Genomic DNA, 144,179 nt, shown 5'->3' on the forward strand with positions numbered 1-144,179 from the left:
TAGACCCTACCGCTCCCTCACCCACTGCCAGTCAAAGCAACACAATCACCAAGCTCGGCTGCAACATTTTGCCACACTAACCTTACAACAAGTGCAAGGCAAGAGGAGAGGGGTGGGGAGGGGGTGGAGGGAGAAGAAAAACTTTCTTTTTTTTGTTAAATTCATCTCCGAGACCCAAAAGGCTTGAACACAGGATGACGGCGAAAGCGGTGGAGAAGATGCCGCTGTCCCTGGGAGGTCTCTTCCATCAACTCCCCGAAAGCGTGTACTCGGTGGATGAGATCAGCTCGCTTCCCGCCTCCCTCGCTGTCTTCCCGAACCAAGAGCTGGCACAGTACGAGCAAATACCCTCAGGTAAGCAGCTTCTCCAGAGTGCGGGGCTCAGGGGAGGGGGGGGGGGGGTTAGAGAGTGTCCAGGGGAACAGCCCGTAAAAAACTCCCGGGGGTAACTATTAGCCTCGGGGTGATTGTTTATTAAGCTTTATGTTTGTGTTTGAGGCTGTAGGGGGAGGAGGGAAGTGGTTATCAAGAGAAAAACAGTTTGCATTTAATTCATTCTTTCCAAGGTGTTGGGGTGGGGTGGTTATACAGAGGGTGAAATTATTATTAAAAAAGTGAAATGAAAGCGGAATAATGTACCGGGATGAGAAAAGTTAAAGAGCGGTGTGTGTGGGATTGATTGAACAGCAGCAGTCGCTGTTGTTTAGTCTGCTTTCCAGTTTGTTGTGTTTATTGCCTCTTTGTTGCCTTCTCTCAGTCCCAGGTGTAGTTGGGTTCAGCTATTGGTTGCGAGCCACCGCGTCTAGTTACTGGCCAAATGACCTCCCCAAGTATCCTCCGGAATAACAATATTTTCTTTCTCCTTTGCAGATGGGATGATTAACGTGGACATGGGCAGCGACAAGAGAGGCATTGACCTGCCTTACCCCAACAGCTATCACCCAGCGCCTGCTTCCCGCAGCCAGACTTTTACCTACATGGGAAAGTTCTCTATTGATTCTCAATGTGCCAACGCCAATTGGAGCCCTGATGGGATCATTAACATAGTGAGTACTGGGATCTTCGGAGTCCCTCCGCCATCCTCCACCTCGTCGTCCTCCTCCTCTTCCTCGGCTTCCCCCAACCCTCTCTCCAGCACCCTCAGTTGTACCATGGCACAGAGTGAGATGGAGCACATGTACTCGCCGCCGCCTCCTTACAGCTGCGGGGAGATTTACCAGGAGCCGGCTCCCTTCTTCAGCAGCTCTACCTGCAGCCTGGGATACCCTCCTCCTCCCTCCTACCCTTCTCCCAAAGCGGTGGTGGACAACACCTTATTCCCCATGCTGCCGGACTACAGCAGCATCTTCCCGCCTCAGCACCGAGAGCTGACCCCGGGCACCGAGCGCAAGCCCTTCTCCTGCCCGGTGGAGCCCATCCGGATGGCCCCCCCTCTCACCCCTCTGTCCACCATCAGGAACTTCACTCTGGGCAACCCGTCGGCAGAGGGGCCCCGGCTGCCCAGCGGCTACGGCGGACAGAACCTCCCCCTCCGGCCCATCCGCCTCAGGAAATACCCCAACCGGCCCAGCAAGACCCCGGTCCACGAGCGACCCTACCCGTGCCCGGCCGAGGGCTGCGACCGCCGCTTCTCCCGCTCCGACGAGCTGACCCGGCACATCCGCATCCACACCGGCCACAAGCCCTTCCAGTGCCGCATCTGCATGAGGAACTTCAGCCGGAGCGACCACCTCACCACCCACATCCGCACCCACACCGGCGAGAAGCCCTTCTCCTGCGACTTCTGCGGCAGGAAATTCGCCCGCAGCGACGAGAGGAAGAGGCACACCAAGATTCACCTGAGGCAGAAGGAGAAGAAACTGGCCAGCGAGAGAGCTTCCACAGTCACAGCCCTGTGCCCCGGGGGAAGCCCTCTGAGTGTCTGTCCACCCAGGACAGTATAGACCCAGGCAGCAAGCTCACTGACACTACCGCAAGGAGAGCAACTCCAACATGGGGAACACAGTTACCTGTGCACATTGCACCCTCCAGCTACGTGTTTACATTTTGCTCCTTAAGCATCCTCTCAAAAACAAAATGTTTCCCCCCCCCCCCCGCACCTCCCCTTAGCCCCCAACCACTTAACTTCTGAGGGGGGGGGAAGAAGGGGGAAGCGAATTGATCACTTGCTTTCTTATTCCGGGGTTCCTGGTTTGGGCTAAGCGGTTAAACTAGCCAAGGGTCCTTCTGTTATGTCTGGTGTTAACTAGCGCTCTCGCCAGATATCCCCAGTCAGAGGCTGCCCAAGGCTGTTAACTGATGGAAACGCGGGGCAGAGAGTGAGTGAGTGAGAGAGAGGGGTTTGAGGCGCCGAGGGTGTTGTTACTGGGAGTTCACAGAGCAGGTGGTAAAAGGGGATAGTTTGTAAATAAGGCAGCGATAGTCTGTCTGAGGAAACTCGCTCCGGCACTTTTTGTATAGATTGGTCACTAATGCCTACAAACAAAAGCAAAAAAAAACCCGCGATAAATGCTCTCTAATCCTATAAAATAACTAAGAACAGGCTTCCTCTTGACCAGGTCTAGTTTTAATAGGATGTGTGCAGCAGGCATTTCATATTTTAACTTTTTTTCCCCCTCTTGAGTGTGGGAAGATTTCAGAGAACAGAAGTGGCGAGGTTAGAGTGGAATTAGACTCTGAACAATCCGGTGTTAGTTTAAATGGCAAGTGGATGTTTTTGTACTTTCGCATTTAAACACTGCATGCTGAGATTTATTTGGTGCCTTGTTTTATTGTGGACGATTCTACATGTCTGCATGTAAATATTCCGCCTTAAAGGACTGACTGTGGCAATCATGAAACCGCCAGCCACCAACACTGGCTGGCGAAACCGTCCAGTTCCTGCCAATTAATCTGGAGATTTTTAGAAAATATTTTTGTACGCGTTCTTTTTGTGCTAATATCTTCCAGTGTTTCAAATTTTGTAGCAAAGCTCTGGTTGTAAAGAGTGTGAATAATTTTATGTCGTTGATGCTGGTTTAATGTATTGGTGTAAAACCACTAACTGGGTTTAAAAAACTGGGACTGATCAGTCCCCTCAAGATGTAATGTTTTATGGTTCTATTGATGTAAATATAATTTTACAAAATTTGTGCCATTGTCTGTGCCATTCTTTAAAAATTACACCCAGAATCTGGAATGCGCTGTGTGAAAGTGGGGTGGGAAGGTTCAGTAGTAACTTTCCAAACGGGATTGGATACAGACTTGGAAGAAGAAAGTAATGAAGGATAAAGAGTGGGACTGAGAGATCACGGACACAATGGGCCGAAGGGTCTCTTCTATGCAATGTGAATCCACTTTTCCAATCAGAACCTCCAACTCCATCTCACTTCGGAAAACCCTTGCAGTTTTATCTAATGACATGATCCTCCTAAACTGGGGTCAGTGCAAACAGGTTATTTTCAATCGGGTAGCCAGCAACTCCCAATGTTCCCTTAATTCCCAAGTGCCACTCCCCCAGTCAGTACCCTTTCCAGCTAACTGACCGGGACAAGTTATCTTAGCTGCCTGCAGATAGTAATAGAGTTTAGCACGGGTGAGGTGATAGTTTGTGACGAAGGGTCATCCAGACTCCAAATGTTGCCTCTACTCTCTCCCTACCACAGATTCTGTCAGACCCGTTGAAATTTTCCAGCATTTTCTGCTTTTGTTTTACATTCCAGCATTAATTAAAAGCATTTTGCTTTTAATTAAGATAGTTTGTACAAGTCCCAGTGGCAGGCGTGAAGGGATTGCGAAGAAAATCGCTCCGTATCGATCTATGCCAAAGTTGCATTGTTGCTGTGCTTGTGTGTGAGGCCCTTCACACAGATAAACCAGCTGCTAGGCGAGATCTCTGTTCCTTTTTCCAAGAGTATTGAATGTAATTGCAACTTATGTCGGTCTCTGGTTAAAATAGACGCTGAATTGCAAAATAATTCTACGCCCACTGCAACCTTCCACCTGGGGCACTGGGAGAGATGCGGAAATCTGATGGAACAGATTTGGTTTATTGAACAGAAATGGAACTAAAGTTCCCTTGGTCCCATCTCCCCGAGGTTAATAAGGAGAATCCAATCAAGTCTCTCATTTCATCCCAGCAATTAACGCATTTCTCAAATAAATGATATTTTACATTAGTGCCAGTGAAATTCCACTCCTCCAGTTTGAAATACACAATTGTTCAACGTGTCTCCAGGAGCGGGACCTACGTCTGGATGTTATTCAAATCCCAGCCATCCTCCCGAGGAACTGAATTGCTACAGACACCCAGACTGGGAAGAGAGTACACTGTGTCTCAAAACTGGGGAGAAGGCAGACTCACTTGGGGGAGGGGGGGGGGGTCTCAGATTGTAGTGGGTGGCTCCCAATTTGTATCGAGAGAGTGGGGTGGGGGTCCCAGTTTGTATTGCGGGGAGGAGGGTTTCAGTTTGTATTGAAGAATGGGGTTCCCAGTTTGTATTGAGGGGAGGAGGGTTCCAGTTTGTATTGAAGGATGGGGTTCCCAGTTTGTATTGAGGGGTGGGGTTCCCAGTTTGTATTGGGGAGTGGAGAGTCCCAGTTTGTATTGAAGGGTGTGAGGTCCCAGTTTGTATTGGGGGTGAGGTGTCCCAGATTTTATTGAGCGACGGGGCTCTCAGTTTGGAGGCGTGAGGTGGGTGGGTGTTAGGAAAAGTGTGTGCAGTTTGTATATGGATTGTTGGGGTGGGACATTGGGAAGGGGTGGCGTGGGGGGTGGGGGTGAGCTGTGGCTCTGTCACAATCTTTGCTGGCGATCGGGATAGAGCCCAGACCCTTTCCTAAACTCCTGTAACTCCAGAGTCAGGATATTACTGCGCCGGGAGGTCACTGCTAAAGTGTGAAAAGTTTAGAGAGAGAGAAGGGGGAGTGTCTGCGGACAGTGTGCAGGATGTTTGAATGGATAACTTTGTGCTGGTGAGCTCCCCAAGAATTCCAAACTCACCCGCTCTTTTGTCCGCAGAAAACCAGTGTTCCGTCCCTGGAAAACTCTTCCTGAATTCACCGTTGATTTCATTGCTTTATTTGTGGATATGTTTCGACACAAATCGGGTGTGCACAGGGGTAACTGAATGAATAATACCTTGTTGTTTTAGAGTTTCCGATGTACATACAGCAGGAGACAGGAGAGAGTCAGTGGATTGAAGAGGTAATCTCGGCCTTGTACTGGGAGAGGAACAGGATCACTGTGCTTGGAAGCTGCAGGCTGGTTGGAATGAGTTACGCTGCGCCCTTGTTGGCGATTCTGACAGTAAATACCGTCCAGTTTAACTACGAGAAGGAAAAACCACAGGGAAAAACCACAGTCACACACTCGTCAAATATCAGCAGACACCAAGGTAGAACTTCATGTCAAACAGCATCTAAAGTTGTATTTAAATCCCCTTGTTGCTGGCCGCTTTAGTCCCCACAGCGGCCAGCGAGAAAGGTATTACTTTCAGAACACAACCTTTCAGGTAAACTTAGCAAGCTTTTCAACGAGTTTCCAACGAGAAACTCTGTGGCTACGGGAGAGCGTCAAGTAATCTCCTTCAAGTATTGGCAATTCGTTCACTTTTCAGGCGGATCAGTTGTAAACAGTTCTGGTTAACGGAAAAAAAAAGCAGATTATTAAACTCTTTGTTTTTAATATTAGCCCAAAGGCGTGCCCAGATAAGGTAACGATTATATTAGAAATAAGTTCCTTGCAAAAGATTTAGAGACAAAATTGTTTTCGGAGATTTGTATTCAGCATTGTAGTTATTACATCAACAAAACAAAAACTAACAGACAAGCTGAGCTGGCGACTGATTTTCAGGAGTAAAGAATGCCCAGAATAAATCACGGAATATTTTAGTTTTAAATCATTTGAGCTTGTTTTTGATAAGATAGTTCAAATAACAAGTAATTTCAGAATGATGTCCCTTTATACCCTTATTTTCAGTTTCAAATTCTTTGAAATCTTTGGCAGTGGATTGATTGCATTGAACACTATTCCAGGGGGAAGACCCTCTCTCACACAGGGCCTTGTAGGTTTTGATCATTTCTGTAGCACTGTCCCTATTGAAGGAATTGCCTGGACAATGTTACAAATCACAGAAAGGAGTACGTATTCCCATGTCCAGGGGTCTCAGACCAGTTCAGAATTGGTTGGGTTTACACTATCCTGTGTCAATCAATCACTTTAGGCCCCTCGTTTTTCTTAAATTCGTTCTCTGGATGTGGGTGTGTCTGGCTGGCCAGCATTTATTGTCCATTCCTAATTCCCCTGAATGGAGTGGCTTCCATTTCAACCACATTGCTGTGGGTCTGGAGTCACACGTGGGCCAAACCAGGTAAGAATGACAGATTTCCTTCCTTAAAGGACATTAGTGAATCAGATGGTTTCATAGTCATCTTTTTAATTCCAGGTTTTTATTGAATTCAGATTTTGTGGTGGGATTTGAACGGGGGTCGCCAGAGCATTAATAGTACCACTGTACTGCAGATCGGCAAGCCACAACTTGCACTCAGGATTCATCTCTTTGTCCAGAAGAAACCCACAGTGAGATTAATCATATCCTTCTTCAAGAGCTTACCAACAATGTTAACCATTATGTCTGGGGGCTTTTCCTGACAGGTATTTGTCACACAAAATTGTAAGTTAGGAACATATGAAATAGGAGCAGAAGTAGGCCATTTGGCCCCTTCAGCCTGCTCCATCATTTGGTAAGATCATGTATATTCTGTTTGTGTTTCTACATTTCCATCTATCCCTGATAACCTTTGATACCTCTTTTCCTAACAAGACTCTAACTGCCTCCATCTTAAAATATATTCAATGACCCTACCTCCACTTCTGAGGCAAAGAGTTCCAAAGTCACAAAAAAAGTTCCTAATTTTTGTTCTAAAAGTGCTATGGCTAATTTTAAAAATGGTGCCCTTCATCGTGGACTCATCCAGAAGAGAAAATATCCTCTCCATTTAAGATTCTCCATACTTCAATAAAATCACTCCTCACTCTTCTAAACTCCTGTGGAAACAGGTCCAGCTTGCCTAATCTTCCCTTATAAAATAACCCACTCATTCCAGTTATCAACCTAATAAGTCTTCTCTGAACTTGTTTCCAAAACATTTACATCCTTCATTTTTACACTGTCAGTCAAATTACTCAAAGATAAAACTTGATTTAATCAACTTTTTCCGACATTAATTTTACTGCAAAATCTATTAAAGGTTATTCTTTTCAAATAGCTGTTGTCAATATGTTCCAGGTACAACAATCTTTACAGTGAAATCTGTCGACATATCAGCTGCTCTGCCTCCCAATCCTTCAGTACACTTCAAACTTTCTGTTTTCTTGCCACTGTTGCAAGTTTGAGTCTTAGATGAACCTACAGCATCCATCTGTGCTGCTCTTGCCATTCTCCAAAGGGCTTGTCAAGTCATTGGCTCATTATGAACAGTAAATTACTCCAACCCCCTCTCTTATCCACCTTCATGCCCAGTATGCCCACTCAGAACTAATCTTGCTAATCTATGTACTGCCCAACTCACCCTGCCACTGCTGGCCCTGTGGATTCTCCTGACTTCCCCTTTCAGCATGACTTTCCATAATGTCCATTCACTTATGAGGGGCCTTTGTTAAGCACAGACCTATGGTAGATGATTGCATTAACATCGCAACCTTAAGAGAAACCCAGCTGAGGGCTGATGACACATTCACCCTCTTGATAAAGCCTCCCTGCCTGGTTACATTTTCCATCGTTCAGCCCATTGTGGTGATGGTGTGGAGCTTCTCACAAGATCATACACTGACCTACCGTGACACTTTCTCCTGCTTTCAGCATCTCACCTTGTTGCACCCCTCTCACCTCTCTTTCCAAAGCATACTACCCTCCCCCCAAACATGATAGTGTTCTCACCAAGATATCTCCACTGTTTTGTTTCCAAGACTCTGCATTGCATAAATTCTCATCCTTGGAGACAGCTCTGTCTCACCTCATCGTATTCCCTCTCCTTGAATTCACTGACCTCTTATCCTCCTTAAATCTCTTCCTCTCTGTAAACTCCCAGATGCAGATTCACAGTCACCCCTTGACCATGCCATCTCACGTGGTCTTGCTAATCTCATTGCATCAAGAACAGAAAAGGTCATTACTGATTACTTCCTGCATTGCCCACATTCTCCTATGCTCCAACCTCATCTCCTTTTATACCCATCCACGGAAAAAGCTGTCCCCAATTGATCGCTGACAACTGCGTTCATAAAATACCAAGAGTCTAGCCTTTGGCCCTCTGTTCACATGTCAGCTGCTGTTTTGTTAATTCACATGTACATCTCCACTTTTGTCTTAAAACCATTTACTCTTGCTCACCCCGGCTGTTTCCCCAGTTCTGCCCTCTTCTCCACTGCTTGAAGTCTAGGAGGTGTAGACTTGAAAAGATATGTCAGACAACTGGTTTAGCCATCCATTGCCAGACTAGGCTGGACCACACACAGCACTATCAACTCCTGCTCTCACATGCACCCTATTCCAGAGTCATCCTGGCTTCTTTAATTTGTCGAGGTCATCCAAAACTCTGCTGTCATGTCATAACTCACCCTGAGTGAAACTGCAGTGGCCCAAGAAGGCAAGCCAGCATTACCTTCTCGAGGACAATCAGTGATTGGCTATAAATGCTAACCTCGCCAGTGACACCACACTCCATGGAAGAATAAAGAAAATCCCCTCCCCAACAACGCTATACTCACTAACATACACTGGCTGCTGGTCAAGCAATGCCTTGGTTTTAAAATCCTATCCTTATCAAATCCTTTCAAGTCTTAGCCTTGCCCTTCCCTATCTCTGTAATCTCCTCCAGCTCTGCCACCCTCTGAAATGTCTGCACTCACCCAATTCTGGCCTAATTTTAACTGCTCCAGCATTGCTTCTGTTCTGGAGTTCCTTCCCCTACACCTTCCGTCCCTTTCTAGCTCACTTGCTTCCATTCAGACTTTCCTCAAAACCTATCTCGATGATCAAGGTTTTGGTCATCTGACCAATATCTCCTTATGTGGTTCTACAACATATTTTGGCATTGAATACTCTGTGAAGAACTTGAGAATGTGTTATTACAATTGCCATGAAATTCGTTGATCTGTGTATTATGAGTGTTAAATTAGCATCCGTGGAGATTGTAACATTTAAGGTACAAGATGTTTCAATGCTTATTACACCGGTTCCTGCCTAGTAACAAGGGTAGGACTCTCTGGGAATGTTTTGATAGATCACCATATCAGATCAAGAATCAGTGAGCAGCTCTTCTTGAGGCAGTCAGTTTGAGGCAACGTGTCAGTCAACAAATGTCAAAAAGACAAATTGGATTGAAACAGGTCCTGGTTAAAGAAAGAGTTGTGAGAAGCCCGGTGCTTGGCACAACCATATATCTGAAAGTATGCTTCTGAGATAGCGTCAAGTGTATTTGGAAATCCAGAGAGAAGGAATTGTGGGAGGCAAGACTGAAACCCTGTGAGGTGGGCCATTATGCAGGAGAAACCTTTGGGCAGAATTCCAAGGAGAGGTTCTTAAAGGAGAGAGATTGGAAACCCAAATGAGAAAGACAAAGTTTCAGTGAGATCGGTTGACTCACAGTGGGGTAATGTCTGAGTGATTTGTTGAGAAGTCTATGGGATCTGTTTTGGTTGCATCTGTCATTGATTCTGTAATGTGTGTTCAACTACAACTCTGTTCATACATACGTACTTCACACTTATCCTGGATGCTAGAGTGTAGGGTACATATCGTAAATTGTTTTATCTTTCCCAAATTGTAAAGTTTTATTTTGTTTTTGTTCAAAATCTGTGGAATCTCGCAGCTTCGTTCCAAAAGCAGGTGAACCTCAACCTTTATCTACTTCCAGCAAAACGTTACCAGTCACGAAACAGATCTCTTCCCAGGGTCTAGCCAAGGACAACAACATTAAAGACATTATATAGATAAAGGTTTTTAAATATTTTATAGTATTTGATAGTATCATTACACTGTTTCACTGGGTTCTTGGAAACATTTAAACAATAAACATTTAAGTGCTTCTGAAGCCAGTTGTTACTTGCATTCAGAAATATGTTGATCTGCGCTCATTCACCCATTCATAAAAACGTGGGGAGGAGAAGCAGAAAATCCCAGACAGCAACCTCACTCATACATATTGCTTTTGCTCCAGTTTCACTTCAGGAATCTGTACCACCAACTGATGACTTCCTTTCCATTATAGACACATGCTCATACATACGCAGAGGTTAAATCTTTCAGGTTATTGTCACTTCTTTCATTACAATGTTTTGTCTTTACTGTTTTATAAGGACAGATACACCAACTATGTAATATTATAAAAATAAATAAAGGCACGTGAAGGTGGCAGTACAATGATTAGCACTGCTGCATCACAACATCAAGGACCCGGGTTCAATTCCGGCCTTGGGCGACCCTCTGTATGGAGTTTGCATGTTCTCCCTGTGTCTGCGTGGGTTTCCTCCGGGTGCTCCGGTTTCCTCCCACAGTCTGAAATACATGCTGGTTAGGTTCATTGGATATGCTGAGTTCTCCCTCAGTGTACCCGAACAGGCACCGTAGTGTGGAGACTCAGGGATTTTCACAGTAATTTCATTGCAGTGTTAATGTAAGCTGACTTGTGACACTAATAAATAAACTTTAAACTAAAGCATCGAGGTGCAAACACTGAAGGCTCCTGCAGTGGAAGCTGGGGTTAGTTGCAGGCCAACTAGTAGTTCAGAATCCTGTTTTGTGTGCAATGGGTGGTTGCCAATTTAACATTGCTTTACATTTGTACTAAACAGAAGAGTTAGAAAGTATAGATCATCCTAACTGTGTTAAAATCATGTTTATAAAGTTTCAACTTTCCTACATTTACACCTGGTTTGGTGTTAAAGTATCTCGTGGTTTCTTTTGAGACACTTTCCCCTTATCTGCTGCAGAAGTTGAGAAAGTGGAAGTCAGGGATGGTAAGAAGCAGAAGAACCTCCCAATGAGATGTAGTCAAATAAATTTGCCTATGTTAGAATAAACGTGACCTTGCTTAACTTTGAGATATCTTTTGACACCTTTGTGTCAACCAATGAATTGGAAACTCATGACAGGACTCAGTAAACTGCCTATTTTACAGCAAAGTTTTTGCACAACAGTCTATTTAAACAGCGAACTACAGCAAATAATCTACACAAACTAAAGCAAACAAACCCATGACCGAAACAACTGAGAGCCTCCTCCAAAGCAGATTTCTTCTCTAAAATGCAGAAAGGAAGATAGAAACATAATACAAATTATGCGTATATAATCAACACTAGTCTCTTTCAACCACGGGCTCCAAATCTTCACGGCACATTGAATCTGCTCATTTTAGTACTACTGGATTGCCATTGTTAAACAGAAACTATCTTATCCAGAGACGGAAGGGCAGCCACACTAGTCTTATGCAACACATTAGTACCAGCCACATGGGGCTAACTGAGATTTCATATGTGGCTAATTGCATTTCATTAATAAATAAAAGTGAATATTCAAAACTTTTAGGCACTTGATTTCAATGCAGTGTGCATGTTGGCGGGGGCGACTTGAAAATTTGACATAGAAATAAATGCTTGAATAATTTATTTACGACACTTCCTCAGTCAGCTTTTAATCAGCTACATATAGCGACATCACTATTCCCCAGTCTGATTAAAGATGATTGGATATTTCCATTATCAATTAGACCTGGAACTCATTGCTATAAGTGACTGGTGTTAATTGTATCCATATTTTACTTTGTGCTTCTACTCATTGCATTTTATGTTAACTTGAAACAGAGATCATGATTTTTGAGTGCCTTAATCATTAAATGGCGATAGACATTAACCAAATATACAAAAAGTACATTTACTCTTATTGTGTGTATGGTGTTATCTACCAAAGTTAATGCACATGGTGAAAACGGTGTTGTCATAGCCACATCGGGATGTATAGTGATTTCTAGTGGACAACATCACTGGATTATCTCAATCAAATGATAGAATTGGCCTGTGATGGGACACTTTAATCTGCACTTCCTGAAACATTTAGCAATTTTTAGTTTGAGGGAAATGTAGAACTAAAAGGGACTTCTGAAAATTGGCTGTCCTGTTGCCTGCTTCACAACACCGACTACAATCCAGAAATATTTCCCCATCTGCCGATCATTTTGGGATGCACTGAAATCACGAAGGGTATTATAACACTAGAAATTCTTTGTGGTAGCCCAGTCTGCCTTTTCAAACACAGAATTGTTACAGCACAGGAGGCATTTGGCCCATTGTATTTGCACCAGCTCTCCAAATGAGCATTGTGGTTTTTTACTATTCCCCTGTATTTTCTGCACAACTCTGCATTGTTTCTATTCAAATAATCATCAAATGTTCTCTTGAATTGTTCCAAAAAACCTGCCTCCATCACATTTTCAGGCATTGCTCTCACTGTGGAAAAAAAAGTTTTCTCTCACATCATATTCACCTCTTTTCAAAATCATTTTAAATGTATGCTCTCTCACTCTTGGTCTTTTTATAAGCAGGAACTGTTTCTCACTATTTACTCTGTCCAGCCCCTTCATGATTTTGAACATCTCTATCAAATCTCCTCTTAGCTGCCTTCTCTCGAATAAGAATGGTTCCAGGGATGAGAAACTTCAGTTGAGGATAGATTTGGGACTGTTCTCCCAACTCTCCAATCTGCCCTCATAACTAAAGTTTCTCATCCATTGAGCCATTCCTGTGAATCTCTCCTGCATTCTCTCCAATGCGTTCACATTCTTCCTGTAATGTGGTGCTCAGAACTGCATACAACATTCCAGCTGCAGTCTAACTAATGTCTTATATAAGTTTAGCATACTCTCTTAGCTCTTGTACTCTGTACCCCTATTAATGAAATCAGAACACTACATGTTCTATTAACTGCTCTCTGCACCTTCCTGTTTCCAGCAATGTTCTATGCGCTTATGCACCTAGATCCTTCTATTCCTTCATTTCTGAAGAATTTTATCCTTTTTTTTTAATTGTTTCTGCATGTTCTTCCCAACAAAATGCATCACCTTGCATTTCTCCACCTTGAACTTAATTTGCCACTTATCTGGCCACTCCACCAACTTGTCTATATCCTTTTAACAGTTTACACTGTCCTTTTCAGGATTTACGGTGCTTTGAAGTTTTGTGCAATCCACAAACTTTGAAATTGTCCCCTGCACACTAAGAAGTAGATGATTAACATATGAAGAAAAGTTAAGATCCCAAAACTGACCCCTGGGAAACACAACTACAAACCTCCCTCCACCCGAAACATATCCATTGACCATTACTCTCTGCTTCCTATTATTCAGCCCAGTCTGTATTCACGTTGCGACTGCCCCTTTCATCTGATGAGCTATAATTATTCTCTTGTCTGTTTGTGGCACTGTATCACATGCCTTCTGAAACTCCATGTGCACCACGTCAACAGTATTACTCTCATCCATCCTTAATGTTATCTCCTGAAAAATCTCCAACAAATTAAAACATGATTTCCCCTTTAGACAAGTGGGTATAAAAGATTTCATTGCACCATTTGAAAAACTGACAAGTTCTGGTGCAAAAACAAAACACTGCAGGTGCTGGAAATGTGAAACCAAAACACACAACGCTGGAAACATTCTACAAGTCAGGCAACATGTGTGAACAAACAGTTGTTTTGCATCCTTGAGATACATTGAAAGATCTTCCACCTGGAAAATTGGCTTTGTTTCTCTGTCCAAATATGTTGCGTGATCTGTTGAATATTTGCAGCAATGGCTGTCTTTATTTGAGGTCTCCTGGTCAATATCTATGAATCAACATCACTAAAATAGACTTAGTTATTTATCTTGTTGATGTCTGTGGGAGATCCCTGTGCCCAAATTTATAGTGATATAGCCTTCATGACAAGTGGTTCAACTTCAAAAACATCCAAGTGACTTTGAAATATCATAGGTGGTTCTCAAGTTGTGAAAAGTACTATTTAAAAGCAAGTCCTTTATATTATCAGGCATTTTGCTTCCCCTTCTCTTCAAGGTTATTCACTAGTCAAGATTTGTCTGTCAAGTTCAGATGTGAACTATATTTATTTCTGAAATGATTCTTCTGTTATAAAATAATTGGGCAAGGTTTATCCAAACTCCTCCTGAAGTCAGTAGCCAAAATCTTAGAAGAGGGGAAAAATTTACCAAAATCTTCTCAAACAATTGTAGGTTCAAATTGTGGAGATCTGTGCAGTACAAGGATTTTGACAGAAATTGCCGATTCAATGACTTGTTCTCTCACTTGGCAACAGACGGCTCTTAATATCTAAATGAATTCAGAAGAAACTTTTCTTGAAGAAAACTTTGTTCTTGATGCTATGGGGGAAACTCTTATGACTCCCCCATGCTGACAGCATCATATAATTCTCTTGCACTTGAAAATGTTGACAGCAGTCTCTAACTGTTGAGCGAGTTTATTATTCATGTCAAATCTGAGTCAACCAATTATCATTTGGTTATTACAGTCCAGAAGTAACTGCTGTGTGGAGGATTGAGCCAGAGTGAAGGTAAAGTACCTCCTTAGTTTATTAGCAATTGCGGTTCTCAGATCAAAATCTTTGGATAGGTGTAGAATTTGAATCAAAATACATGGGTCTAAACCATGTAAACAAGTTCAGTGAATCTTTTGTTATTTGTCAGTCATTCATTTTCCTTCACATCCTCAAGAATCTCTATGATAAATAGAAACTCCCTTATGACAAAAAAGCATTGAGATGTTTTAGCTTTAGCTGTTTTCTTTAAGGACATGGTTGACTTGTAAACAGCAATGATGCTGGAGAATTCAGCAGTCAATTCAACATGACTATTTAAAATGGTACAACATTCAATGTTAATTAAAAAAAAACAAGGTAAAATGGTGCTGTGGTTTGTATTCTCATTTATTTAACATAAAGCTTTGATATATGCAGTGCAATTCCATTATACATTTGACAATATTGATATCCTGAATAGATTTAACTGCACAGTTACAGAATTTTACAGGTTCTGAACTACTGTAAAATGAGTCTACACTGAGTCACCCAAGCCAAGATATTGGCCTAAAATACTGATTAGTGGCGATTCTTTAAGTTATCAAGTAATGTTCGAAATATGCTAAATTAAGATTCCAAATTACCCCTTGCCAAATGAAAATCAAATAACCTACTCTTAGCAGAAGTCTCTGCAGCTAAACCAACCTCAAATTTGTTCTTCATTCCATCACTAACCAATTGATTTTAGTTAACATTTTCCAATAGGAAACTTGCATGCATTAAAATTGAATAAAAATTGTTCATTTTTAAAAAAACACTTTGAATCAAAGTCAACTTTTCAATAAAACGTAAAAAAATTAGAACCAGTTATACCCATTTCATTAGTATATATTATAACAATAGTCTATGCCAGGCACAGTATATTTTCACTAGTTGAAGCTGTTCGCAGTGTATATTTGTTGCAAAACAACTCATTTCTTTAGTGCTTAAAACTGATAAGACTTTTACCGAGATGGTGGAAGGAGTAGCAACCAAAAGATCAGGACAAAAACATGATCTTAAAGATGCCTCTGAAGACCAGGAAGTAATTAGCAAGGTGGAAAAGCAGGTGGGCTTCAGAAGACAATGTTCTCCATTATCCCCTTACAAACTCCTTTCCTCCGACAGACACAATACCACAGCTTTAGGCTCATATAAGTTCCCAATGTGAAACATTCTAAAACTATAAAATATCTGTCTGATTATCATGAAGAATTGAGGGAAGAGGAGCTTTCACTCATACAATACACAGTAACATAGCAAAACACCCCAAAGCACTTAAAACAGAACATGGAGTGACACAAGGTGACTGAAGAGCAATAACAGGTTAACTATGCATTCCGATTTGTTAACATTACTTTATAGTCACTGGACTAAAACGTAATGGTTTTAAAACAGAGTTCTGATATAATTTAAATGCATTCAAACTAAAATAGAGATTTGCTCATAAATCTAAAATCTCCATAGTCCCAGATGACCATAGGCTGCTTTCCTCTTTGAGGGGGAGAACTGACTGGTGGTGACTTAACTTGATGATCACCACACTTCAGGCAAGGCACAAGGTTGAGGAAGACAGGGTTTTCATGAATAACCTCAGCCAATAGGAGAACTGAACCACACTGTTGGCGCTACTCTACATCACAAATTATACAGCATCTTTCACAACCTCAGGGCATCTCAGTATGTTTAAAAGCCGATAAAGCATTTTGGGATACAGTCACTGTTATAATATGGGAAAGATAGGGAAGGGTGTACAGGAGATGGAAGTGTCTAGGGAGAGATTTTCAGAATGCGAGGCTGTGATAGTTAAAGATTTAGCCACAGATGTTGCTGTTAAGGAAGAGGTCATTCTGCAGGCTGAAGTCAGGGAACCAGATGATACAAACACTGGGCTGCTTTAGTAGAGTTGAAGCATGAAGAGATGTATACATAAGGTCAAAGACTTAGAAATGAATACACACGGAGACCATGAAGACTGCCAAGAATTGGAGCTGCAAGAATGACTTAGCACAAGATTGGATACAGGAGATTTAGATTTGTCAGAATGTGCTGGGACAAGCTCAAGATGTATTTTTAGGTAGAAATGGCTGCATTATCTAAGCCTGGAGACATGGCTGAGTGATTGTGAAGTACCAAGGAATGAGGCTAGGTCAAAGGCAACAAAGTTGGAAGCAAAATGCCTGCTTTTACTGTTGAAGAATAGGATCACTCAAACAACCAGAGTGTGCAATACAGGGTTCAGGTTTAACTATAACTTGGTGTTGAGAGACTTCTTACCGTGCCTACTCCAGTCCAACATCAACATCTCCACATCAGGTTTCAGGTTGAGCAGAAGAAAGATGCAAAAGGGTGTGCAGTATTTCTGACACAGGCCAGAACAGAATAGCTTCAGCCACTACACCCACAATTCAATATTGGTTCACAGGCAGACACGTTAAGGACTCAGCACACACACAAGAGTTGACCCTAAGTTTTGGATAATATAGAAGACTAGGAAGAGATCACGCATGAAACCTCAATATAAATAGTCACTGGGTAGTACAGAACTTGAGTACTGCCGAGAAATAAGAGGCATGCTGTTAAGCTTTTCATCTTGTACTCATCAGGACAGATTTGCAAGAATACCAAATCTAAAGAGAAGAACAATTTATACTGCACGGGCAGAGGGTTACTAAGAGGACTCCAATTAGTACAGGCATTGCCATGGAGAATGCACCAGAACACATCCAATCAACCTGTGCTTGCAAAACTCAAAAGTGTCCGTCAGATGTGATTGGACTGCACTTGATAAGCAATCCTGAGAAAGCTAAGAACTACACTATCAACCAATTATCAGTCGGGTTCACAGTGCGACTCACTTGCGCATGCTGGATACCACATAAACACACAGCACCCTGTCCTTTGCAAAAGAACTTTTTCAACTAAATAAAAGCTTGGGGGTAGCCATTCCCTTGCTCATTCCCCTTGGGAACACCTGATCAGAGTTGACCTGTCCGGTATGAATTTAAACTATAGCTTGGCAGTTAATTGCCCCCTTGTGTATTCTCCATGAAACATCTCTATAACAGTCCACTGCCCAATCAGAACACACTTTTCATGCTGTATAAACTGTTAATCCCTTTAGATTTGGTACTCTTGGGAATCTGTCTTGTATCTGTTTGTTATATGAGTGCAAGACAAAAAACTTTGACACTTTTTTTTAGTAAAGCCTTGAGATAGAAGGAACTGCTCATGCACGCATAAGAAAACATTGCAGATCTAATGATTTAGGTGGGGCCAATAGGAGTAGAATTGTGGGAGGTCAGATGCAGCAAGCAAATTTGAGTGAGTGACTGTCATTGATTGAATCTGCTTAGAATACAAGTTATTGGTGGAATTGCAAAATTGGTGGAAAGGCAAATTGTGCGGAGGGTGGGGAGAGTCTACAGAAGGATCTAGATAGGCTGGGCGAATGGGCCAGGAAATGGCAAATGGAATTTAATGTTGGCAAGTGCGAGGTGGTCCACTTTGGTAGGAATAATGGTAGGAAGGATTATTACTTACGTGGAGAAAAACTGCAGCAGGCGGCGGTGCAGAGGGACCTCGGGGTCCTTGTGCATGAGTCGCAAAAACCCAGCTTGCAGGTGCAGCAGGTGGTCAGGAAGGCGAATGGGATGCTGGCCTTCATAGCGAGGGGGATTGAATATAAAAGTAGGGAGGTCTTGCTGCGGCTGTATAGGGCATTGGTGAGGCCGCAGCTGGAGTACTGTGTGCAGTTTTGGGCGCCGTACTTACGCAAGGATATTTTGGCCTTGGAGGGAGTGCAGAGGAGGTTTACTAGGCCGTTGCCGGAGTTGAGGGGGTTGAGCTATGAGGAGAGGCTGAATAGATTAGGCTTGTACTCGTTAGAGTTTAGAAGAATGAGGGGAGATCTCATTGAGACGTATAAGATGATGAATGGGATGGATAGGATAGAGGTGGAGAGACTCTTCCCGCTCAGAAAGGATAGTAGGACTATGGGGCACAGCCTCAAGATAAAGGGGGGGTGGTTTAGAACAGAGTTGAGGAGGAACTTCTTCACTCAAAGGGTGGTGAATCTCTGGAATTCTCTGCCCGTTGAAGTGGTGGAGGCTACCTCGCTAAATATTTTTAAGACGCGGGTTGATGGGTTTTTGATGAGAGAGGGGATTAAGGGTTATGGGGAGAGGGCGGGAATGTGGAACTGAGCCATGACAGATCAGCCATGATCTTATTGAATGGCGGGGCAGGCTCGAAGGGCTAGTTGGCCTACTCCTGCTCCTATTTCTTATGTTCTTATAAGCTGCAAGACTCCATTTCCAATTCTGTTTCCATAAAAAGAATGAACCAACTCATGTGTGGGGTACAGGGGTATTACTACTGCCAACATAGCTCACTACCCCGTAGTTAATTATTTCTCATTTGTGATTGCAGTTATGTAGGCAACCTGACAGTCAATTTCCATACAGAAAGATCACCTAAACATGTTAAGTTACCAATTAAATAGTTGAGGAAATGTGCATTGGCCAGGATAGGAGAAATGTCCTGCTTTTCTTCAAATAGTACCAAATATCTTTAACTCCACAGGGAGGGTTCTCCATCTAATGTCTCATTCTGTAAAAGTACCTCTAGCAATGCAGCACTCTCTGGATAATAATCTCAAACCCGTAACTTGCCCACTCAGAATTATAAAAGGCTACCACTGAGCCAGGATAACACACCTAGGTGTGCAATGTTATGACATGAGTTCGCAAGCATGTGCCAGGTGGAAAGCTTACTATTAAAAGTCTTACATTAATTCAAGAAAAGGGATATACCTCATACGACAGCTTGACCATATTGACCTTGAAATGATGCAACATTTCTTAGATATCAATTTATATATTTATTCCATGCCAGCTCCTAAGTGCTTGTCTTCCGATCACCATACAGTTAAAAAAGCTCATCGTCATCCCACTATGCAAGGGTTCGACTGCAATTGAGTGAAATTCTTGTTGGCTAGGCCTCACCCAAGTACTTACTGATAACATGAAAGTTTACTGAAGCAGAAATGTTTATTTCCTAAATTCAAAACTTGCATTCATCTCTTGAAAGTTAATGAGACAGCCAATAATGTGAATCACTTGCTCTTTGCAATTTGTTTTGCCTGTAAAAGGGGTTTACACTGAGCTCTGTACTTTTTTTTACTGGTGGTTAACCCAACACTGCTTCTGGTTTGTGTGCTCAGCTTGAGTGGTTTGGGTCAAAACCTCCGGTGTTTGGGTGGCTTTATGCCAACAGCACTTCAGTTACTATGTGGCAACAGCTAATATTGCTACTGTGCTACCCAAGTAGGGGAAATGAATCTTTGGGAATTTGTAAGAGGTTATGAAGTTGGCTATCACATTAAATTCAGCACAATGCTCTGCATTTTGAAAGTTCCAGTATTACATTTTGAATACAGCATCAGTAAAATTATAAAATACACTTTATTGCTCATAAGAATATTTTCTAATAAACTGAATAGCCTCTGTCATATACTTTTGAAATGGTACAACCAAAGATAATACAAAGCGTTAAATACGATTTTCATTCCACTAATGCAAAAGTCAGCCAAGTGGATCAGAAATCTTATCTTACACCCTCATATTATTCACACACTGATTAAAATTAGATGGCTAAACATATTTTTCTGTATCTGCAGCTGAAGCCACAAAGGTCAGAGCAGACTGGTTATCTAATACACTGCATTATGTGGATTATAGAACCACAGCATGCAAAACTACCTGGACATTGTGTACATGTCATTCTTACAACAAAACAATCATTCTGAAATAGCTTTCATGGCTTACTTAAATAAGTCCCATTACCATCCTTCTTCTACTTTAATAAAAACATTTCCATTCCTCCAATGATCAGCCATTACTTTAACTAAAACACTTCGAATAGTGCAGAAGTCAGTAAATCAAAAAGAGAACATTTTCTTCTGGAGGGGGGGGCAGCGCAAAATCATCCTTGAGCTGTATAGTGATGCAATGCTACAAATTCAAATCTGATCTGCCTTCAGCATGTGGGGGCTTGAAAGGGAACAACTGACATGCCAATAGGGCACTGACTGTTGGTGGGATGGGTAAATTATGTATGGATTATTTTATTAGGCACCAAGTTGTGTGTTTGAGAATTCCAACGTGAATCTCAAGGCTTCAGCCCTTTGCACCTTAGGATGCTGCTGTTATAGCCTTTGGTTATATTTCCTTCTTATGGCAATATCTAGTTTTTACAATCTATGTATGGACAGCCACACTAAGTGTTGTATTGTGGATTTACAGGAAAATCCAGCTTGCAGCATTTAAAGTTTTATGTAAAGACATCTTGACAACTAATTCTAAAGCACAGCTTCATAGGGCAGTCAGTCTCAGTCACCACCATATTGAATGTTCCAAATGCTCGCTGCCAATCTGTTCCAACATTGCTTTCGAGAAACAAACCACCATGTTGGTGCTAAAAAGGAAGAACTCTTCATAGAGCCAAATAGAAACAACCTTTATAGACGTTCCTCACTACAAAAACTTCTAATTTCACAATAGTTGTAAGGACCTCGTCAGTGAGAATTTCTTCCTTGTCCCCTGCTCCCCAACCCCCTCAACAAGTTATAGTTCCGGATGCTGTCTAAATAACTGAGACTGTGTTGATTAGGTTACTTGCTAACACTGCCAAGGTCAGCATTTTGGAATCCACAGTGCAAACAGACTCTCCGATAAATCATCTGACGTAACATCACAGTAAATAAAGACAACAAACTCAGGCCCCTGGTACTGGAAAACACTAAGGGCACTGACCTCCTAGCAATTCCCTCCCTCAAAAGGTTTGCGCCAAATTTATAGACATGTTTAACCATTGCAAAGGAAAAGATGGGCCACATCTTGGGAGAGGGGGTAATAGTGAAGGAAATTAATTAAGTGACAAATGTACAAGACATTTGCCAACCTGTACCTTATGGTGGCTGTCAAGTTCAGGCTGATGACCGCTTTGGAAAACAGTTAAAGAGAGTTCTGCATGAAAACACATTTGGTTACACATGTGCACAAGAAATAGCTAGCTGTTAACAGTTTTTTGCTGCCAAGTGTTTTGTTCTTACTAGGAAAACAAATAACCCATATTTTCAAAAAAAACTATGTCCTTGAAAAACAACTGAGAAAATTAACCTTGAATTCTGGAGGGGTAAGTGGGTGGTATCTAGTCTGTATGCCATTCAAACACAACGTCTGCTTTAAGTGGCAGGCTGCACTGTCAATAAACCATTGGGATGTTTATGAATTAAGTGCTAGTGTCAGAACCCACAATCTTGAGTGAAAGCTTGCCAGATCCTTTATATTGTGTCAGTGCCAAGGTAAAACATGTGAACGAATAGACACTTCCGTCCGTTTTAACCAGAATGTTCCAGGTACACAGTTTCCTTTTTCTCGCCAGTAGAGATTTGGGCTTTTTTTTGGGTCAAGTTTTGGAAACCTGGTGTTGTCAGACTTCTTACTAAGTCACCAAAACAGGGCTGACTCTGCAACAACAAAAGGAGCATTAACCATGCAAAAAAAAGGGGGGGTGGGAAGAGACGGTGAAGGGCTATGGACCGTATATCAGTAAATAAGTACATTACGATTCCACTTCTCCATCAGGGACCACCTTGGGACCAGGGTAAGGTTCTCCGCCGCACCAGAAATCGGCGGGTTGCGGCACCTCCAGCAGCCACATTGCCTCCTGCTCCGGAGAGGGGGCCGGGTTGGCTTTCCCCGAGCTCTGGGACACTGTCTGCAGCACCTTGTAGTAGTGACAGTCCCTGCCCGCCTCCGGGTCGTACGGAGGGGCCAGAATGTCCAGGAAAGCGGCGGGTCCGTCCATCGCGTCGATCTGGTGCACGTTGTTCTGCAGCGGGGTAAGGACACAGGGACCGTTGGCCTGGCTCAGCACCTCGGTGGAGCTCCGCAGGGAGCGGCACAGGGCGGCCAGCTGGGACTGCCGTAAGGGCGGGTTGAACTGGACCCCATCCCCCGGGCCAGCGGCGGGCCCCGAGCCGGCCTCATCCTTGTCGAAGCTTTTGATGGCCACAGTACCGTAGAGCACCTTGAGCAGGCCGTGCATGCCCGGGTGGTCGTGCAGCGGGATGCTGGCGCCGCCCTGCAGCAGGAAGATGCCCATGGAGAAGTACTCGGTCTCGCAGATGTGCATGTAGGTGACGGGGGGCCCGGCCCGCGGGGCCTGGCTCCGCCGCGGCTCCAGGTTCAGGTCCTGGGCCTGGATCTGCTGCAGCAGCGAGCCCAGCTGCTGCAGGTTGTCCTGGAAGCGGGCGGCCTCGGCCAGCGGCAGCAGCTTGAAGGTGGTGCGGGCCTGGCGGGCGATCCTCTGGATGAGGCAGGAGGCCATCTGATCCCCGGGCATGGTTTTCCCCTCCCCACAACTCCCGCCCGCTGACTGCCCCCTCCGACTCCGGACGCGGCTAACGTCCGGCCCCCGGCCAACCGCCGCTCTCCGGCCTCGGCTAATGACTGGCCTCCTCCCGCTCCTCGCACCGGTCAGGGTCCGGTCCCCACTCCGGCCGCGGTCACTCCCCGCGCGCGCTCACTCCTCGCGCCGCACGTCCGCAGTCACGTGGGCCGCCACCGTGACGTCACTAAACTTGTCATCGCGTTCGCCGGACCCGGGTGCGTCACCACGACGTGGGCACGTCCGCGCACAGCTTTCTGGGAGTAGTAGTTTACCTGCCGTCAGTGAGAGTCCCTCAGGCCCGGCTGGAGGGCGGACGGTGAGAGTCCCTCAGGCCCGGCTGGAGGGCGGACGGTGAGAGTCCCTCAGGCCCGGCTGGAGGGCGGACGGTGAGAGTCCCTCAGGCCCGGCTGGAGGGCGGACGGTGTGAGTCCCTCAGGCCCGGCTGGAGGGCGGACGGTGAGAGTCCCTCAGGCCCCGCTGGAGTGTGGACGGTGAGTCTCAGGACGTCGGCTTCTGGCTTCCAATTTTAATCGGTTTGAAATGTCTCCTGTTGCCGTCGCGGGTTCAGAAAGGAGCAGAGCCCCGGTCGGTGGCCACTCAATCAGAATGTTGTTTCTGAGTCACTGGACAGAGCGCTGGACACTGCCTTCAGACTGGACACTGGCCACAGGCTGGACTACCGTCGGACTGGACAGTGGCCACAGGCTGGACACTGCCTTCAGACTGTATACAGGCCACAGGCTGGACGATGTGTGGAGAATCACAGAATTGAATCATAGAATCCGACAGTGCAGAAGGAGACCATTCAGCCCGTCGAGCCAGCACCGACCACTATCCCACGCAGGCCCTATCCCCATAACCCCACATATTTACACTGGCTAGTTGTCTTGACACTAAGGGACAATTTAGCATGACTTAACCTGCACATCTTTGGACACAGGCCACATCCTGGGATATTGGCCATAGCCTAGACAGTGTAAAGAGCCTGGGATACTAGCTGTGTGCTGGACAGTGTGCAGAGCCTGGGACACTGGCTGCATGCTGGATAGTGTGTTGAGCTCAGGACACTGGCTGCATGCTGGACAGTGTCCAGAGCTTGGGACATTAGCCATATGCTGGACAGTGTGCAGAGCCCACGACGCTGGCTGCAAGCTTGACAGTTTGTTGAGCTCAGGACGCTGCCTGCAAGCTGGACAGTGTTCTGAGCCTGGGGCTCCAGCCATGTGCTGGACAATGTCCAGAGCCTGGGACACTAGCCATGTGCTGGACAGTGTCCAATGCCTGGGACACGAGCCATGTGCTGGACAGTGTCTGGAGCCTGGAACACGAGCCATGTGCTGGACAGTGTCTGGAGCCTGGAACACGAGCCATGTGCTGGACAGTGTCCGGAGCCTGGAACACTCGCCATATGCTAGACAGTGTCCGGAGCCTGGAACACTCGCCATATGCTAGACAGTGTCCGGAGCCTGGAACACTCGCCATATGCTAGACAGTGTCCGGAGCCTGGAACACTAGCCATATGCTAGACAGTGTCCGGAGCCTGGAACACTAGCCATATGCTAGATAGTGTCCGGAGCCTGGGTCACTAGCCATGTGTTGGACAGTGTCCAGTGCTTGGGACACTGGCTGCAGGCTGGCCAGAGCATGAAACTGAAATACACATATAAGCAGTCAAACTCCATTTGAAAACTGCACTAGCAAGTGTAGATTGAATTTATGACAAAATTAGATTTTAAACATGCATCTTTCTGCCTATCTCAGAGCTGAGAAAAACCTTTTTAAACTATTACTGGACCGAAGGGGTGATTTGTAGTAATAAATATTGTTTTTTCTTGCCCCGTACCTACTGATGTACAAGGCAGACTTTGTGTTTCCATAGTGATATTATTTCCTGGAAAAGGTCACTCACTACCTGTTACCAGAGGCTTATCACTTGAGTGCACCACTCCGTATCAAGCATAGCTGACCAGGAGTCTCTCCCATACTTAACGCCTGTCATTGGTATGTGTTGGAAGGATTTTGCATATTGATATTCAACCTGTTTGGGCCGTGTTACGAACATACCTTCCTTGACTATCAAGTCCTGGAGTGGGACTCAAAGTAAAAAGTCTGACAACACCAGGTTTTAGTCCAACCGATTTATTTGATAGTAAACTCACAAGCTTTCGAGAGGACTCCCTCTTCGTCAGGTGAATGACGAAGAGGGAGTCCCCTCGAAAGCTTGTGAGTTTACTATCAAATAAATCGGTTGGACTAAAACCTGGTGTTGTCAGACTTCTTACTGTGTTTACCCCAGTCCAACGCCGGCACATCCACATCGTGGGACTCAAACCCAGAGCTTCTGGCTCATAAGAACATAAGAAATAGGAGCAGGAGTAGGCCATCTAGCCCTTCGAGCCTGCCCCGCCATTCAATAAGATCATGGCTGATCTGTCGTGGCTCAGTTCCACATTCCCACCCTCTCCCCATAACCCTTAATCCCCTCTCTTATCAAAAACCCATCAACCTGCATCTTAAAAATATTTAGCGAGGTAGTCTCCACCACTTCAACGGGCAGAGAATTCCAGAGATTCACCACCCTTTGAGTGAAGAAGTTCCTCCTCAACTCCGTTCTAAACCGCACCCCCTTTATCTTGAGGCTGTGCCCCCTAGTCCTATTATCCTTTCTGAGCGGGAAGAGTCTCTCCACCTCTATCCTATCCATCCCATTCATCATCTTATACGTCTCAATGAGATCTCCCCTCATTCTTCTAAACTCTAACGAGTACAAGCCTAGTTTATTCATCTCTCCTCATAGCTCAATCCCCTCAACTCCGGCATCAGCCTAGTAAACCTCCTCTGCACTCCCTCCAAGGCCAAAATATCCTTGCGTAAATACGGCGCCCAAAACTGCACACAGTACTCCAGCTGCGGCCTCACCAATGCCCTGCACAGCCGCAGCAAGACCTCCCTACTTTTATATTCAATCCCCCTCGCTATGAAGGCCAGCATCCCATTCGCCTTCCTGACCACCTGCTGCACCTGCAAGCTGGGTTTTTGCGACTCGTGCACAAGGACCCCGAGGTCCCTCTGCACTGTCGCCTGCTGCAGTTTTTCTCCACGTAAGTGATAATCCTTCCTACCATTATTCCTACCAAAGTGGACCACCTCGCACTTGCCAACATTAAATTCCATTTGCCATTTCCTGGCCCATTCGCCCAGCCTATCTAGATCCTTCTGTAGACTCTCCACACCCTCCGCACAATTTGCCTTTCCTCCAATCTTGGTGATATTATCCAAGGCACAAAACCTTTTAGTAATAAATATATAAAGTGTTAAGTAAGATTATTTGATAAAATCCTGAGGGGGCTTGACAATGTGGACATTTAGAGGATGTTTCCTGTCATGAACCCATATTCCTTGATTCCCTTACATAACATTCCACCAATCTCAAATTAACTCCCAATATCCATAAACTTTTAGGAGAGAGTGTTCCCCTTCCCTCCCTCATTACCCCTAACTATCCGACCCAGCCTTGAATGTATTCAATGACCCAGCTTCCACTGATTTGATTTATTATTGTTATTATTAACATACGGTGAAAAGTATTGTTTCTTGTGGGCTATACAGACAAAGCATATTGTTCATCGAGAAGGAAACAAAGTGCAGAATGTAGTGTTACAGTCATAGCTAGGGTGTAGAGAAAGATCAGCTTAATGCAAAGTAAATCCATTCAAAAGTCTGACAGCAGCAGGAAAAAGTTGTTCTTGTGGGTTGGTATGTGATCTCAGACTTTTGTATCTTTTTCCGGATGGAAGAAGTTGGAAGAGAGAATGTCTGGGGTGCATGGGGTCCTTAATTATGCTGGCTGCTTTGCCAAGGCAGTAGTATGTGTAGACAGTATCAATGGATGGGAGGCTGGTTTGCGTGATGGATTGGGCTACATTCGTGACCTTTTGTACTTCCATGTGGGCAGAGCAGGAGCCGTACCAAGCTGTGATACAACCAGAAAGAATGCTTTCTATGGTGCATCTGTAAAAGTTGGAGAGAGTTGTAGCTGACATGCCGAATTTCCTTAGTCTTCTGAGAAAATAGAGGCATTGGTGGGCTTTCTTAACTATAGTGTCAGCATAGAGGGACCAGGACAGGTTATTGGTGACCTGGACTCCTTAAAAACTTGAAGCTCTCGACCCTTTCTACTTCGTCCCCGTTGATGTAGACAGGGGCATGTGCTCCTTTATGCTTCCTGAAGTCGATGACAATCTCCTTAGTTTTGTTGACATTAAGGGAGAGATTATTATTGCTGCACCAGTTCACCAGATTCTCTATCTTATTCCTGTACTCTGTCTCGTCACTGTTTGAGATCTGACCCACTACTGTGGTGTCGTCAGCAAACTTGAAAATCAAATTGGAGGGGAATTTGGCCACACAGTCACAGGTGTATAAGGAGTATAGTAGGGGGCTGAGAACACAGCCTTGTGGGGCACCAGTGTTGAGGATGATCTTGGAGGAGGTGTTGTTGCCTATCCTTACTGATTGTGATCTGTGAGTTAGAAAGTTCAGGATCCAGTTGCAGAGGGAGGTGCCGAGGCCCAGGCCACAGAGTTTGGAGATGAGTTCCTTGGGAATAATGGTGTTGGAGGCTGAGCTGTAGTTAATAAATAGTCTGACGTAGGTGTCCTTGTTATCTAGGTATTACAGGGTTGAGGGTTGACTGCTTTCTGGAGAAGAATTCCACAGACTGATGACTCTCAGAGAAAATAAATCCTTCCTATCCCGATAAAATTGAGACTTCTTATTTTTAGATAGTATCCTCTGGTTCTCATCTCTAGTGTAAGCATCTTCCCAGTACCCACCCTATTCAGTCCCCTCAGGATCTTATCACCTCTCTCTCTTCTAAACTCAACTGGTATAGTTCGACATTCCTTCATCCCAGTAATGATTTGGTGAACCGTCTTTGAACTGCTTCTAGTGCAGTCATATCTCTTTTTTTTCCAAATCAGGAGACCAAAACTGTACACACTATTCCAGATGTGGTCTCACCAAGGCCCTGTATAGCTGCACCAAAACTTTCCCACTGTCACATTCCATTTCTTTTGCATTAAACACCAACACTCCATTTACCTCCCTAATTGCTTACTGTGCTTGCATACTAACTTATTGTGATTCATGTCCTAGGACATCCAGATCCCTCTGCACCACCGAATTCTGCAATCTCTCTCCATTTAAATAGTGTATTGCTTATCTATTCTTCTTGCCAAAGTGAACAACTTCACATTTTCCCAGATACTCCATTTGCCAAATCTTTGCTCACTCTTCTAACCTATTTATATCACTTTGTAGATTCCACCCCCTCTTAACAATTTGCCTTCCTACCTGTCTTGGTATCATCAACAAATTTAGCTACCATACATTCAGTCCCTTCATCCAGGTCATTTATGTCAAATATAAATAATTGAGGCCCCAACACTGATCCCTATGCCATTCTGCTAGTTACAGTTTGCCAACCTGAAAATTACCCAATTATCTCTATTCTCCACTTCCTGTTAACCAACCAATCCTCTGTCCACACTAATAAGTTACCCCCCACCCACACAGTGAATTCTTACTTTGTGTAGCAACCTTTGATGCGGCACCTTAAGGCACGAGCCTTTTGAAAATCCAAGTACAGCACATTCTGATTCACTTGCACTGTATCTCTGTATAAGGTTCATGTATCCTCCCTGAGATCATTATATGAGCCTGGGAGGAGGTACATCTAAGAGTTGTCATGTATTTCACACATTATAGGTTCTCTGAGATGAACAGTGATGCTTTTGACTCTACAGTTTGTGCACGATGAAGAGTTCTCATTGTTTAACCTACTTGAGGCAAACAAAGACTGAATTCAAAATGCAATAAAAAAATCTATTTGTCAAGAACCAGCAACTCATGAGTTAAATCATCAAATCATAAAGAAGAGTAATTGATCAATTAAAGACTTTCCTATTGCATTTATAGTGAAGGTAATTGCCTTATTTATTTGCAAATAAAATTATTAGTTGCTTTGGTTGTGTATATTAGATCTGTGTGGAAATATCTGATATATCAGAGGATTTTATAGTGCAGTGTGAGACTACGTTACATTCAGTACAGATTACTGCATTTAGCCCTTGGGGATGCAAGGACAGAGTACAGTATTTAAAGAATTGGCAGTTTAAGAGGGATTGGGCGTGTCTTCATCAGTGATTAGTGATAATATCAGATCCTGGAACTGATAGCATTTGCTTAAGAGTGCTGGAAGTCACGAAACCAGAAATTCAAACCATGCTACAATATTAAAATATATGGTTGGTGCTATGACTGTTTGAAATTTCTTACTACAGTCTCTAGGACTCAAAGTTCCAAAAGAATAGTGAAAGTGATTTCACATGAAGCCATGGAGGTATTGAAGTGTTTTCCTTTTACTAGTCAAGATCACCATGGTCGATGAAGCAGATTTTCCAGCATTGGAAAGCTGATTAACTCTCCTTGCAGCCCACTGTGAGTGAATGAATGGATCCTCACATGTTTAATGGTTCCTAGTTTGCAAATGCAATGTTCAAGCTGTGTGTAACCATCGCGAGTCAGCAACGAGTACAACAAGAAACATGATCAACGTTGGGAATACCGTTCAAAAGTTTTAATTTCTGGAATATCCTAATATTTGGTGACTGCTTATGCATTTCATTTGTTATCTATGCCAAATTATTGTTCAGTTGAAGTGGTTTCTACATACCTTCCCTCTAAGATGGATGTGAAAGATAGTATGGCACTAATTTGGAAGAAGGACAGAAATTAATAGTACTCAAAATAAAAATGGAAACTTTAATCAGACATGGTTCCCATCAGGCTCAGGTGAAGCCAAGAATCTGTGTCTGTCCTGGAGGCTGTGCTGCCTTGGGCTGTCACCGACTCTGAGCATCTTCTCACCTGCCTGCTGCATGTGCCCTGCTCACTGCCGTCTATCTGTCAACCCGTTAGTTCCTATGCTGGTGCCCTATCGCCACTAATAGTTTTTCCCTCAACAGCATCAGTAGGAACAGATGACTTCATCACCTATTTCATTGTTATTTGTGGCAGCTTACTGTGAACATATCTGCTGCAGCATTTCTGAAATTATAGAGTCGTAGAGATTGACAGCATGGAAACAGGCCCTTTGATCCAACTTGTCCATGCCACCTCTTTTTTTTAAACCCCTAAAGCTAGTCCCAATTGCCCGCATTTGGCCCATATCTCTCTTTACCCATCTTACCCATGTAACTGTCTAAACAACAAAAATTGTACCCACCTGTACTACTATCCCGGCATCTTGTTCCAGACACTCACCACCTTCACACTCTGTGTGAAGAAATTGCCCCTCTGGACTCTTTTGTATCTCTCTCCTTTCACCTTAAACTATGCCCTCTAGTTTTGGACTTCCCTACCTTTGGGAAAATATATTGACAATCTAGCTGATTGATGTCCCTCATTATTTTATAGACCTCTATAAGATCACCCCTAAGCCTTGTATGGCCCAGAGAAAAAAAATCAGTTTATCCAGCCTCTCCTTATAACTCAAACCATCAAGTCCCAGTAAGCATCCTAGTAAATCTTTTCTGCACTCTTTCTAGTTTAATAATATCCTTCCTATAATAGTGTGACCAGAACTGTAAACAGTATTCCAAGTGTGGCCTTACCAATGTCTTGTACAATGTCAACAAGACATTCCAACTCCTGTAATTCAATGTTTTGACCAATGAAACTAAGCATGCCAAATGCCTTCTTCACCACTCTGTCCGCCTGTGACTCCGCTTTCAAGGAGCTATGAATCTGTATCCCTAGATCTCAATGTTCTATAACTCTCCCCAATGCCCTACAATTAACTGAATAAGTCCTGCCCCAGTTCAATCTACCAAAATGCATCACCTCGCATTTATCTACATTAAACTCCATCTGCCATTTGTCAGTCCACTGGCCCAATTGATCAAGATCCCATTGCAATCCTAGATAATCTTCTTTACTGTCCACTATGTCACCAATCTTGGTGTCATCTGCAAACTTATAAACCATGCCTACTAAATTCTCATCCAAATCATTAATGTAAATGACAAATAACAGTGGACCCAGCACCGACCTCTGAAGCACGTCACTGGTCACAGGTCTCCAGTTTGAAAAACAACCCTTTACAACCATCCTCTGGCTTCTGTCATCAAGCCAATTGTGTATCCATTTGGCTACCTCGTCCAGGATCCCATGAGATTTAACCTTATGCAACAATCTACGATATGGTAGCTTGTCAAAGGCCTTGCTGAAGACTATGTAGACAACATCAATTGCACTGCCCTCATCTACCTTCTTGGTTACCTCTTCAAAAAAGTCAAATTTGTGAGACATGATTTTCCAGTCACAAAGCCATGCTGACTGTCCCTAATCAGTCCTTCCAAATGCCTGTAGATCCTGTCTCTTAAAATACCTTCTTACGACTTACCTCTACAGATGTGAGGCTCACCAGCCTGTAGTTCCCAGGCTTTTTCCTGCAGCCCTTCTTAAACAAAGGCACACTTGCCACCCTCCAATCTTCAGGCACCTCACCTGTGACTATTGATGATTCAAATATCTGCTAGGGGACCCACAATTTCCACCCTAGCCTCTCACAATGTCCTGGGATACTTCATCAAGTCCTGGGAATTTATCTCCTTTGATGCACTTTAAGACTTACAACACTTTCTTCTCTGTAATATGTACAGTCTTCAAGACATCACTATTTATTTCCCTAAGTAGCCCAACATCCATGCATTTCTCAACAGTGAATACAGTCGAGAAATATTCATTTAGGATCTCACAATCTCTTGTGGATCCGCACATAGATGACTTTGTTGATCCTTAAGAGGTCCTATTCTCTCCCTAGTTACTCTTTCACCCTTTGTAGAAGGTCTTTGGATTCTGTGTTGCCTTATCTGTCAAAACAATCTTGTATCCCCTTTTTGCCGCCTTGATTTCTCTCTTAACTCTACTGCTTCACCACTCTGTACTCTTCAAGGGATCCACTTCATCCCAGTTGCCTATGCATGTCATATGCCTCCTTCGTCTTGACCAGGGCCTCAATATCCCAAGTCATGCAGGGTTCCCTGCTTCTACCAGCCTTGCCCTTCACTCTAAGAGGAATGTGCTTACCCCGAACTCTAGTTCACACACTTTTGAAAGCCTCCCACTTACCAGATGTCCCTTTGCCTTCCCACCGACTTCCCCTATTAACTGTTGAAAGTTTCTGCCTGATACCATCAAAATTGCCCTTGTCCCAATTTAGGATTTTAACTTTTGGGCCAGACCTATCATTTTCCATAGCTATCTTATAACTAGTGGAATTACGGTCACTGGTCCCAAAGTAATCCCTCAGAAACACTTCTGTCACTTGCCCTTCCTTATTTCCCAAGAGGAGGTCATTTTTTGCCTCCTCTCCAGTCAGGCCATCCACATTCTGAATGAGAAATTCCTCCTGAATACACTCAACAAATTACTCTCCATCCAAGCCTCTAATACTATGGCTGTCCCAGTCAATGCTGGGAAAGTTAAAATCCCGTATTATTACCACCCTATGTTTCTTGGAGCTATCTGTAATCTCCTTAAATATTTGCTCCTCAATTTCCTGCCGACTATTTGGGGGCCTATAGTACAACCCTATCAAAGCGATTTCCCCCCTTCTTATTTCTCAGTTCAATTCATACAGACTCAGTGGGCAAACCCTTGGATCTATCCCTTCTCAGTACTGCCATAATGTTTTCCTTAATCAAAAGTGACTTGTTGGCTTTGTTGCTTTGACTACTGTTTAAAAGTATTTCATTGGCTTTACAGCACTTGGAAAATCTTGAAGTTGTAAAAGGTCTGTGTAAATGCTAGTTCGTTCTTTAATTCTGTGTTTGGTTAAAATCAGGAATAATGGGAAGTACGTGCTGGTTAGGTGTATTGGCCATGGTAAATTCTCCCTCGGTGTACCTTTACCTTTCTGGATGTTACAGGTCTGAATTTGATGGTATCCTTTCCTCCACCGTTGGCAGCTGTGGCTTCAGCTATTTAGGTCTGAAACTTTGGAATTCCCTCATTAAATCTCTCTGATTCATTAGCTCTGCTGCTTTAAGATGTTCTGCACCTTCTCTGATAATCTTCTTGGCCACTTGTCCTCAAATCTCCTTCACAACAAAAACAGACAATACGGGAAAATCTCAGCAGGTCTGATGGTATTTGTGGAGCGAGAATAGAGCCAACATTACTCCCTCCCCACAGATGCTGTAAGACCTGCTGAGATTTTCCAGCATTTTCTGTTTTTGTTTCAGTATCCAGCATCTGCAGTATTTTGACTTTATCTCGAATCTGCTTACTTGGCTCGCTGTCAGTTTTTGTCTGAAGTACTACGGGGGAGTGGGTTTAACCACATTAAAGGCGCTGTATAAATGCAAGCTATTGTTGCTGTGGCTGCTGCTTCACACACACAGAGAAAAGGCAGAATAGAAGTAGGAGGAAATGGCAACCCATAGGCCATATAACACAGCGGGGCTGGTATCTTAGTAAAGATTACCTGGGAGTAACTGGAGAAAAGTGACATTGGAAGCTCAGAACTAGTTTTGGCATTGTCTTTCAGCAAATTCTGAAAACACGATCACCCTTTCATACCCCAATTGCCAGTTAGAGGGAAGAGATAGATTACGTTCATTGTGTGGTGTGTGACTATGGGTCGTGTATTTTGTGACAATGCTTCCTATCTCAAACCAATGCAGATCAGCAAACAACAAAGCCAATAAGACGTTGTACTATTAGTTGATGAATCAGAGGAAATATTAATCAAACTTTACAGTTCTATAGTATAATACAGTTCTGGTTGCCTGGAAACAAAAGACACATTCAAACATTGGGGGCAGCACAAAGAGTCATGAGCTTTTTCTCTATTGTTCAAGTTAAGAGCAAAGACTGGAGAACGTTTCACTTCTCAGCCCGGACAGGTAACATCTGTGAGGTGACCTTATAGAGGTGTCACAGATTGTTAAGGGTGTAGAAAAGTTAACCAGAATATTACTGTAACCTGCAGGAGCAGAACCAGGAGTCACAGGTTCAACGTAGGGAGGTTGTTATTCGTACAGATATCAGGAAATTCTTCACACAAAAAGTGCTTAACGTAGAAAACACAATAAGTAGTCTTATAAAATAGTGAAGGGAAACACCAGAATTGATGGTTTTGCAGCCAATAAGGGGCATAAATAGAGTAGACAGGAAGAAACCTTTCCCCTTGGTGGAGGGATCAATGAGCAGGGGGCATGGTTTTAAGGTAAGGGGTGGGAGGTTCAGAGGGGATGTGAGGAAAACATTTTTCACCCAGAGGATGGTGGGACTCTGGAACTCACTGCCTGAAAGGGTGGTAGAGACAGAGACCCTCATAACATGTAAGAAGTATTTTGATATGCACTTATGATGCCAAGGCGTACACGACTATGGACCAAGCGCTGGAAAATGGGATTGGAAGAGTTAGGAGTTTTTGACTGGTGCAAAAGTGATGGGCCAAAGGGTCCTATTCTGTGCTGTAAACCTCTATCTATGACTTTATGACTCTCATAATACCAAGCATGGACTTCTCAAAATACTCAGTGCCCTAATTCCTAGTTTCTATTTTAGATGAATCCCAGTTTTATAACTGGAATGCCCTCTCCTCAAAAATACATCCCACCATCCAGGCAAACTATTGTCCAATCTCCAACCTCCCTTTCCTCTCCAAAGTCTTCACATATTGTCATCCCCCAGGTACATGCTTTTCTTTCCTTCAGCTCCATGTTTGAATTCCTCCACTCAGGTTACCATCCCTGCCACTGTATCAAAATGGCTCTTATCAAAGTCACAAATAGAATTCTATGTGACTGCTACATAGAAAGAGTCCTTCTCAACTTGGCTGCAGCCTTTGACATAATTGATCACACCATCCTCTCCACCATCATACGTCTGGATGGGACTTGCCTGGTTCCATTCTTATCTATCTCATCTAAGTCAGAGATCAATTGCAATGGTTTCTCTCCCTGTTCCTGCACTTTTACTCCTTGTATCCCCAAAGTGTCCTTCCTATTTTCTATCTACTTGCTGACCCTTGGCCACATCATGTGAAAACAACCTTTCTCTTAATTCCTTCCGTCTCTCTAAATTGTCAGACTGTTTGTCCAACATCTAATTCTGGATGAGCGAACATTTCTTTCAATTAAATCCTGGAAAAATTGAAACCATTGTCTGCCATTTGTTATGTTAAAGGTGCTACATAAATACAAGTTGTTGTTGTCTGAAATTTTTTTGTTACGTTAGCATGTGCAAGAGATAGAAGTTGCTATATGGAGGGATTGCTGGGGTAGTCTAAGTTTGTTTCTCCTGGCTGGAGAATCTAGAGCATTGCCTAAGAATAAGGAGCCCATCATTTAGGGACTGAGGGGAGGAGAAATTTCCTTACTCAAAGGTTTGTGAATCTTTGGAAATCTCTACTCCAGAGGGTTGTGTAGGCTCCATCATTGAACTGTTGGATTTTTGACCTCTCTGGTAATCGAGCGATATGCAGAGCAGGGAGGAAAGGACAACCATGATGTATTGAATGGCAGAGCAGGTGCAAAGGCTGAATGGTCTACTCTTGCTCCTATTATATTCTTACGCAGGGCACAACTATAGCAAGCCCAAGGCACTCATTGTAACTGATTGTCCCAGCCCCTTCACAAGGAAAATTACTAGATGAGTGTAAGAAACAGCAAATCTTAGGATTGTTTCTCATACAAAGTACCTTGAAGCTGGTGGTCTGTACACTCATGTGAAACCGCTTGAAAATGTAGGTAGTGATGCTAAGTGAAAGACTGGCAAAGTACAGAAACATCAATTCAAGAAATAAGGAGAAAAGCATAAAACAAGGAATGTATTAATAACTGATCAAGAAAAGTTGAAAAGGAAGAGAGAAAATTGAACTTAAGTGAAATCTGTTAAGCAGGAATGATCAGTTTGGCATATCTGCAGGAAAGCCTTTAGTAAAATACATCTTGCCACTGTCAACATTTGTTATAATGAGCATTAATTTTTCCAGGACAGTGACAGGAATAGAAAGAGAAAGTTACTTCTCTAATCACCAATTCAAACAAAGACCCTTGTGTAAAATACATTTTACCATCAGATCAGAAAGAGCAGAGTTCCATGAAATTTAATCTGTCTTGTTTTCTTAGTTTATTTATTAGTGTCACAAGTGGGCTTATGTTAACACTGCAATGAAATTACTATGAAAATCCCCGAGTTGCCACACTCCAGTACCTGTTTGAGTAAACTGAGGGAGAATTTAGCATGGCCAATGCACATAACTAGCACGTCTTTCAGACCGTGGGAGGAAACCGGGGCACCCAGAGGAAACCCAAGGAGACACAGGGAGAACATGCAGACTTCACACAGACGGTGACACAAACCAGGAATTGAACCAGTGCTAACCACTGTGCCACCCATATAGCATCATCCTGATCTCTTTCTGGAAACATTGGCTGGCTCTTGCTCAATGTTCGGGATCCTGCAGTAAGCCTGCCAAAAATACATATTGGCCCCATCACCCAGAAAACTAGGCAGGTTCATGGTAGGGTTTGAGATGGTGGGTGAATATACCACCTAAATCCTCGGGGCAGGAGAAGGAGAATCCAGTCCAGCAACTTGAGTGCACTGTATTTCTGTTAAGTGGCTGGATTCGCAAAAGTTACAACAATCATGTGGTCATTGGGGCATCTAGTAGCATTGTAGTGGACCAGATGAAGGATTTTACTGGATTACTTCAGACCACTTGAACAGGATGGAGGGCTGTCTGCCAGATCCCAACGGCATATTGAATTCATGGTGCCAGCAACATAATTTAAGAAGCTGTATGGTTGGTTTCTGGGAAATCATGACTGCCCAGGTTGCTCTGGTTTATGATATCTATCAGAATCCATAGCAAGGCACATACAAAAAGTACAATGAGACTCATATCTTTACCTGATTGAAATGTTGAAACAATGCTGTCTGATTCAAAAATGAGTTTTGTTGCCATTTTTCTCAAAGTAACCTTGGGTTTTTAATGTTTTTCTCTTTGCCACTCCCAGGAGAATACCAAACTGCAGTTGGGTAGGAGGTCTCCAATCATAACTCTTCATCCATGATGAGTGTCCTTTTTTCTATGTTTGTATAGGGTAGGGCCTGACTCTACAGCCTTCAGGTTATCTGTACCTGCTGCATACTTCATGTATGCATCATTCATAGAGAGGAAGGTGGGCCTTCAGCCTCAAGAGCATGAATAAAAGAGAATTAAAGCTGATACCCAGCCGGACAGACTCACTGGCATCTCAAGGATGAATCAACAGGACTTTCAGCTAAAAGTAGGAACTGAGTGAATGGTCTGATTGGTCTCTCTGGAGTGTTGGGACTTTGTACCCGCGTGCTGATCCAATCTCCCCCCCCCCCCCACCTGCATGATCCCACCCACACCCTTCCATGTCCACCTGCCTTCCCAACAGTCCCTGCCCATTTCCATCCAATGTAAACTTTTGTATATCCTATCAGAACAACAAATCACTATGAAGCATTTTGAAGAAAGTGCAACTGTGTTACTTTCCTGCTCCATGTTTGTGGCTTTTGGATGAGTGTGTGTGGCCGTCTCACGTTTGATCTCCTGAGCTTTCTGATTAACGCAAAATAATGCCCCAGAGTTTGCTGGAGTAGGGCATCTGTTTTTTCTAATTTAATTCCTGAGAGCTGGGTAGCCAGCAAGACCAGCATTTGATGCCCATCCCTAATTGACCGTGAATTGCCACACTCCGATACCTATTTGAGTACACTGAGGGAGAATTTAGCATGGCCAGTGCACATAACTAGCATGACTTTCAGACAGTGGGAGGAAACCGGAGCACCCAGAGGAAACCCAAGGAGACACAGGGAGAACATGACACCTTGTTGAACGACACGGTAGCACAGTGGTTAGCACTGCTGCTTCACAGCTCCAGGGTCCTGGGTTCGATTCCTGGCTTGGGTCACTGTCTGTGTGGAGTTTGCACATTCTCCTCATGTCTGCGCGGGTTTCCTCCAGGTACTTTGGTTTCCTCCCACAGTCCAAAGATGTGCGGGTTTGGTTGATTGGCTGTGCTAAGAAATTGTCCTTTAGTGTCCAGGGATGCGTAGGTTAGAGGGATTAGTGGGTATAATATGTAGGGATATAGGGGTAGGGCCTGGGTGGGATTGTGTTCGGTGCAGACTCGATGGGCTTTCTGCACTGTAGGGTTCTATGATTCTATGAACCACCCACAGTGGTGTTAGGGAAGGAGTTTCAGGATTTTGACCCAGTGACAGCGAAGGAATGGTGGTAAAGTTCCATGTCAGGTGATATACTCTGTAAGTTGTAATGTTTTACATCTTACTCTGTTACCTTTACTCTGTAAGGTTTTCTCCTTGCGTTTGTTTCCAATTACCTTCTGCTGTCAATTGCTGGAAGTACAAGCTGATAATCAGGCACTAAAGTTAATTGGTATCTTTGACCTGAGTGAACAACAAGACCAACAGCTCATCTCCTTAACCAATCAGATAGAAAAATAAATAATGTGAAGGAAAATCAGGTAGATAAATGCTGAATCAGATAGAGAAGAGACGAGAGGGAAAGAAAGATTGGATTAAGGGTGATTGAGAAAAGCTAGAAGAGAAAAGTAGGAATTTTTCAAAAAAAAATCAAACATGAAATTGAAAACTCCTCTAGAAATAATGTACTACTTTCAGGAATGAGTTGCCACACTTTCAATTGTTTCCTTCATGTCAGGACCAAAAATCACCTCACAAATATAGTCCTTACCTTGTGAAATAACAGGCTAAACTTTCAACACTTTCAATTCATATTTTTGGCGTAAATCCAGAAATTTCTAGAACACTTTGAGAAGTTGTCGGCAAGTTCTGTTTTTTTTGTGAGGCTGATGGAGGAGTTGCTCAAATCACGTGGAAATTTATGGCCATTCGCAATCAGACTGACTCTTTTTCCCCACACGTTGCTTTTTTTTTGACATAATAAAAATTTGTGCTGCAAACTCACCCCTTTTTATTCCAGCAAATACTAGGCCAAGGTGCCTGAAATTTGTGCGGACGCAGAGTCCCCACCATCTGCCGGGAATGCCTGCTGGATCAGAGGAACTCATTCTGTGAGAATAGCTTGACTGTGTGCTCTGGGTCAAACGCTTCTGATCACACAATCAAAAACAAATGACTGCTACTTTGAGCTCTTTTGATTATTCTTGACCAGCAAGGGACACTACAAAGCTTCACTTCATTGCCAAAAATGTAAAGAAAGATAAGGAGTAGGGCCTAATTTCATATCCAGTGTGAATGGGGAATTAGAATCAAAATCTCGAATGGAAAAAATATTTAATCCTTTTTGTTTTTAACGTAAACAAAAGTATCTTTAGTTGCCAGATTTTTCTGTCAGTTCTATTGACGTTTAGGAAACAGAAGAACCTCGCACACTGTGTGCTTGTTTGCATTATTCTCCTGCCGATTTTCTAGTAGTTATATGTTCTTCAGCATGTGGATATATTTAAAAGCTTTGTTTCTGCCCGTTACTTCTTAAGCTCGGCTTGATTGAATTTGAAATAGTTTCACGTTCATTTTTTATTAGTATGTAGAACAGAAATAGGAGTTCAGCAGATTTAAATGCTATATGTACAATTCGTTATTGTTCAAAGGAGCTCATGAATAATAGTTTGAGCCTGGATGCTGCATAAAAATGTAACACGTTCCTATACCGTGGAAGAATGGCACCAACAAGATTCTCTTTAGATGCCAGCCTGGCACTTGCATAAGCTTCTTATATTCAGACATTAGATGTCTGAGAGTGTTAAAGAAAAACTAAACTGAGAGGTGTTTTTTAACAATTAAAATGTTCCTTAACTTTTACAACAAAGGGAGAAATGGTGGGATGATTCCCCCCTTTATCCATCTTTCTACTGACCAAAAACAGATGTGTTCTTAAAAAGAGCAAAAAGTGTTTTAAATGCCTGACTACTATAACTGTTAAAATGGACAAACAAAAGGCTTCCTTATAGGTTTTTAAAACGAAATAATTTTTTTTCACTCAACGTCTGAATATATTCTCAACAGCACCCACTCACACATGTAATCACTTTTTCTTACAAAAGAGGTAGCATGTACTTAAGTCTTAAAAGTCCAAAATCTCACTATCACACTTGCTTTCTTTGAGATGAGGATTTGAAACATTGTAAGCCTCTGATTCCCTTTTGGTCCACTGAAGAAATAGAGGTTGGTGGTTAATAAGGACTGAGTCACAATGGGCTTATTGCATGCGCTACAGGTTTCACTCCAGTCAAGGTGCAGTTAACTCCCGCAGTGAAAACCTGGTTTTGGTTTCTCAAAGGGTAGGTAACAAGCTAGCCCAAATTCTCTTCATCCTGATGGATTTTAGGCAGGATCTTGTTCCTTTGTTCATCTGGAACTCTTGTTCTTTCTCTCTTTCCCTCTGATTAAATGTTGCTTAGCAGACCAGGCTTCTATCATGTGACCATAGTACCCAAAGAGAGAAAAGGCTGGAAAATCTCAGCAGGCCTGGTAGCATCTCTAAGGAGAGAAAAGAACTAACGTTTTGAGTCCAGATGACCTTTTGTCAAAGGTTTCAGACTCCAGCATTCACAGTAATTTGCTTTTATCCAAGTGACATAGTATCTGTTTTTCATTGCCCTCACACAACCTGGCCATGGACAAGCAATAGCGTGCAAATTTCACCCATTTGCATATCCTGTGATGGGATGGAGTTTCTTCACACCCATTGTTCGAATTTCCACTCTGAATGCAAGACAATTGCAAGCCCATTATAACTAGTTTCTGCACTTACTCAAATAAAATTAATGCAACAGTAAATGCCTCAATGATAACCCCCTTGATCTGCATGGGAAATCACTTATTGACCACCCGAAAGGACTCATTGAATGCAAGCTCCCTGGGGATTGGTAATTAACCAACCAGGTGGAGCTTATATACAAAGCCCTGAATAAAGCAGGCCCCTGAGTGGGTCCATTATCTTTTTATTCCTGATTGGGACCTGTTGTGTTCATCACATGCTTGTCGTTTTTGTTTATTTTGAGCAATAAAGCACCGTTCCTTCACAACCAATTCCTGGAGTTATTATACCTTCTCAATGAAATATCCCAAAAGGTCATTTGCATTTTAACATCTTGTTTGGACTCGCAGGATATTTTCTCGGGTCTTCCACGTATATTTACAGAAAAAGAAAGGTCATGGGACCTCTAAACTTCATTTTGTTTCAAATCAGAGTGTCCATTCTCCATTTTGTTTTTAAAAATGAAACATCTATTTTTAATTTATACGTCATAAATCCATGAGTTAATTGCATAAGCATGACACTTTACACAGAGGCAAATTATGTTCCCAGTTGTTAATGGGACTGAACTGCCACCGGCCCTTTGAAAAGGCTTTTCTGAGCCAAATCATTGAGAACTTTTCCTAAGCGTATTTTCCATACTTATTGAATTTTCTGTAAGGTGTGAGCCAGGTTTCTGCCTGATGCATGAACCAGATCAAAACCATAAGGTGGCATAAATGACCATTAAAAATTGACAGGCAAGAGAAGATTAGTTGGCTCATCAAGGTTTCACCATACCTGATGGTGGTTGGAGTATTCCACAGGCATCTAATCTCATGGAAGAAGCAACAAAAAAAAGCAAAAAAAAGGACCAATAAGGATAACTTCCTCTCTGATTTGCTCAGCTGATTACAGTCAGCGCAGCAGGTTACAATTAGAATAGGATCTTTAGAACAGTGACGGCTCTTTCAGCTGGGAATCATTTCTGTTCTCCTCTGGACTGTTTCCAAGGCATATTTGTTGTCTTTAAAATGGCAGTAACCCAGTTCTAAGATGGATTGCAAAGGCTGAAATGCCCAGTATATGTAGGGCAGTCGTATTCCTATCCTCCATAAGGAATGGTACTCTTTTCCTCGTTCATTTCCAGCTCCTCATTCTCATGTACGAATAGTACTTTTGCCAACGAAAATCTTTCTGAATGCTCAATGACCTCCGACTAAGTACGTGTGTCTGGATTGTTGCTGGGGTGGTCACAATGCCATATAACAAAGTAAGGTAGACAGCTTGATTTTCTCAGATGCTCCTTGAACTGGTTCTCCAGCTGTGGCTCTTTTGGTAACACATTTGCATCAGAGACAAGGTCATGGCCTCATTTTCCACACTTGAGGCATGACGACCAAATCTAAGTTTGAGATACCAGTGCTGTACTGAGGGAGTGTGGCACTTTCGTTTGTGCTATCTGTGAATGAGATTTTAACCTAAGGCCCCATCCACCCTCTCAGATAGACACAAATTATCCCTCTTCACTGTTCTGAAGAATAGCAGGGATAATCTCCCTGTGTCCCAGTTAACATTTATCCCTGAGCCAACAGCTTAAAATCTAATCATTTATCACATTGATGTTTATGGGATCCTGTGTTGAAATTGGCTGCTGACTTTCCTACATTATAGTCAAAAATACTCCATTGGCGGAAATGTCCTGGAACATGTAAGACACCATTAATTGTAAGCCTTTTTTTAATCCTTCCTCAGGCCAATCCTGTGGATGTGCAGGAATTTGCAGAGCTTTTTCCCCCTCCTCACCACAATCATATTCCCCTCTTGCTCTGCCTTTATCATCATCTTCTCATCACATCACCTCTTACATCTTACCCCCATGGCTTTTCCTAGGTAGACTCCATCAGCTGCATAATGCCTCCTTGTGTGCCCTCGGCTTCTGAGTTTCTCTTCCAGTTGTGTTTCTTTGTTACTGGTTGCATGCAACCTTACCCTTCACAAGAAAAAAAACACAGTGATGACAAAACCAGAGCAACAATGTCTTCATCCATACCATGACGATAGTTCTTGGTCCCATTAAGCACATTTCCTTCAAGAGTATAATCTCTCCATTCCTACCCCACTACCCCCTTGTAATGGCAGGAGATTAGTGTGAATCACGGTATTGATTATGAAAAATGTATTCTGTATATCACATAATTGGCAACATGTAAATGACATAAAAGAAAAGAAGCAGAGTTATATTATTTTCAGTCTTATTCAATTCCTGGAATCTCACCCCTATTTCCAGGAACTTTTGCTGGTGTGAAATAAGAATGCTGGTAACAAGCCAGTTACATCTCTCCTGGTTTAGCCAGTTCCATTGCATTTCAGTCTGCCCACAATTTGATGGATTTGAGACTATTTTTGTAGGACAGTTCCTCAAAGAAATTATTAACTATGGGGAATGCCTATTCTGGAGTCGGGAGCCAAAAGCTCCAGCATACATTCAACATCCCTTTGGGAAAATCTGGTTTTCTTTACATTCTCATAAAGCTGTCAATCAAATACAGGCGTTGAAAGTCCAATTGAATAAACCTTTAAACCACATTATAGCTCTTAATTTGTCCAAATAAACAAGTAAGCCCTTAAAGCTTCCTCAAAGGAAGATCAGGTTATTATAAGTTAATCAATCTGTCAATTAAGCAAAGCTTAGAACTTCCCTTTGCATATATGTAAACAAATTCCAATAGGCATGTAAACAAATTGTCTGAGATATTCTTGAAGCTCAGCCAAACATTCATTAACAGACCATCTGGCATCTATCAACTAAAGCAAGTTGAACAGATATTTAGTCATGTTCTTATGACCTGGAGCTGTTTCTGCAGGCATACATCTGGTCCTGCCCAAACATCACAACAGATGTAAAATTTCCCTTTGATTGTGTTTGGGTGGCAGGGAGGAACGGGTGGTAGCACCATTATGATCTTCTGATAATATGCCTGCCTGCAACTTTAAATGAATAAATCTTTTGACACAGAACACAAATCTTCCCTGACGGAAGACCTGCACCTTACTCTTTGTATCGCTGATCGTCACTTGTCCATTGTTGCTGAACCTTTGTATTCCCTTGTTATCTTTTTTGAAGACATTTCTCCAAAATATTGCAGTGGTTTTGGGGAATGCCTATAAAATTCACTGTTATTGTGTCATTTTGTGTGCAGATCTATTAATTATCATTAAAATTCCAAACTTGGAGGCTTACATTATATTTTAAGCTATGTCATGTCATCAGCATACCCACTTCATTGTGTATTTTAGTATCTCAGTCGCCTGACATTTTACTTTGGGCTGGTAATCTCAACGTAACAAAGTTCATATTCCCTAGTTGCCAACCTGCACACGCTGAGAGCATTCAACTCATTCTCTTCTAACACCACCTCTGCCCAGATTCACCTGTAACATTTACAGTGCTTATTTCTCTGTTATACTATACAGTGCCTATTCATAGTATACTGTCAATTTTTCCGAAGTATTTTAAGATGATGCAAAGATCAAAACTAAGCTGAGTTCCTGTCTGCAAGCACTTGTGGTTGTAACAGATGTAAGCATGTTATTTAAGCATGTCATGGTTAGCTCCCTTTCCCAAATACCCAGCGGTGACGGAAATTCTTCTGTCCTTTCTGTGAAATCAAAGCTTATGGACAAGCCAAGAGTAAGACTAACTGCAATGAGAAAGGCTGAGAAAGAGCGAACAGGGACAAGGAGCAAAATCATAGACATAGCCATGAGAGACAGACAGTGGCAACAGGCAGTTTTAGTGAGAATAGTAAGAGACTAATTCCCACAACCCAGCCTCCACCTTAAACATTTACTCCTCCACCACCAATGCACAGTGGCAGCCATATGTACCATGTACAAGATGCACTGCAGTAATGTTTTTTTAATTCATTTATGGGATGTGGGCATTGCTGGCTAGGCCAGCATGTATTACCCATCCTTAATAGCCCTATAGAAGGTAGTTGTGATCTGCCTTCTTGAACCACTGCAGACCATGAGGCACCCACAGATCTGTTAGGGAGGGAGTTCCAGGACTTGATCCAGTGACAGTGAACGAACAGGATTCTTTCAAGTCAGGATGTTGAATGGCTTGGAGGGGAACTTCCAGGAGGTGGTGTTCCCAGGTATAGGCTGCTCTGGGTAGTGGTCATGGGTTTGGAAGAAGCTGTTGAAGGAGCCTTTGCAAATTCCTGCAGTGCGTCTTGTAGATGGTATACGTGGCTGCCACTGTTCATAGGTGGTGGAGGGATTGAATGTGGAAGTGGAAGGGGTAGCAATCAAATGGGTTGTTTTGTCCTGAATGGTGTTGAACTTCTTGAGTGTTAATGAAGCTGCATTCATCCAGGCAAGAGGAGATTATTCCATCACATTCCTGACTTGTGCCTTGTAGATGGTGGACCGGTTTTGGGGAGTTAGGATGTGAGTTCCTCATTGCAGGATTCCTAGCCTCTGGTAGCCATAGTATTTATATGGGTAGTCCAGTTCAGTTTCTGGTCATTCACCAAGGCTCCTTTGACAGCACCTTCCAAACCTCTACCACTTGGAAAGGCAAGAGCAGCAGATACATGGGAACACCACCACCAGCAAGATTCCCTCCAATCCACACACTATCGTGACTTGGAACTATATCATTGTTCCTTCACTGTTGTTGGGTCTAGATTCTGGAAGTCCCTTTTGAGCAGTCCTATGGGTGTCAGCACTACCTTTACAATTATAGATGGTCTACCAGTAATGTTCACATTCCAGCCATGAATGGAAGAAAAAGAACTTACCAACAGAGAGAACAGTGTAAGACAGACAGTAATGAGAGCTGCAACGGTGACAGAAGGGTTGGGAACTAAAGAGCACAGATTTAAGGCTATTGGAAAAACAACCAGAGGTGATGTGAGGAAAATTGTTTTTAAGCTGTTAAAATCCAGAATACTGTAACTTGCAAAAGGGAATCGGATAAATGCTAGGAAGGGGAAAATTTGGCAGGGCCATGGGAACGAGCAGGAAATTAGGCTTATGTAACAGCCCTTTCACAAAGTCAGCAGCAGCATAATGGGTCACGTAGCTTCCTTCTGTTTAGTGATGTATCATTCTATCAGACAGCAAAGTGTGTAACCACAGTAAGAGTGAAAGAGAGTGAGTGCGAGGGAAAGGAGAAATGGAGAACAGTGTAGGAGAGGCAGCCATGAGAGAAACAGAGGCATTGGATAAACATATGGATGATATTGGAATAGTGTAGGTTAGATGGGCTTTAGATTGGTTTCACAGGTCGGAGCTACATCGAGGACTGAAGGGCATGCACTGCGCTGTAATGTTCCATGCCCTAGATAGGAAAGGGAGAGAAGCAACAGAGAGAGCAGTATGGAAGAGGGAATGAAAGAACCTGATAGCTGGAGTGACAGAGAGCAGTGGCAGACAGCAATGTAATTGAGACAACAATGAGAGAAAGTGAAACACAGTGGGAGATAGAGGGAGGAGTGAGAAAAACTGCAAACGGACAGAGAGCAAGACAAAGAAGATACAGGAGATGACAACAGAGACAGAGCAGTGTAAGAGAAAGGAAAAATATTTTCTATCCAACTTCACAAAACATTTCGATCAGGTCATATTGGGGTTCACTGGTCCTGTACAATCTGGTGGTGCAGGGCTGACAAAGGCCCTGAGTGGAACATTAACAGGGGCATTGACTGGGGCACTTACTGGCACAGGGACAATAGCTGGCCAGATCTCTAATGGGGAGCAAGAGGAGCGCCAACAGCAACACCAGTACCAAACTGCCTTCTCCTCAGTTGTATGGCATGCTACAGGGCAGAGGAAATGGCTTATTGATGCCCAACTTTGGTGATAGCTAGATTTCCTAAACTCAATTCCAGTTGTTGTTTTGCTGGATTTGAATTCATATTCTCCGGATCACCAGTACAGTAACACTCAGACACCATGCAGATCCCAGTCCACACCACCCCTGTCCTTGATCTAACGCCCCACTCGATACCAGTCCCCAGCCTACCTTCCCACTGTCGCTGTTGTTAGAGTGAGCACCGATCTGCAGCCATCGCCATCACGAGTTGAAGGCGGTTGGCGGGTGGGGGGGGGGGATTGCTCAAGGGGTTAATTGCTGGACCATTGTCCTGGGTGCAGTTTAGCTGACAAGTTTACTTCTGCAGAAGTTGCTATTTCAGAATACTGAATGACTAATACAATATTGTGAAAGGCTATTTTGTTATTGAATAAACAAGAATCTCAAACATTCTATTTGCTTAGGAATTTTGGCGAGAATTCAGAATCCTGGTCACTACAGACTAAGTGTTTGCAGAGTGTTGACTGGAGATGTTTTTTGAAGCAGCTCTATAATAGTCCCTACAGCTGTTAACAGTTCATAGGATAATAGTAACATTATTCATCACTATTCAAATGTGCATGACTTACATTTCAGAGAAGTCAGGTTTAGAGAATGTCAGGATTTTCCTGAAACATTTCCAATGAGATCTTCACTAAACTGTGAGTTCATTTCCTTTCATTGGCAAAAATTATCATGCAATGCATTGTGTTACTGTAATTACTTATAGTTCTGTATGAAAGTTTTCTTTGTGCAGATGTAAGTAGAGCTATGTACTGTTGTTGCATTCTAGATTCTTCTCAAAATGTCCTTGCCCCTCTTTAGATTGTAAAGCAAGCTGCTGACTATGTGCAATGTTGGGACAATTTCTTCTCGGTTGAAGTATGTTAAAAATGTTGAGAAGTACAGTTATACAATAAGACAGTTGAGTGGGCATAAACCACTGCAAAAGTTCTAAAAATGGTAAATGACACAGGCAGACAAAACTGCCCGCTCCTCATTCGACCAAAGAGTAGTGTGGGACAGAATGAGGCCATTCGGCCCCTAGTTAAGTGGCCTTCTGAGTTAGAAGGTTGGCAACTTTAAATTCCACTCCCTGGACTTAAGCACATAATCTGTAATGATACTTCACTGTAGCACTGAGGAAGTGTTGTGCCATTGAGTTGCCTTCTTTTAGACCTTCATCACCTATAGACTTAATTCTCTAGTGTTCTCGATTATGACGTTCCAACGTCCAAACTGTCCAAATCTTTGCTTCACACATCATGTCCTTTCCATTCATCTCCAACCTTGCTGATCGGTTTTGATATCAGTCTTCCAATGGATGGAATCTTATTAACATCAGCGGCCGTGTTTTGAGGCTGCTCCACAATCTACCCCCTCATATCCCTGTAGCTGTCGCCAGCCTTATGGCTCCTTTCACACCCTCTGGTTCTTTGTCTCTCGTGCAGAGCCAGCTGTAAACATTCAGTCTATTTAAACAAGGTTAAAAAATGCCAACAAAGTACTGGGCTTCACTTTGAGAGGGATAGAATTTCAAAAGCAGTGAAGTTATGTCAAATTTGTATAGAACCTTGCTAAGACCACACTTAGAATAATGCAGAGTTCTGGTCTCTAAGTACAAACTGGAGATGTTAAAATTATTTTTAAAATTCATTCTTGGGATGTGGGCATCATGACTGGACCAGCATTTATTGCCCATCCCTAATTGCCCTTGAGAAGTTGGTGGTGAGCTGCCTTCTGGAACCATTGCAGTCCCTGAGTTGTAGATAACCCACAGTGCTGTTAGGGAGGGAATTCTAGAATTTTGATCCTGTGACAATGAAGGGATTATGATATATTTGCAAGTCAGGATGATGAGTGGCTTGGGGGGGGGGGGAATTTTCAGATGATGGTGTTCCCAGATATCTGCTGCCCAAGTCTTCTCGGTGGTAGTGGGTTTGAAAGGGTTGGTAAGTTCCTGCACTGCATCTTGTCAATGGTACTCAAGGCTTCCACTGTTCATTGGCAATGGAGGGAGTGATGGAATGATTGTGAACAGGGTGCCAATCAAGCAGGCTGCTTAGTCCTGGATGGTATTGAGCTTCTTAAGAGTTGTTGGAGCTACACCCATCCAGGCATGTGGGGTGTATTCCATCACACCCCTGACCTGTCCTTTGTTGATGGTGGACAGACTTTAGAGAGTCAGGAGGTGAGTTATCTGCAGAATGCCTAGCTCCTGGAATGCTCTTGTAGCCATATTATTTATATGGTTGCCCAGTTCAGTTTCTGGTCAATGGTAACCCCTGGATATTGATGGCAAGGGATTGTGTGATGGTAATGCCATTAGATGTCAAGGGATGATGGTTAGATTCTCTCTTGTAAGACATAGTCATTAACAGGCACTTGTGTGGCACAGATGTTGTTTGCCACTTGCCATTCCAAGCCTGGGCACTGTCCAGGTCTTGCTGCGCTTGGACGTGGACTGCTTCAGTATCTGAGGAATTGCGAATGATGTTGAACATTGTATGGTCTTCAGCGAACATCCCCAATTCTAACCTTATGATGGAGGGAAGGTCATTGATGAAGCAGCTGAAGATGGTTGGGCCTAGGACACTACCCTGAGGGGCTCTGCAGAGATGCCCTAGAGCTGAGATGATCGATCTCCAGCAACCATCTCCCAGGTATGATTTCAACCAGGAGAGAGTTTGCCCCCCGATACCCATTGTCTCCAGTTTTGCTGGGGCTCCTTGATATCACACTCGGTCAAACGCAGTCACTCTCAACTCAGCTCTGGGGCTCAGCTCTTTTGCTCATGTTTGAACCACGGCTGTAATGAGAATAATAGCAGAACTGAGAAGTTATACGTATCATAAAGAGTGAACAGGCTGGAGTTGTTTTTTTGAGTAATGAGGATGACATAATAGAGGTCCTTATAATTATGAAGATGTTTGAGAGAATAGGTGGAGCGAAGGTATTTCCACTTGAGGGACAGTTCAAATTTAGGAGTCACAAATATGAGATAGTGACTGGAAAATCCAATTCAGGAGAATCTTTGTTATCCAGGGAAGCTGAGGTGAATAACATGGACAAGGTCCAGGATTTTGTCAATTGTTAATGGATTTCTGGTTTCATTTCTGGGAGACGAAGACTAAACAAACCCGGCAACTTTAAATTTTCACAGCTGACAGGCAGGAATACAGATGTTGATCTGAGGGCTGCCTGAAATCACCGTGCCAGAGGTGATCATCAGGTCTGCCAGGGCCAGAAGGGACAGTCCAGCTGCGAGAGCCCCATCCTGGCAGCAGCAGATGGGCAAATGCCCATTGGACCTAACTCGTTGGCCAACCTCAGAGTTTAAAGTGCCGGGTCAAGGTCAGTGCCAGGGGGCAGTGCACTGTTGACACTGCCAAGATGCATAGCCTGAGGGAAGTCTGAGTGAGGGTCTGAAAGGGGATGGAGGACTGAGTGGAGGTCTGAGAGGGAAGAGAGGCTCTGAGGGTTTGAGTGAGGAGGGGGAGACTGAGATGGGGTCTGAGTGAAGAGGGAGGTTGTGAGGGTCTGATTAGGGATGGGTCTGAGTTGGGTATGGGTTTGGGAGGGGGGTTCTGAGTTGGGGAAGGGGGCCGAGTAGGAGTCTGAGGAAGAGGGAGGCTGCAGGGAGTGAGTTTTGAGTGGAGGTCTGAGGGAGGTAGGGTACTGAGTGAGGATCTGCGTGCGGATGGTGGAGGGGGGGGGGGAGCTGAAGGGTTTTGCATGGGGGTGGTGAGATCACCCCCATGCCTGTGCATGGGGATGGGTGACCCATTATTTATAGGTCAGGGAGGTGAATGCTTCTCTTTGGTGAAGGTTGGTGGTCAGTGTGTGGGGGTGAGGGTCACCATTTAGTTTCTTGGTTTGGGGGGGGGGGGGTGCCTGTCTCTGAGCACAGAGAGTGGGGTGCCCTTTAAAGCAAGGGTCCCAATCTCTGAACAACGGGATTGGCTGGCATGAATCACAGGATACATGAGCTTACATCCATCAGGTAGGTGAATCCCACCTGACAGACACTCCCAGGACCTCTAGTTTTCCCACTGGAATGGCTGGGGGTCAGGTCTTGAAAGCAGGATATGATGTGCCCCTTGAAGAGTAGTATCTCCAGCTTTCATATCGAGATTAGGTGGTAGACAATTCTCAAAATATTCAGCTAGAATTTTGCTCTTAGCTCCTTCTGGAAAGCCAGTCGCACAGACAGTGTTCCTGTGCCCCTCTTCAGACCAATAGGCTATCTGACTCACCATTTAGCTGATTTTTCAAGGATTGAAAGTGGGCTTAAACTGAGGAAGCTGCATTCTCAACAATATGGATTCTTTCCTCTGATTCGTCAAGCACATTATTATTACTCTGCAGTTCAGCAATATGAACATGGAAATTCTGTGCCAGAAAGTCAAGTCTGTCATCTATAACCTTAGTTGTGTTGGCTGTCATCATCCACAATGCCTTTGAGGTCACTGGGTCAAGAGCCAGCTCACTGAACAAATAAGAACATAAGAAATAGGAGCAGAAGTAGGCCATCTAGCCCTTCGAGCCTGCCCTGCCATTCAATAAGATCATGGCTGATCTGAAGTGGATCAGTTCCACTTTCCCGCCTGCTCCCCATAACCCTTAATTCCCCTGTCTATCAGAAACCTATCTACCCGTGACTTAAACATATTCAACGAGGTAGCCTCCACCACTTCAATAGGCAGAGAATTCCAGAGATTCACCACCTTCTGAGAGAAGACATTCCTCCTCAACTTTGTTCTAAACTGCAGCCCCCCCCCTTATTTTGAGGCTGTGTCTTCTTGTTCTGGTTTCCTTTCTAAGTGGAAAGAATCTCTCTATCTCTACCCTATCTAGCCCCTTCATTATCTTACATCTCTATAAGATCCCCCCTCAGCCTTCTAAACTCCAAGTACAGGCCCAATCTACTCAATCTCTCCTCATAAGCTAACCCCCTCATCTCTGGTATCAACCTGGTGAACCTTCTCTGTACTCCCTCCAAGGCCAATATATCCTTTTGCAAACAAGGAGACCAAAACTGCACACAGTACTCCAGTCGCGGCCTCACCAGTGCCCTGTACAGTTGCAGCAAGACCTCCCTGCTTTTATATTCAGATACTGAGGACTCGCTTTCACCCTGGCCACCTCCGATTGCTTCTTGCCATGGAGGTTTTCATGACTTTACTCAGCACTTTGTTCCAAATCTTAATCAGAAATCTTCCAGGGACACAGTATGCAGTTTTCACTCCTAGATTGTGGGCTATGCCTCAGGGTAAATGAAAGGAGTAAAAGATGAGGAGCATCAGAGCTCACAGAAATTCGGCTGTTCCCGTGCTCACATCACGTGACCTGCCGCGCGAACTGATTTTAAAAAAACAACTTTTTAAAGGCAAGAAACGACCCTGACTAAAGATGGTTGCCACAAGTCACCTGACAATCTGTTATGACCAGTTGACCAACTTCTGGAAAGTTCCGATGTGGAATTACAATTCAAACTTTTCAATTTGAACTGTGCCAGAGAACAGTGCTTTAAAAATGCAAGGCCACATTCCTAGGTGGAGGTGAAAAAACAAACAAACCTTCAGATCCATCAAAAATCATCACTGTCTGAAGGAAGAGACAGTAAAATATTGGATAGTGAAACAATGGCTGCCACAGATAGACTCACTGGAAGCCCCTTGGAAATGCACAATAGGTGAAGTATAATAGGCCGGGCTGCTGCCATTGAGGAGAGTTTGCGAGTGATGCCAGTCCCTGGAACCACCTTCTTGAAGTATTGCAGTCCACGTAGAGCAAGAAAGTTTTCAGCAGATGAAACAGGCTGAAAGATTCAATCTCTCCTCCGCCGCCGCGCCCCCCCCCCCCCCCCCACACACACACACACACACACACCCTTTCTGTCTCTTTTAGAACTGACGTGCTAACTGGTTCAGAAACCTACCAGCAAACTGAGATCTCGTAATAATTGCAACATCCTGTACATCTGACTGCACCCACAAAACCAGCTAATCCCAAATAGCCACAATGTTGAACAATCTACACTCAAAGGCAATCAAAGAGTACTTGACAGTATGTTCTTTTAACTCTTCTACTAGATGCTAACTGTGTGTGTGTTTGTGTATGCACATACATGTGCACAGGCATTGGTGTGGGTATATGGGTGTGTATATGTGCGCATGGGTGTGTGCATGTGTGTGCACAGGTAGGGATAAGGGTGTGGGCATGTCTGTGCATGCATATTTGTGTGCGTATGCATGTTTGTGTGTGTGTTGTCTTGAATGATTGTACGAGGGCTGAATGCTTGATGTCACGTTTTTATTCTTTTTCTCGAGTTTAGTGGTTCATAAATTTGTTCTTCCTTTAACCCAAGAAAATCTTGTTTGATTGGTTCCTTATTGCCACTGCACATCTAGTTAAATACATTCTGATTTGAAAAAGGCAAATCCTCATGAAAACCTTTGTGTGATTACCTGAGAAGATGGAATAAAGGGGAACCATTCCCCTCCTTCCTCCCCTGGTCAAAACAGTGGGCATGATGTGGAGATGCCGGCGTTGGACTGGGGTAAACACAGTAAGAAGTCTGACAACACCAGGTTTAAGTCCAACCGATTTATTTGATCGTAAACTCACAAGCTTTCGAGGTTAACCTCTTCGTCAGGTGAATGGAGAGTTCTGGCCTCAGACAGAGCATATAACAGCACAGACAGTTTACAGATTACTGATTAGAATGCGAATCTTTACACCTAACCTGCTATTCAAGTCTTAAAGTGGCCGACAATATGAGTGGAAGGAGCACTGATCACAGGTTAAAGAGATGTGTATTGTCTCCAGACAGTACACATGGGCACAGTGTACCCACAGTGGGCAACATGGTTTCAGATGCAGAATAATGCAGGGAAATGTGAGGCAGTAAGAATAGGAGGGAAGTGGCCATGGTAAGGCTACACAGAGACCTCACAGGATTGTTCATGGGACATAGTTTCCTTATCCTGATTGAGGCACATTCAAAATGGCTAGATGTCCAACTAATGAGATCTACAACAGCCACAGACACCATTGACAGATTACAGCAGATCATTGCCATCCATGGTAATCCTGAGGTCTCAGTGCCAACAATGCCACAGCATTTGCAGTTGAGGAACACCATCAATTTGTCAAATCAAATAGGATACACCGCGTTTGTTCAGCCCCTTATCAGCCAGCCTCGACTGGCTTGGCAGAGAGAGCCATACAAACATTTAAAGGTTTTATGAAGAAGCAAGCTCAGAGGTCACTGACGTTACTCTTGACAAGTTTCTTGGTATCACCAGTTGAATTATTAATCAGGAGGGGGCGGGGGGGCCACCGCCTATCACTGCTTGGATTGGTTATTTCCAGGTTTGTCTCCTCAGGTGCATGTAAAAGCTCCTGTGGCTGTTTGAGGAAAAGCAGAGAAGCTCCCCAGATATCCTGGCCAACACTGATCCCTCAGTCAGCCTCATTCATACAGCTTATCTGGTCATTATCACTTTGCTGTTTGTGGGAGCTTGCTGTGCACAAATTGTCTGCTGAATTTCCTGCATTGTAATAGTGACTGCACTTCTTTGTTGACAGTGCAGCACTACAAGGCACCCTGGGGTTGTAAAAGGTGCTGGATAAAGACAAGTCTTTTTCTTTGTGCAGTAATTCAGGGACATGTGATTAGCTTGTTAAAACAATAGGTTGAAGTTCAAAGTCTGTCCCTAATTGCCCTTGCACTGGACGGCTTGTTCAGCCATTTCGGAGGGTAGTTAAGAGTCAACCACATTGCTGACGGCCTGGAGTCACATGTAGGCCAAACTAGGAGAGGATGACAGATTCCCTTCTCTGAAGGACATTAATGTACCAGATGGGGTTTTGCAGCAATTTGGTAACAATCTATTTCCGATACCAGTTTTATCCAGATGCAATTCATGCCTTAGCTGTGGTGGGATTTGAACTCATGGAACCTTAGTTCCTTTGCATTACTAGTCTGCTAGCATAACCACAATGCTACCATACGTCTGTCTGATGATCCAAGAGTATATTTGCTGTCTCAGTGTTGAAGAGGTATGGTGTGCTGCCAAACATTTTGAAGTCAGCACACCTTAGACCTGATATCAGTTATTAATTATTCATGGGAGGCGGCAATTTCTGGCCTGGATTTTTCCTCCTGTTAATTCTATTGTACTGAGGCTTCTCCCCAATTGGTCAGGTGCTAAGGAACACGTCTCTTTACTCAGTGTGCTCACTCCGCACTCCAAACATCGACTCCTCACACAGGGCGGTTCCAACAGCTCACCCCACCCCTGAAATTACATGACCTGTTCCCTTAAAGGGGGCCATGCCCCAACATACATAACACTTCCCAATGCCTGTTTAATGTGGGGTCTGGGAGATTGTGTGTGGCTGCATCTACATTTTAGAGGCATTGCGTGAAGCAGAAAATCCTAGGCCCCAACAGGGTTAGGTCCCGAAATATCTCAGAAGATAGAACACATGGCATATGCACTGGGAGTGTTGTAATGAAGTCTACAGCCTCAGGAATATTTCCAGCACACACTCACTGCACAATTCATGTTTATTTACTTTGGCACAGCAAGGGGTTGGAGAGAGCAGTGTGGTTTCCATCAATGAATCCTTGACTAAGAAGCTGTTGCTATTTTGTGGTAAGGGAGATGGATATCAGACTCTACTGTACAATTAATCAGTTATTACTGTAAGCTGATGGGAAGGAAATAGAGGAACAAATTTGCAGGCAAATTACAGAAAGATGCAAGAGTTGGAGTATAGGGATAAAGGGGCTCTTTAATTATCCCAATATAGAATGTGAGATAGTAACAGTGTAAATGGCAAAGGGGAGGAAGAAGTCCTGAAATGTGAACAACAGGACCTTTTTGATCATGATATTGATCAGGTTATTGAGGGAGTGAACAATGCTGGAGCTACTACTGGAGGGAGGATGGGGAAGCTGATGTGGACAAGTGCAGCATATACAAAGAACAACACAGCATAGGAAACAGGCCCTTCGGCCCAACGAGCCTAGCCCGCAATTTTAACATTGTGAGTTCCCTCTTCCACCCATGACCCTTGTCTACGCTTATGGCACTCCACATTGGAAACCAGATTGAGGGGAGACTAATTTAGGGACAATTTGTTACACTAATCAGCCTAAGAGCACATCTTTGGGGGTGTGGGAGGAAACTGGAGCACCCGGAGAATGCGCAAACTCCCACAGACACTGGCCCAAATCCATGTATCTGCACAGCAAACAGTGATAGTCACTGAGCTGTCGTGTTGCCCTTCAGTTGGTCCAGTTTAAGCGTACACTAACAACATGAAGCACTAGGCTACTCTCGAAACACCCAAGAGCAGCCCTTGCACGACCCACCACGTGTGTGCCCCTTGTTGGACAACAAGGTGGACCGAAGCACCTGTGGATTAGAAGAGAAAAGCATCAATAACATGCACATCTTATGCAAACATTCAAGGGAATCCCCAGAAGCTCAAAAGTAAAACAAGTGAGCCAGAACATATGTTGGAAGTTCCATAGAAATCAGTTGATTCCCAGGAACGCCCCAAGGCTCTTGATCCTTATTTAAAACAGTCTCCTGTATCCCTCCATCTCTATTCCACTCATTTGCCTATCTAAGTATCTCTTAAACAACTCTAGCGTGCCTGCTTCCACCACCTTACTTGGCAGTGCATTCCATACCCCCACAACCCTCTGTGTGAAAAACCTCCCTCTAACATCCAAATTATACCTTGCCCCCATCACCATATTTGGGATGAAAATGACCCTAGTTTCATTAGAACCGTAGAATACCAACAATGCAGAAGTAGGCCCTTCAGCCCATTGAATCTGGACCATCTTTCCAGAAGAGCATCCCACTCAGGCTCACCCAGCTGCCCTATCACTATAACTGTGCATTTAGTATAGCCAATCCATTGAACCTGTACATTTTTGGGCTATTAGGGTTCAAGTAGTTCTCGATAATAACAAGGAACAATCATGGTTGAGGGGGTTGAGCTATGAGGAGAGGCTGAATAAACTAGGCTTGTACTCGTTAGAGTTCAGAAGAATGAGGGGAGATCTCATTGAGACATATAAGATGATGAATGGTATGGATAGGATCGAGGTGGAGAGACTCTTCCTGCTCAGAAAGGACAGTAGGACGAGGGGGCACAGCCTCAAGATAAAGGGGGGGCAGTTTAGAACGGAGTTGAGGAGGAACTTCTTCACTCAAAGGGTGGTGAATCTCTGGAATTCTCTGCCCGTTGAAGTGGTGGACGCTGCCTCGCTAAATATTTTTAAGACGCGGGTTGATGGGTTTTTGATAAGCGAGGGGATTAAGGGTTATGGGAAGAGGGCGGGAATGTGGAACTGAGCCATAACAGATCAGCCATGATCTTATTGAATGGCGGGGCAGGCTCGAGGGGCTAGATGGCCTACTCCTGCTCCTATTTCTTATGTTCTTATATGCATTTAAAAAAAACTGGAGAGGGTCAGTTTAAAGAGTTCAAAATGAATCCAGCCAGATAGATTTTTTTACTCTTACAGATGCATTAATCAAATAAAATGATCGAATGCTACAACACAGAAGGAGACTATTTAGTCTCTCATGTTTGTGCTGGTTCTTAGAAACAGCTATCTAAGTAGTCCCAATTAGTTGCTCCTCCTCCGTAGCCAAGCAAATCTTTCCTCTTCAGTTTTTAAGGATTTATTCAATATGCTTGTAAAAATTACTATTGAATCTGCTTCCTCCACCCTTTCAGGAAATGCAATCCAGATTACAACATTTGCTGAGTTAAAAAAAAATTATCCTCAAGTTGCCTCTGGTTCCTCTGCCAACTGTCTTAAATCTGTGTCATCTAGTTAACAGACTGCCCTGTAAGTGGATACAGTTTCCCCTTATTCACTCTATCAAAACCATCCAAGGTTTTGAACACCTCTATCAAATCTTCACTTAACCTTAATGCAAAAGCCAAAAAAACAACAGATGCTGGCGATCTGAAATGAAAAGTGAAAATGCTGGAAATTTTCAGGAGGTTGGCAGTATTGGTGGAGAGAGAAGTAGAGTTTCATGTTTCAGGTCAACAACCTTTGATCAGAACTGGAAAACATCAGAGGAGTAACAGGTTTGGAACAAACTGACATTTGTCGCCCATCCCTAGTTGCCCCTGAACTGAGTGGCCTGCTAGACCATTTCAGAGAGCAGTTAAGAGCCATTACATTGCTGTGGGTCTGGAGTCACATGTAGGCCAGACGAGGTAAGGACAGCAGATTTTCTTCCCTAAAGATTGTTGAAGTAGATAGGTTTTTACAATGCCATTACAGAGACTAGCTTTATAATTCCATATACTATATATATATATTTGGGCGGCACAGTAGCACAGTGGTTAGCACTGCTGCTTCACAGCTCCAGGGTCCTGGGTTCGATTCCCGGCTCGGGTCACTGTCTGTGTGGAGTTTGCACATTCTCCTCGTGTCTGTGTGGGTTTCCTCCGGGTACTCCGGTTTCCTCTCACAGTCCAAAAATGTGTGGGTTAGGTTGATTGGCCATACTAAGAAATTGCCCCTTAGTGTCCAGGGATGTGTAGGTTAGAGCGATATGGGGGTAGGGCGTGGGTGGGATTGTGTTCTGTGCAGACTCGATGGGCCGAAAGGCCTCTTTCTGCACTGTAGGGTTCTATGATTCTATATATGGAGATTGTGCAGAGAAGTTTCATGACAGTGGTTCCAGCAATGAGGAATTTTAATTATTAAGATAGATTGGAGAATCATACAACCCCTACAGTGCAGAAAGAGGCCATTTGGCCCCTCGAGCCTGTACTGACAACAATTCCATCCAGGCCCTATCCCCTGTAATCCCAGGTATTTACTCTGCTAATCTCCCTGACACTAACGGTAAATTTAGCATGGCCAATCCACCTAACCTATGCATCTTTGGACTGTGGGAGGAAACTGGAATACCTAGAAGAAACCCAAGCAGACACGGGGAGAATGTGCAGACTCCGTACAGACAGTGACCTGAGGCCGGAATTGAACCCAGGTCCCTGGCACAGCGAGGCAACCACTGTTAGCACTGCTGCCGCCTTTGTTGGGACTGTTTTCATCAGAAAACTGAGAGGAGATTTGATATAGGTATTCAAAATCATGAGGTATTCAAATTCAATCGAAGCATTCAAAAGGGAATTAAACTGTTATCTGAAAAGGAAGAAGGTGTGGGGTTATGGAAAAAAGACGGGAGAAATGGCATTAAGTAAATTGTTCAGTCAAAGAGCTGGTGCAGACGCAATGGGCCAATGGCCCCTTTCAGTGCTGTGACAATTAGAACCATTGAACACTACAGCACAGAAACAGTCCTTTTGGCCCTTCTTGTCTGTGCCGAACCATTTTTTGCCTAGCCCCACTGACCTGCACTTGGACCATATCCCTCCACACCCCTCTCATCCATGAACCTGTCCAAGCTTTTCATAAATGTTAAAAGTGACCTCGCTTTTACCACTTTATCCGGCAGCTCATTCCACACTCCCACCACTCTCTGCGTGAAGAAGCCCCCCCTAATATTCCCTTTAAACTTTTCCCCTTTCACCCCTAACCCATGCCCTCTGGTTTTTTTTCTCCCCTAGCCTCAGTTGAAAAAGCCTGCTTGCATTCACTCTGTCTATATCCATCAAAATCTTATACACCTCTATCAAATCTCCCCTCATTCTTCTACGCTCCAGGGAATAAAGTCCTAACCTACTCAATCTTTCTCTGTAACTCAGCTTTTCAAGTCCCAGCAACATCCTTGTGAACCTTCTCTGCACTCTTTCAACCTTATTTACATCCTTCCTGTAAATAGGTGACCAAAACTGTACACAATATTTTAAATTCGGCCTCACCGATGCCTTAAACAACCTTACCATAACACTCCAACTTTTATACTTGAATTCTGTGAAATTCCAGTTGAGGGATAAATATTGACCAGCGCACTGGGGAAAAACTCCCCTGCTCCTCTTCCAAATTGCGTCCTGGAATCATTGGCATCCACTTGAGAGTGCAGATAGTATCTTGGTTTCTACGTTTCGCCGAGAAAGCAGCACCTCCAACAGTGCAGCAGACTGTGAGTGTCTGTGAGTGATTCCCTAGAATTTGAATTCTCCGAGAACCATAGTCACTGAGCTGGTGGCATCAGCATTGGTGTTTTACCTTTAACAGATGCAGCCACACTCTCAAAATAGTACCAGCTTCATGCTTTTGTCTTACTGCTGCCTCGTCGGTTGGCACACCAGTATATTTGAGGACTGTTGTGACTACCGTACTCGAGAGCCAGTTAGCTCATTTGGCTGGATGGCTGGTTTTGTGAATCGGAGTGATGCCAACAGTGTGGGTTCAATTCCCCTACTGCTCGAGGTGATTCATGAAGGTCCCATCTTCTCAACCCTGCCCAGTGCCCGAGGTGTGGTGACCCTCAGGTTAAATCACCACTAGTCATCTCTCCCTCTCAAAGAACAGAGCAGCCTACAGTCATCTGGAATTATAGTGACTTTACATTTTATTCTTAGATACTCCAGTAAACACAGGGCTTTGATGTTATCAGTTTTTTGACCTTGCCAGTATCCTCTTGCAGAATGTTTGTTTGGTCATCATTTAGTGTCAGATGGCTGACAGGGCCAAGATTCATAGAATCCCTACAGTGCAGAAGGAGGCCATTTGGCCCATTGAGTCTGTACTGACTGCAGTCCCACACAGGCCCTACTCCCGTAACACCATATATTTACCCTGCTAATCCCCCTGACGCTAGGGTCAATTTAACACGTCAATCAATCTAACCCACACATCTTTTGAGTGTGGGAGGAAACCGGAGCACCTAGAGGAAACCCACGCAGATACGTAAAGTCAAACTCCACACTGACAGTGACCGGAATTGAACCCGGGTCCCTGGTGCTGTGAGGCAGCAGTGCTAACCGCTGTGCCACCGTATTGCCCCAAATCCCAAATTCATTGTGCCATTCCAAGTTGCCCAGAGAAGGTGGTAGTTGGCCTTTTTTAAAGTGATTTGATGCAAATGATTGGCCACTTAAAAGTCAAACTGCATTAATGTGGGTCTGGAGTCACATGTAGGCCCGATGATGTAAGGATGACAAGTATCTTCCCTGAAAGGGCATTGGTGAGCCAGTGTTTTTTTTTTCACACAATCCAATGACTTTATGGTCACTTTTTGTGCACAGCAACTTTTTATTTTCAGATTTTATGTTCTCTCATGCTGGGTTAACAAACTCCCCGATGGGCACATTGGGTTGTCTCGCTCAGTAGTTGTTTGAAACACCTAATGGGATCATTATTGGACGCGCTTTGATAGTTCTGTTTTGTTGTTTACAAGATCAGATTCCCAGGAACTATCCCTATCAAAACTACAATTTCTTTGATGTTTACAATGTGTGAGATAAAAAGAGTATTATTTCTGGATTTTTTTTCCTAAAGAGAGGAAAGTCCATCGCTTAAAGTGGCTGAAGAGCAACCTATTTGATATGTAGCCTAATTTTATGCTACTTTGTAATTATTGCAACCACTAAGAAACAGGATCTAGTGTTTAAGCACAGATTACTGTCATTTATATAATAAATTGTGAGGTTTACTGCTCAACTGGCATCACCTATTCATTAAATCAAGCAGTGTCTGTTAATAAATACCTTACTTCTATTTCCATTTTCTCAATGCATTGCGGGATAGAGGAAGACCCCTATTCAAAGCAAAGTACTAGTGGGAATGAAGAAACTTTGCATCTGAAACTTGTCTCTTCTCCAAACAGTTGCTGACTGACCTGCTGAGATTTTTTGGCATTTTCTGTCTTTGTTTCAAACAATGGACATGTGCCTTTTTTTTTGGATTTTAATAGCAGATTAAACTGCCTCAGGCAGGGAGATGTAATTGTTCATTATCTGTAGGTGCAAAATTCCTGCACAGTCAGCTTGGAAACATTCAAAAGAAGTTCGAGAATTGACATTGTGGGTTCTAATTCTGTTTTGGCTTTGTTTCCACAAGTGCTGGATCTATCCCTAACGTTGCTGCTTTTCTCTTTATCCTTTTCATTTTGGTACATCAGTGATGGCCGGTGAGTTTCTCGAAGGGTAATTAGAATACGCTAACCTAACCCATCCAGCATCTACTGTGGCAATTCCCCATCTTGGTGCAGCACTCATCATATTTTCATATTCAAATCACCTTTCATCATAAGAAGGAAGCAAGGGTCAAGGAAAAAAGTGAGAGGGGAGTGAGTGAACAGGTAGATGGAGGGAGTGAGGGAGGAGTGAGTGAACAGGTAGGTGGAGGAATGAGAGAGGAGTAAGTGAACAGGTACATGGAGAGAATGAGGGAGAAGTGAGTGAACAGGTAGGTGGAGGGAGTGAAGGAGGAGTGAATGAACAGGTACATGGAGAGAATGAGGGAGAAGTGAGTGAACAGGTAGGTGGAGGGATGAGAGGAGTGAGTGAACAGGTAGGTGGACAGAGTGAGGGGAGAGTGAATGAACAAGTAGGTGGTGGGATGAGAGAGGAGTGAGTGAACAGGTGCATGGAGAGAAGTGAGTGAACAGATAGATGCAGAGAGTGAGTGAATAGGTAGATGGAGGGAGTGAGGGAGGAGTGAGTGAACAGGTGGATGGAGTGAGTGAGTGAACAGGTGGAAGAAAGGAAGACAATTATTACTTTGCCAATTATAGAAGCCTTACAGTACAGAAAGAGGCCATTTGGCCCATCGAGTCTGCACCAATCACAATCCCACCCCGGCCCTATCCCCATATCTATCTGCTAATCCCTCTAACCTACGCATCTCAGGACACTAAGGGGCAATTTTAGCATGGCCAATCAACCTAACCTGCACATCTTTGGACTCTGGGAGAAAACCGGAGGAAACCCACGCAGACAGAAGGAGAATGTGCAAACTCCACACAGACGGTGACCCAAGCCGGGAATCGAATTCAGTCCCTGGAGCTGTAAAGCAACAGTTCTAACCACTGTGCTACCGTGCTACCAACCAAATTGAGCTTATTCTTCCTGTTTGTGTAACTCCTGCCAGAGGCCCCTCTGCCCCATTCCTGGCCCTCCCTGGGCCTGCATCATGGAGCACAGCCCTCCACCTCCATGTGGGGGCACTAAATCAACACTTAGCCCCACCCTGGTCACTGGGGGCTTGGGCTGCTGCTAATAGTGACTCTGATTTCCGAATCACTCTGCCACGTTCACCGAGAATGCTGGGTGCAGCCCCATCTCCAGCTAACAGTTCAGTTCCAGCTGTTTGCTGCTCTGTTCCAGCTGTTCACTGTAGCACTGTTGTGAAATGAAAGGCTAAATCAGCTTTCACTGAAACAACATCTAACAGCTAATCAATAAAAATGCATTTCTTTTTCCACTTTCACACTTGGCCTGCGGAGTGGAACACTATTCAAAAATTGGCACTGCTCACTCATCACTCATGTTGTTGTGAAGGGATCAATTTACTGAGTTTATACATTTGTTGCTTGCGTTGAGAATTTTAACTGTCTTGGACCCCACAGTAAGATAGACCTGAGACACTGATAGAGATTCCATTCAGCGGCACCTTAAGAGTGTGAACAAGTTCTGAGTCTTGAACCAGGTCAGATTTATGCTGAACTTACTGGAAAGTAATTGCATGTCAGTTTGCAACACAGTTTAGGAGCTGTGCTTTCCTTTTTAATGTTAAAGAATGTCTAATTGGGATGGTAATTTATTCCTTGTCGCTGGCAGTTGTCACTGTCCTTTGAGTTGAAGGGTCTTGAAGGTAGTTGGACATCAAGGGTGGGGCAGTGTGGACTGCAAGCCCCTCAGGGGTTCACAACCTTTGTAATAAAAATGATTTATGAGACAGGGACTCTTTTACAAGCTGTGTGGTACATGACAGGGAGGATAATATGGGAGAAAACATTGCCTTCAAGACCGAGATGGATGGATTCTCCCTGACGGCCTGTTTTTGTTATTTACAATAGTTGAAAGGAGATTTTTATTCCTGAAGCACTTCATTTAGTGGCAGATTCCATATGGAGTGCTGCAGCTCCCTCAGTGGTCGCTATCCATCGATGGGTTGATTCTGGAGGGACCAGGTGTGGACAAGGCAATGTTTAAGTTTGAAGTAATTTGCTGTTGACGTCACTTATCGTTTTGAGCTGTGAAATGGATTTTTGTACATGAGGAGTGAGGATCAGTTTGCATCACAATGAAAATCGGACCTCAATGCAACCATTTTTCAAAACGAAACGCAAGAAATGCTGGCCCACGTGAGATTTACTCCTCACTAGCAATAATTAACAGACTGCTTAAAAGAGAACTGGAGAGCTAGCAGCTCAGAGATTGGATTGAAGCTGGAAAGAATAGACCAAGATGATTGAATACACAGTGGAATGCTAAGCCTTTAGGCTTATCTACATGACACTAATGCATGTGAACTGAAACTAGCTAGACTTCAACATGGGATTGTACAATGTAACAGCAGATTGACATTCTGAGGGAGTGCTGCACCATCTGATTTAGATACAAAACGTTAAGCCGAGCCTGGGCTCTTGTCAGCTTGAGGCAACAGATCCCCCAACACCTTGTCAAAGTAGCACAGAGAAGTTTTCCCCAGCATCCTTTGATTTGATCTAATTTAATTTATTACTATCACATATATTGGAATACAGTTAAAAGTATTGTTTCTTGCACGCTATGCAGACCTAAAACATACTGTTCGTCGAATACATAGGCGATAAGGAATGGAGAGGGTGCAGAATGTAGTTTTGCAGTCACAGGTAAGGTGGAGAGAAAGATCAACTTAATATTCAAAAAGTCTGATGGCAGCAGGGAAGAAGCTGTTCTTGAGTCTGTTGTTACCTGATCTCAGACTTTTGTATCTTTTTCCCAATGGAAGAAGGTTCAAGAGAGTATGTCTGGACTGCTTTCCCGAGGCAGCGGGAAGTGTAGACAGTGCGAATGGATGGGAAGCTAGTTTGAGGTGATGGACTGGGCTTCATTCACAACCCTTTGTAGTTTCTTGCGGTCTTGGTCAGAGCAGGAGCCACACTAAGCTGTGATACAACCAGAAAGGATTTTTTTTTAATGGTACAGCTTTAAAAATGTCCTGGTTAATACTTACATCTCAATCAACACCCAAAAAAGTCAATCTGATCATTTATTCCATATTGCATTTTTTTCTAGTAGAAGAGTCATTTAGACTCAAAATGTTAACTGTTCCTCTTGCCACAGATGCTGCCAGACTTGCTGAGCTTATCCAGCATTTCCTGCTTTTGTATCATTGTTCTGTGGAATTCACGGGCTGTCATAGGTTTGATAGGTTTTTGATAAGCAAGGGGATTAAGGGTTATGGGGAGAGGGCGGGAAAGTGGAACTGAGCCACGACAGATCAGCCATGATCTTATTGAATGGCGGGGCAGGGTCGAGGGGCTAGATGGCCCACTCCTGCTCCTATTTCTTATGTTCTTATGTCATACATTACAACAGTGCGCCACATTTCAAAAAACACTTCACCATCTGTAAAGTGCTCTGGTCTATCCAGAGGCTGTAAAAGGTGCTATATAAATGCGAGTCTTCTTTATGTTCTCATGGATGCTGTTGCCTAATTAGTTGTCTTCACTTCCACAGCCTCGCTGTCCTCCACTGTTTCTATGGTTGAGGGGCTTTGGACTGAAAATTCAACCCAACTGAGTAAAGACAAGTAGCGGGAGAGGTACACATTACACACACACTTGTACACGTGTTCGGGTTTTCATTGGGAAGAGGTACACACTGCACACGCACCTGTACACGTTCAGATTTCCAACAGTGGATAATACTCCTCCCTTTGGTACCATGTTTTAAGAGAATATAGGTGACTGCGAACTTCCACTGGGCTAGTCTGTGATTACACTTGGCCGTAGTTTGCTTTTGTCTTCTGCAGTCTAGCTCTGTCTCTGCAGTGTGATCATCAAATCCCAAAGTAAGGCTTGAATCAGAGCTGCTATTCCAGAGTTTAGGATGCTATCACTGCACCACAAGACCTCAGATCATATTAGCGAAGGAAATTATACCATATTAATTAGGAAGGGTGATGAGGTACATGTTACACATACATGTACACGTGTTCGGATTTTCATTGGGGAGAGGTACATGTTGCACACACGTACACGTTCGGGTTTTCATTGACTGGATCCATGTATTTGCCGCCAGCACTTCCTAAGAAGATGCATAGAGATTTTTCAAGGCAAGAAATGGGTGTGAGACATCCAGGTATTCTGCAGCATGGAGAGTCCCGGTGCTGGTCAGGAAGAAGAAAATCCTATTTTCCCTGGGAACATAAGTTCTTCTGGGAAACACATCCAGTGTCAATGGGAAGAGTTCCACTGAGGAGGTCCATTCCCAACAGCTCAGTTTCCAGGACAAGGCTACAGCCCTGAAAAAAATACAATGACCTCATCACAACTGGCAAGATAAGAAGCTTGTCTTCCAGCTCCCCCAACCTGCAGTCTCATTACTCACCATATTCCCTCTCCCCATTTCTCTCCAATCTCCCACAGTCACGGCACGGACTCACTCCATCTCTTTCTCCTCAGAGTCACACTCACCATTCTTAACGCACGAAGCGGTCACTAGAACACACTCTCACCTGCCTTGCCACAAGGAAGCCATGAGACTTGGGGGCATGGAGACCAGTTATGGGGCAGGTGGCCCCTATTCAAAGGGGATGGATAGGAGTGGGACAAATGTCTTCATGGGAGGTCCACTAGCGTGGGTGCAGAGGGTTCATTTAAATAAACGGGGTGCGGGGGTGGGCAAAGGGAGAATAGAGAAATGGAAAAGAGGGATAAGATGCATAAAAGAATGATGGATGATATTTATCCCTTCGGTACCATGTTTTAAGAGATTATAGGTGACCATGGACTTCCACTGGGCTAGTCCGTGATTACACTTGGCAGTAGTTTGCTTTTGTCTTCTGCAGTCTAGCTCTGTCTCTGCAATGTGATCATCAAATCCCAAAGTAAGGCTTGAATCAGAGCTGCTATTCCAGAGTTTAGGATGCTATCACTGCACCACAAGACCTCAGATTGTATTAGCGAAGGAAATTATACCATATTAAATAGGAAGGATAATGAGGAATGCAAGGATAGGTTTCAAATGTACATAAAGGCACAAAGTGTGGTTGATGAAGTCTGTGAATTACAATTAACCAATAACCGTGCGGGAAAATGATGTAGTGGCGATAATGAAAGTGTGGTTTAAAACAATGAGGAGTGGGCACTTAGTGCTCAAAGATACAAAGTGTTCAGAAAAGATAGGGTAGGAAAAAAGGGAAGTGGATGGCGGCACTGGAAAGTGTTGTAGTGCTGGAAAGAGAGGATATCTTTGAAGGGGCAAGGACTGAATCCGTTTGCTTAGAGTCAACAAGATAAAAAGATCTGATCACACTACTCCGGGTATTCCTTAGACCTCCAAATAGTGAGAGAGGGATAGAGGAACAAACCTGCAGAGAAATCACAGAGATATGTAAAAACGATGGATATGGGAGTTTCCATTTCCCGCCTGCCCCCTGTCCAGAGCTGAATGGCAGATCAATGAAGTCTGACTTTTAACATGTGTTTAGGTTTTCTTGTGGGGCAAGAAGATTTGAAGTGTTAAAGTCAGGAAGTTAAAATCTTTCTTTTATTTTATTCATTTATGGGACATGGGCATCACTGGCTGGCTAGCATTTATTGCCCATCTCCAGTTGCCTGAGGGCAGTTGAGTCAACCACATTGCTGTGGCTCTAGAGTCACATGTAGGCCAGATTGGGCAAGGACAGCAGATTTCCTTCCCTAAAGAACATTAGTGCACCAGATGGGTTTTTCTGACCATTGACAATGGTTTCATGGTCATCAGTAGATTCTTAATTCCAGATTTTTAAAATTGAATTCAAATTCCACCTTCTGCCACGGCAGGATTCGAACTGGGTCCCCAGAATATTTGTTGAGTTTCAGTGTTAATGGTCTAGCAATAATAACATTAGGCCTTCACGTCTCCATGTGGAAGAATCCCACTCTGCTATTAAGTTGGGAACATTGGTACAGATATAGACCATTCAACACTTTGAACTGACTCTGCCATTCAGTTAGAGTGTGGCTGTAAAGTCTTCAACTCTGTTTACCCATCTTTGCTTCAATATCCCTCAAAAACTTTAGTTAACAAAAATCTATCAATCTCAGTTATACACACTCCAGGTATTGTGTAAAACATGACCCTCTGGGTGAGTTGCTACTTGTTTGTAAAGTACTGATCCCGCAGGAGGCCAACATTCCATGATTTACAACAAGTAACCAATTTGCATGCAGCCAGGATCCAGACAGCAATGAAATAAATTGTGTGATTCCGATTTCAATTTTGGATCAAGGGGTGAATATTGGTCAGGCACAGGGAAAACACCTCTGCTTGTCTTTAGATGGAGTCCTTTACTTCCGTGTCAAAGAATACATTGGACCTCGGTTTAACATCTCACGCAGTAGAAAGCGCTTCTGACAGTGCAGCACTGCCTGAGTACTTGACTGGAGTGTCAGCCGAGATTTTGTACTCATGTCTCGTACGGTGTGTTAGCTTTTATTGGTAGAGGGATTGAATTTCGGAGCTGTCAGGTCATGTTACAACTGTACAAAACTCTGGTGCGGCCGCACTTAGAGTATTGCGTACAGTTCTGGTCGCCGCGTTATAAGAAGGATATGGAGGCGTTGGAAAGGGTGCAGAGGAGGTTTACCAGAATGTTGCCTGGTATGGTGGGAAGGTCTTATGAGGAAAGGCTGAGGGACTTGAGGTTATTTTCATTAGAGAGAAGAAGGTTACGAGGTGACCTAATTGAGGCATACAAGATAATCAAAGGATTGGATAGGGTGGACAGTGAGAGCCTTTTTCCTCGGATGGTGATGGCTAACATGAGGGGACATAGCTTTAAATTAAGGGGTGGTAATTATAGGACGGATGTCAGAGGTAGGTTCTTTACTCAGAGGGTAGTAAGGGTGTGAAATGCCCTGCCTGCAGCAGTTGTGGACTCGCCAACTTTAAGGGCGTTCAAATGGTCAGTGGATAGGCATATGGATAACATTGGAATAGTTTAGGTTAGAGGGTCATTAGATTGGTTCCACTGGTCGGCACAACATCGAGGGCCGAAGGGCCTGTACTGCGCTGTAATGTTCTATGTCTCGGGAGTGGGGCTTGAACCTCCTGGCTCAAAGGCAAGGCCGCTACTGTTCCCGTTTCAGTACAACTTAGCAAATGATCTTTCACAGCTATCTTGACATTCACGTATACTCAATAAACATTGGGAGTGCCAACACATTGTCAGGGAAATACCGTTTATTCATAACAAATGCTCACATTGTTTGCACCCACACTGCCTTCGTGCACAACGTTCTAATGCATTGGCCATTAAAAAAATGTGCCACTCAACTGTAGTTTGAGGATCAAGTGCCCCCTCATGGCCACTGTGGGGATCACTTAATGAACGTCAACCTGAGGCAACTAAACCGTGAGCTTGAGAACCAACTGTATGTCCAGTATTGATATACTTTACCATAGCGAGAGTGTGTGGCGGCTGTGTTGCAACACTAATAATCTGAGACCATGGGCGGTATATTTTCCAGCTACAAATGCCCCAAGACCAGAAATTACACCCAAGCTCAATGGACTTTTAAATAGTCCGCCGAATTTCCTGTCTCGCCCGCTACAATTTCTACTGCGGGCGGGAGGGGAAATTTTCAACCCATGAGTTCAAATCTAACTTGGGATGTTGGAGAATTTCAATTGATTGTGAAACTACTTGAATATAAAAAAGTTAGTATCTGAAAAGGCAATAGTGACCATAATGCTTTCATCATAAAAATTTAATGGGTTTACTAATGTCTCTAAGGAAAGGTAAGAAAGGAAATATATTCTACATCTACAGTCTCAAACCCATATGGTTGATTCTTAGTTGCTTTCTGTCATCACTTACTAATATGATTATAGAAAATTATTCGGAAGAAAGGCCAACGTCATCCTCCCAGAGTAACAAGACATGGGCAAAAAAGTTGGCTTGCCAATCACACTCATATCCCATGAGTCAATAATAAGATAAGAGTCTCGACCTGGAACAGGTACTCCATAAAAGTAAACAGTCTAACACAAAGGGCCTGATCTTTGGGCGCGAAAACTTGGTAAAGTTGGGCATGAGGCAAGTAGCACGATTGGTGCCCGCCTCCGCGCTGGTTCCCCCTTTACCAAGGGCCGAAAATGGCCATCGTCGGGACCGCACTCAAAACGGGCGCCACGTCAATTTTAATGTATTTGCGTGCATTTAAATTGACTTAATAGACTGCACTCCTAAACTTACTGGCACTCCCCACTTTACCACTGCGTTCGCCCGTCCAAACAGATAGGGTCCACAAAGGCACTTGGGTGCTTCCAGCTTCTGAGGAGGTAAGTTCCGAGTGTCTGGTGGTTCTCTGCTTCAGATCAGTGGTGGAGGGGAGGGGAGGAGGGAGGCAGGTTAGATGGCTCTCTGATTCAGATCGGGGGAGGTAGGGAGGTGGGTAAGATGGCCCTCTGGCACAGATTGGGGAGGAGATGGGCTTAGATGGTTCTCTGATTCAGATCAAGGGTGGGGGGAGGGGTGCGGAGGTTTCTGCTGCCACTCTGCATATGATCGGTGAGGGAGAAAGGGCCCGCGATTGGTCTGGGAAGTGGGGGGGTGGGGGATAAGGGAATCTGTAATGTTCCGGGGGTGGGGCAATGTCTGTGGGTGCTTGGGGGAGGCATAATCCGGCCCGGGAGTGATATGGCAAGGGAGCATTTTTCTATCTCTTTGTGCATGCGCAGTTGGAGGCGCTGATCGGAACCTCAGGGTTTTGGGCCTGTTAAGCTCTGCCCACAGGTTTCTGCAGCGTGATTCAGAATCGCTGCTATTTTTCAGGCAGAGTGCATATAGGGGCGCCTGAGAATGGGTCTAAAAGTCAGATCTGAAACACTCCCAGTTTCAAGTCCGTCCAGCACTTAGAATGAAAATGGTAAAATGGAACAAAGAACAGTACAACACAGGAAACGGGCCCTTCGGCCCTCCAAGCCTGTGCCGCTCATTGGTCCAACTAGACCATTCGTTTGTATCCCTCCATTCCCAGGCTGCTCATAGGGCACGATGTTCTGATCCAAGTCTCTATCCTCTCCAATCGTAGCCTCTCATCTTCGAAACCCAGACTCTGCTGTAGTTGCAGGGGAGATGCTGACGGCGAGGTGATGTCACTGGATTAGTAATCCCAAGTCCAGGTTAACGTTCTGGGGGTATTGGTTCAAGACCCAACAAGGTGGAACTTAAATTCAAATAATAAACCTGAGTTATAAAGTCAGTCTCAGTGATGTAAGCAGAAAACTATTACGTATTGTTGCAAAAACCCATTTGGTTCGCTAATATCCTCCAGGGAAGGAAATCTGCCATTAGTACCCCTATCTGCCCTACATGTGACTCCAGACCCACTGCAATGTGGTTGACTCTCAACTCCCCCTTTGAAATGGCCAAGCAAACCACCCAGTTCAAAGTAATTAGCAATGTGCAACAAATACTGGCCTTGCCAGTGATGCCAAAATCCCACAAAAGAGTAAAAAAAGACCATTTTTGCCCAAGCATGTTCTGACATTTAATGAAATCATGGCTTATCATAGGTTGGTGGGAGAGAGTTTTAAACTTCCACCACACTCTGCGCTTAGAAATGTTCCTTAATCTCATTCCTAAAAGCTCTGACTCTAAATTTTAGACTATATTCTCCACTCCAGTCTTGTCAATGTCCAACTAGGTCAAAACAGTTCCCCTCTATCAACCCTCTCTGTTCCCCTGAACGTTTTGAAATCTTCGATCAAATTATCCTCAATTTTCTGGGTTCCAAAGAATACAACTCTGGTTTGTGAAGCCTCTCATTGCAATTTAACCCTTGCAGTCTCAGTATCACTCTGCTAAAACTAGGCTGCGTGCTCTCAAAAGGTCAACATTTAATTCTTTAGGTCTGCTGCCCTGAACTGCTCACAGTAACTCCAGGTGTGGCCTAGCCTGGCCTTTGTAAGACTTCTACTCCCTTGTTTCCCAGTTCTCCAGATATAAAGATCAATATTCCATTGGCCTACTGAGCAATTTCAGTATCTGTTAATTCTAATTCTAACATTCTATATTCTAGGACCTAAAATTCTTTAGACTGACATCTTCCCAATTTTCATCGTTTGGAAAATGCTCTTCTATTCTTTTTAGTATCCAAAATGGATGATTTTGCATTTATCAAAAGTGAAATTCATTTACCACAGTTTTGTTTATTCACTAAATCATTTTTAAATGTGTGTTTCCATCTCCATTGCCACCTGTCTTACATTGATGTCTATCTTTGTGTATTGGCTAATTTGGATTTTTTTTTCATTCATGGAATATGGGCATCCCTGGGCATTTATTGCCCATCCCTAATTGCCCTTGAGAAGGTGCTGGTGAGCTGCCGTCTTGAAACATTGCAGTCCATGGGTTGACCCACAATGCCATTAGGGAGGGAATTCCAGGATTTTGACCCAGCAACTGCAAAGGAATGGTCGATATGTTTCCAAGTCAGGATGGTGATTTGCAGGTGGTGGTGTTCCCATCTATCTTCTGCATTGCCCTTCTAAACGGAAGTGGTCGCAGGATTGGAAGATCTAAGGATCTTTGGTGAATTGCTGCACTGCATCTTATAGATAGTAGTACACACTGCTACTACTGAGCGTCAGTGGTGGAGGGAGTGGATGTGGATGTGACGCCAATCAAGTGGGCTGCTTTGTCCTGGATGGTGTCAAGCTTTTTGAGTGTTGTTGGAACTGTACCCATCCAGGCAAGTGGGGAGTATTCCATCACACTCTTGACTTGTGCCTGATAGATGGTGTCTAGGCTTTTGGGGAGTCAGGAGGTGAGTTACTCACCACATTTTCCTAGCTTCTGTCCTGCTCCTGTAGCCACTGTGTTTATGTGGTGAGTCCAGTTGCGTTTCTGGCTCCTATCCCATCATTTAATTCAGCAATAAATACTTTCATTAGTAGAGACCAAGGCCAGAGTTTTACCGTCCCAACCATCACGGAAATCGGAGCGGGCAGTGGGTGGACCATGGAAAGGTCCATTGACCTAGGGCAGGATTTTACGGTTTCAGGACAAGCGAGGCTGTAAAATCCCACCCCATAATACAAATCCTTGCAGGGCACCACTTGTCAAATATTGCCAATTAGAGTACTTTCTCGTGATTCGTACTCTGTCTCCTGTTGCACAGCCAATTTCCTATCAGCTCAATAGCTTATCTTCATTGTCACGGGCTTCAACTGTAACTAACAGTCCCTTAAAAGAATCTATATAAATAACACCCACTGAATCCCATTGCCCATTAATTTAATCACCTCTTCCAAAAATGCAATCAGGTTCATCAGGCATGATCTACCTTGAACAAATCCCTCCCAGTCCCAGCTTCTAATCTCCATCACCCAGTCCCTACCCTTTTTCCTCCAACAGGCTTAAATATTAGGGTTCTGTAATGCATTGCTTGCACTCCAGTTGTTATAACCAGCTCCAAGTGAGGTTCCCCAAAAGTTGTTGGTCTGGGTGAGACCCCTCGATTTGTCACCATCTGCTGGGATACCCCCAAATTGTGAGGAAGGGTGAGTGGCTCTGTGTCTTCATTCAACCCATCCTCTGCTGATAGCAACAAGGTTCCCTTTCCCTTAGATACCTTTCCCAGATCCAACAGTTATGTTTAAAAAGGAGCCAGTTTAACCAGGGTTTCTCAAGTTAAGTTAGAGTAAGTTTATTAACTCTAAAAAGGTAGGGAGAAATGGTAAAACACATTCTTCTACATTCACACAGGTTAGAAGAAAGAATCGAGTCCAATAATAAGTAAACATAAAATAATAAGTTACATGGAATAGTCCTTGAATTGCGAGGAGTAGATGATGAAAAGTGCTGTTATTCCCAACATTTTGGGGAATGTGGAGGAACAGAGAGATCTTGAGGTTCATATGTACAGATCTCTGAAGGTTGCCACTCAAGTGGATAGAGCCGTAAAGAAGGCTTATAGTGTGTTAGCATTTATTAACAGGGGAGTTGAGTTTAAAAACTGTGGGGTTATGCTGCAACTATACCGGACCTTGGTGAGACCACATTTGGAATATTGTGTGCAGTTCTGGTCACCTCACTATAAGTGGGATGTGGAAGCATAGGAGAGTGCCGAGGACTTTTACCAGGTTGCTGCCTGGTTTGGAGGATAGGTCTTATGAGGAAAAGTTGAGGGAGCTGGGGCTTTTCTCTTCAGAGCAGAGGAGGATGAGAGGCAACTTAATAGAGATTTATAAGATAGAGTGGACGTGCAGAGACTACTTCCTCGGATGGATGTAGCTGTAACTAGGGGGGATAACTATAAGGTTCATGATGGGAGGTATAGGAGCAATGTCCGAGGTAGGTTCTTTATTCAGAGAGTGTTTGGGGTGTGGAATGCACTGTCTGCTGTGATAGTGGAGTTGGACACTTTGGGAACTTTCAAGTGTTTATTGAATAGGCATCTGGAGCACACCAGAATGATGGGGAGTGGGATAGCTTGATGCCCCTCTGTTTGCTCTGGATGGCAATGGTTGGGTTCTGAGTATTGCCCTCCCTGCCCACAGGATAGCCAATCCAGCTTCCTGTCCATGGCAGGAACACTTCCCCAGTGGCAAGAATGCCAGGCTCGTTTTCCAGCCTCCCTTGTCTCCAAGCTCACCAACAGAGGGCTGGAAAATTCCTTCCCTGCATTCACCCTCTCCACAATATCTGTCATCTCCTCAAAGAATGCGGAGATGTGTCAAGCCTTTTCAGAATCACTCTGGCTGCTTCTAATTATTTGCTCTTCCTCTGGATATTGATGAATTTGATCTTTAATTACAGACATGAAGCCAACTAGCCTGTAATTACCTGGATTAGATCTGCCACTCTTTTTAAAAATAGACATTACACTGGCCATGCTGAGGTCCTCTGATACCCGTTGAGGAGAGACAGTGGGCGTAGGGGAAATATCACTGGATGAGTAATCCGGAGAGCCAGATTAATCCTTTGGGGATGTGGATTCAAAACTGAAATTGAATTTAAATTCAAATAATAAAATCTGGAGTACAGAGCTAGTTTTGGCAATAATAAGTCTGACAATTATCATTGGAAAAACCATCTGGGTCACTAATATCCTTCAGGGAAGGAAATCTGCCATTTTTACATGTGACTCCAGACAATGTTGATACTTAAGTGCCCTCTGAAATAGCCTAGCAAGCACACAGTTCAACTGCAATTAGGGATTGGCAACAAATGCTGGCCTAGCCAATGATATGAACCAGGAGCAAGAGTAGGCCATTCGGCCCATCAAACCTTCTCTGCCATTTAGTACAATCTGATAGTAACCTCAAATTTACATCTCACCAATCCTAATAATCTATCACACCCTTGCTGACTTAGAATCTATCTAACTCTTCCTTAATAATATTCAATGTGCCCCCACTGCCTTTTGAAGAAGGAAATTACAAAGACTCACGACCTTCTGAAAGAAATAGTTTTGCTTCATCTCCTTGGTAAATGGGTGACCCTTATCCTCTCACAAGAGGAAACAACCTCTGCACATCCACTCTGACAAGGTCTCTCTGGATCTTATTGCTTTAATCAAGTCATCATACTCTTCTGAACTGGATACAAACCCGTGCCATTTTTCCTCATAAAACAAGCCACCCATTCCAGGTATTACTCTGGTTCTCTCAACTCTCTCACACTCACACATAAAAGACTCAGACACACGCATTCTCACACATACAGGCCAGAATTCTCCAGCTATTCACACGATCCTGCCGGCAGTGCTTCCCTGCCTGCAAGTTTCCCACTGCCATGGGGTGACGTCAATGGAAATTTCCACTGACAGCACCACATAATTACAGTGTCTACAAGCGCAGGACAGAGGCTAGGGATACTGCGGATGTAACTCACCTCCAACGCCTATCCAACATCTACAAGGCACAAGTCAGGAGTGTGATGGAATACTTCCTACTTGCCTGAATTGGTACAGCTCCAACAATACTAGAAGCTTGACACTGGTCAAAGCAGCCCTGCTTGATTGGCACCACATCTACAAACACCCACTCCCTCCACCACCGACCCTCAGTAGCAGCAGTGTGTACCATCTACAAGATGCACTGCAGCAATTCACCACAGATCCTTAGGCAGCACCTTCCAAAACCACAACCACTTCCATCTAGAAGAACAGGGGAATGCCACCACTTGCAAGTTCCCTCCAAGCCACTTACCAGCCTGACTTGGAAATATATCGCTGTTCCGTCGCACTTGCTGGGTCAAAATCCTGGAATTCCCTCCCTAAAGGCATTGTGGGTCAACCCACAGAGCATGGACTGCAGCAATTCAAGAAGGCAGCTCATCATCACCTTCTCAAGGGCAACTAGGGATGGACAATAAATACTGGCCAGCCAGTGACACCCACGTCCCGTGAATGAATAAAAAAAAGGACCAGAGAATCCCACTGCTAGCAAACAACACATCACCTCCCCACAGCAGGAAACATGAGGCTGGGGAGGGGCGGTGCCAGAGAATCTTGCTCACACACTGGCACATTCACATACACACACTCTCGCACTCACTCACACACACACATAAAACTCTCTCACACGCTTTTATATTCACACACAATCTCTCACATACACAACCGCAAGGAATCTCTTTATTTCCCCCTCATTTGAGGCTGTGGTCAGACTCTTCCCACCTTCCCCCTCCCATCCTCTCTCCTCTCCTGGGGCCCTCCACACACTCACCACCATAGGTGTTTGCTACTCCTCCAGTCAGACACTGTTTCTGTCTCATGTTTGTTACTGATAGACTCATAGTGAGTCTGCCAACATTAAACTTAAGAGAGGAATGGCCTGCGATTGGAGGAGCAGCAAATTCTTCAACTTCAGTTACCTGCTTTGAACAGTGGCTCTGGGGACCCCAGTCTGCCTGCTAGGCCCAGGTTGGCCTATATCCTCCCCTCTTTCTGCCCTATACCCTCCCCTCTTTCTGCCCTATACCTCCCCTCTTTCTGCCCTATACCCTCCCCTCTTTCTGCCCTATACCCTCCCCTCTTTCTGCCCTATACCCTCCCCTCTTTCTGCCCTATACCCTCCCCTCTTTCTGCCCTATACCCTTTCCTCTTTCTGCCCTATACCCTTTCCTCTTTCTGCCCTATACCCTTTCCTCTTTCTGCCCTATACCCTTTCCTCTTTCTGCCCTATACCCTTTCCTCTTTCTGCCCTATACCCTTTCCTCTTTCTGCCCTATACCCTTTCCTCTTTCTGCCCTATACCCTTTCCTCTTTCTGCCCTATACCCTTTCCTCTTTCTGCCCTATACCCTTTCCTCTTTCTGCCCTATACCCTTTCCTCTTTCTGCCCTATACCCTTTCCTCTTTCTGGCCCAATCCCTTCCCTCCTTGTTATTTGTATTCATTTACCATCCTTCTTGGTCACATGTGCCGCTTTCCACAATTTCAGTTTGCTTCTAACCTCTGAATTTTCCCACAACTTCCTGAAATTTGAAGTACTGTCTTTCTAAAGAGTGCATATTCATTCTGCACCTTTGCAATCTTTGTTTGCAAACCAACCCTTTGGAGATTTGCAGCTCCGAGTAACAATCTTTCTTCCACATCAGCTTAGCTCAGTCCTCAGATTCCAGATAATTGGTGCTCATCCTTTATCCTTTTCTATTTGGAGCGTAAACCTTATCATTATTACAATCACTACCCTGAGGTGTTCACCTACCTTTAACTCATTTATCTAACTGTGGTAAGTGTCCCTTTAAGGATCAATCTGCACAGCAAGAGTTGCATGACCTAGGGAACCATTCAGGGAGCAGGGTGGGGGCATCATCCTGGTAAATGTGGCACAGAGTGCTCTCGAGAGCTGACTGCAGCCATGAGGCTGCAAACCTCTGCATAGATTTAATGAGTAAATAAACGAGTTGTGTTTTCCCTACACTGCTGAATGAGTATCTTTACATTGACCCATAAGTAAATCTGCTTTTCTCTCTGTATGCATACAGATATTCTGTTGAGAAAGGAGCCCTTAACATTTTTCAGGAATTTCTTTAAGGCCTTACCTCCATTTATTTTCTTGCTATTCTAATTAATACGAGACAGTAAAATCTCCAAGAACAAGTTTTTCAATTTTTTTCTTACTTCTATTAACAATTTTTAAAATGCTATTCTTGACGCGAGCCTCATTGGTAAGACCAGCAATTGTTGCCCATCCCTAATTGCCCTGAAAAAAGCTGCCGTGAGATACTTCCTCGAACTGCTGCAGTCCATGATGTGTAGTTACATCCACAGTGCTCTTTTTCCCCCTGAAGTAATGTGATAAATCTGAGTGGCTTGCTACGCCAAATCACAGCCCACCCCATTGTGAGATCACATAGAATGAGAGAATTCCTGCAATGCAGAAGGAGGCCATTCAGCCCATCGAGTCTGCACCCACTTCCAAAACAGCATCTTCTCCAGGCATTTCCCATGGATAATCCACCTTATTGCACATCTTTGGACACTAAGGGACAATTTAATGGGCACATAAGATTGGAAATGGGCAGTTCATTTCCTTGCCTTTCCTAAAGTGAACCCGATGGGTTTTTATATCATTTTTAATGAGACTAGTACTTTAATTCCAGATTGTTCAATTGAATTTGAATTTCCACAGCTGTCGCAATGGGATTTGAACTCATGTCAGTTGAAAGTATTCGTCCAGGTCTCTATTATTCATCCAGGAACAATACCACTATACTATCACTCCCCTACATTTGTGATGTTATAAATTTGTTATTCCTGTAGATCTCCCTAACCTGTCCACAAATTTCCTCTTCCATTGTCCTTCCACTATTCAGGTATCTTTGCATATCACAGAGTTATTACAAAGCAGAAGGAAGCCATTCAGCCCATCTTATCTGCACTGGCTCTATAAATGAGCAACTCCCTTAACCCTTGCCTTCTCCCATAACCCCACTCATTCTTCCTTCTCAGATAATTCCCTTTTGAATGCTTTGCTTGAATCTGTCTCCACCATACTCTCAGGCAGTGTATTCCAGACCATAACCACTCACTGCGGGGAAATGTTTTCTCTCTTATCGCTTTTGCTCCTTTTGCCAATTAGTTTAAACCCATGCCTCTCATTCTCGATCCTTTCATGAGTAGGAACGGTATCTGACAGAAACCGTTCCTGTTCATCCAGACCCCCGCTTCACCATGATCTTGAACATCTCTATCAACCTCTCAGTCTTCTCTTCTCTAAGGAGAACAGTCCCAACTTGGATCATAGAATCCTTACAGTACAGAAGGAGGCCATTTGGTCCATCAAGTCTGCATCGACTCTCTGAAAGTGTGTCCAACCCAAGCCCACCCCCTAACCTACACAGGGGCAATTTAGCACGGCCAATCCACCTAACCTGCACATCTTTGGATTGTGGTAGGAAATCGGAGCACTGGGAGGAAACCCACACAGACACGGGGAGAATGTGCAAACTCCACACAGTTACCCAAGACTGGAATTGAACCCGGGTCCTTGCTGCTGTGAGGCAGCAATGCTAACCATTTTGCCACCATACCATCCAATCTATCTGCATAACTACAATTTCTCATCTCTGCAACCATTCTGTAGTACAGCCCTGAGGAGGTAAGAATCCATGTTTCTCTTTCATACCTAACCATTCCATCTGAACCTCTTGTTTACATCAGTCCCATGACTGTGCCACATATTCCCTCCTCGCCAACATTATCACTTTCCTCCTTATTACATGTGCTCTCTCTCCTACCCATATTATAACGTGTACTGTTTATTTCATTGCCATTTCCTGTCCAGCTTGTAGTAAGTTTCTGTAACGTGATTGCTCCTAAATCCCTCCATTCATTTTCCACCCTCTGACCATTGTGATCTGTGCATTCCATCTTTTATTCGTTCTTACTGAACAGGTTAGCAAGGCCATAAAAGCCGTGAAACGCTAGGATTAATTTCTACAGGGATAGAAAGTGGTTTTAAAGTTGTATTGACTCTTGGGGTTAGACCTCAGCACTGTGCTTAACTCTTATTTCTACATTACAAACACCACAGGGAGGAAACTGGAGCAAGTGCCAAGAAGATCTATAAAGATGAAATCAGAACTGACAAATTAGAATTGGCAGGAAACCTTGAATGGGATGGGGTGTTTTCTCCCAGACGGGAGCTGGCTGAAGGAGAGGGTCTGTAAACTTACGAAGTGGTCGATAGAGTAGACAGAGAGAGGATGGTTTCATTTGTTGCATGTCCAAAACTAAGGATTATAAACTTCATAGGTAATTTGGGAGTAACATCGTTACCCAGAGAATGGTTTGAAGATGGAATTTGCTCCCACAGGAAGTGGTTGAGGCAAATAGCATTGATATATTTAAAGGAAAGCTGAATAAATACATGAAAAAGGAGGGATGGAAGAATATGCCGAAAGGGAGAGATGAATTGGAGTGGAAGGAGGTTCTTGTGGAGCATTAATACGAGCATGGACCAGTTGGGCTGAATGGTCTGTTTCTGTAAATTTCCTGTGAGTCTACATAATAATTAAAAGTGGCACAATGGCACTGTGGTTAGCACTGCTGCCTCACAGAGCCAGGGAGCTGTGTTTGATTCCCAGTTTGGGTCACTGTCTGTGCAGAGCCCTGCACTTTCTCTCCATGTCTACATGAATTTTCTCAGGTGCTCTGATTTCCCCCCACAGTCCAAAAGATGTGCTAGTTAAGTGCACTGGCCATGTTAAATTCTCCCTCTGTGTACCCGAACAGGTGCCAGAGTGTGGCAACTAGGGGATTTTCACAGTCTCTTCATTGCAGTGTTAATATAAGACTACTTGTGACAATAATAAATAAACTTTAAACTTATTCCCTTGTTTCTTTTGTCCTAACTGACATATCATTCCTTTATCTCAGTCTTTGTCTCCCTTAGCAATGATTGATCTGATTTTATTCCTCTTTCCCATGTACCATCATAGCTGTTTATTTATCTTATCTATTTCTACCTATTCTACATGGTGTTTCCATTAATTTATTTTCCCAAACATTTCCTTTCTTCCAAGATGGATCATAAAATAGTTTTCGTGCGGAAGGAGGCCCTTCAGCCTATCGTATCTGTACTGGCTCTCCAAATGAACATCATGGTTTCGTGCCATTCCCCTGCCTTTTCCCTGTACATTGTTTGTATATGTCTTGATTGAACCTGCCCTCACCACACTTCCAGGGCAGTGCATTCTGGACCCGAACCACTTGCTGTGTGAGAATTTTCTCACATCACATTTGCTCCTTTTGCAAATCACCTTAAATCTGTACCTCTGATTCTTGATCCTTTTACAAGGGAGAATAGTTCCTCCCTTTATTTTCTATCCAGTCCTCCCCCTCATGATTTTGAACACCTGAATCAAATTCAGTAAGATCATGGCTGATCTGAAGTAGATCAGTTTCACTTTCCCGCTTTCTTCCCCATAACCCTTAATTCCCTTGTCTATCAGAAATCTATCTACCCGTAACTTAAATATATTCAGTGAGGTAGCCTCCACTACTTCAATGGGCAGAGATTCCCCAGAGAAATCGTCAATGCCTTGTGCAGAGACAAGACTCAGGAATGGTGCTCAGAATTATTACCTGAGTCCAGGAGAGGTGGAAAACACAGACAAAAAGGCAACCTGCTTCTGACTCCCATTTGGAGTATATGCCATCAGAACCAAATATTCTACCTAACTCCTCCCTGTCCTTGGTGAATAGAATTTGGGGCCTAGTTTAATTTTGTCTCTAGTTCTGTTTATTCATCGAAAAGACAAAATGTGTTTTATAAGTTAACTCTGACTCTTTTAATGGTAGTTTCTATTACTTTTTAAAAAAATTATCAATGTATTGCTTTGATATTGATTTTGTGTTTTTGCTCAGCAAGTTGTTTCTGTTTTTGTCAAACTTTTTGATCTGTTTAATGTGGTGCTAAACTGGATCTCTGGGAGTTGCAGTTATGTTTCTTGCTGAAGGAGAATGCAAGGTTCACAACTGCTGTTTGGAGGGTCGGCAAAAGGGGTTCTTTTTGCACCAGTAGAAAGGGGGAAGTGTTTGCTCAGCACATCTGGCAGCATCTGTGCAGAGAGAATCAGAGGTCAGTGACCCTTCATCAGAACATAAAAATTGTGGACCTTGTCTCTGTTTTTCTCTCCACAGATGCTGCCTGGCCCTGCTGAATATTTGCAGCGTTTTCTGTATACGTTTCAGATTTCCAGCATGCGTGCAGTACTTTTCTTTCCATTATATGTTCCGTGCTGGGCAATTATAAATGTGTTTAGTTTCAGTTTAAAATATTTATCATTTAAGATAAAGTGCAATTTTTCTGTTAATGAAGCCCATTTGTGCAGAGAGAAATATTCCATTATTGCAGCTGAATTAGTTGTGCTAATTGGCTGTTTTTCCATTTTTAAACCTGCAAGTGAAATCAGGATAGAATCATAGAATCACACTGTGCAGAAGAGGCCCTTTGGCCCATCGAGTCTGTACCAACACATGAGTAACACCTGACCTCCCACCTAATCCCATTTATCAACACTTAACCCATAGCCTCGAATGTTATCATAGAAACCCTACAGTACATAAGGAGACCATTCGGCCCATCGACTGTACCGGCCACAATCCCACCCAGGTTCTATTCCTGTAACCCCACACATTTATCCAGATAGTCCCCCTGACACAAGGGTCAATTTAACATGTCCAATCCACCTAACCCACACATCTTTGAATGTTATGATGTCCAGGCCCCTCATAATCTTGTACAGCTCGATCAGGCATGCAGCAATGGATTGTGACACTGTTAGTTTGAGATATTCTCACTTGTGCATGGGATTGTTGTTTGCAGTGCTTGTGAGGTCCAAGTCTTTTGGATGTTGCTGCCCAGATATTGCTCTGGGCCAGGTTCAAAGACATGGAGCTGCAGTTGTGAGTCATTGCCTGCAAGGCTGCAGTTGTTAAATGTATCATACTGCAACCTGAGTTTTTGATGGGCTTTATATATAGATGATGTGGAGATGTTGGACTGGGGTAAGCACAGTAAGAAGTCTCACTGCACTATGTTAAATTCCAACAGGTTTATTTGGTAGCACAAGCCACAAGCTTTTGGAGCACTGTTCCTTCTGTCGATATGCGCAATCTTCTTAGAGATCCTCTCCACTTGGAGCCGGTAGTTTGCAGCGTCAATGGTAGCCATGATGTGGAGATGCCGACATTGGACTAGGGTAGGCACGTTAAGAATTCTCACAATACCAGGTTAAAGTCCAACAGGTTTATTTAGTAGCGCAAGCCAGAAGGAGCAGTGCTGTGAAAGCTTGCGGCTTGTGCTACTAAATAAACCTGTTGGACTTAAATCTGGTGTGAGAATTCTTATTGTGCTTTATATATAGAGGCATAGAGTACAAACCCAAGTGGGAGATGAACCTATCTGCGATTAGTTAATAAGCTCTCCTAGCAGATATAAATGTGCAATTTACAATCCAACTGTTTGCAACCTGTTATTTTCAACACCCTTCAAGGACCGCGGGAGTAAACTCAGAGATTGCTACCATTGTCTTCAACCTTAATCACTTTGCCCCATTTTTTAATTCTTACTTCAATCCCATTGTCATTATGGTTTCCAATTCAGAGCATCTGAAGGACATGAAGGTTTTGTAGAGAGTTCAGGAGAGATTTATTAGAATGACTCCAGGGTTGAGCGATTACAGAGAAGCTGGGGGCTGTTTTCCTTAGAGCCCAAAAGGCTTAGGGGATTTGATGAAGGTGTATGAAATGATGAAGGGTTTAGATAGAATTCATAGGAACTGTTTCCAATGGCTGAAGGATTGACGGCCCAGGTTTAATTTCAGTTAAGTTGATTGACAAAAGAATCAGAGGCGAGACAAGGAAAAGCCTTTACACAAAGAATGGTTAGAATTTGGAATACACGCTTCCCCTGATATTGTGGGTGAATACAGATTTGAGTTCAAAAGATGATTGGATAAATACTTGGAGAAAAAAGAGTGGATGGTGATAGGAGTAGGGTGTATGTGGTAGGACTGAGTACATTTCTCTTTAAAAGAGCTGGCACAGGCTTGATGGATTGAATGGATTGCACTCCACTATTCTATTCTAGAGGACCAAAGTGCATCACAAAGCTGATTGGTGGAAGTAGAGATGAAAGTTAATGAGAAGAATGGGGTAGTGGGAAGTGAAGATACAGACATTAGAGCAATAGGGAAAGGAAATGAGAGATAATAATTGAGAAAGTCCACATTCCTCACTAAACAATGCAGATGCTGTTTGGAAATTTCAGTACTGTTCATGCCCAGTGAAGGCATATCCTATTTATAATTTTAAACATGGCACTGGGGACATAAGGAGTCTGAAAACAGCAGAAGTACCAGTGCCCATGATTTGCACCAGTTAGTTGATCCTGCCAGTGCCCTTGGCTGGAATTTTCCGACCTTGACTGAGGCTAAGTTTCTCCAGTCCCGCTGCAGTGAATGGAGTTCTGGCTGTGCACCAAATTCTCTTCTCTCGTGGGCAGGGATGGTGGACATACAAGATCAAAGAATCCCGGCTCTCATCTCCCCACAGGGCATTAGAGCGTCAACTTATTCTGATCATCCCCATTCCTTCTCACTTTCTCTAAGCTTCGGGAAGTCACAGCTCTTTCCTCTACCACAGCCAGCTCCCTACCTCTCAATGCGGTGATAACCCACTGAAATCCTTGCTTCAGAAACCGCCCCCCAGCTCCCTGATGTGTTGGATAGTCCCCAACTCCACCTCACCACTCCCATCTTGAATTCATGTCCTGAATTGGAGACCCTTCCCACAGATCTGTTTGTCCAGGTCACCATCTGCTACTTCCTGCTGTACTTTCACGTCATTGCTCCTGGCCGTTCTACTATAAATGAGCCTGTACAGAACAGGAGGATTGTTGTTTCTCCATGCTGGCTCTGTTTGTGCTCCTGTGGATCCAGGCGTCTCATTACACGTTCTTCCTGCTGCCTCCTGGATTCCACTCTGGCTTCTGACTTCATCAGCTGGAGATGCAGACAGTGTCACTCAAAGTGGAACAACCCTGGAATGCTAGTCGGACCCCAGACTGACTAGGAATAAATGCATCAAAGCGACGTTCAGGAAAACAGGGACCCAGCTCCATAGTGGTGGCCATAAGCATCCTGGTTGCTGATGCATCAGACATAAGAACATAAAAAATAGGAGCAGGAGTAGGCCATCCAGCCCTTCGAGCCTGCCCCGCCATTCAATAAGATCATGGCTGATCTGTCGTGGCTCAGTTCCACATTCCCGCCCTCTCCCCATAACCCTTAATCCCCTCGCTTATCAGAAACCCATCAACCCGCATCTTAAAAATATTTAGCAAGGCAGCCTCCACCACCTCAACGGGCAGAGAATTCCAGAGATTCACCACCCTTTGAGTGAAGAAGTTCCTCCTCAACTCTGTTCTAAACCGCCCCCCCCTTTATCTTGAGGCTGTGCCCCCTAGTCCTACTGTCCTTTCTGAGCGGGAAGAGCCTCTCCACCTCTATCCCATTCATCATCTTATACGTCTCAATGAGATCTCCCCTCATTCTTCTAAACTCTAACGAGTACAAGCCTAGTTTATTCAGCCTCTCCTCATAGCTCAACCCCCTCAACTCCGGTATCAGCCTAGTAAACCTCCTCTGCACTCCCTCCAAGGCCAAAATATCCTTGCGTAAGTACGGTGACCAAAACTGCACACACCACTCCAGCTGTGGCCTCACCAATGCCCTATACAGCTGCAGCAAGACCTCCCTACTTTTATATTCAATCCCCCTCGCTATGAAGGCCAGCATCCCATTCACCTTCCTGACCACCTGCTGCACCTGCAGGCTGGGTTTTTGCGACTCATGCACAAGGACCCCGAGGTCCCTCTGCACCGTCGCCTGCTGCAGTTTTTCGCCCCGTAAGTAATAGTCCTTCCTACCATTATTCCTGCCAAAGTGGACCACCTCGCACTTGCCAACATTAAATTCCATTTGCCATTTCCTGGCCCATTCGCCCAGCCTATCTAGATCCTTCTGCAGACTCTCCACACCCTCTGCGCAATTTGCCATTCCACCAATCTTGGTGTCATCAGCAAATTTCGACACCATACACTCGGTTCCCTCCTCCAGATCATCTATATAAATGGTAAATAGCTGAGGCCCCAGCACCGACCCCTGGGACACTCCACTAGTCACCAACCGCCAATCTGAATAGCACCCATTAACCCCCACTCTGTCTCCTATTTGACAACCAATCCTCTATCCACGCTAACACCCTACCCCCAACTCCATGCCCCCTTACCTTCTGCAATAACCTCTTGTAAGGTACCTTGTCAAACGCCTTCTGAAAATCAAGAAAGACCACATCCACCGGCTCTCCTCTATCCACCGCCCTAGACTCATCCTCATAGCCCTTTGATTATAAGAAATAGGAAGAGGACCATTCAGCCCTTCAAGCCTGCTCCCCCTTTTAATAAGGACATGGCTGATCTAATACTCACTAACTTCACTTTCCTACCTCCTCTTCATATCCCTTAATTCCCCAGCTGATTGACAGCCTATCAATCTCAGCCTTCAAGATGTTCAAGGCCTCCGCAGCTTCCTGAGGTAAAGAATTCCAAAGATTCGCCACTCTTTGAGAGAAGAAATTCTTCCTCAGATCAGTCTTAAATGAACACCCCCGTATTCTGCAACTGTGCCTTCTGGCCTTGCACTCTCCCATGAGTAGAAACACCAGCCCAACATTTACCCGGTATTACAAACTCCTCCCATTCAGCATCGCGTTCACCAGTAAGATTCTACAGTCTTCTACAAACCACCAAATCTGAGAAGGTTATGCAAAAATGTGGTTGAGTGGGGTATCCCTCAAGGATCTGCGCTGGGAGCTCAAGTCTGTACTGCATTTATTCATGGCTTAGGCAACCCAATAGAAAGCCATATATCCAAATTTACCAAAGACACAAAGTTTGGTGCTTTGGTAACTAATATCGATGGCAGTGTAGAATCTAAGACAAACTTATAATAGATTAAACAAAAGGCAAAAAAACCCAGTCTGCAGGTGCAGCAGGTGATCAAGGCAAATGGAATGTTGGCCTTTATAGTGAGGGGGATAGAATATAAAAGTAGGGAGGTCTTGCTGCAACTGTACAGGGTACTGGTGAGGTCGCAACTGGAGTACTGTGTGCAGTTTTGGTCTCCTTATTTGCGAAAGGATATGTTGGCCTTGGAGGGAGTACAGAGAAGATTCACCAGGTTGATACCAGAGATGAGGGGGTTAGCTTCTGAGGAGAGATTGAGTAGATTGGGCCTGGACTCGGAGTTTTAGAAGACTGATGGGTGATCTTATAGAGACATATAAGATAATGAAGAGGCTAGATAAGGTAGAGGTAGAGAGATTCTTTCCGCTTAGAAAGGAAACAAGAACTAGAGGACACAGCCTCAAAATAAGTGGTGGGGGGGAGGTGGAGGTTGCAGTTCAGAACAGAGTTGAGGAGGAACGTCTTCTCTCAGAGGGTGGTGAATCTCTGGAATTCTCTGCCCATTGAAGTGGTGGAGGCTACCTCGTTGAATATGTTTAAGTCACGGGTAGATAGATTTCTTACCAATAAGGGAATTAAGGGTTACGGGGAGCAGGCGGGTAAGTGGAACTGATCCACTTCAGATCAGCCATGATCTTATTGAATGGCGGGGCAGGCTTGAGGGGCTAGATGGCCTACTCCTGCTCCTATTTCTTATGTTCTTACGTCAAAACTGGAGCAGGCGCATTTCAATTCAGGTAAGTATAAGGTCATCCATTTTGGGCAGGAAAGGATAAATCAATTACTTAAATGGTGAAAAGCAATTACAGAGAGCCAAAGAGACTTAGGGCTCCATGTCCAAAGGTAACTAAAATGCTGCAGTCAAGTATCATAGAAATCCTACAGTGCAGGAGAAGGCCATTCGACTCATTCAACCTGTACATTGACAAATATCCCATCCACGCCTATCCCTGTAACCCCACACATTTACCCTGCTACTCCCCTGACACTAAGAGTCAGAGAAGACCAAGGAAATTTGGCCTGTCCACCATGACTCTTGCCGATTTTTACAGATGTACCATAGAAAGCATTCTTTCTGGTTGTATCACAGCTTTGTATGGACTCCTGTTCTGCGCAAAACCACAACAAACTACAAAAGGTCGTGAATGTAGCCCAAACCAGCCTTCCATGCATCAACTCGGTCTACACTTCCCGCTGCCTCAGAAAAGCAGCCAGCATAATTAGGGACGCCACGCACCCTGGACATTTTCTCTTCCACCTTCTTCCACTGGCAAAAAAGTACAAAAGCCTGAGGTCACGTACCAACAGATCCAAGAAAAGCTTCTTCCCTGCTGCTGTCAGACCTTTGAATGGAGTTGACCTTTGAATTAAGTTGATCTTTATCTACAGCCTAGCTATGACTGTAGCACTACATTCTGCACTCTCTCCTTCCCTTCTCTATGAATAGTATGCTTTGTCTATGTAACATGCAAAAAACAATGCTTTTTACTGCATTCTAGTACATGTGACAATAATAAATCAAATCAAATCAAATCAAAAATTTAGCACGGCCAATCAACCTAACCTAACCTGCACGTACTTGGAGTGCGGGAGGAAACCCACTTAGACACAGGGAGAATTGAACCCAAGTCCCTGGCACTATGAAGCAGCAGTGCTAACCACTGTGCCGCCCTAAAAGATAATTTGCAAAGAAGGCAAATGGAATGTTAGCATTTACAACTGAGGGCTAGAATATAAAGTGCGGAATAAAAAAAAAATGAAAGGTTGCTACAGCCTGATCAAAACTTTGGTTAGATCAGATCTAGCACAATTAAGAATTTTTAATCTGTGATTTATAAATTTGAGCCTGACTAGGATACAGGAAGATATAAAATCATGGCATTTACATGGGGGTCCAGGTAGAAATCAACCATGAGGAGCTGAATGGCAGAAGCAGCAATGACTTGCATTTTTATGATGTGGACTGGGTTAAACACAGTAAGAAGCCTCACAACACCAGGTTAAAGTCCAACAGGTTTATTTGGAATCATGAGCTTTTGGAGCACTGCTCCGGAGCGACTCACATGATGAAGGAGCAGCGCTCCAAAAGCTGGTGAGTCCAAATCAACCTGTTGCATTTATATAGCGCTTTAACCGTGGGAAAATCTTGTAAGATGCTTTGCAAGAAGGAAATCAGGCAGACAGTTGGCACTGTGGCCAAAACGGGCCATCTAACATGGCGTTTTGTAAAGCACTGTGGGACAATTGGGCAAGAACCTAAACCGACAGGCGGCAGTTTAAAGACAGAGATAAACAGACTGCAATCCTGATGAGTGAATAAACAGGATATGGGTCGATCTAGATAGGCTGGGCGAATGGGCCAGGAAATGACAAATGGAATTTAATGTTGGCAAGTGCGAGGTGGTCCACTTTGGTAGGAATAATGGTAGGAAGGATTATTACTTACGTGGCGAAAAACTGCAGCTGGTGACGGTGCAGAGGGACCTTGTGGTCTTTGTGCATGAGTCGCAAAAACCCAGCTTGCAGGTGCAGCAGGTGGTCAGGAAGGCGAATGGGATGCTGGCCTTCATAGCGAGGGGGATTGAATATAAAAGTAGGGGGGTCTTGCTGCGGCTGTATAGGGCATTGGTGAGGCCGCAGCTGGAGTACTGTGTGCAGTTTTGGGCGCCGTACTTACCCAAGGATATTTTGGCCTTGGAGGGAGTGCAGAGGAGGTTTACTAGGCTGATGCCAGAGTTGAGGGGGTTGAGCTATGAGGAGAGGCTGAATAAATTAGGCTTGTACTCGTTAGAGTTTAGAAGAATGAGGGGAGATCTCATTGAGACGTATAAGATGATGAATGGGATGGATAGGATAGAGGTGGAGAGACTCTTCCCGCTCAGAAAGGATAGTAGGACTAGGGGGCACAGCCTCAAGATAAAGGGGGGTGCGGTTTAGAACGGAGTTGAGGAGGAACTTCTTCACTCAAAGGGTGGTGAATCTCTGGAATTCTCTGCCCGTTGAAGTGGTGGAGGCTACCTCGCTAAATATTTTTAAGACGCGGGTTGATGGGTTTTTGATAAGAGAGGGGATTAAGGGTTATGGGGAGAGGGCGGGAATGTGGAACTGAGCCACGACAGATCAGCCATGATCTTATTGAATGGCGGGGCAGGCTCGAAGGGCTAGATGGCCTACTCCTGCTCCTATTTCTTATGTTCTTATTATCTCCAGGATGAAAGGGACATTATAGTCACACTGGCTTTTTTCATCTCCAGGATGAAAGAGTCTTTCTGGTCACACTGGTTTGTGTACCAGACATAAGGGCACCATGACCCCTTATTTAAGAGGGAGGTATGTGACCTATGTGCCTCCAGCACTTACAGACATGACCATTGGGGACACACCCAGATATCGGTGTGGTAGCACCTGAAAGGACTCTTATCGATCAGGGTGATCAAGTCTTGATCAATTGATTGGCAATGGCCAAAAAGGGGCGTGAAACCAAATGGGGTATAAAGGGTGCTGCACAACCAGGAATCTCTCTCTCTCTCTCTCTGACCCCACAAACGAGCTACAACAATGGAGAGCCACCACACCCGAGAAGGAAGGAAGGAAGACCAGAACCAGAGTGCCAGACCAGACCAAAGGACCAGACTATGCAGATGACTACCGAGACCGATGCACAGATAAAGGCCAATATCTGCTTGGGTACTTGCCAGTCACACAAAGTTAAGTCGAGTTCTCACATTGGACTTGAGCTTTAGTATTTTCCTGTAAAATAACCTATTGTTGGTTGGCTGGGTGATTATTGATTGTGTGGGTTTAAATAAATATTGGTTGAACTAACAAGACGTCTACTCGTAGTTATTTGTCCACCGTATAAGGGTTAAAACAGACTGTGCGGCAGGCAACAACACTGAACTAAAGAAGGAGACATTTTTGGACAGTGACGTTATGTTCGTTGACTGAAGTAGGATTTAAGAGAAGAGAAAGGGACATAGAAAGATCAGGCATGAGAGGAATCAAAACTGGCATGGCGATGGCGACATGGAAACACAGGTTCTGTAAGCATTTGAAGATTGGGGTAGATATGTAGATGAGTAAGAAGATGCTATCTGAGGAATCACAGGCAATGTCCTATTCTTGCCCAAAAAGGGGAATTACGCTGTTTTCCATGTGTTAAAAATAAGTGACAGCAAATATCAGGAGTCCTCCCTTAACCCACACCATTAAATAACACGTCAACTGAACATGTTAGTCATCTCATTGCTGGTTGTTTGATATCCTCAGCCCAGTCGCTGTGGGCGGAGCGTCTTGGACAAGACTGAGTGAAGGTTTTGTTATCTGGATACCCATGCGTCTGGGTGAACACGAGCCTCCAAACCCTCTTCTAGCACAGTTCCATCCACCTCTCCATCTGCGTCCGGGTCTGCTCACCCCCTCATTCCCTAAGAATTTCCAAAGGATTAGCCATTTTATTCCGTGCAGACAGTTTCCAGGTAGAGGTTACAATGTGCAGATGAAGATCTGGAAGAATCTCACAATCAAGATTAAATCGAAAGCTGGCCTTGAGAAAGAAACAGAAGTAGAGAAATTAGTCACAAAGAAAGTGACGGTGCAGTGAGATCATAATCTTCTGTCACTGGCTGTGGGAAGGGGACATTCCACCTTGCAGAGATTCTGCTCTGTGATACAGGAAGTTAGGCTGGAGCCTTTGAGCAGCTGGAGTGAGGTGCCACCCTCATTTTCATTTCACAACTAAAGTGAGAAGCCCACCCCAAAAACTGTCTGCCTTCTCCCACCCCCCGCCCAAATAGAATCACCAGAAAGTGTCAACCTGGCACACTTCCAACACTGAGACTCTGTTCACCCCATGTCATTTCTCCCCTTCCCCTAACCCTGAGAGGGAATCACCCTTTTCTATTCACTAATTCTGTATTCATCTCCCACCATCTATAATTGAATTCAGCCCTTGCAAGCAACTTGCATTTAAATAACACCTTAACAACAATGCATTTATAAAGCATCTTCAATGTAGTAAAATACCACATAGTGCTTCACAGGAATGTAATCAGACAGAATTTGACATGAGGTGATGTTGGATAGGTGACCAAGAGCGTGTATAAGTCGATTTTAAAGACTCTTGATGAAGGAGAGAGTGGTAGAGAGAGTTCTAGAGAGTTCCAGACCTTGATGGGAGAGTTCTAGAAAGTTCCAGAGCTGAAGTTCAGATGATTGAGGGCCTGGGTAGCTGTGTTTGGGTGAAGGGAGTGGAGGATGGACAGGTTGGAGGTTCTTGGAGGTCGGTAGGACTGAAGGGAGTATAAAGATAAGAAAGAAGTAACCATGAAGGGATTTACAAACAGTGATGATTATTTTAAAATCCCAGTATTGCCAAACTCGGAGCAATTGTCAGTCAGTGAGAAGAGGGGTGATGGGACACGGGCAGCAGAGTTTGAATGAGCTCAAGTTTACAGAGTAGGAAACAGCCCGGAAAGCATTGGAATCATTGTTGTAAATATACATATATATATACAGCAATATTAGTTACATATATACAGGCTAGTTTCTCAATGTGAAATCTATCTGTCACTATGACCCATTCACCCTCTTCAGCTTCCTCTATTTCCCCCATATTATTCCCAGTCTCTTATATTTTCCCTGCCTTCACCCTTCCATCGCCTGATCTCTCCTCCTTCCCTCTCTCTGTTCTCCTGATCTCTCTCCTCACTCTATCGCCTGATCTCTCTCTCTCTCCATCTCCTGATCTCTCTCCTCTCGCTCTCTATCACCTGATCTCTCTCTCTCTCTCTCTCTCCACCACCTGATCTCTCTTTATTTCCTCTCTCTCTCCACCACCTGATCTCACTTCTCTCTCTCTCTCCACCACCTGATCTCACTTCTCTCTCTCCACCACCTGATCTCACTTCTCTCTCTCTCTCTCCACCACCTGATCTCTCATCTCTCTCCCTCTCTCTCATCACCTGATCTCTCTCTCTCTCTCTCCATCGCCTGATCTCTCTTTATTTCCTCTCTCTCTCTCTCTCCACCGCCTGATCTGTCATCTCCTCTCTCTCTATTGCCTGATCTCCCTTTCTTCTTTTCTCTTGTTCCATCTCCTGATCGGTCTTTATTTCCTCTCTCTACGTCTTCTGATTTCTGTTTATTTTCTCCGTCTCTCCCTGTTGCCTGAACTTTCCTTCCATCTCCTGCCCCCACTATCTCTCTCTTTCTTTTTGCTCCTGTATCCTGATCCCACTCTCTCTCTTTATCCTTGCTCTCTCTCTGTTCCCTGTCTCCTCCTTCCTCTTCATTCCCATCACAATGGCTTTCTCCCCCCAGTTCCTGATAGCTCTCCTTTGCTCTCCCTCTTGCCTGATTCCTCCCTCTCTCGTTCTCTGTCTCCCTCCATTCCCTAATCTTTTTTCTTTCTACCCATCTCTGATCTCAATCTCAATGTCTATTTCCAGATCTTTCTCTCAATCCCTTTGTGCCCTCCACCTTTCTATTTCCTTTTGTGAGGAAACATCACATTGTAAAAATATTTGGACAGCAAGATCTCGGGGGATGCTGTTCATCTCCATTTTTTTTTATATAATCAGGGCCTGCGTCTAAAACTCTGAGCTGGGAGCATGAACAGAGAGAGCGATGGACTGCGATGTTTATAACTGACAACAGAGCCAGAGTCCAAGGTTCAGAGGCCACAGAAGTAACAAGCTGTGATTTTTGCGCAGTCAGGAGGTCAGTAACAGGAAACAGCTTTAAAATAAAACATCTAAGCTTATGAACCAAGAGTGCTATGAAGGAAATGTCTTTCTATCAAAACTCTTTCTGCCCACATCCCCTGTCTGTCCCCTGCTCTCCCTATCTCTCGGAATGTTTTCCACACAATGTGGGAATTGCTGACGGTGCCCACATTTGTGGCCCATTTCAGGGGCAGTTAGGAGTCATCCACATTGCTGTGGCTCTGGAGTCACATGTAGGCCAAAGCAGGGGAGATTTCTATCCTTAAAGGATAGAACACAGAACACTACAGCACAAACAGGCCCTTCAGCCCACAAGTTGCGCTGATCATATCCCTATTTTTGTGACCCAAATCGGTTTTTACAACAATTGTTTTGTGGTTAACCCATTATTGTAACAAAGAACAACACAGCACAGGAAACAAGCCCTTCGGCCCAACGAGCCCGCGCCGCCATTTTAACATTGTGAGTGCCCTCTTCTACCTATGACCTTTGTCTACGCCTACTGGACTTCACAATAAAGGAATTATAACCACATTGAGGGACGTCTAATTTAGGGACAATTTGTTAACACAAATCAGCCAAAGAGCATGTTTTTGGGGTGTGGGAGGTCACCAGTTTAACCACTTCCAGATTATTTAGTGAATTTAAATTCCTCTAGCTACTATGGTGGGATTTGAACCCTTGTCCCTAAGCTATTACGCTGGTGCTCTGGATTGCTACTCCAGCAACAATACCACTACTCCACCATCTCCCCAGCTGTTTACTTCTGTCCTGCTACTCTCTTGCTGTGCTCCCCCCAGTATTTCCCTCTGTATTCCCAGTCTCTCAATCTGCAACCTCCAACTAATTTCTCACTTTCTGTGAGTATCCCTCCGCCAATCCCACTGCCTTCAGTCTCCCTTTCTCTCTACCCCAATCTCCCTCACTTTCTGCGTCAATCACCCTCACTCTGCCTCAATCTCCCTTACCCTTTGCATCAATCTCCCTCTCTACCCCGATCTCCCTCAATCTCTCCGTGGAGAGCTTCTTGAAAATGAGTTCCCCTGGTAACAGGCAGTGTCCTACCCAGCTGGAATTCATCATCCGAGCCTTTTATAATGCAGGTCCAGGACTGGGCCTGCTGAACTGTAGTCTCATGTAGGAGCCAGTGTGTGTACACCATGGTAGTTATTTTGCATTCCGTAAGTAAAGAGTTCCTTTCCAGTCGGTCTTCCTGAGTCATTACACTACCTTAATCTCCATCACTCGCTACCTCAATCTCTTCTCTCTGCCACAGTACTGTGGTGGTTTGCTATTGCCCCCCACAATGTGGCTGATCAGGAAACTCTCCCCCTCTTACCACCAGGCGTATTGGATAATCCATCTGTTTGGCTACATTATGCACAGGCTTTCCACAAGCACCAACTTGAACTGGAAGCCAGATGACCCACTCCAGAGGTAAGGACACCACCACTGTTCTACAAGATTTCTGATAGATAAGGGAATTAAGGGTTATGGGGAGAAAGTGGGAAAGTGGAACTGATCCACTTCAGATCAGCCATGATCTTATTGAATGGTGGGGCAGGCTCAAAGGGCTAGATGGCCTACTCCTGCTCCTATTTCTTATGTTCTCTTTGCTTTAGCTATTCTATCAAAACCCTTAATCCTATTTTTCACCTCGTTAAGATCACTCATCTAAACTCAAAGGAGGCAAGCCAATTTATACAAACTCACCTCATAATGAACTCTTCATTCAGGTGAATTAGCACGGCATGCTATCCAGGGTCAGTGTATCCTTCCTGACCAGAACTGAACACCAAACATCTAACATTGCATTACCGGTTACACTCATAAGCTGAAATTCTCTGGCTGTTTCTGCTGGCAGATCTTCCAGTGTGGCTCATGTTTTCACAAAGCAGGGAATTTCTACTAAGTTAGAATTTCATCATGTCTCACAGTGACAATCAGAAAGAGTGGGAAAGGGAGCGCAGGCCCTCAGTAACTGGGCCTAGGTTGCTATGCAGCTTCTAATTGATCAGCCCAGTACCTTCATGGGTCACAAAAGCTTCCTCTTCCAGTCCAAAGATGTGCGGGTTAGGTTGATTGGCCATGCTAAAATTGCCCTTAGTACCCTGAGATGCGAAAGTTAGAGGGATTAGTGGATAAATATGTAGGGGTGTGGGGGTAGGGCCTGGTTGAGATTGTGGTTGGTGCAGACTAGATGGGCCAAATGGCCTCTTTCTGTACTGTAGGATTTTTATTACTTCTTCTATGATTTCTTCATTAAAGTGCGATTAGTGATCACCAGACGCTCATCACGGTTATCTCCATCCACTTTCCTGGCAGCTGTCAGGACACATTTATTTCGTACTAATCCTTCATCTACCAACCTTGAACCCTGCAATGTGACAGACACTGAATCTTGGGGTTAAAGCTACTGGTTCCACTCTTAGTTCATGAGTTTATTTGCTGGGCATGGGAGCGGGTAATAGATGTTTCCTACTCAGACTGGAAGATTTGTAGATCCCCTGTTGCATTATTGGAGGGAGTTGAATGATGTGTTATTTTGATGTGTTACTCACCTGACGAAGGGGAAAACCCCGAAAGCTAGTGGGTTTACTGTCAAATAAACCTGTTGGACTTTAACCTGGTGTTGTGACACTTCTTACTGTGTTTACCCAGTCCAACACCGGCATCTCCACATCATTATTTTACAAGGACAGAGCTGTTATGTTCTATGATAGATTATTCTGCAACTAAGGTGAAATCCTCTATCTAAGATGCTACTTAGGACAGAGGTGAGGAGAAATTGATTCACACAGAGGGTTGTGAATCTTTGGAATTCCCTACTCCAGAGAACTCAGTCATTGAGAAGGTTTAAAGCAGAGATTAATAGATTGCTGACTACAATAATATACAGGGTTATGGGGATCGTGGGTGCTAAAGGTCAGGATTGCCTTGAATGGCAGATTAGGCTTGATGGGCTGAAGGGCCTACTCCTGTTCCTATGTTCGTTCAGGTCACAAAGTCAAGTTAAAGAAACATCAGAATTAAACTGCTGTTCAAAATTATGATTGTTTCAGGGAGGCATGAGGCACTGGGGGGGAAGAAAAGCAATTTGGTGCATTAGTAATTAGCACAGAGGGAGCTGGAGTGAAAGGATAGGAGTGAGATGGGGCAGAGAGCATTGAAGCAGTGAGTATTGTTAGAGAGCAGTGACGGAAGACAATATTGTTCATCAGGTGGAGGGTATTAGGTAGTGAGAGTTTAGGTGAATGGTCTGTATAGTATTCTTGGTCATGGTGCGCTAACGTGGAATAGTTAGTCTGTTGAAGTAAGGAAAACATTAACTTCATTGAAATCTCTCGTAATGCAGGCTACATCTTAGCACAATGTTGTATAATACAGAGCAAGATCATGACATGTTGTGTCACTTCCTGGGATGATGTATTCTGTGCCTCAATAACATATTACAATTGGAATTTGCCCTTAATATGACATTTCCCTACTCTTTCTGTTATATATTTCACGGAGAGATGGTAGTGCAGTGGTATTGTCACTGAACTAGTAATTCAGAGACCAAGGACAAGGTTCGATTCTCACCATGGCAGATGGTGGAATTTAATTTCAAAAGAATACCTGGAATTAAAATTATATACATTGTCGATTATCATAAAAAACCATCTGGTTCACTAATGTCCTTTAGGGAAAGAAATCTGCCATCCTTGCCTGGTCTGGCTTACATGTGACTTCAGACCCAGAGTAATGTGGTTGATTCTTAAATGCCCTCTGAAATGGCCTAGCAACCCACTCAGCAAGAAAACAAAGAGGAATGAAACTGGATGCACTGTGGCAATACTTATTGCAGTGTTTCAAGAAGGCAGCTCTGAAGCCTAGCTGTGTGAGGCACACATCCCGAAAATGGATTTTAAAAAACTACATCTCCCCCAAGTCTCAGACTTTGATTTCTTCTTTATAGGGTCAACCAGTATGGCGGTTTGTCTGCTCAGTTGCACTGCCTTTGTTAAGGTTAATTATCCATTTACAGTCAGGCAATTCTTCATCCGAGACTCTAACTCAATTCCGTTCCCGATTAGTTCATCAGTTAAGCTATTTGTAATTCTCTGCAAATCTTTACAAATTGTTGATGAGTTGACCATCCTTTCCCCTTATCGTTGGGAACGCTTGTTCAATTTACCCACCCAACAATGGTATTCCTTCGCAAATCGAAGTAAGATGAAACTCCGATAAATCGAAACCCCGGAAGGCAAAGTCCCGGAAGGTTACAGGAAACTTACATTCTTATTGGAATGGAGTTGTTTCTAACTGTATTAAGGAAGGCATACTTGTTATTATGTTATGTTAGTTTGTGCTGTTGTATTAAGGATGACATGTTCACTGTTGACGTTGTTATATTGATTTGATGTTTTGTGAAATTATAATGTATTTTGCTTTATAATGCATTCGGATGAATTGTTTTAAATAAAAAAACTGACGATTGCTAACAAAAAACAAGGCCCATAAGGTTGACTCCTTAGGACCTCCCGGATTGAGGTCAGAATTGCCTGCCCCAATCAGGAGCCTCACCTGTATAGAAGTGGGAATGTCGGGTCTCCTGACTCTCCAGATTCTGGCTGTGTACCTGAAGTATTCTAGGAGTGGGATACAGTTTATAAGCAAAGGGAATCTGGTGAAGGGACACCGGCCTCTGAAGAGTTATTTCTAAAAGGTTGGAGCATGAATGTAAAATTTGAGTGGTGTCCTTGCCAGCAGATGTTGTTTTGAATGAAGTCATTTGGGGACATGTAAGAGGCTGAGAATAAGATGACTGGATTGGTCTCAACTAAAACTTCCTTTAAAGCACACATGTTTCTAACCTTCCTGTTGGGTCATGTTATGCGGCGTGGAGTTAAAAAGGCAATTATTACCGCTTCTACATACAACAGAGCATCGCCCTCTTAAATACTGATGCAACTCCAGTTCTCTGGTGGGGTCATTGACCAAGCCAAGGACTGGAGTCCAATGAAAGCTATCTGAGATTTTCCACTTTCACTCCTTCATCATTCCATGTATGGATATTCTTTTTGTTCAGATTGGCTACGAGCCACTTCAGCCTCATTAATTGAAACAACATTGTCAACATATTCTTTTGTCAAGAGTTTAAAAAAGACATTGCTCCGCACATGAATTTCCTCCCTTCACAGTTGTGCTGTTGAGTGCCTGGAATGCAAAATGTTTGAACATTTGCACGTCCAGATGAAACATGGTTGTTAAAAGAATCAATCTCTCCATTTGCGTGATCCTGGTGCAGAGTGTGCCCAGGATTAAGGGAATTAAGGGTTATGGGGAGTGGGTGGGTAAGTGGAACTGAACCACTATCAGATCAGCCATGATCTTATTGAATGGCGGAGCAGGCTCAAGGGGGCTAGCTGGCCTACTCCTGCTCCTATTTCTTATCTTCTTAGGATGCCCGCAGTGCTGGATGTGTACCCGGTTTGCACAGCTATTCATTGGAAAGTGTAGGGAGGCTATGTAGTGGACAGCTGCTCAGGTCAATATACTGACAAGCTTTCCCCATGGCTTTCTACAAATTTACATTATTATTAACCATGACATTTTTACAGTACATTTTGTGAATCCGGTCACAATAGTGTTTTGAGGACCAAACATAATTCACTCCTATCATCCCCATGACTACCCTCGAAAATGGCCCAAAAGTAATGGGCGTGTACGCACCTTTTTTAATCGATTTACAGGATGTGGACATTGTCGGCAGGGCCCATCTATATTGCCCGTTCCTAGTGGCTCTTGAGAAGGTAGTGATGAGCTGCTTTCTTGAGCCACAGCAGTCCAAGTGCTGTTAGGGAGGAAGAAATGGTACAATATAGAACATAGAAAACTACAGCACAAACAGGCCCTTCGGCCCACAAGTTGCGCTGATCATACCCATACCTACCAGGCCTATCTATAACTCTTAATCCCATTAAATCCCTTGTACTCATCCAGAAGTCTCTTAAAAGACCCCAACGAGTTCGCCTTCACCACCACCGACGGCAGCCGATTCCACTCACTCACCACCCTCAGAGTGAAAAACTTACCCCTGACATCTCCTCTGTACCTACTCCCCAGCACCTTAAACCTGTGTCCTCTCGTAGCAACCATTTCAGCCCTGGGAAATAGCCTCCGAGAATCCACCCTATCTATACCTCTCAACATCTTATACACCTCTATCAGGTCGCCTCTCAACCTTCGTCTCGCCAGGGAGAAAAGAGCGAGCTCCCTCAACCTATCCTCATAAGGCATGCCTCCCAATCCAGGCAACATCCTTGTAAATCTCCTCTGCACCATCTCAATAGCTTCCACATCCTCTTGTAGTGAGGCGACCAGAACTGCGCACAGTACTCCAAGTGGGGTCTGACAAGGGTCTTATAAAGTTGTTCAATATGTTCAAGTCAGGATGGTAAGTGACTTAGAGGGAACATCCAGGTGGTAGTGTTCCTAGATATCCGCTGCCCTTGTCCTTCTAGATGGTTGTAGTAAAGTTGCAGATCAGTCATGGCTTAACAATGAATGATTTGTCATTAATATCATATATGTAGAAGAAAAGGGTTTGACAGAATTACATCACACATCTACTCCCTTCTCCTCCCTGGCTTCAACTGGAATCCTTCCCCACCCTAGGATGTGTGCCCTTGCTTCTGATTGGCCCGGCTTCCCCTGCAGCCTCTCCATAGGGTCTGACCCAATCATGTGAGCCTCAGGGGATCACCCCCTTAAAGGGTACATGTGGTATATGTTAGGAAGGTATTGCCTAAGGGCGGCATGGTAGTACAGTGGTTAGCACTGCTGCTTCACAGCTCCAGGGACCTGGGTTCGATCCCTGGCTCGGGTCACTGTCTGTGTGGAGTTTGCACATTCTCCTCGTGTCTGCGTGGGTTTCTCCCGGGTGCCCCAGTTTCTTCCCAAGGATGTGTGGGTTAGGTGGATTGGCCATGCTTAAATTGCCCCTTAATGTCCTGGGATGTGTAGGTTAGAGGGATTAGTGGGTATAATATGTAGGGATGTAGGGGTAGTGCCTGGGTGGGATTGTGGTCGGTGCAGACTCGATAGGCCGAAGGGCCTCTTTCTGCACTGTAGCGTTCTATGTTCCAAGGAGACTTGATGCATTTCTGCAGTGTATCTTGTAGATGGTACACACTGCTGCCACTGTGTACCAGTGGTGGAGGGAGCCAATGTTTGTGGAAGGGGTATCAATCAAACAGGCTGCTTTGTCCTGGGTGGTATTGAGCTTCTTGAGTGTCGTTGGAGCTGCACTCACCCAGGCAAGGGGAGATTATTTCCATCACACTCCTGACTTGTGCCTTGTAGATGGTGAATATGTAAACAGATTTACACAGCTATTTATTAGAAACCAATGGTAGGTCTCTCAGGAATAGTGAAAAGCTTGAAATGTCAAATGTGAAGTTAGCAACATAAAGACAGCGGAATATCTTCAGCTAGTTCAATAATTGGAAGCCTCTGAGCATTTCAGCTATCTTAGATTTTTACACTGCAGCTTTGTTCTTAAATATTTTGTATTTAGAATCATAATGTTAAGATTGTTTGGAAGGATTATTAACCCGTACACTGCACTTTCCCTCAAGGCTCACAGTGCCAAGCATGTGTAAGAGTGTGGCATAATTAAAGAATCGACACAGGGTGTTTTGAGAATAATGTATCGAGGGCTGTGTTTGTAACTAATGAAATAGCAACTGAAGAGTAGAGGAAGGTTATTTTGCTTACAGCCTGTGACCCACAGACTCACAGCTTAATGTGAGCCTTAACATCACCAGATGCAAAATTGGGAATTTTCCCATCCCATCAGCCACAGGAGTTGCTGCGGGCGAGACACAGATTATGCAAATGTCAGTTGACCTCAGGGTGGGAGCAGCTGGAAATTCCCACCCAAAGTCTTTGTGGAGTTGGTCAGAAAAGATTTGAACACCCCCCATCTCTGAATCATTCATGACAGCTCAGTGACTATCACTGTTTGGGCCAGTATCTGCGGGAGTTTGCACATTCTCCCCGTGATTGCGTGGGTTTTCTCCGGGTGCTTCGGTTTCATCCCACATCCCAAAAACGTGCTCTTAGGCTGATTGGTGTTAACAAATTGTCCCTAAATTAGTCTTCCCTCAATCTTCCCCAATAGGTGTAGACAAAGGTCATGGGTAGAGGAGGGCGCTCATAATGTTAAAATGGCGGCACGGGCTCATTGGGCCGAAGGGCCTGTTTCCCGTGCTGTGTTGTTCTTTGTTTTTTGTTCTTTGTATTCTGCTGAGATACAAATTTCATTCAGCGAGCCAGGGGAGACCATCTCGTGGCTAGGCTTAGGGAACTGGTTGAACACTGCGAGTTCAGCCCAGCTTCAAGAGAAATGTTAAGGGACTGGATGATCTGTGGTATCCACAGCATAATCATCCAAAAGAAATGACTAATTGATCTCTTTTGGAAAAGCAGTGGAGCTGGTCTAGGTGACTGAATGCACAGAGCAGGGCGTAAACGAGTTGCAAAGTGTGTTGAGTGAGGTAAATCCTTTATGTTGGGAAATGAGTGTTGTGAAGAACATCCAGGGTGCAGCAGAGCCCGAGTGTGACAGTGAGGACTGAATTGTGTTTTCGATGTGGGGGAGAACATTCCTGAGAAGTTTGCCAATGCAGGACTTATGTGTGTCAACTTATTTGTTACAGGAACTGCAGGCCTCCCATCCAGGACAAAGTACAATGATGAGCCAGCCAGGAATTATGTCTGGTGGTCGGGTCACTGTTAAGGAAATAGAAAAGATGGTTAGTTAATGCTCCAGTGGTGAAGATCAACAGACTTTGACCAGGTCATGCCAGTGGTGGCAATCACAGGTAGGACTACATATTGCTGGACTGTTTATGTTTCTTGTGTTAGTGCGTTAGTTCCGGAGGTTGTTGTGTTGGATGAAAGCGCATCATTCACAGCCGAACAATTCCAAAAGTTTCTCAAATCAAACAACATTCACCATGTGTGGTTGGCACCTTACCACCTTCAAAAGGGCTGGCAGAGCGGGCAGTACGAACATTCAAGTCATCAATGAAGAAACAAATAAATAGACCTCTTCGTCCTATCATTGAGTTTGTAGTGCCAGTTTTTTATTGTCTTATAACACCATGCCAAACATGGCCACAGAGGTCATGCCAGCTGAGTTACTGATTGGACACCATTTTAGAATACAATGGGACATGATAGTCCCAAATATGGAAAGACAAGCCTCTCGGAAGAAAAATCATGATTCTAGGGGGAAAGACAGAGTGTTCCAAGTTAAGGATTCGGTCAAGGTCAGGAACTTGGCAGCAGGACCGGCATGGGTGACTGGTAAGATTGTGGGGAGAACAGGCCCGGTCTCCATTCATGGACGTACAAGGCTGTCATCTGAAGAAACATGTGGACATGGAGGAGGAGAGCAGTGACAGACAAAGAGGATCAACATGTGACCCCTATTTCAAAGATGCCAGGTTTAGTTATGGGATCCCAGTTGGAAAGGAGGAATCGATGGTTACGGTGAGGAATCAGCAGCTACTGAAGAGCAGCAAGGATCGAAACTGAACCAATCAGGAGGCGGGCATGTAGATGGGTCGAGGAAGGTCCCAGAGTTGGAGATCGGGAGGAGAGTTGGTCAGTCGCGTAGTTAATTCAATCTGACCTTTTCTAGAGATAATTATTTACTGTTGGCAATAAAGTCTTTGTTTATTCAAGCCTTATTGAGTCGCCTCGATCTATTACAATCACATCCTATCGAATGCCTCTTCGCATCATCATCAATATTTTTATAGTTGATAAACAAAAAAAAACAAGAGAAAGTGCTCAGCAGGCCTGGCAGCGTCTCCGGGGAGAGAAAAGAGCTGATGTTTTGAGTCCAGATGACCCTTTGTCAAAGCTAAAAGGCATCGAAAATGGGAGATATTTATACTGCAGAGTGAGGGAATGAAAGGTGTGTCATAGCCACAAAAACCACTAATGGCAGTCCAGAGAGAGAATAAAGGTGTGGATGGCCAAACGGCCGAGAAGCTGAAATTAGAGGGTAAACTGTGACAGATACGGGGGAGGGGGGTTGGATGGGAGAGAGGTAAAATTTAAAAAGGGAGGAAGGGGAAGCAACGAGAGACAAAAGGGGGGATAAAGTAGGGTGAAAAGGTTGGGGGGGGCGGAAAAGAATGAAGAAAGACAATTAAGAAATAGAAGGTAGAGAACAGTAAAAACTAAAATAAAATGAAAACAAAGTGGGGTACTGCTAATCATGTGAAGCTGTTGAATTCAGTGTTGAGACTGGAAGGCTGTAATGTGCCAGGAGATGAGGTGCTGTTCCTCCAGTTTGGGTTGAACATTGCAGCAGGTCAAGGACAGACATGTGGGTACGGGAGCAGGATCCTGTGTTAAAAAAGCAAGCAACCGGAAGGTCAGGGTCCTGATTGCGCACAGACCGAAGGTGCTCAGCAAAGCGGTCACTCAATCTACGCTTGGTCTCTCCGGTGTGGAGGAGACCACATTGGGAGCAGTGAATGCAATAGACCAAATTGATAGAGGTGCAAGTGAAACGCTGCTTAACCTGGAATGAGTGTTTTGGACCTTGAATGATGAGCATGGAAGAGATAAGGGGCAGGTGTTACACCCTCTGCGATTTTATGGGAAGGTGCCATGAGTGATGGGAGAGGTGTTGGGTTTAGTGGAGGAGTGGACTAGGTTATCCCGAAGGGAATGTCTCTGCGGAATGCTGACAGAGGGAGTGAAGGAAAGATATATTTGGTGGTGGCATCACGCTGGAGTTGGCGAAAACGGTGGAGGATTATGCTTTGCATGCGGAGGCTGGTGGGGTGAAATGTGAGAATGAAGAGGACTCTATCCTTGTTCTGGGAGGGAGAGGAGGGGCTGAGGGTCGTGATGTGGGAGATGGACTGCACAGTGTTGAGGGCCCTGCCAACAACTGTAGATGGGAATCCACGGTTGAGGAAAAAGGAGCACATATTAGAAACACCACTTCGGAAAGTGGCATCATCGGAACAAATGCGAAAGAGGCGAAGGAGCTGAGAGAAAGGGATGGAGTCCTTACAGGATGTAGGGTGCGAAGGACTGTAATCCAGGTAGCTGTGGGAGTCAGTGGGTTTGTAATGGAAACAGAGAAGGACAGCAGAAAACTGGGAATCAAACATGAATATTTTTAAGGCAGTGATAATTTTCTCACAGATTATCCATGGAAACAATTGGGCCACAATTCTCCCATCCCGACCCACTAAGTTTTTGGCCGGTCGGGCTGGGAGAATCACGCGTGCGCCGGATTCGTGCATACGTTCCCAACACACGTGCAATTCCCCGCAGTGGATATCCAGCATAGTCAGGACAATGTTGGAAACCGGTGAATGGCAGGTAAGTGATTTTAATCTTATTGGAATGTAATTTAGATGTCATTATCGGGCCCGGGGCTGAAATCTCCCACCCCGCCAGTACAATATCACTCTGACGGGGTTTAGAGTAACTCCCCATTTTCCGAGAACTAGTGGAAGACCCGTTGGAGTGAGGAGGGGAATCGAGGCCCCTCAAGGGGGTGGGGTGGTGTTGCTCCCTGGGTATGGGCACTTTGGTAGTGCCAGCATCTGCCCCTGGCACTTCCCAAGGAGCAAAGTGCCCATGCCCAGGCCTATTGGACATGGGGCAGTGACAAAAGGGGTGGGGTCCAGGGGGAAGGGCCTAAGGGCAGGGCTTAGGGATGATCAGTGGGGGTGGGAGGGTCCCGTTGCCACTCTGCATGAGGATCGGTCAGACTGGAGGGAGGCCAGCGCTTGAGGCGGGCAGGGGGGAGGCGGGAGGTGGCGGTGGCGGGTCTGGAGATGTGCATTGCTGGGGTCCTGGGCTGGCTAGCAAAGTGCGGGCTGGCAGATCAGGGCTGCTACGCATGCTCAGAAATGTCAGTAACTGAATCATAGAGCTCTACAGTGCAGAAAGAGGCCCTTCGGCCCATCGAATCTGTACCGAGCACAATCCCACCCAGGACCTACCCCCATATCCTTACATTTTATACCCACTAATCCCTCTAACCTATGCATCCCTGGATACTAAGGGGCAATTTCTTAGCACGGCCAATCAACCGAACCCGCGCATCTTTGGACTGTGGGAGGAAACCGGAGCACCCGGAGGAAACCCACGCAGTCACGAGGAGAATGTTCAAACTCCACACAGACAGTGACCCGAGCCGGGAATCGAACCCAGGATCCTGGAGCTGTGAAGCAGCAGTGCTAACCACTATGCTACCGTGCCGCCCACAGGCGTGAATAGGGCCCACCCCTCTGAGATTTTAATAATATTCATTGTTGTGACCTCTGCAGTCACAGAGTGTGGGAGATTCGAGTCTGAACTCCCACTGAAAAAACAATTGTGATATGCACCAGTTTGCCTGCGAATTCAGTACTTAGAATTTTTTTTTGGGAGAATCGCCAAGGCTGACTTGATGCTCTCCGTTGTGTTTTGGATCAGTCAGTGATCGAGTTGATGTTGGTTAAATGCCCCTCATCATGAGAAAGAACACCAGGCAGCCTATAACTAGTCACATAATCTATAACCTTTCACATCATCTCTGAGAGTTCAATAAAAATAGGCCATTCAGCCTATCACAGCTCGACCTTCTAGTCCATCAGAAAATATCAATGTGTTTTAAACAATACCAGTCCTTTACCACTTTGCTTAATTCACAAAATGTTTGAACGCCTTTTTTGTAAACCCCTAAGCTAGTCCCAGTTGCCTATGTTTGGCCCATATCCCTCGATACCCATCTTACCCAAGTAACTTCTAAATGCTTGTTAAAAGACAAAATTGTACCACCTCTATTACTGCCTCTGACAGATTGTTCCAGACACTCACCGCCCTCTGTGTGAAAAGATTGCCCCTCTGGACCCTTTTGTATCTCTCCCCTCTCAACTTAAACCTATGTCCTCTAGTTTTAGACTCTCCTATCTTTGGGAAAAGATATTGACTATCTAGCTGATCTATGTCCCTCATTATTTTATACACCTCTATAAGATCACCGCTCAGCCTTCTACACTCCAGGGAAGAAAGTCCCAGTCAATCCAGCCTCTCCTTATAACTCAAACCATCAAGTCCCGGTAGCATCCTGGTAAATCTCTTCTGCACTCTTTCTTTAATAATATACTTTCTATAATAGGGTGGCCAGAACTGTACACAGTATTCCGAGTGTGGCCTTACCAATGTCTTGTACAACTTCAACAAGGTGTCCCAACTCCTGTATTCAGTGTTCTGGCCAATGAAACCAAGCATGCTGAATGCCTTCTTCACCACTCTGTCTACCTGTAGTATTTCTTGTGCACAATACAAACATAGCATATCATTCATAGAGAAGGAAAGGTCTGGGTGCAGACTGCAGTGTTGCAGTCAAACCTAGGGCGTAGAGAACAATCAATTTAATACAAGGTAAGTCCAAAGAACAACACAGCACAGGAAACAGGCCCTTCGGCCCAACGAGCCCACGCCGCCATTTTAAAATTATGAGTGCCCTCCTCTACCCATGACCTTTGTCTACACCTATGGGGGAAGATTGAGGGAGGACTAATTTAGGGACAATTTGTTACACCAGTCAGCCTAAGAGCACGTTTTTGGGATGTGGGAGGAAACCGGAGCAGCCGGAGAAAACCCACACAATCACGGGGAGAATGTGCAAACCCCGGAAACACCGGCCCAAATCCATGTATCTGCACAGCAAACAGCACTAAGCTGTCATGTTGCCCATCAGATGGTCCAGTTTAAGCGTACACTAATGACGTGAAGCACTAGGCAACTCTCGAAGCAAATCCAAGAGCAGCCCTCGCACGACCCACCGCGTGTATGCCTCTTGTTGGTTAACAAGGCTGACCGAATCTTCTGTGACGTAAAAGAAAAGACATCAATAAACATGCGAAACTTAGACAGACATTTATGGAATCCCCAGAAGTCCATTCAAAAGTCTGATGGCAACAGGGAAGAAGCTGTTCTTGAGTCGGTTGTTACATGTCCTCAGATTTTTGTACCTTTTTCCCGAAGGAAGAGGTGGAAGCGAGTATGTCCAGGGTGCATGGGGTCCTTAATTGTGGTGGCTGCTTTTCTGAGGCAATGGGAAGAATAGACAGAGTCAATGGATGGGAGGCTGGTTTGCATGATGGATTGGGCTGTATTCATGACTTTTTGTAGTTTCTTGCGGTCTTGGGCAGAGCAGAAGCCCATACCAAGCTGTGATACATCCAGAAAGAATGCTTTCAATGGTGCATCTGTAAAAGTTGGGATGTTTCTTAAAGTTAACGGCACTAACTAAATATCTTGTTGTTATGAACTGCACCAACAGTTTAAGCTAAAGTCATTTAGCAGACCAAAGAAGATTTCAGTTGGTCATTGAAAACAGGAATTGGAGACAGATTGGGAAAGAATATATCATTATGGACATGATATTCAGAAAGTCCTAATGACACAAGGTCACCCAAATGTCAGACATTCTTTATTTGATGGACATCCTGGTCATTGTTGAAGCAAACTGATTTTTTTCACATCTACAGAAAACAAATAATGATTAGCAGAGGCTGCATTTCTGTCATAGACTTTCATCATCATCTGTTTTTTTTTCATGCATTCGAGAACTTCAGAAATGAAGCCAGTCCCAGTGATTTTTGGATGACTCAGGATATTGGGCTAATTAATGAGATACCATCAATCCTGACAGATGTGGACAAGTTGTGCAATACACACAGATGTCAAAAACATTGGATAATGACAACGGGTAACATCCCAGTTAAACTGGAGTCAATGGCAATCAGAGGGGAAATGCTTCATTGGATGGATTCATACCTGGCACAAAGGAAGATGGCAGTGGTGATTGGAGGTCAATCATCTCAGCTCCAGGACATCACTACAGGAGTCCCTCAGCGTAGTGTCCTAGGACCAACCATCTTCAGCTGCCTCATCAATGACCTTCCCTCCGTCATAAGGTCAGAGATGGGGAAGGAAGTTTTGGCAAGGAACTATATCACAGTGAGAAGTAGATACCTGCCGTTATCTTAACGCAGACAGGGCCGATCTCCTACACTGTACAAACTCGAGACAATGTAATAAGGAGAAGACATGAGGATCAACTTCCGGCAAAAAGAACCAATCCTCCAGAGACAGAAGCCGATGGTAGTCATGCCGGCGTTGGACTGGGGTAAACACAGTAAGGAGTCTCACAATACCAGGGTAAAGTCCAACAGGTTTATTTGATAGTAAACCCACAAGCTGAAGCCCCGAAAGCTTCTGGGTTTACATAGAACATTGAACACTACAGAACAAACAGGCCCTTCAGCCCACAAGTTGCACCAATCATATCCCTACCTACCAGGCCTATCTATAACCCTCAATCCCATTAAATCCCATGTACTCATCCAAAAGTCTCTTAAAAGGCCCCAACAAGGTCGCTTCCACAACCACTGATGGTAGTCGATTCCACTCACTCACCACCTTCTGAATGAAAAACTTACCCCTGACATCTCCTCTGTACCTACTCCCCAGCACCCTAAACCTGTGTCCTCTCGTAGCGACCATTTCAGCCCTGGGAAATAGTCTCCGAGAATCCACCCTATCTATACCTCTCAACATCTTATAAACCTCTATCAGGTCGCCTCTCAACCTTCATCTCTCCAGGGAGAAGAGACCTACCTCCCTCAGCCTATCTTCATAAGGCATGCCTCCCAATCCAGGCAACATCCTTGTAAAGCTCCTCTGCACCCTCTCAATAGCTTCCACATCCTTCTTGCAGTAAGGCAAATAAACTTGGACTTTAACCTGGTGTTGTGAGACTCCTTACTGAGAGATAGAAGCAACAGAGAGTCCACATCAAACTGTGCCAAGAGAAGAGCTGGGCATTCCTGACACCACCCCAATAGGGGAAGACAATAGCCGGGATTTTACAACCACACTCAGGCGTAAAATCCCACCCGAGGTCAACAGTTCTGCCAGCCTCACCCACCCCAGTTCCAGGATTGGCGTGCTGGTAAAATTCCAGCCCATACCTCAGTTAAGAACACTTCCACACCGAGTCAACCTCAGAACACTATGTCGACTGCGGATAAAACAACCACAGACGATGTTCAAACCAAGCCCGAGACACCAGAGGTTGCAGCAAACACTAAAAGAACAGACACGTAAGGTTCGTTGACCATCACACAGAGATTAATGGTCTCCGGAATGTCTGAGCTATTGAGTGCTGTTTATTAATTGTTCATATTGCTAAGGTTGCTTGTTAACTGTATTGATGTCAGGAAGCTTTGATTTAAAGTGTGAGGGAAAGTGTTATTTCTCATATTTCCTCACTTGGAGCATTTTAAGAGACCAGTTGCTGATGACATCGCACAGGCAGGCAGTTTATCTTAGCCATTAACATCCTTTCAATAAAGCTTCTCATTTGTTAAAACCTTCAATACCTGTAGCCTATCTTTAAAGACCTCTACAGTAGTGGTGTCACTGACTGAGCTTAAAGGACATCGCAGCCAGGCTGGCTGTGTAACGGTGTAGTGAACACTTGTCCATCCTTTACATGTGGGGGCCACATTGCGACTTCTTTCTCTCTCAAGGGGCTGATAAGCAAATTTTGGAATGATAAGGTCTGGCACATTAAACGTGAATTTCAAACAAAAGCTGATTATGAAAAGAAACTGAAGAAAGCCACAGTATCAAAGCAATAAGCCAATCATTTAAAATAATGAGTAATGGGGGTAGCAAGGTGGCACAGTGATTAACACTGCTGCCTCAAAGTGCTAGGGACCTGTGTTCAATTCCTGGCTTGGGTCACTGTCTGTGTGGAGTTTGCACATTCTCCCTGTGTCTGCGTGGGTTTCTTCAAGGTGCTCTGGTTTCCTCCCACAGTCTGAAAGATGTGCTGGTTAGGTGCATTGACCATGCTAAATTCTCCCTCCGTGTACCCGAACAGGTGCCGGATTGTGGCAGCTAGGGGATTTTCACAGTAACTTCATTACAGGGTTAATGTTAAACCTATTTGCGACACTGATAAATAAACTTTAAACTTTAATGCAGTAATTCGAGGCGACTCGCTGGTGACAAAATAAAAGATGTGTTGACTGAGAAGAACTGTGCACAATGAAAGGTTTAACAACACAATGTACAGTCTGTTCCCATCAAAGTCTTGACTCCCAATTGGCCCTGGTTCACACACCTCATTTGTGAGGTGGCCTGAGAAGGATCACCCATTAAAGGGACCACCCTCCATTCCCCCTAACCTCTTGGACTACCCATGATAAAACAAAAAGAAAAACAGCTCACACATAGGCAGTTTTACAGAAGGGACACCTGGGAAAGACGGTTCATAACGTCAGCCTGTCCAGAGAGTCTCAGACCCCCCGCAGAACACCGCAACTCTGTTCTTTGGCAGCTGTCCCCCTTCTGAGAGTCAAATGGGATGGCACGGTAGCACAGTGGTTAGCACTGCTGCTTCACAGCTCCAGGGTCCTGGGTTCGATTCCCAGCTCAGGTCATTGTCTGTGTGGAGTTTGCACATTCTCCTTGTGTCTGCGTGGGTTTCCTCCGGGTGCTCCGGTTTCCTCCCACAGTCCAAAGATGTGCGGGTTAGGTTGATTGGCCATGCTTAAATTGCCCTTAGTGTCCTGAGATGTGCAGGTTAGAGGGATTAGTGGGTAGAATATGTAGGGATATGGGGGTAGGGCCTGGATGGGATGTGGTCGGTGCAGACTCGATGGGCCGAAGGGCCTGTTTCTGCACTGTAGAGTTCTGATACTCTTCCTGTTCACTGGGCGGGAGTATTACTTACCCTCGTTTGAGACTATTAACACCAGGCAAAGGTAACATTCATGCCACACCAGTGCCAGGAAATGACCATCTCGGACAAGGGAATCTAACCATTTTCCCTTGACATTCAATGAATCCCCCACTATCAACAAGCTGGGTGTTACCATTAACCAGAAACTGAACTGGATTAGCCACATAAATACTGTGGCTACAACAGCAGGTCAGAGGCTGGGAATTCTGTGGCGAGTAACTCACCTGCTGACTCCCCAAAACCTGTTGACCATCTACGAAGCACAAGACAGGAGTGTAATGGAATACTCTCCACTTGCTTGGATGAGGTTTGATACCATCCAGGCAGGACAAAGCAGTCCACTTGATTGGCACCACATTCATCACCTTTAAACATACACTCCCTCCACCATCAATGGCAGTAATGTGTACAATCTACAAGATACACTGCAGCTACTCACCAAGGCATCTTCAACAGCACCTTCTATCACCTTGAAGGACAAGGGCAGCAGACACATGGGAACACCATCAGCTGCAAGTTCCCCTCCAATCCACATACCTTCCCAACTTGGAAATATATCCCCATTCCCTCAGTCTCACTGGATCCTGGAACTCTCGTGCTAACAGCACTGTGGGTGTACCTACACCACATGGGCTGCAGCAGTTCAAGAAGGTATCTCAAGAGCAATTAGATTCAGGCAAAATTTTAGCCAGCCATCCCAACAACCCCATGAAAGAATACATTTAAAAAAGGATTCTAATTAGAAAGAGGGTTTGTATTTCTATAGCGCCTTTCTCAATATCCCAAAAGGATTCAGATCAATGAAGTTCTTTTAGAATGTAATCTGTTGTAATGTAAGAACGCCTGACAGCTCACACACAGCTATGAGATAACTAAAGTACCAACCCTAACTCAGCTCTGAGCTCAAAGGTGGTGGATTCAAGCTGCACTCTCGAGACTTCAGCACATTGTCGGTGGACACACAGCACCGAGGGAGTGCTGCACCATCAGAGGTGCCACTTTTCACATGAGACATTTGTCTTCTCAAGTGGATGTTAAAAATCCCCACGTCACAGAAGAGTAGGGGAGTTCTCCCCAGTGCCCCGGCCAATACTCAAACAACATCACTAATAAACAGGTGATTGGATCCTCAGATCACATTGCTGTTTGTGGGATCTTGCTATGCACAAATTGGCTGTTGCATTTCTTACAACAATGACCATTTGGCACTTATAGCTAAAGGAATAGAATATGAAGATAAGGAAGCATTACTGCAACTATACAAGGCAATGGTGAGGCCACACCTGGAGTATTGTGCACAGTTTTGGTTCCCTTATTTGAGGAAAGATGTGATGACGTTGGAAGCAGTTCAGAGGCAGTTCATTAGATTGATTCCAGAGATGAGAGGCTTGTTGTATGAAGAGAGATTGAACAGGTTAGGCTGATACTCTCTAGAATTTAGAAGAATGAGGGGAGATCAAATTGAGGTATATAAGATGATAAAAATGTGGATAAAGTAGGTGCGGAGCAGATGCTCCCTCTTGTGGGATGAGAGGTGATAGTCTTAGGACAGGAGGTAGCAAATTTAAAACAGAGTTGAGGAGAAACTACTTCTCCCAAATCTGTGGACTTCACTACCCCAAAGTGTGGTGGATGCTGGGACAGGGAGTAAATTTAAGGAGACAGGTTTTTAATTGGTAATGGATTGAAGGGTTATGGGGAGAAGGCAGGAAAATGGGGATGAGGAGCATATCAGCCATGATAAAATGGAGGAGCAGATTCGATGGGCCGAATGGCCTAATTCTGCTCCTATATCTTATGAACTTATGACCAAAAATACTTCACTGGCTGCAAAGCACTTTGGGATATCCTGCGTAAGGAATGCCAGATAAATGCAAGTCTTCCTTTTAAGCGACCAAATTATTTGTTTTTTTGGCTATTATTTGAGGGATAAGTAATTTCTGAGACACTGGTGGAACCTCCGCTGCTTCTCTTCGAACATTGTCCTGGGATCATGAACATCTGGCTGTGAGGTCAGATGGGGCCCCAGGGTTTAAACATCTCATCGGAGAGACAGCACCTGTGACGATGCCGTACTCCCTCAGTGCTGCACTGAAAACAAAATCAAATGTTTCCCAGATAAAGGAGGGCTTTGGATCCCATAACAAAAAGGATGTTACTCGGAGGAGGAAAGAGAGAGTCAAAGACTGAAGCGTTTTTGTTGTTGTGGTTTGCCACGACACATGCTACATCAGAGAGCACCGAGCCCTGTTATTAATCTGAATTACTGTACTTCCTCTGTGCCACAGCCAGACACAGCCTGAACTCCACAGAGGCTCCGTCTGACCACCGGCCTGCACTGGGCCTCTTCACATATCGTCATGGGAACTATTAAAGCAGCCCACCCACTTAAAGGGAAGTGTCACCAGCGGCACTCCTTCAAAGCTGGCTTGAAAAGAATCACGGTTAACTTTCATCTTTCCTCATTGTCTGTGCCTTTTTCATGGAATTGATGTCAAAAGACAAAGTACGGCAAACATCATCAGCCAGTGACCGGATGCATCCTCCAGCACAGCGAGAGCTTTCTCAACGTCACTGGGCCGGGGGGTTAGTCTGATTTCAATCCCAGCTGTGGCTTTGAGTCCAGCTCCCGCTCCTGCTCCAACACCAAATTCCCCACTCTTCCCCACCCTCCACCCCATGCCCACGCACTCCACCGTGCCTACGCTCCCCAAACCCTCCCACTGCCCCCACACCCACAAGGTTGGCCCGGGAATGGACAAGGGGGCTGCGATCGGTTTATGGGGGTGTCCCAGGCTGGCCAGTGATCGAGCTGGCCAGCAAACTGCAGGCTGACAGTTTGGGACCACTGTGCGTGTGCAGAATCCCGCTGCAGGACAGAGTGTGGGAGATTCTAGTGTGAACTTCCACTGAAAAAAAATAGCGTGAATTACTCCAGTTTCCCATGAATTCAACACTTAGAATTTTTTTGGGAGAATTCCATTCGTGATCTTTCTCGTCATTCCGTTTCAAATACCCGCAGATTTACCTTACAAAACTCGAGACCTGGCCTCAGAAAGCCACAGCTATCAGCCAGGAGTCACACATTCCTCTTCAAAGCAGTTTTAAGCACATGTTTAAGGCTCCAGTGATTTGATTTATTATTGTCACATGTATTAACGTACAGCGAAAAGTATTTCTTGCGCGCTATACAGACAAAGCATACCATTTATAGAGAAGGAAAGGAGAGGGTGCAGAATGTAATGTTACAGTCACAGCGAGGGTGTAGAGAAAGATCAGCTTAATGTGAGGGGCATCCATTCAAAAGGCAGCAGGGAAGAAGCTGTTCTTGAGTTGTTTGGTACGTGACCTCAGACTTTTGTATCTTTTTCCTGAGGGAAAGAAAGTGTGACAACTTTTTGTTATTATGATTGCAATCAGTGACTGTCCCTTTAAATCCTGTTGCAATTTATAAAAGCCAGCTGCAGTTCAATTCCTTGCCCTCAGTACAAATGTTTGCAAGCTTCTTGTTTAATTTCCTTCCAGCTTGCAAGATTCGTCACGTTGCTTGTCTGACTTCCAGCGTTAGATGGGAAGAATTTCATCTAAATAAACGTTGGGGAGGCTGAAGCTATTGGATGGAATGGCTCAGCCCTGTTGCAGAGTGTGCGAGGCTGTGAAACACGGAGAGCTATCCAAAATTCCATTGAATGGAAGATCCTGCCAGCAGGAGGGACTGTAAACTCTGCCCATTGTCTTTGATCCTCACAAGATACTCCATTCCGCAGCCACCCACCCCATCCCCATCCTTGGTGTCATCTTAACCAGATGGCTAAAAACCTTTGATATCCCCCATTGACCCTGAGCTGAACTTCTGAATGAACCCAGAATCTCACCCTCCCAGCCCCATTCCACAGCTGTAACATCATCCATCCTCACCACTGCCTCAGCTCAGCTGCTGAAACCTTTGCCCATGTGTCTGTCATGATGCTTCCAATCAGTAAACCTGAGCTCATCGCGAACTCTGCTGCCTGTATTCTAACTTGCACCATTTCCACTCACCCATCATCCCCATGCTTGCTGACTTATGATGTGGAGATGCCGGCATTGGACTGGGGTAAACACAGTAAGAAGTCTCACAACACCAGGTTAAAGTCCAACCGATTTATTTGATAGTAAATCCTTGTGAGTTTACTATCAAATAAATCGGTTGGATTTAAACCTGGTGTTGTCAGCTTCTTGCTGACTTACACAGGCTCCTGGAACATCAATGTTTGAATTTGAAAATTGCCTCTATGTCCTCCATCCCTCTCCATATCTGTAATATCTTTTAACCTTCTTCTAATTCTAGTCTCTTACACAATCTGTGTTTTCATCCCTCTACCTTTGCTGGCCATGACCTCAGCTGTCTAGATCTGAAGATCTAGAAATCCTCTCCATAAACCTCACTATCTCTCTTCTTCTAAACCTCCCTCCTCACCAGCTATGTTAATATCTCTTCTTTGGCCAAAAAGCAGGTAACCCGGACAAAAAGGTTGGAAAGATCTCAACGCAAACACAAAAAGATAAATCAAATGCACTATTTTTTTCACACCAGCAATATTCTTCCAGACACATCAAAATTCAGAAAGATAAGACATTTACAATATCCACCTTATACTCGAATATTCAGAGTAAGAACAAGCCACATGTGAATTAATAGGCAAACAGCAGACAAATCACATTCCATAACAAATGGCAGATGAGACCAAGCAGATTCCATGGATTTCTCAACTACCCACACTTTGTCACATTGTGAGCCAACCAGTCTCATTCAAACTTTGGGCCGGATTATTTTTCGCCATGTTTGCCCCAAAACCAGAAAATCCCGCCCGAGTTCAACGGACTGTTTGCATGGTCTGCCGCTCCCCCTGCCCGGGTAGGAGAGGAAAATTCCCCGCATTGTCTTTCAGCTGCTGCTGAAACCTTTGCCCATGTGTCTCTCACAACGATTCCAGCCAGTAAACCTGAACTCATCTTGAACTCTGCCACCTATATCCATTCACCCATCATTCCTGTGCTTGCGGACCTACACTGGAACACCCGGAGGAATCCCAAGGGTCCCCAGTGTCCACATTTGAAGAAATCACCTTGAAATTCCCTCTGATCATCGCTTCCACTTAGACAGCTGAATAATGGCCCACCTTGCAGAGTTTCAATCTCGTCTTCCAAGATTCTTCTCTGCTCAATCTCAGGGTACATCAAACTTCATCTTACAGACACAATTTCACATCCTCAACCATGCTCCAAAAAGCCCACAGTAAGGAGTCACTAACCTTTGGTTACCTCCTCAGATCTTCAGGACCTCCCTCAAGCCCACTTCATCTCATGTCTGTTCTCTCTTTAGCTCTGGACCTTTTGCTTTATTCCTTTCTTTTAACTTGACTTCTGAGTCTTATTTCTGACCCCTGTCTTTGTTGCTGCCTGATATCTTCTTCTGGAACCCCATTCACAGAACCATTGAATTCCTGTAGTGCAGAATGAGGCTATTTGGCCCATTGAGCTTTGCAACGACCACAATCCCACCCAGGCCCCATCCCCGTAACCCCACATATTTACCCAGCTAATTCCCCTGATTCTAAGGGGCAATTTAGCATGGCCAATCAACCTAACCCACACATCTTTGGACTATGGGAGGAAACCAGGGCACTCAGAGATATCCCAAACAGACTTGGCATGTCATAACATTCGAGGCTTTGGGTTAAGTGCTGGTAGATGGGGTTAGATGGGAGTGCAGGTGTTTCTCACATGTTGGCGCAGGCTTGATAGGCCAAAAGGCCTCTTCTGTACCATATGATTCTATGAATCATAGTCATAAAATCCCTACAATGAGGAAGGAGGCCATTCAGCCCATTAAGCCTGCACCAACAACAATCCCACCCACGCCCTATCCTCCTAACTCCACGTATTTACTCTGCTAATCCCCCGACACTAAGGGGCAATTTAGAACGGGCCAATCCACCCAACCAGCACATCTTCGGACTGTGGGAGGAAACCAGAGCACCCGGAGGAAACCCACACAGACACGGGGAGAACGTGCGGACTCCACCCAGGCAGTGACCCAAGCCCAGAATTGAACCGGTTCAAGAGTTCGGTCAGTTTTGTGGAAGGGGTCACATCAGTCCTTTCTAGAATTGGTCCTGTGTTGTGGCCATGGGTCTGTCCCACCCTCCCAGTGGCTGGGATTTCTCACCAGCAGCACGGGTTAGTTTGCCCGGAGTTTCCCTGGTGATTCTCTGTTGGGAGTTTGGTGACACTGTGAGCAAGCAGCCTCAAAAAGCATTCAAAATCTCCATGAGCCAAAGGGCCTGTTTGTGCTGTAGTGTTCTTTGTTCTATGTTCTATGAGATATAGCGGGGTGGGGACCTCTATGCAGCAGCCACCTCATCTTCCATGATCCTCACTGAGTTCATTGTTGTGCTCGCCAACTTTAAGGGCGTTCAAATGGTCAGTGGATAGACATATGGATAACTTTGGAATAGTTTAGGTTAGTGGGTCATTAGATTCATTCCACTGGTTGGCGCAACATCGAGGGCCGAAGGGTCTGTACTGCGCTGTAATGTTCTATGTTCTATCTTCCTGCCGGTTTGCAACCAACCACCACGGGAGATCAAGGGAAACCATTCAACATATCCTTAAATGTCAAGCTGAGCATCTGTGGACAGGGTCTGCTGTTTATCAGCGGTATGGCATAATCTGTTATCTTACCGTATCATAGATCACAGAATCCCTACAGTGCAGAAAACCATTCAGCCCATCGAGTCTGCACTGACTCTTACCCAGGCTTACCCCGTAACCCCACTAATTCCCCTATATACCTATATAAGGGGCAATTTAGCAAGGCCAATCCACCTAATCCACACATCTTTGGACTGTGGGAGGAAACCGAAGGAAACCTACACAGACACGGTGAGAATGTGCTCAGTTATCGCCAGCATCCCTCCCACCTTGTACTCTATGAACGGTATGTTTTGTCTGTATAGCACACAAGAAACAATACTTTTCTCTATATCCCAATACATAGAATGTGACAATAATAAATCAAATCAAGAAAATGATAAAAACAGAAGACTTGAAATGGGGGGAGTAGGGAAAATGAGTAAAAGGTGTTGTTGTAATATTCTGTTGGATGGCTGGAGAGTTTTCTTTGGATAAAAGGGGGAGGTTGTGATATTGCCTGCATGCCATTGTAATGTAAAGTTGTTTGGCAGGGCAATATGTATAGAGTCACAACGGACTAGAATCAGGGTTCTGTAAGTAACTGCTCCAGGTATGACGATACTTTGTAATTGTGAAGTTAACGACTACCAGTAAAGGGTTCATTGTTTGAACATATGAGTCTCAAGATCTCCTCATTCAGACACCTAAAGAACCCATACCACAACAAGAGTGAGGAGCTGATGTATGGGGGAGTGCTGGAAAGGCCGTAAGAAGTGCCTGAGGTGTCCTTATAACCTGCCTCAGAGAAAGGCTATCAGAGGAGATGAATTAGACTTTCGGAGCTGGATTGTTGCCTCCTCTCACAGTATTTAAAAATGGAGCCGCCATTAATTTTCCGCAGTTTGCAGCCCCTGGATCTGTCATCCAAGCAACATGATACTGTGAACCTTTTCAGCTCCATGATTCACTGCACTTCTGAAACATCCACTGCTTTTCCTTTTTATAGTTCTTTATGCTTCAGTGTTGAATTTACATTTTCCGATCTCATTTCTGTCTTTTAGAACAGTGTAATCCCAACAGTGTAAAAGGAGGCCATTTGGCCCATTGACTCTGCACAACTCTCCAAAGAGCACCATATCTAGACCCACTTTCTGCCCTGTCCCCATAATGCAATGATCGTGGCCAATCCCGATAATCTACGCATCTTGTGACACAAAGGGGCAATGGCCAGTCCAGCTAACCCACACTTCTTTGGACTGTGGGAGGAAACTGGAGCACCCGGAGGAAACCCACACAGACATGGGGAGAATGTGCAGACTCCAGACAGACAGTGATCCAAGCCAGGAATCGAACCTGGGTCCCTGGTGCTGTGAGGCAGAAGTGCTAACCACTGTGCCACCCAAATGATCTGTTCATGATAACTTTAGCACTATAAAGGGACATTTCATAGGCGCAAAATTAGCTCAAACCCTTGTTTGAAATGAAGTATCGTTCATCCAGTAATGACCAGCAAAGGCCACAGCCAAGAGTCGGACTGAAATGATATCACTTATATAGTCATTCTTGTGACTGAATGAGACAAATGTTCATGTTTTATCGACTGCATCACCTCCGTGTCCCACACAGCAGCAGAAATTCCCCAAACACTGGCTATTTTTGTCACCAGCTAAAAGTCCAGACAACTGAGCTGCAGCACAAAGTATGATCATGGTAATTGGGCAGAATTAATTACAAGATAGAACACAACAGTTAATCCTGCCTCACTGTATTTTGCTTCCTTTCAGTAGAAGTGCAGAAGCGACAGAGGCTTTGAAGAGTTTGATGCAGTGACATTTCCGATAGAGCATTTGGAGCCAGGGTTAACCTTACTCCAGCACAGTAACAGTGTCTGTAAATGCTGATGTTACTGGGTTACTATGCAGAATGACGATAATGCGGGGAACAATTGCTGCCCAGTCCCACGTGGATCTCTGACTGTCTCTCTACATTGGGTTGCCACCTACTGGTAACTTTATATCAATCCACTTTGTGTTCTCACAAACCTCTTGATCCTCACCTCCCTCATTCTCACATCTTCGGACCATGGAATTGTAACGTACTCACAGGCCATTCAGCCCAACTGGCCAATACTGGTGCTTATGCTCCATGTGGGTTTTCACCCACCCGAATTCACCTCACTCCATCAGCATATCAAAGAACAAAGAACATCACAGCACAGGAAACAGGCCCTTCGGCCCTACGAGCCTACGCCGCCCATTTTAACGCTCAGTGAGTGCCTCATTCCAATCCTCCTCCTACCTACGACTTTTGTTCACGTCCAATGGACTCCACGATACAGGGGTGCAAATTTAGGGAATTATATGTGCGCCAGATTAAGGGAGATCCAATTTAGGGACAATTTATTGACACCAATCATCCTAAAAGCATGTTTTTGGGGTGTGGGAGGAAACCGGAGCACCCGGAGAAAACCCACGCAAGCACGGGGAGAATGTGCAAACTCCCACAGACACCGACCCAAGTCGGAGATCTGACCCGGGTCCCTGTATCTGCACAGCAGACAGTGATAGCCACTGGGCTGTCGTGTTGCCCGTCAGTTGGTCCAGTTTAAGCGTACACTAACGACGTGAAGCACGAGGCAACTCTCGAAGCAACATCCAAGAGCAGCCGTCGTACAACCCACCGCGTGTATGCCCCTTGTTGGCCAACAAGGCGGACCGAATCACCCGTGGATGTAAAAAGGAGACATCAATAAACATACAACAGACTATACAGACATATAGATCCCCAGTAGCTCCAACGTAAGAGACAGGTGAACCTCAAAATTTGTAGGATGGCCGACTGACATGAAGCAGTCAGTCCTCTCAGCACTGCGCACCAACTGAATCTAATGTTTTAAGAGCTCAAGATAAACATTTTTTAACTGCTGATGAGGAGTAAAGCCAGAGAGAAGGTGTTGCCCATTCGCCTCTCCGCTTTGCAAACCACTGGCAGTGCTTCCTGAGAAACGGGAATCTGACCCATGCACAGGAATGGTCCCCATAGCACTCGTTCCCCCTCTCAGCAGTTTGGCTGGAAAACAATCGAGTATTGCTAAAAGTAACTTCTACATCTGGAATAGTGATCCAGAGTGGAATCAGCGTTACGTGTGCCGGAGCTGCCTGTGACTGTGCTGAATGGAAACTTGTCCAGTTTGGAATGAATGAAAATCACTCCCCACGGCCCTCTGTTAAACAAATGTGGAAGAATCAATGATTCAGTACAGGAGGGGGCACTGAGCCTTGGAGCAGCAGACACTCAGATCGTTTCCTGTGTCCAGAAAGTTCTAACCAGATCCTCTAACCCCCTTTCTCCCTCTCTCTTCCCTTCCCTCCATCCATTCCCCCATCCCTCCAACTCTACTTCACTCCCCCTTCTTCCTCCCGCTCCCTTCTTCCTGCATCCATCCCTCCCCTCCCTTACTCTCCTCCCTTCCTTACTCCACCTCCTCACCCTCACCTTCCTCACTCTCCCCCTCCTCTCTGTCCCCCCCATAACTCTCCTCATCCTCACTCTCCCCACTCCCTTTCTCTCACTTCCTCACTCTCCTTCTCCTCATTCTCCATCTTCTCACTCTCCCCTCCCTCAGTCTCCCCCTCCCTCACTCTCTGTCTCCCCTCTCACTCTCCACTCTTCTATCTGTCCCCCTTGCATACCCTCCACCGTTACTCTCAGCTGCACGCCACCCCCACCCCCCCCACCCCCTCCCCCTGTCTTTGAGAACACAGCCAGCTCCACGAACACAGCTTCACGCTTTCCCTGTTGGCCACTAACAGCTGTGCAGAAGTTTCAACACTTTACTTCCTGTAAAAAAAAAGGAAATTCTGGCAATCTTTCAGCAAACTGGTTTCTAATCCAAGTGAAGTCTATTGGATGCGTGTCTGGCAGAATCCTTCCAAGAACTGTGTGGGAAGAAGTCCAGTAATTCCTCTCTGTAACCACCCCCTGGGAGCATTTGAAATGAGTCGCACAGCCATTTAAATAAGAGGCACCTTTTAAAGAGAGACTTTAATGTGGCCACCATAGTTTGATAGCTAACACTTCTGGTATCAAAGTCTGTTGTGTCAGGAGCACTGGTCAAACATTTTGCGCCATATTTTCTCTCACCTTATCCCCTTCTGGGCCAATCAGCAACACTAGGCTTTTCTAAACGCTGCCGTGTTTGGAACGTAGGACCCGAGACTGTTCCATAGCCATCCATCAAACTGCCCAGCCAAATCCTCAAACAGATTGATCCAAATGGCAGATAGCATCGGGATTTGAGGGATTGGAATGCCCTGCCTGCTGCGGTTGTAAATGCGCCTAGTTTGGGGGCGTTTAAGAGATCCGTGGATAGGTTTATGGACGAAAAGGGATTGGTTTAGATTAGTGGGTCATTGTTTTTTTTTAACTGGTCGGCGCAACATCGTGGGCCGAAGGGCCTGTTCTGCGCTGTAATGTTCTATGTTCTATTTGACTCCTCAGTGTTGTGGTTAAGATCCATAGCTCCTATGACTGGCCTGCCAGTCAGAATTGCGATTTCTGGGAATAAGAGAGACGGGGGAGGGGGGTTGGGGGGGTGGTTGTCAAGCACTCTGCAGGGGTTTGGGATTCCCAGTGGGCTATGCATCGACTGACCTGGAAGCCAAGCCCAATCACTGCACTCCTGCAAAATGAGTTAAAGAATTCAACCACGTGTGACATGCTGTTCCAGCAACGTGGATGGAAGCTGACAGAGATCGACGCACCCTCACTCTGAACACAGCCTGATGCCAAACCAAGGAAAAGGAGACCCAACTTTATCAATTATTTCACACCTCATACTGGGTGAAAGGTAACAAAGAGAAACGAGTGGAATTTTGCAGAAACATCTGGGGTCCCGGCCATCAACTGGAGAGCCGGCGAGACCACCTTCCCCTCGTCTCCTCTTTTGGAAAGCCCACCACATCTTGTGCCACACTGGCATTTAATAAACCAGCTTTGGGTTTCCTCTGGGTGCCTCCCACAGTCTGAAAGATGCGCTGGTTAGAATCATAGAACCCTACAGTGCAGAAAGAGGCCCTTTGGCCCATCAAGTCCACACCGAACACAATCCCACCCAGGCCCTACTCCCATATCCCTACATATTATACCCACTAATCTCTCTAACCTACGCATCCCTAGATACTAAGAGGCAATTTCTTAGCATGGCCAATCAACCTAACCCGCACATCTTTGGACTGTGGGAGGAAACTGGAGTACCCGGAGGAAACCCACGCAGACATGAGGAGAATGTGCAAATTCCACACAGTCAGTGACCCGAGCCGGGAATCAAACCCAGGACCCTGGAGCTGCGAAGCAGCAGTGCTAACCACTGTGCTACCATGCCGCCTGTAAATGCAGGTTAGGTGCATTGGCCACGCTAAATTCTCCCTCAGTGTACCCGAACATTTGTGGCAACTCTGGAATTTTCACAGTAACTTCGTTGAAGTGTTAATGTAAGCCTACTTGTGACACTAATAAATAAACTAAAGTAAACGTCGTCCACCCACACCAAACTCACCATGGGAGGAGGGCACAAGATTCTGCCCATTGACTGAGCGGGAATAGTTTCTCTCAATCCATTCTATCTGTTTTTCTTACTGTCTGGGAAACTTCAAGTGGGTGGCACAGTTGTCAGCCTTGCAATGCCAGGTACCCAGGTTCGATTCTACCTTGGGTAACTGTCCGTCTGTGTGGCATTTTCTCCCTATGTCTGTGTGGGTTTCCTGCGGGTTCTCTGGTTTCCTCCCACGGTCCAAAGACGCGCAGGTTAAGTGGATTAGCCATGCTAAATTACCCCTTAGTATTCAAAGGTGTGTAGGTTAGGGGAATTAGCCATGGTAAATGCATGGGGTTATGGGGATAGAACAGAGGGGAGGGCCTGGGTAGGATGATCTTTTGGAGAGACCAGATGGGCTGAGTGGCCTCTTTCCGCGCTGTAGAGATTCTATGATCCTATAAATTACCCTGAGCTTTCTAAATTCTAGGGACTATAACCCTAGCTCGTGGAATCTCTCCTTGAAATTTAACATTTGAAATCCAGGTCTCATTCTGGTAAATCTACACTGCAGTGCCCTCAAAGCTAATCTATCCTTCCCAAAGTGTGGTGCCCAGAACTGCCTAATGGACTTGAGGTATTGTCGAACAAAGGTTTTAAATAGCTGAAGTGTAACTTTTATCCAGCTCATATTCCAGTCCGCTGGATAGAAAAGGCAGCATTCGATAAGTCTTTTTAATTATTTTCTGTAGCTATTCATAAGATGATAATTATCTATGTACCTGGACCCTCAGATTCCTATGACTTGCATTATTTTTAGCTTTCCATCAATTAGGAAGGACACTATTCTAATCTTTTTAGGTCCAAAGAGGATAAATTCACATTTGCCTACATTGAAATCTGGTAGCTATAGTTTCTTTTCCTGTTCACTTAGTTTATCAGTATCTCTTTGTAATAACTATTGCACCACTTGTTCATCATTAGCAGTGGATGTCTCAGGGATCAGAGATGTTCTTGAAGTAACCTTCGTGAATGCAGTGAATTCGTTTAGTTACGTTGAGTTACATCAAGCACAGAAACCAGCGATTCCATTGGTCCATGCCCAACTCTATCCTCCAAATGAGCCACTTTGCACCCATCTTCATTTAACTCCATCAGCAAATCCTCCATTCCTGTCTCCCTCACACATTTATCTAACTTCCCCCTAAATGCTTGCTTCAACTTTTGTTTTTATTCATTCATGGGACATGCGTGTTACTGGCGAGCCAAAATTTATTGCCCTTGTTCAGAGGACAGTTGAGAGTCAATCACATTGCTGTGGCTCTGGAGTCACATATAGGCCAGACCAGGTAAGGATGGCAGATTTCCTTCCTTAAAGAATATTGGTGAACCAGATGGGTTTTTGTGACAATCGACAATGGTTTCATGGTCATCAGTAGATTATTGATTCCAGATTTTTATTGAATTTTGCCGTGGTGAGATTTGAACCCAGGTCCCCGGCACATTACCCTGGATTATCTGGATTATCAGCCTAGTGACAATACCACAACGCCACCGACTACCCAATAAATGCAGATCATAACAATTCACCGGGTCATTTAATCAAGATTCAAGACAAGTTTAAGCGTTATTTCTCTGCTTTCACCTTCTCTGTTAATATCCACCTCTTGTTTTCACTCCATCGCCCCTCTCCACCACTTTACCCATCTGCCTTTTCCCTTTCTAAGACCTTAAAATGGTCACCTGACCAGGCAGTTGTGGGAAGCCCACACGCACCTGATGGTGATGTTAATGTCTGTATAGGCCATTGTATGTTTGTTGATGTCTCTTTTTTACATCCACAGGTGATTCGGTCCGCCTTGTTGGCCAACAAGGGGCATACACGCGGTGGGTCATGTGAGGGCTGCTCTTGGATGTTGCTTTGAGAGTTGCCTCACGTTGTTAGTGTACGCTTAAACTGGACCAATTTTCGGGCAACATGACAGCTCAGTGACTATCACTGTTTGCTGTGCAGATACAGGGACTCGGGTCGGATCTCCAACTTGGGTGGGTGTCTGTGGGAGTTTCTCCCCGTGCTTGCGTGGGTTTCCTCCGGGTGCTCCGGTTTCCTCCCACACCCCCAAAAACGTGCTTTTAGGCTGATTGGTGTTAATAAATTGTCCCTAAATTGGATCTCCCTTAATCTGGCGCACATATAATTCTCTAAATTTGCACCCCTTTATTGTGGAGTCCATGAGATGTAGATAAAAGTTGTAGGTAGAAGGAGGATTGGAATGAGGCCCTCACTGAGTGTTAAAATGGGTGGCGTGGGCTTGTAGGGCCGAACGGCCTGTTTCCTGTGCTGTGTTGTTCTTTGTTCTTTGTTAACACCATTATTTGCTCGCACGCTCACAGCCACCAACTCAGATACGCTGACACTGTGTACTTTAGAGCAATACACAGAAATGGCACTGACACATGGTGAATCACCAGGTAAGGAGGGACTTGCTGCCAGTGTCAGTCCATCAAACAGCAGGATTATCTTTTTAAAAATTCATTTATGGGATGTGGGCATCACTGGCTCGGTCAACATTCATTGCCCACCCCTAATTGCCCCTTGAAAAGGTGCTGGTGGACTGCCGCAGTCCGTGTGGTGTAGGTGCACCCAGACTGCTGTTAGGGAGGGAATTCCAGGACCCAGCGACAATGAAAAAACAGTGAAATATTTCCAAGTCAGGATGGTGTGTGGATTGAAGGGGAACCTTCAGGTGGTAATGTTCCCCTGTATCTGCTGCCCTTGTCCTTCTAGATGACAGCAGTTGTGGGTTTGAAAGATGGTGCCTTAGGAGTCATATAGAAACCCTGCAGTACAGAAAGAGGTCATTCGGCCCATCGAATCTGCACCAACCACAATACCACCCAGGCCCTACTCCCATATCCCCTACATGTTTTACCCAATAATCCCCCTAACCTACACATCTCAAGACACTAAAGGGCAATTTAGTATGGCCAATTAACCTAACCCGCACATCTTTGGAATGTGGGAGGAAACTGGGACACCCAGAGGAAACCAGGGCACCCGGAGGAAACCCACGCAGACACAAGGAGAACGTGCAAACTCCAAACAGACGGTGACCCGAGCCGAGAATTGAACCCAGGAGCCTGGAGCTGTGAAGCAGCAGTGCTAAGCACTGTGCTACCGTGCCAACCTGGTGGGTTGCTGCAGTGTATTTTGTAGATGGTACACACTGCTGTCACTATGTGTCAGTGGTGGAGGGAGTGAATGTGTGCAGAAGGGTTATCAATCAAGTAGGCCGCTTTGTCCTGGATGGTGTTGAGTTTCTCACTTTGACTACAACATCATGGATCTATATAGAGATGACAGCCATCCCTGTAAGTCACAGGTTTTGTAATGTCTACTTACACAGTGTCTATGCCATAATTCAGCCTTCAACTCTTTCAATAGTTTGTTTCCTTTTCTCTGTGTCTACACCCAGGCTTAACCAATCAAGCACAGTGAGCATCAATACTAAACAGACTCAAAGAACTAAACACAGAATAATTGAACACCATACCACCCAAAGTCTGAAACTGGAGCAGAAGCTCAGGGTGATGTTTTGAAACCTCACCTTGCTGTCCTGCAGACTTATTCACTCACAGCTACAGATACCAATGTTCAGATATCAGTGTGCAGCCTCTCACAGTAGTGCATAACTCCGGCCTCCTGCAAAAGCGTTGCTCCAGAGAGTGACTGTGAAATGTGAACCATGAGAAAAGAAACTTTGAATCTATTCTAGTAATTAACATTCCCTTCAGAAGGGATGGGACAGAGCCACAGTGTGTAAGACAAGCGGACGAGCTATTAACAAAGAGAAGCACAACTCAAAGGAGTGCAAAAAGTGAATCAAGCAGAAAGAGCAAAATTCCAGAAACACAGAGTACTAATACCGTTCCTCCAAATGTGACAGATAGAGACGTGGGAAAACGGACAAGTGTCCAGAAGGAATTGTAGTCGAGGACATGCCCCTGTCTACATCAACAGGGATGAAGTGGATGTGGTCGAGTGCTTCAAGTTTCTAAGTGTTCAGATCACCAACAACCTGTCCTGGTTCCGCCACGCTATAGTTAAGAAAGTCCACCAATGTCTCTACTTTCTCAGGAGGCTAAGGAAATTTGGCCTGTCCACTACGACTTTCACCAAAATCCACAGAGGCACCATAGAAAGCATCCTTTCACAGCTTGGTATAGCTCCTGCTCTGCCTAAGACCACAGGAATCTACAAAGGGTTGTGAACATAGCCCAGTCCATCACACAAACCAGACTCCAATCCATGAATTCCGTTCAGACTTCCTGCTGCCTCGGAAAAACAGCCAGCATAATCAAGAACTCCATGCACACTGGACATCCTCTCTTCCACCTTCTTCCTTCAGGAAAAAGGCACAAAAGTCTGAGATCACGTACCAACAGACTCAAGAACAGCTTCTTCCCTCTGCCTGATGCTGATCTTGCCCACAATGCTCATATCTCATGAAAGAGTAAAAAAAAAATGAATGATACACCTGGGGAGGCAGTGGTGTAGTGGTTACTAAACTAGTAATCCAGAGACCCAGAGTAATACCCTGAGTTCAAATCCCACCATGGCAGATGATGAACTTGAATAAAAATCGAGAATTAAAAGTTTGATGATAACAATGAAACCATTGTTGATTGTCCTAAAACCCATCTGGTTCATTAATGTCCTTTAGGGAAGGAAATCTGCCGTCCTTACCCAGTCTGTGACTCCAGAGCCACAGCAATGTGGTGGACTCTTAAATAATGGTCTAGCAAACCATTCAGTTCAAGGGCAATAAATGCTGGCCCAGACAGTGGCACAAATTAATTAAAATAAAACCCTCCCTGCCCTCTGGGACACGGCCAATGCAGATTTTCAAAGTGGATTTGCTGTTTTTAAGGAAGATTTCTCCACATCTGTACAACAACATCTGGCATTTGCATATATAAATTAATTTACAAACAGCACAGAACCTCCCGTATCAGCAGTGTGAATGGGCTGGAGGATGGAGGGTGCGGTTCTCGAACGAGAATCTGCAGTGAATCAGCAAATGTACAACAATTAGCTGTATCCGTCCAGCAGTGCAGTAACATCTGGAGCCTGTTTACTTTGTCAAGAATTATTTAGCTCCGGGGTCACCGGGAATGAACGTGGCAATTCTCACCGCACAGACCATGAGTAACGGGCAGGAACAGATGATTTTTGAGAAAATAAAAGGCTTCCAGCTTCAAAGCCCAGGTGTTTATGTAAACCCGTTGCAATGGACTTTACTAATTATTGGAAGAAAGGATCTGTGAGGCAACTGAGGTCAAATTTGGAACAGAATCAGCAGATGCTGGGAATGCACGGCACTTCCATTGGCATCTGTGGTGAAAGAAAGGCTTTCATTTATATAGCGCCTTGCATAACCACAGGTCACCCTGCAGCATTTTACAGCCAATCAAGTATTTTTGAGGCTGCTGTAAAATAGGAGACACATTTCTAAACAACAACATCTCACAAGCTGCACTGAACAGACACTTCAGTCACGTTGCTTGACAAAATATTGACCAGGCAACCAGGAGAACTCCCTTGCTCTTCGTTCAATGAGATATTTTACATCCATTACTGGGGGTAACAGGAGTTCTGTTTGATGTCTCAGCTCTGACAGTGCAGCACCTCCTCAGTACTGCGCTGGAGTGTCAACCTGTACTTTGAGCTCAAGTTTCTGGAGTGGGATTTTGAACAATCTTCAAACTCAAAGGCAAGAAGACACCCCTCCCAAACCAATGTAAACAGCCAATCATTATGACTCTGCAGATTCTCATTTGCACAAATCCACAGGGACATAGTTAAAGTTAGTTTATTAGTGTCAGTAGGCTTACATTAACACTGCAATGAAGCTACTGTGAAAATCCCCTAGTCGTCACGCTCCAGCGCCCATTCGGGTACACTGAGGGAGAATTTAGCATCTAACCAGAACATCTTTCAGACGGTGGGAGGAAACCAGAGCACCCAGAGGAAACCCACGCAGACATGGGGAGAACGTGCAGATTCCGCACAGACAGTGACCCAAGCCGGAATCAAACCCAATTCCCTGGAGCTGTGAGGCAGCAATGCTAACCACTGTGCCACCCCGATAGTGGGCCTAAAATTGAAGAGAGGATTGACAAGCAGACATACCCCTGGTCAGACACCCACATTTCGATATACCAGTTATCCTAAGCAGCCAGTCCTCATTAATTGGGGTGGTACAGTGCTGCATTCTTGAACTGCTGCAGTCCATGTCCACACTGCTGTTACAGGGGTGTTCCAGGATTTTGGTCCAGTGACAATGAAGTGAACGATCGATAGATCTCCAAGTCAGGATGGTGAGAGGCTTTGAGGGAAAATTTAAGTTGGCAGTGTTCCTATGCATCTGCTGCCCTTGTCCTCCTTGATGGTGCTGGTCACGGATTTGGAAAATACTGTCAAAGGAGCCTCGGTGAGTTCCTGCAGTGCATCTTGTAAATGATACACATTGCCGCTACTGAGCGTCGGTGATGGAGGGATTGGCTGTTTGTGGATGGGATGCCACTCAAGTGGGCTGCTTTGTCCTTAATAGCGTCAAACTTCTCAAATGTTGTTGGAGCTGCACCCATCCAGGCAAATCACACTCCTGACCTGAAAGTGGTGGTCAACCAGGAGTGAGTTACTCACTGCAGGATTGCCAACCTGCTCCAGCAGCCACAGTAGTTATATACAGTATTTATATAGCTAGTCCAGTTCAGTTTCCAGTCATTGGTAGCCCCCAGAATGTTGATAGTGGGGGATTGAGCAATGGTAATGTAATTGAATGTCAAGGGGAGATGGTTAAATTCTCTCTTGTTGACAATGGTCACTTTCTGGCACTTGTGTAGCATGAATGTTACTTGTCACTTGTCAGCCGAAGCTGAGATATTGTCCAGGTCTTTCTGCATCTGGAGATACTGGTGTTACTGCACTGGGGGTATTGCTGCACTGGGGGTGTTGCTACACTGGTGATGTTGCTGCACTGGGCGTGTTGCTGCACTGGGGGTGTTGCTACACTGGTGATGTTGCTGCACTGGGCGTGTTGCTGCATTGGGGATGTTGCTGCACTGGGGGTGTTGTTGCGCTGGGGGTGTGGCTGCATTGGGGGTGTTGCTGCACTGGGGGTGTTACTGCACTGAGAGTGTTGCTACACTGGGGGTGTTGTTGCGCTGGGGGCGTGGCTGCATTGGGGGTGTTGCTGCACTGAGTGTGTTACTGCACTGGGAGTGTTGTTGCGCTGGGGGCGTGGCTGCATTGGGGGTGTTGCTGCACTGGGGGTATTATTGCACTGAGAGTGTTGCTGCACTGGTGATGTTACTGCACTGGGGGTGTTGCTGCACTGGGAGTGTTGCTGCACTGGGGGTATTGCTGCACTGGGGATGTTGCTGCACTGCTGATGTTGCTGCACTGGGGGTATTACTGCACTGGTGATGTTGCTGCACTGGGGGTATTACTGCACTGGGAGTGTTGCTGCACTGGGGGTATTGCTGCACTGGTGGTGTTGCTGCACTGATGATGTTGCTGCACTTGGCGTGTTGCTGCACTTGGCGTGTTGCTGCACTGGCGGTGTTGCTGCACTGGGTGTGTTGCTGCATTGGGGGTATTGTTGCACTGGTGGTGTTGCTGCATTGGAGATAAGTTTAGAGTTTAATTATTGGTGTCACAAGTAGGCTTACATTAAAACCAAAATGAAGTTACTGTGAAAATCCTCTAAACACCACACTGCGGTGTCTGTTCGGGTACACTGAAGGAAAATTTAGCATGGCCAGTGCACCCTAATCAGCATGTCTTTCATGGGAGGAAGCCGAATAGGGCTGAACTGAGAATGGAAACTCACTGGAGATAGAGCAACATTGATGAAATTTCGGTGCTGGAAATGGTACAGCACTGGAGTTTGGCGTTCCAGTTGGGATGTTGCTGTATAGAGGATTGAGCCTCCCTGCGATGGTTCTGCTCTGTAGGTACGGTTGCACTGGAGTTAGAGCCGCACTGGGAATAATGCTATAGTGGGGTTAGTGCTGCAGTGGGGTTAGTGCTGCATTGGGATGAGTACACTCCATTCACCTGACGAAGAGGGAAACCTCGAAAGCTTGTGAGATTACTATCAAATAAATCGGTTGGACTTAAACCTGGTGTTGTCAGACTTCTTACTGTGTTTACCCCAGTCCAACGGCATCTCCACAACATTGGGATTAGTGCTGCAGTGGGGTTAGTGTTGCAGTGAGGGTTAGTGCTGCAGTGGGGGTTAGTGTTGCAGTGAGGGTTAGTGCTGCAGTGGGGGTCAGTGCTGCAGTGGGGTTAGTGTTGCAGTGAGGGTTAGTGCTGCAGTGGGGGTTAGTGTTGCAGTGAGGGTTAGTGCTGGGTCGGTGCTGGGGCCTCAGCTATTTACCATTTATATAGATGATCTGGAGGAGGGAACCAAGTGTAGGGTGTCGAAATTTGCTGATGACACCAAAATTGGTGGAAAGGCAAATTGTGTGGAGGGTGTGGAGAGTCTACAGAAGGATCTAGATAGGCTGGGCAAATGGGCCAGGAAATGGCAAATGGAATTTAATGTTGGCAAGTGCGAGGTGGTCCACTTTGGTAGGAATAATGGTAGGAAGGATTATTACTTACGTGGAGAAAAACTGCAGCAGGCGACGGTGCAGAGGGACCTCGGGGTCCTTGTGCATGAGTTGCAAAAACCCAGCTTGCAGGTGCAGCAGGTGGTCAGGAAGGCGAATGGGATGCTGGCCTTCATCGCGAGGGAGATTGAATATAAAAGTAGGGAGGTCTTGCTGCGGCTGTATAGGGCATTGGTGAGGCCGCAGCTGGAGTACTGTGTGCAGTTTTGGGCGCCGTACTTACGCAAGGATATTTTGGCCTTGGAGGGAGTGCAGAGGAGGTTTACTAGGCTGATGCTGGAGTTGAGGGGGTTGAGCTATGAGGAGAGGCTGAATAAATTAGGCTTGTACTCATTAGAGTTTAGAAGAATGAGGGGAGATCTCATTGAGACGTATAAGATGATGAATGGGATGGATAGGATAGAGGTGGAGAGACTCTTCCCGCTCAGAAAGGATAATAGGACTAGGGGGCACAGCCTCAAGATAAAGGGGGGGTGCGGTTTAGAACGGAGTTGAGGAGGAACTTCTTCACTCAAAGGGTGGTGAATCTCTGGAATTCTCTGCCCGTTGAAGTCGTGGAGGCTACCTCGCTAAATATTTTTAAGACGCGGGTTGATGGGTTTTTGATAAGAGAGGGGATTAAGGGTTATGGGGAGAGGGCAGGAATGTGGAACTGAGCCACGACAGATCAGCCATGATCTTATTGAATGGCGGGGCAGGCTCGAAGGGCTAGTTGGCCTACTCCTGTTCCTATTATGTTCTTATGTTCTTATGCAGTGGGGGTCAGTGCTGCAGTGGGGTTAGTGTTGCAGTGAGGGTTAGTGCTGCAGTGGGGGTTAGTGCTGCAGTGGGGGTCAGTGCTGCACTGGGGTTAGTGCTGCAGTGGGGTTAGTGCTGCAGTGGGAGTTAGTGCTGTAGTGGGGGTTAGAGCTGCAGTGGGGGTTAGTGCTGCAGTGGGGGTTAGTGCTGCAGTGTGTGTTAGTGCTGCAGTGGGGGTTAGTGCTGCAGTGGGGTTAGTGCTGTAGTGGGGGTTACAGCTGCAGTGGGGGTTAGTGCTGCAGTGGGGTCAGTGCTACAGTGGGGTTAGTGCTGCAGTGGGGGTTAGTGCTGCAGTGGGGTTAGTGCTGCAGTGGGGTCAGTGCTGCAGTGGGGGTTAGTGCTGCAGTGGGGGTTAGTGCTGCAGCGGGGGTTAGTGCTGCAGCGGGGGTTAGTGCTGCAGTGGGGGTCAGTGCTGCAATGTGGTCAGTGCTGCAGTGGGGGTTAGTGCTGCAGTGGGGGTTAGTGCTGCAGTGTGTGTTAGTGCTGCAGTGGGGGTTAGTGCTGCAGTGGGGGTTAGTGCTGCAGTGGGGGTTAGTGCTGCAGTGGGGTTAGTGCTGCAGTGGGGTTAGTGCTGCAGTGGGGGTTAGTGCTGCAGTGCGGGTTAGTGCTGCAGTGGGGTTAGTGCTGCAGTGGGGGTTAGTGCTGCAGCGGGGGTTAGTGCTGCAGATCATTGTTCTAATTGGACAGAAAAAGACGTACAATAATTAATAAATATAATGTCTCAAGGGAACAAGGATTTAAATAAACTGCTTAAATTAACAACACGGGCAGATTGGGAAGCAGGCTGTGTTATTTAATGAAACATTCTATTGTTATTTGTGGGTTAGGAAGGTCACATTACGACAGAAGAAAAACCACATTATTTCCCCTTCTTTGACATGAGTTCCAAATGTGCCAGGAAATTAAACATTTCCCATTTGGGTTGTGGTGGGCAGACTATGCAATCCTCTACTTCATCAGGGTCTTAAAGGAATGGCCACAAGCAAGGCACTAATGACCTCACTTTAATATCCCGCTACTCTTTGTAGATTGATGTGTAGAAGTTACTAAATCCATTCTTTTTCTTTTGTCCTTTGTGTTCCACATCTCCCTTTAAAAGTTCGTATTTTTTTATTTTCCCAGTGCCAGTCCTTCATCGCGGTCAACCCCTCCCACGTTGATGGACCCCCACCCCTTGGGAAGTCAGGGGCATCAGGCACATGAGACTCTATCATCCCCAAACTCCCCTCCAGGGCACATATCCCCCCCTTCCTTCACTGTCACTGGGTGAAAATCCTGGAATCACCTACATAACAGCACCGCAAATGAATCTACCCCGCACTGACTGACTATGGGTGTACCTACACCACACTGACTGACTGTGGGTGTACCTACCTCACACTGACTGACTCTGGGTGTATCTACCCCACACTGACTGACTGTGGGTGTATCTACCCCACACTGACTGACTGTGGGTGTACCTACCCCACACAGACTGACTGTGGGTGTATCTACACCACACTGACTGACTGTGGGTGTACCTACCCCACACTGACTGACTGTGGGTGTATCTACACCACACTGACTGACTGTGGGTGTATCTACACCACACTGACTGACTGTGGGTGTATCTACACCACACTGACTGACTGTGGGTGTATCTACACCACACTGACTGACTGTGGGTGTGCCTACCCCACACTGACTGACTGTGGGTGTGCCTACCCCACACTGACTGACTGTGGGTGTGCCTACACCACACTGACTGACTGTGGGTGTACCTACCCCATACTGACTGACTTTGGGTGTACCTACACCACACTGACTGACTGTGAGTGTATCTACACCACTCTGACTGACTGTGAGTGTATCTACACCATTCTGACTGACTGTGGGAGTAGCTACCCCACACTAACTGACTGTAGGTATATCTACCCCACACTGACTGACTATGGGTGTACCTATACCACACTGACTGACTGTGAGTGTATCTACCCCACACTGACTGTCTGTGGGTGTATCTACACCACACTGACTGACTGTGGGTGTACCTACCCCACACTGACTGACTGTGGGTGTACCTACACCACACTGACTGACTGTGGGTGTACCTACCCCACACTGACTGACTATGGGTGTATCTACACCACACTGACTGACTGTGGGTGTATCTACCCCTTAGTGACTGACTGTGGGTGTACCTACACCACACTGACTGACCGTGGGTGTATCTACACCACACTGACTGACTGTGGGTGTATCTACACCACACTGACTGTGGGTGTACCTACCCCACACTGACTGAATGTGGGTGTACCTACCCCACACTGACTGTGGGTGTACCTACCCCACACTGACTGACTGTGGGTGTATCTACACCAGACCGACCTCCTGTGGGTGTATCTACCCCACACTGACTGACTGTGGGTGTACCTACCCCACACTGACTGACTGTGGGTGTACCAACCCCACACTGACTGACTGTGGGTGTATCTACACCAGACCGACCTCCTGTGGGTGTACACCACATGGATTATCAGTGGATGAACCTGCGCTATTCTCTGAATGGTGCCATGTGATCTTTTACGTCTACCTGAGAGGACAGTCGGGGGCTCCAGTTTAACATTAACCCTAAAGACAGCTCCTCTGACAGTGCAGCGCTCCGTCAGTCTGTTTTGTGCTCCAGTCTCTGGTGTAGGGTTTGAACCCAGTACCTTCTGTCTGAGAGGTGAGTGTAATACTAACTGACCAACAGCTGACAATGATATCCCAACTATCTTGTCCTTACTAAAGGTTCTTTCACATTGTTACCATTTTCAGAAAAGTCAGTCCTCAGATTTCCTCCTCCAGGCAACAACGCGATAATCTCTTTTCGGGATGTTGGTTAAAGGATACATTTTGGCTAAGACACGAAACAATCCTTCAGCCTTTGATCTTTCTTTTATCCCAGACTCAGTCTCGGACGTTGCCGGGTTTTGTAAGCTACGATCTTACTGTCTGGTCTCTGAACTCATGCAGCATTCTTTTGTTAAACAGAAGTATCCTAAGAGAAATGGAAGGAATGTTTTTAATATTTGCAATGAGAGAGGGAAAATGCCAGTGGCTGAAAAGAGAAACCAGGCAAGGTGTGTAAGGCATGACCAATTCACTACCTCCTGTTCACCACCTGCCGTGAAGGCTATCACCTAGCAGCAGGTTCGGCACAGTTACAGTGGGCCGAATGGCCTCTCTATGGGCAGTACATAGACTTTTACATTTCTCTGTCCCTTGATCATTTTAAAGTGGAGAGCTGCCAGTGGTTTCTAGTGTGATGGATGCAAATGGTTTAATGACAGCATTCGCTCAGCTCCAAATCCTCAAGGTGCTGGGCTCAGGTATCACTGTACAAGGAGGAGACATAATCAGTTAGCCAGTGCAGCCACCTCGCAGCTACATTCCAGACCTAGTTGTCACCACTCCAGCACAAAGCGGACCTCAAACTAACAAAGCATCCACGTCACTCTAAAACATAGAAAAACTACAGCACAAACAGGCCCTTCGGCCCACAAGTTGCGCTGATCATATCCCTACCTACCAGGCTTACCTATAACCCTCAATCCTATTAAGTCCCATATACTCATCCAGAAGTCTCTTAAAAGACCCTAACAAATTTGCCTCCACCACCACCGACGGCAGCCGATTCCACTCACCCACCACCTTCTGGGTGAAAAACTTACCCTGACATCTCCTCTGTACCTACTCCCCAGCACCTTAAACCTGTGACTTCTCGTAGCGACCATTTCAGCCCTGGGAAATAGCCTCTGAGAATCTATACCTCTCAAACCTCAACGAGGTCACCTTTCATCCTTCGTCCCTCCCGGGAGAAGAGACCTAGCTCCCTCAACCTATCCTCATAAGGCATGCCACCCAATCCAGGCAACATCCTTGTAAACCTCCTCTGCACCCTTTCAATAGCTTCCACATCTTTCCTGTAATGAGGTGACCAGAACTGCGCGCAGTACTTCAAGTAGGGTCTGACCAGGGTCTTATACAGCTGCAGCATTATCTCCCAACTCCTAAACTCAATCCCTCGATTGATGAATGCCAGTACACCATACGCCTTCTTAACCACATCCTCTACCTGCGAGGATCCTCTAGGTTCACTTTACTCAAGGGCTCTTACCAACAGTAAAAAAAATTATAAAGTTTATTTATCAGTGTCACAAGTAGGTTTATATTAACACTGCATTGAAGTTATTGTGAAAATCCCCTAATTGCCACACTCTGGTGCCTGTTTGGGTACACTACGGGAGAACTTAGCATGGTCAATCCACAATTTTTCAGATTGTGGAGGAAACCGGAGCACCCGGAGGAAACCTACTTGGACACGGGGAGAATGTACAAACTCCACACAGACAGTGGCCCAAGCTGGGAATTGAACCCGGGTCCCTGGCACTGTGAGGCAACAGCCTCACTCTGCCACCGTGCCACCCCAGTAGCGGGGGGAATGGGCACTGCAGAAAAATGGTGCAAGCATATCATCTTTATGATTGAAAAATTGAACAAAAGTAGCACTTTGTGCAATAGGCCCAATTGCCAATTTCAATTCCTTACTGTCTTTTTCTGCTCACTGTGTGTGTGGTGCAGCCTTGTGGCTTCAGGAAGATTAAAACCTGGCTAATCATATCCTGGCTCTGACACACTAAAGCTCTTGGCCAATGGGTTTTAGAGGATATGAGAGAGAAAGATCCCAGATAAATACTACCCCCCGCCCGCAGCCACCCCCCCCCCCCCCCCCCCCGCCCCCGTACCTGTACAGGAACACACCTGGCTACAATGCCAACGCACTGTGTGGAATTCTTGACTGAATGTGGAGCAGTGGGGGGAGACAGTGGGTGAAAAGTGAAAACATTTTGAGCAAAGCCCCCATATTGCTTTTCACCATCATCTCTCTCACCTGGCCTCCCCTGGTAGCAATGAGGTGGAGAAAGTTTGCTGTAGCTACAAGGCTAGATTTTCCCTAACCATATTTACAATGACACTCCTAGCGTGCAATCCACCTGCGTGGGGCTGCATACACTCGGTTGACTGATGCATCTGACGCTCCATGCAAGGTGACCACTCTTTCTATGGACTAAGACATCCTCACAAGTGCCTTCAGCATCCATGTCAGAAACTGATGGGCTGTTGCAGAAAGTCAACTGAAAAAGGATAGAACAGGAGCCAACCTTTACACAGTTTCATAAGTATTTATTTACAGAGTTAATCATTACGTGCACAGACCTCCTAATCCCATAGCAACAGTTTCAGTCTGTGTCTATTTATTAGGACACAGGTGAACCCGCACTTATTGCCCACCCTCTACGGTTATGAGCAAATAATATTGAATTAATAAAGGACTCCTCTCCAATTGCACTGTGTGCAGTTAGAAAGGCTGCCAACACCTCACACATTTTCTGCTACTGCTCCAGAGCTTCATCTTCAGAATGCAACCCAGCCAAGCAGAGCTAGGTGTGTCCTACTCCTCCAGATCACTTGTGATGTGTGAGACACTGTGTGAAAACTCAGCTCCCCGTGTTGCCGATCCCACTGAGGTGTGTGTCTCTGATCCGCTGGACAGTCTGCACGACTCGAGTGAATGCGCGTCCTCAGAGTGAGTGATCCCCTCTGAGGAGTCCTCCCCCCTCTCCTCCCCGCTCTCCTCCCCCAGCACCACCTCCTGTGAGACACTTACAGAGCCTGTGGGATTTGTCATAGAGTCCCTACAGTGCAGAAAGAGGCCATTCAGCCCACTGAGTCTGCACCAACCACAATCCCACCCAGGCTGTATTCCCGCAACCCCACACATTTACCCTGCTAATCCCCCTGATACATTTATTATGGCCAACCAACCTAACCCACATATCTTTAGACAGTAGGAGGAAACCAGAGCACCTGGAGGAAACCCATGCAGACATGGGGAGAATGTGCAATCTCCACATACACAGTGACCTGAGACTGGAATCGAAGCTGGGTCCCTGGCACTGTGAGACAGCAGCGCTAACCACTGTGCCACCGTGCTACCCTAAACTAAGACATTGTTAAGTCAATATTGTTAACATCATTATATTCCATTGGCTATTGCAGTCAAGCCAACATCACTTTTGCATGTCATATTTCATCCTGGCTAGCTGGGGGACATGATGTGGGTATGCCGGCGTTGGACTGGCGTAAACACAGTAAAAAGTCTGACAACACCAGGTTTTAGCCAAGTTCCGCACACATGAGGACGGTCTCAACAGGGATCTTGGGTTCATGTCGCACTATCTGTAACCCCCGTGACTTGCCTGGGTTTGCAAAACCTCACTTACTGTACTGTCTGGAGACAATACACATCTCTTTAAACTGTGATCAGTGCTCCTTCCACTCACATTATCAGCCACTTCAGGTCTTGAACAGCAGGTTAGGTGTAAGGATTCGCATTCTAATCAGTAATCTCTAAACTGTCTGTGCTTTATATGCTCTGTCTGAGGCCAGAACTCTCCATTCACCTGACGAAGGGGCTAACCCGAAAGCTTGCGAGTATATTATCAAATAAATAGGTTGGACTAATAGCTGGGGGACAGCCACACCTCCATCTCCAGTGAGCAGGTAACCTCCAGCATCTCCTTCAGCCATCTCCGGCATGAAGATGGCTGAAGAACCATGTCTAGTTTTCCTGGGTCCCACTCATACTCTGTACTGTCTGTTACTGTAAGGAGCAAGCTATGTCTGAGGGTAATGGAATATGTTGAGTGGATGGACAGTATTTATGGAGGGGTGCTGTAAGGGAGAGGTGTGACATATTGCACTAAGATGAGTGTCAGTAATGGATAGATGGATGGGGATGTGAGGAAGTTTCGACATGGAGTGGGTTGGTTGTGCCTCCTGAGTAAGTTGGTCTGAGGAGTGATGTGTGGGAGGAGGCTTGAGAGTACAGTGTGGTGGAGGTTGGGGAAGAGGCTCCTCAGGGTATACCTGAGTGTGCCGTTGCTATTCACCTATCCTGGGAATATTCACTCATGAAATTTCTCCCTGCATTGTATCCTGGAGTATGGCATCACACTCCTCGAATCAGAGAATCATAGAATCCCTACAGTGCAGCAGGAGACCATTCAGCCCATCGAGCCTGCACTGACCACAATCCTGCCCAGCCGTACCTCCATAACCCTATGCATTTACGCTAGCTACTCCCCCTGACTCTAAAGATCAATTTAGCACGGCCAATCCACTTAATCCACATGTCTTTGGACTGTGGGAGGAAACCAGAACACCTGGAGGAAACCCACGCAGACACTATCGATAGTCTCTTCCTCAATCAGCAGACAGGCCCTCTTGTTCTCTGTGGCAGGTTTCTTCCTCCTGTCACCAGGGAGCAGAATCTTCCTGCAGACCCTTGGCACCCCCAGCATCAGCTCCGGAAGAAGCGGAGAGTTGCTGCATTGCCACGTTGCCAGTTCCTTGCTGCGGTTTCTTGTTCTGTTTAAACCCCTGGACAATTCTCCAACTCTCATTTTACCAGCGTCCCTTTAAATACTTCAACTGAAATAGACTGATCCAGGTTGCCAAAAGCTGCTCAGGTTAATTGATCAGGGAAGTGGGAAGGCAGAGGCTTAAAATCCACAAACACACTGCTGAAACTTACAGATTCCCCGTTACAGAGCCAGGCTCCACACTCCCAATGCATTGCCAAGTTCAAATTCCACCTTATGAATCAGTAAATGTTAATGTGTGTGTATGGGCAGCATGGGGAGGAGGGGGTTGGAGCAATTAAATAATTAATAATGTTCTATGGACATTGTTCAGCCACTCACTATTTAAAACAACCAATTTGTTCCAGAATAACTGTGTTAGTTTATTTATTAGTGTCACAAGTAGGCTTACATTAACACTGATTTGATTTGATTTGTTTTGGTTTGATTATTTATTGTCACGTATTAACACACAGTGCAAAGTTTTGTTTCTTCCACACTACACAGACAAAGCATACCGTTCATAGAGAAGAAAAGGAGAGAGTGCAGAATGTAGCATTCCAGTCATAGCTAGGGTGTAGAGAAAGATCAACTTAATGAGAGGTAGGTGCATTCAAAGATCTGATGACAGCAGGGAAGAAACTGCTCTTAAGGTGGTTGGTACGTGACCTCAGACTTTTGTATCTTTTTCCCAACAGAAAAAGGTGGAAGAGAGAATGTCTGGGGTGAGTGGGGTCCGTAATTATGCTGGCTGCTTTTCCGAGGCAGAGGGAAGTGTAGACAGAGCCAATGAGTGGGAGGTAGTTTGTGTGATGGATTGGGCTACATTCATGTCCCTTTGTAGTTCCTTGCGGATGAATTGCGATGAAGTTACTATGAAAATTCCCTAGCCACCACACTCCAGCGCCTTTTTGGGTACACTGAGGGAGAATTTAGCATTGCCAATGCACCTAACCTCCCACAGTCTTTTGGACTGTGGGAGAAAACCGGAGCACCCGGAGGAAACCCATGCAGACACGGGAAGAACATGCAAACTCCACAAAGATAATGACCCAAGCCGGGAATTGAACCTCGGTCCCTGGCGCTGTGAGGTAGCAGTGCTAACCACTGTGGCGTCCCCGATCTAACTGATCTAAATAATAGTGTAACAACCGGAACTTAGAGGTCAATCTAGTGAAAGAATCCTCAATAATGATGCTTAACCAGTGAGTTGGTGCAGAAGGCTCAGCACTCATTGAGAGAAATGAAATGGATACAGTCAGTGATTTCCTCAAATTTGCATAAATCTGAATGCCAGAAAGAAGTCAGGAATCGGGCAGGGTTCAGCAGCGATTCTTATCAATGGCAAAGTTTTAAAGCACTTTAACAAGACCCTCTCTATAAAGAATGCTGTGTTTAAGGTTTGTACTGTTTGTGTGTGTGTGTGTGAGTGAGTGTGTGTGAGTGTGTGTAAGTGTGTGTGATGTGTGTGTGTGCGTGTGTGTGTGTGCGAGTGTGTGTGAGTACATGTGTGTACATCCGAGTGTGTGTGTGTGTCTGTGTTTGTGAGTGCGTGTTTGAGTATGTGAGTGTGTGTGTGAGTCTGTGCGAGTGTGTGTAAATGTGAGTATGAGTGCATATGTGCACACGATTGTGTATGCACAAGGATGTGTGTGATTGTGTGTGTGAGTTTGTATGTGAGTGTTTGTGTATGTGTGTGTGTGCGAATGTGAGCGTAAATGTGAATGTGAATGAGTGTGTGAGTGCGAGTGTTTGTGGTAAAAGGGTGCTGACGGGTCCTGATGGAATAAATATGAGAAATACTTGAAAAGGAATAAAATGTAGGTCAATGGGACTCTGATTTGATAGCTTTTTCAACAAGTTGGCATGGATGTGATGGGCTGAAGGGCCTCATTCTACCTACTTGCAAGTACTTGCAAACCAACAAAAAGATTAAGGAAACAGTACAAATAGCCACTAGTGTTCATTTTGCACAGTCAGCTGTACCAGATGTGAATAGGTTAAAGACTCCACTAGTTAATGTGGGCACCATTTGGCTGAGCTTTTTAAATGCACTCTGATACAAATGACCATACGCTGGATCAGAAGCGTGAGTCTCTTCCAACAACACTGTGCCAATGGCTTCACCACACAGACTGCAGCACTTCAGGAAGGTAAGTCCTCGCTGTCCACCCATGGAAAATCGAGGTGGGGAACAAGTGCTGGCCTCGCCAGCAACCCTCACATCTCATAAATTAATCAGAACGTTTGTTTTAGAAATAGAAATCTATTTTTAATCCATGTGTTGCACTTCTAATAATTCCTGTCATTTCACTTCTAATTAAGTAGGCGTCCTGACCAGCCTACACATGGAAGCAAAAAAAATCTCTGACAAGGATCTGAACTCCCGTTTAAACCGTGTGTATCACTGCAATTAGGATGGAACACAGTTTGAAGGCAGAAAGCTTTGCTGTCTGGTCCTCAGGAACTGCGGCTTGTATTGTCTGCAATTGTTTTATATTACGATATTAATACCAGTTTGTAAGACAGACTGGTTGTATCGACTCAGATGTGTCTGGATTTTAGCCTGGAGGCCCGTTCCATGTGGGAGGTGTCTGTTTTGAGGTCAGGAAACGCAAACAGGCTGCAGTTTTTAGCTACAGAACTCTCTTAAATTCCGTTCTGATGGTTTCCCACACATTGGGCCCCACTTGATAAATTTAAAGGCCTAGTTCCCAGCAGCTAGGGAGAGGAGACAGGTCCTGTGGAGGGTGAGAGGGAGGTATATAGAATCATAGAATAGAATCCCTACAGTGCAGAAGGGGATCTTATAGAGACTTACAAGATAATGAAGGGGTTGGATAGGGTAGAGGTGGAGAGATTCTTTCCACTTAGAAAGGATAGCAGGACTAGAGGGCACAGCCTCAAAATAAGGGGGGGCAGTTTAGAACAGAGTTGAGGAGGAACTTCTTCTCTCAGAGGGTGGTGAATCTCTGGAATTCTCTGCTCATTGAAGTGGTGGAGGCTACCTCGCTAAATATATTCAATTCACGGGTAGATAGGTTTCTGATAGACAAGGGAATTAAGGGTTATGGGGAGAAAGCGGGAAAGTGGAACTGATCCACTTCAGATCAGCCACGATCTTATTGAATGGCGGGACAGGCACGAAGGGCTAGATGGCCTATTCCTGCTCCTATTTCTTATGTTCTTAAGAGGCCATTAGGCCCATCGAACCCGCACCAACCACAATCCCACCCAGGCCTTATCCCCATAACCCCACATATTTCACCTGCTAACCCTCCTGACACTATGGTCAATTTAGCATGGCCAATCAACCTAACCGCACATGTTTGGACTGTGGGAGAGAACTGGAGCACCTGGAGGAAACCCACACAGACATGAGGAAAATGTGCAAAATCTACACAGACAGTGATTTGAGGCCAGAATTGAACCTGTATCCCTGACGCTGTGAGGCATCAATGCTAACTACTGTACCACCGTGCCAAGGTCTGATCTCAGATGGGGGAGTCCGATGGCACTGGGGGGGTAACTTT

The 144,179-nt window shown here is 44.9% G+C and overlaps 2 protein-coding genes and 1 long non-coding RNA gene across 4 annotated transcripts in view; 2 read left to right on the top strand and 1 right to left on the bottom strand.

Moving 5' to 3' along the window:
* Positions 1 to 3,131, top strand: part of egr2b (early growth response 2b) — a 3,280-nt gene extending 149 nt beyond the window's left edge. The window contains exons 1-2 of the mRNA XM_080205416.1: positions 1 to 354; positions 871 to 3,131. The exon at positions 1 to 354 is cut by the window's left edge and continues 149 nt beyond it. Coding sequence (XP_080061542.1) covers positions 195 to 354; positions 871 to 1,943 — 1,233 coding nt within the window. The 5' untranslated portion in view covers positions 1 to 194 and the 3' untranslated portion in view covers positions 1,944 to 3,131. The remainder of the gene's footprint in view (positions 355 to 870) is intronic.
* An 11,823-nt stretch (positions 3,132 to 14,954) lies between these two features.
* Positions 14,955 to 23,203, bottom strand: LOC145354302 (2-aminoethanethiol dioxygenase-like). 2 transcript variants are annotated; one of them, XM_080205417.1, is made up of 2 exons: positions 22,234 to 23,203; positions 14,955 to 22,134 (listed from the first exon to the last, which is right to left on the bottom strand). In XM_080205417.1, the coding sequence occupies exons 1-2, from the start codon at positions 23,010 to 23,012 to the stop codon at positions 22,110 to 22,112; spliced, it is 804 nt and encodes a 267-aa protein (XP_080061543.1). In that variant the 5' UTR covers positions 23,013 to 23,203; the 3' UTR covers positions 14,955 to 22,109. The 2 variants fall into 2 exon arrangements, with proteins under 2 accessions (XP_080061543.1, XP_080061544.1); XM_080205418.1 differs by having other exon boundaries at positions 22,229 to 23,203.
* A 137-nt stretch (positions 23,204 to 23,340) lies between these two features.
* On the top strand, positions 23,341 to 103,377 carry LOC145354167 (uncharacterized). Its single transcript, XR_013888821.1, has 3 exons — positions 23,341 to 23,551; positions 37,246 to 37,432; positions 102,374 to 103,377. It is a non-coding gene; the product is annotated as an uncharacterized LOC145354167 (long non-coding RNA).
* The last annotated feature ends 40,802 nt before the right edge of the window (positions 103,378 to 144,179 follow it).

This window comes from Carcharhinus amblyrhynchos, chromosome 17 (genome assembly GCF_965287045.1).
Source record: "Carcharhinus amblyrhynchos chromosome 17, sCarAmb.v2.hapA, whole genome shotgun sequence".
Taxonomy (NCBI): domain Eukaryota; kingdom Metazoa; phylum Chordata; class Chondrichthyes; order Carcharhiniformes; family Carcharhinidae; genus Carcharhinus; species Carcharhinus amblyrhynchos.

Bases quoted from the DNA above. Each gene is read 5' to 3' on its own strand.
- LOC145354302 (XM_080205417.1), bottom strand. From the start codon at position 23,012: ATGCCCGGGGATCAGATGGCCTCCTGCCTCATCCAGAGGATCGCCCGC. The intron at 22,135-22,233 runs GTAATGTACTTA...TTGTTGTTGCAG, and splicing joins CCTGATGGAGAAGTGGAATC to AGTCAGCCCTGTTTTGGTGA.